At 40.4% G+C, this 113624-nt stretch overlaps 4 protein-coding genes, 1 long non-coding RNA gene and 5 other non-coding genes across 15 annotated transcripts; 7 read left to right on the top strand and 3 right to left on the bottom strand.

Moving 5' to 3' along the window:
• The first annotated feature begins 307 nt into the window (after nucleotides 1–307).
• cacnb1 (calcium channel, voltage-dependent, beta 1 subunit) lies at nucleotides 308–31073 on the top strand. Of its 3 annotated transcripts, none has more exons than XM_067615746.1 (14): nucleotides 308–674; nucleotides 6302–6388; nucleotides 17781–17900; nucleotides 18097–18219; nucleotides 18894–19030; nucleotides 19613–19680; nucleotides 21345–21373; nucleotides 23848–23928; nucleotides 24016–24074; nucleotides 24167–24276; nucleotides 26583–26734; nucleotides 27097–27192; nucleotides 27293–27478; nucleotides 28906–31073. In XM_067615746.1, the coding sequence occupies exons 1-14, from the start codon at nucleotides 585–587 to the stop codon at nucleotides 29443–29445; spliced, it is 1878 nt and encodes a 625-aa protein (XP_067471847.1). In that variant the 5' UTR covers nucleotides 308–584; the 3' UTR covers nucleotides 29446–31073. The 3 variants fall into 3 exon arrangements, with proteins under 3 accessions (XP_067471847.1, XP_067471846.1, XP_067471848.1); XM_067615745.1 differs by lacking the exon at nucleotides 21345–21373 and adding an exon at nucleotides 20701–20861 and having other exon boundaries at nucleotides 309–674; XM_067615747.1 differs by lacking the exons at nucleotides 308–674; nucleotides 6302–6388; nucleotides 21345–21373 and adding exons at nucleotides 11111–11431; nucleotides 20701–20861.
• Nucleotides 5653–5724, bottom strand: trnac-gca (transfer RNA cysteine (anticodon GCA)). Its single transcript has one exon. It is a non-coding gene; the product is annotated as a tRNA-Cys (tRNA).
• Nucleotides 31074–33934: 2861 nt separating the features above from the next.
• On the top strand, nucleotides 33935–37781 carry arl5c (ADP-ribosylation factor-like 5C). Its single transcript, XM_067570362.1, has 6 exons — nucleotides 33935–34149; nucleotides 34884–34944; nucleotides 35073–35220; nucleotides 35722–35805; nucleotides 36285–36436; nucleotides 36571–37781. Exons 1-6 carry the CDS (start codon nucleotides 33954–33956, stop codon nucleotides 36617–36619), a joined length of 690 nt encoding a protein of 229 aa, XP_067426463.1. The 5' UTR covers nucleotides 33935–33953; the 3' UTR covers nucleotides 36620–37781.
• A 327-nt stretch (nucleotides 37782–38108) lies between these two features.
• On the bottom strand, nucleotides 38109–38180 carry trnac-gca (transfer RNA cysteine (anticodon GCA)). The gene has a single exon. It is a non-coding gene; the product is annotated as a tRNA-Cys (tRNA).
• A 3414-nt stretch (nucleotides 38181–41594) lies between these two features.
• LOC137168187 (uncharacterized) lies at nucleotides 41595–49317 on the bottom strand. Of its 3 annotated transcripts, XR_010924252.1 has the most exons (4): nucleotides 45800–49317; nucleotides 45371–45426; nucleotides 43372–45054; nucleotides 41595–42885 (listed from the first exon to the last, which is right to left on the bottom strand). It is a non-coding gene; the product is annotated as an uncharacterized lncRNA (long non-coding RNA). The 3 variants fall into 3 exon arrangements; XR_010924253.1 differs by having other exon boundaries at nucleotides 43019–45054; nucleotides 45371–49317; XR_010924251.1 differs by having other exon boundaries at nucleotides 45371–49316.
• A 3976-nt stretch (nucleotides 49318–53293) lies between these two features.
• LOC137168652 (plexin domain-containing protein 1-like) lies at nucleotides 53294–69839 on the top strand. Its single transcript, XM_067571383.1, has 14 exons — nucleotides 53294–53765; nucleotides 63133–63299; nucleotides 63577–63720; nucleotides 66811–66880; nucleotides 67014–67136; nucleotides 67227–67345; nucleotides 67455–67554; nucleotides 67667–67762; nucleotides 67881–67962; nucleotides 68044–68104; nucleotides 68193–68313; nucleotides 68452–68487; nucleotides 68562–68719; nucleotides 68811–69839. Exons 1-14 carry the CDS (start codon nucleotides 53687–53689, stop codon nucleotides 68922–68924), a joined length of 1470 nt encoding a protein of 489 aa, XP_067427484.1. The 5' UTR covers nucleotides 53294–53686; the 3' UTR covers nucleotides 68925–69839.
• Nucleotides 63847–63918, top strand: trnac-gca (transfer RNA cysteine (anticodon GCA)). Its single transcript has one exon. It is a non-coding gene; the product is annotated as a tRNA-Cys (tRNA).
• trnac-gca (transfer RNA cysteine (anticodon GCA)) lies at nucleotides 64559–64630 on the top strand. The gene has a single exon. It is a non-coding gene; the product is annotated as a tRNA-Cys (tRNA).
• On the top strand, nucleotides 66000–66071 carry trnac-gca (transfer RNA cysteine (anticodon GCA)). The gene has a single exon. It is a non-coding gene; the product is annotated as a tRNA-Cys (tRNA).
• A 167-nt stretch (nucleotides 69840–70006) lies between the features above and the next one.
• lasp1 (LIM and SH3 protein 1) lies at nucleotides 70007–106225 on the top strand. Of its 2 annotated transcripts, none has more exons than XM_067571384.1 (7): nucleotides 70007–70287; nucleotides 81624–81718; nucleotides 88876–88960; nucleotides 94240–94347; nucleotides 98764–98839; nucleotides 99895–99992; nucleotides 102363–106225. In XM_067571384.1, the coding sequence occupies exons 1-7, from the start codon at nucleotides 70219–70221 to the stop codon at nucleotides 102534–102536; spliced, it is 705 nt and encodes a 234-aa protein (XP_067427485.1). In that variant the 5' UTR covers nucleotides 70007–70218; the 3' UTR covers nucleotides 102537–106225. The 2 variants fall into 2 exon arrangements, with proteins under 2 accessions (XP_067427485.1, XP_067427486.1); XM_067571385.1 differs by having other exon boundaries at nucleotides 70008–70287; nucleotides 99898–99992.
• Nucleotides 106226–113624: the final 7399 nt, after the last annotated feature.

Genomic DNA, 113624 nt, shown 5'->3' with positions numbered 1-113624 from the left:
TATGCATGTCATCTCCACAGTGGCCCAATACACTCCTAAGCATATTAAGCCATCAGGGCAATATTGCAAATCAATCAGTAGGACTTTCCATATTAATATTTTATATTATTTTTGGCTTAATGTGATCAATGTGATGAAATACCTTGATTTGTTTGGTTTTTAATTTCTCCAGAAAGTGTCATTTACTATCTATAAACACACAAAATTAGCCTACATATAATTAGCAGTTTTTTAATTATCATGAATTTCAAACGAGTCACACATCTTTCTCTTAATTTGGACTGTAACTTTTTTAAAGGTTTTTTTTTTATTTTGAAAGCAGTAACCGGATATGCTGTTGTGTCATCCTGCTGACTTGACACCAGTGTAAAAACCTGGTGCGCCAGTGTGTAACGCTATAGGCTGAGAGGGAGGCAGCTGTTGCCATTATTTTACCAGCCAGCTCAGATACATCAGCGGCTCCAACCTCCCTTTAAAAAAAAAAAGGAAAAAAAAGAAAAAAAAAAGATGAGTCTGTGGACACCATCATAAGAAGAAAAAAAACAAAACACGACACTGAAAATAGATTTTGAAAAGTTAAATCAATGGTACAGAAAAGTAGTATGTCCAGGACGCCTTCGACCTCAACCCAGGAGATCCAAATGGACATGTTCGACCATCATCCTCACACACAGGTAAGACTACGGAACAGAAACGGAAGGAAACCAGATATTACTGACAGAAAAATGGAAAAGCCTCTTCAGAGATAAGCATTTATCTATATTAAAAAAGGCGGTTTGATAACAGTGAAGCTGTTTGACTTCGGGGGATTAACAGGTTGTTCGGCAATTAAGTGGCTTAATTTGCTTTCGGGAGTCTTAAAATGATGTTTCTGTGCTGTGCGATGCGTTGATTTAAGATCGAAATTTCATCCAATTTATGATTATGAGATGTAGAAAACACGGGAGGATAGATTACAGTTTTTTCTTCCTTTTGAGTTTGATTTATAATTTCATCCTCGGCCTGTGTGTAGCCGGTAATTGGGTTGTAATAAGTCGTCTGCGTGTATACACTATGTGAGGATATGATGTAAGGCTTGTTTTTTTATGCTGCTGCCCATTGGATTCTTTAGGAAACCACGCCTTTGTTCAACTAATGAGTAATTACCAAAATGGGTTATTACGTTAAATGTGTATCTGCCCAGTTGGAGGAGAGTTTGAGTTTTATTTGGAAAAAAAAAATGAAGTGAATTCTAAGTTTTAAAACCTAACAGAAGAGTAATAAAAGTAATCAGTTTATCTTTTGGATATTGATGTTGTAAGTCTTACATATGACATCAGATCTGTTTCTCCTTCGCCTTCAAAAAAAAAAAACACAACTTGGTGATTTTTTTTTCCTTTTCATTTACAATCCTATCCTTTCAACTTTCCATGGTGTCACTCTTTCTTTTTTTTTACAGCCACAAATACAGGCTGTTTTAGGAAGTGGCATGATATTGTGGGCATGTTTAGTCATAACAGTTTCTATGGATGATGATGAATAAAAAAAAAAAAAAAAAAAAAAATTAAAAATGATGAGAATATCTAGAACAAACACACCCACGCTGAGCTCAGTCATTGTCTCTCTGGAGAGGGAAAAAAAAAACACCTCACCACAGACAACCAGCGCTTCAAACCATGCCAAGTCCTGCTCTCTCCTCTTTACTCCCACTCCTCCCAGCTCCTTCTCATCTCTCTCTTCCCCCTCAGCTCTCTCCATATTCTTTCTCAATCCACTTTCCACACTTTTGATTGTCCCGCTATCTTCATCCTGCTCTCGCCATCTCACCTCTTCCTGTCTGTTTTTAGCAACCAGGTCTTTATCTGCTGCGTGAAACAGATGGATGGACCCCCTTCTTGTGCCAGGCGGCGGGGGAATGATGTGTGTGTGTGTGTGTGTGTGTGTGTGGCACCTTCTGATCAATTGGATATAAAGTTCATGCCGACCTGCAGCGGGTCACATTGGTATATGTATTTATAACTCAGGGAACTGCTTTTCTAATATCCTGAAGGACACAGTCTGAGTTTTTCACCCAGACAGCAACACACCAAATAAGAAATTAACCGTGGGGCGAGAACTGATCCACAGTCAGCGCCCGGGGGTCACTTATAGATTAAAGATAGTGTCCGTTGATCAACCATCAGATTGTGAGCAGAATAATGTATGGAGCGTTCTGGCTGGAGTAGTGTAATGTGGTTTACATTTCACAGTTGTGATATTGTGCATCCCGCCACCCGCCACCCTGCCTGCTCCCTGCCCTCCAGTTTAAAGCCCCTTGCTCACACACACACACACACACACACACACACACACACACACACACACACACACACACACGCACGCACAACACCCTCCTTAATTATACACTTAATCTGGGAAGATGTTTACCAACAGGAAGCCTCCCCTCCCTACTTCCTCTGGCATTTCCCTGCCCTTTACTGACAGGAACCCGCCCCATCATGACTCCGATCATGAAGACCCTTCCAAACACACACGAAAACATACAAACACACACACACACACACACCTGCACCCATGCATTTCATGTTAAATTTAACCCTAGACTTGTGACAACAGAGCATAAATTTGCTTCTGGATGAAACACGGGTTTTATATTCGTATTTTGGCCATCATCTCAATCTGTTATGAAAAGATTTTATTCACCAGTTTAATTGCTCAGATATCAGCAACATCTCCAGCAGAGCGACCAGGCAGATTATCTAACAGGTTGTAAACAAATCCACAGTGTCACCATGTTATTTCAATGACTTACTTGCCAACAAAAACAAACTATCCAATGTTAACATTCAAGTTTTGCAGATCCTTCCTTGTTAAACTTTGGCTGAACATCCTTCATTTTACACGGATGTGGACAATAACTTACAATAACAATAACAAAGATAATTCATCTTTGATTTAACTGCCAAATGATGACGATGGACTGTGGTTGTGTTTCTATTCTTCTTAGTTGTCATCTTAGAGATTAAGCTTGTTAGTAAGATCTCATTTCTGTATCTGGATATCTGATCCGGATCAAGAAAAACACACGTCACAGTAACGCCGTTGTAAATGCAGCAGAATGGATTGCAATCGGATCAGTCAGAACACATCTGGAGGTGTTGGATTGTGATCGGACCTCAGCCAGGTGTAAACAACATCAGTGGCTACATTCTCAAAAAGAAGATCCACCCTCCTCTTCCTGCTATCTCACGCAAGCCCGACATCACATGTAAACATGTCTCTTGATCCGGAACGTGTTTGCTCGCCAGCCCTGCCCACCTAACAGGCATCCGATCTCAATGCAGACAGAATTAAGATAGCGAGAACACTTATTAATGTCAGGAGTTAATTCAAAATGATAAACCATAAAAAGCTTGAACTGGACCAGAGACAACAATGGAAATAAGTGCAGGACTTTTAATTGTTTTATCCTTGACAAAGTCTGATATATTGTGCTTTTTACATGAAAATGTTGTCAGTAAACCAAACCAAACAACTGCAATTTACAGTTATTCTCATTATTGATTAATCCGCTTATTATTTTCTCAATTAACCAATTAGTCGCTTGGTCTATAAAACATCAGAAAACTGTGATAAATGTCCATCCCAGTTTCCCAGACTCCAAGGTGATGTCTTTAAATGTCTTGTTTTGTCCGGCCAACAGTGCAAAATTTAGTTTACTGTCATGTAAGACCAAGAAAAGCAGCAAATTCTCACGTTTAAGAAGCTGTAACCATCGAATGTTTGGCATTTTTGCTTGAAAAATGACTGAAATTATTAATCTTCTGTCCATCGACTGACTCATTAATCGTTGCAGTGCAAAATGTCAGATCTCATTATCTACGTATCCAGATACAGATCGCATGTTAATACCAGGTTAAAACAGGGTCTAAAATGTTACAAGAGATGTTACGTCTTCTAGTATTTCTCTACATAATCTTCGTGTTTTCACTGGTTCACACAGCATTTTCTAAATATTCATAACCTTTCCAGTCAGTGTAGGTGAACAGATTTGCCAACAGTGATGTAATCAGTTGCATCTAAGCTCCAAGTACAGTTTCCAATCCTCATTTTTTTCTCATGTATCATCACCTAAAGTTAAACTGTAAGAGCTAGTGAATATTCTAGCATATGTTCCTAACACAGGAATTTTATGATTGAACTGTTAACTTGTCGGGTGTATCATAGTTGTTGTGTAGCATCCTGCTGTGTATTCACCCTATCCCATCAGTATCAGTAAATCAAGCATGGCACACAACAGGCTAGATGCATTATTTTTTTGCACTACAGGAGGTTTAAATGAATTCAAATAAATTCCTGGAGATGTATTTTTCCTTTTGATCCGTTAACACTGGACACCTCTCGGCCACAGTGTGTTTTTGTGGTTGCACCAGTTGGCGCTGGTGTAACAGGTCATGTTTGTTTAAAGGCAGGCAGGACTGCGTCATACATCTGAGAGCCTCGGTCCGCCCTGTTGTACATGATGTGACGGTGATAACAAAATAGAGGAGGGATTACTGCTGACGGGTAGCTAACCTGTCGCTAGATCTCTCCTGCTGAAAAGTCACTAGATATACAGATGTTGTATTTAGACAGCAGCTGATCGATTAGGTTTAATGTTTACATAGGTATACGTGTGTGTAAACGTGAACAGTTGTGGACAAAGCTAATTGTTGCTCACAGTGTGTGTGAAAAACCAGTTCAGAGAGGTAATATAAGTTGCCCTGTGATGAGTATAGAGATTCGTACTGAATACTGAACATATTACTTTCCAAAGCATACCATAAAAGTCGAGTTTTTTATTTTTCAGTATCAGTATTAGGGCTGGGTATCATCTTTAATGTTTTTGATATTAGAGGAAATACAATACTTTAGGTTGGTTATAGATAATAATACTTTTTTTTAGTAGTTTTTGATACTCGGACTGGCAATAAGGTTCAGTACTCAGCCCTAATCTGTATAATATGAAGCTTGCAGGCTTAAATAATGTTTAAAAAGTAAATATTTTAGTAAGTAATCCATCAAATTGAACACGTATGGCTCTAAGTTATAATACATTATTGATGTGTGGTCATCTATTTGATGTACAGATAGACAAATAGAGAGTCTTGAGTAATGGGAGGTTCTGATATCTAATATTTCAGAACAGACTACTGAAGAGACAAACTATTAGTCAGTCAAACAGAAGATAAACAGTGAGATAGTATGAATATACTATATTTATTTACTTGTAAAACTTTGTGACAACTGGCTCTAAAATCTCTGATATTTGAGCCTCCAATCAGCACATGAACACAACAGTGCTTATCAAATCAATGTGGACATTTAACTCCATTATCAGGTTACTGTAACATAGTTTTGACAGAAATTAAAATGACATCATTCTCGTTGTTTTGGAGCAGCTATCTCAAGCGACTTTCAAGTCAGTTGATTTACAAACTGTTTTGAAAAGAAAAGAGAAAAGCGGATGTCTGGGAGGAAGAAACGGCACATTAAGATGTTGAAAAAAAAACAGTTGTTTGGTCAGGAGTCACATTAGGAACTGGCGATCTGTTGTAAACAAGATGAAGTACAGCTCTTGAACTTTCACTGTTACAGCTAGTCCTGCTGAAACATGAGATGTGACATAAAAGCAGGGGGCATCCGGATTTGAACCGGAGACCTCTTGATCTGCAGTCAAATGCTCTACCACTGAGCTATACCCCCTGTGGTCAACCACATCCAGGAGCATGAGCACACAGGTGTGTGTTGGCTCGTAGAAATACTGCCGTGTTTATTTCTAAGCATTATCTCAACCAGCAGTTCTCTTTTTACACGCTGCAAGAACAACACAGACAGTCTCCTGATTGCCAACAAATGTGATTAGTCGGCATTGTGTAACCATGGCAATGTGGGCAGGGTGGGTTCATAATGTAATGTGTGGCCCAACCCGGATAGGCCATTTGCCAGAGGTCTGCCAATCAGATTACAGGGTCCCAGTTTGCGACAGAACATGAAAAATGACAAGTAATGAAGGCTGCTCATGGACACACGGGGCACATTTTCTCTGGTCGACTTCCTCCCCAGTCTGGGACTCGTGCTGCTTTATCGCTGGCTCTATCTAACCGGCTGATCATATTTAGAAGCTTTTACGAATGCTATGCCAAATGTTAATGACTGTCATGCTCCCCCTAGAAACAAGGTTTTCTAAGAAATATGTCAAGATAAGTTATTTTGGAGCCACACAATTAAACTTTTTTTTTTTTTTTTCTGTTTTTCTGCCGTCCAACTTCTCTGTTCCCAGGGAAAGTATGCCAAGAGGAAGAGCCGATTTAAGCGTTCAGACGGAAGCACCTCCTCTGACACCACCTCGAACAGCTTTGTCCGACAGGTAACGTTTCACACTTAATCCTTCCTCCAGACTGCTAATCCAGGTGCTAGACTTGATCTCAACTTTCCCCTCATCTTATTTCATCATCATTCGATGAAGTTTAATGGAGAGAGAAGTAAGAACTTTTAATGATGGGAATTCAGCAGCTCATCTGCAACATTTACATCCTTCATCTTCATTTATTTTATCTTATATACAGTCATAGCTACATTTTTACATATTAGTGGAATTGTTGTTGCAGCATTATGGTTTTTTTAGGGTTTGGTCCATCACTTATAACAAGGTACATCTCAGAACATTTTTTGCAAACTTGCTGATGGTCTGAACATCCAGTTTAACTTTTATAAGCTAAAAATGAAGGCGATAACAATCATATAACGTTACAGAAAAAAGTTTCCCAAAACGTATCCTGATTATTGTACCTTTTAACTTTTAAATCAGTTTCAAACACTTTCTAATCCTGGAGGTTTATCCCCATTGAGTTTTTCCACATTATTTGCTTCATGACAAGTGCTGACAGTAAAAATCTCCAGCGAGAATCTGCAGCAGAGACAGACAGAAGGATATATGAAATCAATGTGACGTGACCACTTCCACACTCACCTCCAAGGGTAAATAAATACATGATTATGAAAAGAACCAGGTTTATAACTTAAACAAAGTCTAATGTATGCACACAAGAGGCTGAGAGAAGAGAAATAATCACTGTCAAATTTATATTGAAATTTCTGGCATCTATGATATGAGGAAAATTGATCTTACTGCATACTTTAACGGGATTCCGTTTCCGCTGTTTTCACTATCTGCTGTATCATATTTTTTCCGCTTTCCAGTAACTGTGAAAACCAAAACCTGTTATTTACTTGTCTTAAAACACAGTATGTCTTTATCTCTTCACCTGAGTGTGTCACAGCAACTGGCATAATGTACTGTATCTCACACATTGAAATGGCTTTGATAACATCAGTAAAACCTCTGTGACTACAGCTTCATTGTCACAGAGCTGGAGATGAGAGACATCTCCCTTCAACAGAGATTCCTCCAGGGCTCTGACGGTGATTATCAGTCCCCAGGTGTTAGACCACCTCCACCTCTCGCTTGCCACCCCCGACCCCGACCCCACCCGGGTCTGTACATGTAGATGCATTGATTGGCTCTGTCAGAAGGAGCGTGTAAAACCTGTCAGTCCTCCAGCTGCAGAGATTTTCCTGCTAAGAACGGTTCAAGAAGCCTCCCCTCGATATTTCCTCTCCTCCGAGGTTTAGGAGGCGGGGTTAAGGCATCACATGCTTGCGAGCCGCACAGCAGTCCTTGTCTGGACATGACATTTCTCAAAGCCACCCCGTGTCACGGCTAACTGAGTCCCCCCTTTTCCGTCTGACCTCTTCATTGGTGAGAGGAAATGATTTGCCCCGTGCCGAATGACATTTGCCTGTTCAGTGCCGGTGATGCTTTAGGAAAAAAAAAAAAAAAGAAAAGAAAAAAAAAAAATCCCATCGCTGTTGGTGAACACAGGGAGCTGAACCCTCCTGTGGTTTTTAAAGGTTAGCTGCATCCTCGCTTGCACACATCTTCACCCTTCCCACTGCCTCGTCCTTCATTAACTCTGGTGTGGTGGAGGACCATGTGCGCCGGGCCTGCAGGTTAAACAGGATTCATAATCGCTCACACTGTATGAGGAACTCATTACCCAGAAGTAAGGATGATTTAACGCTTCCTGACTTGAATCTCCTCCCTTGTCTCATGCTATTGCACAGCGTTTCACTCATCAAGGCTTGCAATAGAGGTAGCAGGGATTTTAAACAGACTGAATACCTCACATAATCCAAAAATTGATTTAGCAACTCAGCCGTTTAATATATGGAGCACCTATGAGTGTTTCTGCACATGCACACGATTCCTGAATCCATGTTAAGATTGAAAAAAAAAAGGTTTTAATTACAGAAAAAGAGGCTTACAGGCGCCCTATAGGTTTTTGCACATATGGCCTATTTTTGACTCCCCCCCGAACAACTCAAAGCAGAGCCCTGTATAGGCTTTACAGTCTCACACACACCTACGCAAGTGCACACACACTCAACGCACACACACACACACGCACACACAAATACACGAGAGCCACAATCAGCCAACGGTGGAGCTGGCTGGTACACTCGGCCTGGTTTCCATGGCAACCGGGCCACTGAATCTCCCTCTGTGTGCAGGCACAGTGGGATGGAGAGACGAAGGAGAGGATGTTTAGATGTGTGCGTGTGTGTTGGGGGGGGGGGGGGGGGGGGTGAAGGGAGGGTTGCAGCCTACGTGTTTGTGCAGTGTTGTTGGTTTGTGTGTCGAGTTCAACAAAAACACACTCCGTCTTCAGGTGTGCAAAGAAGGGCAGAGACTGTCTGCTGAAAAGGCAACATGTCTGCTGTCGTTATTTGAAAATTCACATCTGCGTTGTTGGAAATTAAAATAGCAATGTTTAAAAAGGTAATCTGTTGTGTCTTATAACACTGCAGCATTAAAATAAACATAAAATCAGAGGGGCTGTCGTGATGAACACATAACAGCTGTGTCCTAGTTCAGTGGTTCACAAAGGAGGGTCCTTTAGAGGACCTGAAGGCTATGCTGAACCTGCTCCTCTCCACATGAGATGGTCTCAGATTAGACTCTAGACTGGTATAGACCAAAACTAATTGTGCGTTCAAATCCTCCTCCTTTATTATCAACAAGTTCTTGAATACCAGTAAAAATGTTCCAAGAAATCCAAGTCTATAGTACAAGACATTTCTCTTCAACACATCCCCAACACACAGGCTACTGGATGAGTGGGGAGTAGCTAATATTGAAGCTAATATTAAATATATTCAATATATTCAGGCTGCACACTGTTTATGTTAATGCTCAGCTGCTGTCATTTAGACTCAGCTGCAGATATTTCATTTAGTCCAGTTCATGTAACATATGTATAAATCACTGTTAGTCACCATTTCCTGATAATTGTGATATTTTAAAAACCTTTATTTAACCAAGTGAGTCCAATTCAGGATTGAAACCTCTTTTGCAGAGGAGAGCTGCATAAAAACAACGGATAAAACAACACTAAAAGCTATAATAATGCTAAAATATGGCTAAAAGTAAGCAAAGAATAGAGAAAAATAACAATGGAGTAATTTACCATATAGTTTATGGACATCTTCTGCCAGAAATATCAGATTCGTCCATTTAAATTCCTTTTGCAGACACTAAGTGGCCGGAGCAGAAAACATTAAGGTTTCTTTCCCATCTCTGTCTGTACAGTAGAGACAGACTGCAGATATATATGTCTTGTTATCTGGGAAAATGACTGCAAAAGTGAACTCTGTGGAAAATGATGTGTTTTCACATTGGAGGATCGTTTGAGTGGTCATAATAAAAGACTCCGAATTCAAATAAGGATCTGGAAGAATCTTTGAAACACGGTCAGCCTTGTTGGCCCGTTATGACATGAACGGTCTAGAAATGTGGAGGATAGAGCCTCTAAATTGGGAAACTGCTTCTCATCTCATTTTAATTTAAGATAAGATGTAAATGTAAATCAATTAAAGCCTGTTAAAAAAAATTTAAAAAGCGGGTTTAATTGTTTCTACAGTCAGTCTCTGATTCCTATACTTTTTTCCCATTGCTCTGTAGTTAAGATCTCGTCTTGGCCTGGTTGCCATATGTGAAAGGTTTAGAAGGTTCAGTGGCTGTAGAGAGACCAGCAGTCCTCCTGTCCGTCCTGACATATGAATCCCAGCAGAGCGCCAGTTGCTGCTGTGTCTGGCTGCACGAGGGCAGAGCCGACTGGTGGGTCTGTTAGCAGCTCTCCATTTGTTCACCTTCCCCAGCTGACTGTGTTGTCATCGGCTACTATCGCGCAAGAGAGGAAGAAGTGGTTGGAGTCTGTAGCCATGGATTGTGTCAGAGGTCGCCCTCTTGTGGACAAATAGGACTACCCCTCCAACCACACCTATCTGCCTATAGACCTCCCTACTTTAACCTTTTTAACAGTGTTGGGCAAGTTAAAATTTGCGTAGATTACAAACTAGTACGCTGTTTTTTGCAGTAAGTACACAAAAATCAATGTAATTAATTATCAGACACCTATACATGGGTTTGGAGCGGTAACTATTCAGCAGATACTTCAAAGGCTTAAGTAGGCAAGCGTCAGTTGCTTCAAAGTGATACAGCCCCGATCACTGCGCCTCATGTCCTCATTTCACTGCTGAACCACTGCCCCTGTTTTTTCCACCTCCCCTCATATCCATATTAATCCCTCGTCTGATACCCTTGTTCCGGCAGATATAGACAAAGAGAAAGAGAGATGGGTTAGGAAGAATGAGATCAGGACAGGAGGCCGGTAGGAATGAAGCAAAGAGAGAGAGAGAGAGAGAGAGAGAGAGAGAGAGAGAGAGGAGGGGGGGGTTTCCCTGGGCACTGCCCCAGCTCTGTCCCACGTCAGTCGGGGCATTGAATGGCTGACGGCTGCATACCAAGCCTCCTTCTGGGTCTCAGTGCGTTCACGTCCCTGTTTCTGCCCAGCCAAGGCTAAATATATTTCCCCAGTTTGCAAATGTAGCACAAGTCCTGCAACCCGACCCCCAGCCAGCCCCAGCTCCCTTCCTCTACACAAGGTTCACGTTCCTCTGGGTTGTGGAGGTAGGAGGGGGAGGGGGGGGTGGAGGGGGGTGGGCGTGTGTGTGTGTGTGTGTGTGTGAGAAGGGGTTGGAGGTTAAGAGAGCGCTCTCCCATTTTCACACATACGGCACTCTTTTCTGGCGTTCTCTCCTATCATATACACACTACACACATACAAACACTCACAAACACACACATGCACTTGTCAGACTAACAAGCAGATACTCACACTAGCTGCCACTATCTCTCACACACATATACACACATACACACACACACACATACACACATACACGTAACTCTGTCCGTGGACTCCGGCGTTGCCCCCTTGGTTTGCCGTGGTGTGGCGAGCGTGGCAAACGAGGTATGGAGAGGACCGAGAGGATTCAAAGGCCCGTAATGGTAAGAAGGATCTAGATTAATCTTCAAGCTGTACACTTTTAGCTGTGTCTGCCTTAACTGGAAGTAGTGTATGTATGTGTGAGTGAGTGTGTGTATCCAGAGAGAGTTTTTGAAAGTTCAGAACACTCTTTTGCCTCTGAGATATAACTGGAATATATAACTTGCCGTCCGTGTCCTGATAGAGCTGTACCTCCTGGTCAGCGGCTTTCTTTGAGATTCCATTTTGGGCCCGGGCCGCAGCTGCTGGAAAGGCGCTGTGTTTTTAATTAGACTTCCAGTCCCACCGGTTGCCTCCGCTGCTGTGTGCACTGCCCGCCCAGCCGGCCCAGGGCTGTGGCCATTTCAGGGGGCTTCTTTCACCGCGAGTCCCCGTGTTGCAGACAGGCCTAGGCTGGATATCGATTTAGCATATTTTTGTGACCTCAGGACTCCAGGACAGAGTGACATAAATGTCAAAATGTCATAAATGTCAAATGTTTCTGTAATTAATGCTGTTAGGGCAATAATTCAGTGTTCCCTTTTTACTTGGAATCATATTGTGATGATCAGGACCGTGACTCACTATTAGTTTCATTATTGAGTAATCTGTCAGTTGTTTTTCTGGTGAATCTTTTATCTATGAAATATCAGAACATAACGGAAAGTACTCATTGCAATTTCCTAGAGGCCATGGTGACATCTGAAACTGCTTGTTTTGTCAGAACAAAGCTGGAAGTAGTGAGTCTTTGGCATTTTTGCTTGATAAACAAATAACAGTTCATTGATTATCAAAGTTGATTTATCAAAATCAAATTTCTCTCAATCCACTGTTGATTTAAGTAATGAGTAGTAATGATAGGACCATATATTATGTTATCGGTTTACACAATTCTGTTATTTAAGTTAAACTGAATGATAAGTTGAAAGTTTTGTTGTGTCTGATATAAAGCAGAACAATTGAACACAGTTTGGTGCATTGATCATCAGTTTGATTACTTTATATTAGGGTTGCAACTAGCAAATATTTTCATTATCACTTAATCTTGTGATTAGTAGTCTGTAAAATATTTATCATAATTTCTCAGAGCCCAAGATCAAATTGCTTGTTTTGTCCAACCAACAATCCAAAAAGAGATTCAGTTTCTAAGGACGTCAGCAAACACTCAAATTTAAGAAGCTGGAAACACAAAGTTTTGGCCTTTTGTTTAGAAAAGACTTAAACAGTTAATCAATTATCAAATTGTTTGCTGTTTAATCTTGACTTACTAATGCGTCAGTTCTGATTTTGCATATATTTGCTGTATCGTGGTTAGGGCTGGGTAACCGACCTCAATACTTTTTGAGTAATGACCAAAATGGGTTGCAAAATTATCAAAATATCTAACACTGGTATTGAAAACCTGTCCAGATTTTTGTTGTTTTACTGACATCAGATTTGATCTAAATCATATATTTTCTTCTCTAACTTTAGTTCTTATTTAGGAAATGTTGTCATTTTGTTAATGTATTTAATTACTGATGCATTGAGGAGGTTAGCATATTTTGCTAACTGAAAAAAAGGTTTTTGTAAAAAAGATGGGTTTGTATTCCACCATTAAGGTATTTTAAGAAGTATTGGTATAAGGTAGAAATGATTAATAAAATAAAATAGATTGTATTGGCAGTAGTATTGAGAAGCCTGAATCGTGACTTGCGTCTGACAAATATGTTCTTTGAATATTGTGATATTGATTTCAGCCATGTGCTGGTCAGTATTTTAAACTTGATGGGATTTTTCCCTCCATAATTGAGGAACAACTTGGTGTTGGAGTCCTTCTCTTGCTCGTTTCTTAAAAATGGGAATTTCTAGAGAGTTCAGTCCATGACTCATCTTTCTATTCGTCTCCACACCGTCCAGCTGGTTGCCATGACGCTGCTGTGACAGAGGAAAGGAATATGGCCATTTACAGCCGCTGGCCATGAGCTTTAGATAGGGGCTCCTTTTGTACATCTGTCTGTTCTGCATATCTCCCCCCCTTTTATTCTAGTTTTTCCTGTCCCATACCTGCCTCTTGATCGTTCACTCACCTAATCTCGCCCTGGATGTGATGTGAATACACAGCGGAGCCTCGGCTCGACTGCTAATGCATTCCTGTTGGATCTCAGCTGCCTGAGATGAGATGTTGTGTTCTTCTTCTCTTCTGAAATGTGTGATGACTCGGGCCCCGAGGAAACTCGGAGATGAAGCAAATAGGAAAAGGATATTTAATGTTCTCTCTTTCCCTTCATTTTTCACATCACCTGAGCTGATGAGTATGAAGATATTTTTATCTGTTTAATTATCAGGGCAGGAGTTCACAGTATGCGTGAGATGGTTATCACCTCTTAGTCATACATTGTGAAGTCTGACAACACCTGCTGTGATGTTCCTGTTCGTGACAGTAGCAGATTAAAATCTTTGGCCTCCACTCTGTTATCCAATATACAGAAAGGAAGACACATAGTGGTGATCATTTCCTGTGTTTTATAAAGATGGTAAAAATGAGCAATGAGCGTAATCCAACATAAACCCCAATTCAATATGTTCTTTTTTAAAGCTTTGTGCAGATTCCACAAGCAAATCTATTTAACTACATCCAACTGCTTCCCTTCTTTCCAATTTCCCTTTCTCTCGAAAGCATTTACAGGCGCCGTTGCATTAGAAGAAACAATGTTAACTAATTTCCTTGCTGCAGGGTGACTCTTTTCAACCCTCATTATTCAAAGCACTTGTCTTTTGCCACCCCGCTCTCACTCCTTATTCCATTATCCCCCCCCCTCTCCACTCTGTTGCCCCTCCCCATTTATTCAATATCAATGCTAAGGAGGTTTAAATTCATCATGGCGGCAGCCACTGTGCAGAAAATGGAGGTGTCAGTAAATTTTTGTGATAATTACTGAGTCTCTCCTCTTGTATCCTTCTGATTTTGTACCACTTCTTCTCCTACTATGATCTTGGCTGTTTGGATTTTACCAACTAAACACAAGGAGGTTTTTAGCTTTTCTTTTAGGGATCAGTTTCAGTAGTCTTGTTAGTGAAAACAGTAATATTTACTTTCTATAAAAACTCTCCAAACACCATAATGTTTTGTTTGATGTAGTTATTGTCATGCTGTTCTCTGAGCTATTGACCAGTCTGTAACTCACTCAGTGTGAGAAAATACTTCATTGATCACCTGTTGAAAAGCTTTTATGCAACTTCGCTGCTGCTGATTTCCCTTCAGGGTATTTTATTTACCATTGATTCCTATATCTTCTTTCTATATCCTTCCTGATGCAGCTCTCACTGGCTGCCTGTAATAAGCTGCAGAGATGGTTACTATGACACTGCTGGGGTCTCTAGTCTGGCACTGCCAATGGGAAAGCAGCTCTGCCGTCAGGTGGCCTGTAGCTATTTTGAACAGGAGCTGTATGTGAAGTGAAGCAAGCAGCTAAATTAGAGACACAACCCATTGACATGAGAAGAAGAAGAAGAACAGAAGAAGAAGAAGAAGAAGAGGAAGAAATGCAGAGTGTCAGAATTGAAAAGGTGGAGGAAATTTGTTCAGTTGCTCTTTCAGTCTATCAACACATTCTGATTGGTTTCAGGGTAGAAAGGGTGCAGAGAGGTTATTGATCAGTTGCTATTTTGACTCGTCCACCTGCACTGGTTTGTGTCTGTGCTCATGTATCCGTTTATCCTCTCACTCTCCTTCTGTCCTTTTTCTCTCTGGATGTGTGTGACGTGAATCAACTGGATAAGTGACACAGAGGAACGAGCATTTGTCCACACAAACTCACATTCACACACATATACACACATGCACAGACACACAGAGAGTCATCGCCTGTCCCTCCCACTCTACATTTTGCTGCATCACCGACATGTTGTAGCGAGTGTGTAGGTCCCAGGTTATTTCAGACGTCATGACAGCATTTTTTTCTCTCTAAAAATATTCCCGAGGTTCCCCATTAAGTTCTGTTAACCTTCAGTTAGTCAGTGCTCCATGTTAGGATGCACCTGTATGGTTTAGAAGATGACTCAGAGCTGGTTAGTGGGGGCGGCTGTTATTGTCCTCATTAGATGCTGAATGCTGCTCACAGGATCATTCCTCCTACTTGAGAGAGATACAGGCACACCGCTGTGAGCATTTCAGTTTGAGTAAATGAAACAGGAAGTGGGGATGGTTTGTGGATGCCCGAGGATGAGAGGAGTAGCTAGCCGTCGCCTTGGCAACAGGGAGTGTCTACATTCGGTCTGCCGTTGCAGAGTCACAGAGCGCCTCGATGCAACAGGTGGCCGAGCTAGAATCAACATTTGTGTTTGTCGTTTCATTTCAAATCACACAGAGATGCATGGATGGTAATAAAAGGCATAGAGGAGCATTAATCACACATGAATACACACGCAAACACGCTGACACAGCACACAGATGCTCCACTCGTACACACATGACCAGTTTTTCTGTCTGGCTGTATTTAGACTGTGGTGTTTGTCCTCTCAGAAATAGCATTTGGGCATTTTGCCTTGATTTAAATGTGACAATTTGGAAGAGAGAATGCAACAAAGGTCCCCGGTATGAATTGAACTGTTACAGTTGTATGATATGTATCCTATAACAGGCCGCTGGGATGCCACATTTCTTTTCATCTTTGAAGTAAGAAATACAAATACAATTCAAATGACAGCAAATTAAATAGGACTAGGTATCAAGTCTCAGTGCTTAAATAGTAGCAGCCGAAATATGTACAGTAGCTTCCAGTATCAAAAGTTGGCATCAGATGCTCGGTCAGGTTCTTCGGCGTGCTTTAGTCTTTATTTAGATGTTTCCTGATCTAAATCAAGTAGGGCTGCGAGCAACGTTTATTTTCATTATCGATTAATCTGTCAGTTATTTCGGTCGGTTTGGTCTGTAAAATGTCAGAAAATGATGAAAAATGTCAATCTCTGTTTCCCAAACCCCAAGGCGCCGTCCTCAAATGTCTTCTTTTGTCCCTGCTAACAGTCCATAACCCAAAGATATTCAGTTTACTTTCATAGAAGACTAAATAAACCAGAAAACATTCTCATTTGAGAGGCTAAGATCAGAAAATTTTGCCCTTTTTTTTCTTAAAAAAGTACTCAAAACAATTAATTTTTTGTTGCAGCTCAAAAATCAAGAAACTAGTTTTGTATTTTATCAATGCAAAGCTCTTGAGAAAGTATTTTGTGAAATTAAAAAAAGGGCTAAAACATGTTTATATTCCCCAAACTAAGACATCTAAAGATGTATTGTTTTGGTATCACTACTGAATCCCAGGTATTGTGTTGGCGCTGATATCAGGAATGTTCAAAGGATACCCAGCTCTAGTCCGGAGATATTTGGTGTATTCACTGAGCGGACTCTGTGTATTGTCTGACTACACATGTGCTCACTTTCTAGCAGGGAATTTTTCATCAACATTACATATGGTGTATGTCATCTTTGCGCATTCTCACCTCTATTTTAAAAGCCCACACCTAATGACTCACTTCTTCTGCCTGGCACATTCAGCTGTCCGCATTCTTGTCAGCACCTCCTACAAAGCGCCAGGCTGCCTGACAGCTAAAAAAAAAAAAAAAAAGGAAAAAAAAAAACACCAAGAAGAGAACAAGTGGGATTGTTATATAAATTGAACACTCAAACACTTCAGAAGTTCAGGCTGCCACCCCTCACTGCACTGCTCTGCTGAACAGTACAGTGGGCCTGTGCTGCACAGGCTCACAGGAGGCTCGAGTTTTTATTGTGGTATGGGTGTCTGGATTAGGGTCAGTCGAGAGTCAAGTTACCGTGCATGAGTGGTGAATGTGTTGGAAACTGTAGCCACTTCATGAGAAATTTATACCTGCGCTAATATTATAAACAGTCCTCAGGCCATTTTTTTTTTTCTCTACCTCTACTTGACACACCCACACGCTGAATCTGTTGTACCTGTGCAGAAAGATTTAACACCTCACCCTTACTCAAGCTGCAGTGGAAATTTCGGGCCGGTTGTTATGCATCCTCTCCACCTCGAATTACACAGAGTCAGCTTTCAGCCAATATGAAGGCCAAGGCCCCTTTTGTGTTCATGTAGGTTACGCTGCTTGAGGCAGTCTTGACATTATGACCGGAGAATATAGCAAAGGCAGAGCCTCAATCGTTCTTCCTCATACTCAAGACAAGGAGGATACATGTGAATTTAAGGTGCAGGAGTACAACTAAAAGATGAACAAACAGGTCATCAGTATGAACATTCATACATCTACTCAAACATGTTGGGAGTTCAGCATGTGATTTCAACTGGTCTGCCCCTGTTTTTGATACCTTCAGGAGTATTGATGGATTCTTGGTCTGGTTTATGTGTATTTCAGGGCTCTGCAGACTCCTACACCAGCCGGCCGTCAGACTCAGATGTGTCCCTGGAGGAGGACCCAGAAGCTCTGAGGAAGGAGGCAGACAGACAGGCCCTTGCCACGCTCGAGAAAGCAAAGGTCAGAGATCAACCGTTGCACCCTCATTCTTCTTATGCACATTGTTAGTTGAATGGTCATTATTCCTGCATAATCTTTTCAGTTTTTTTGACACAGGTTTACCAGTATCAAAAGACTCATCAGTGTCAGGGGTCTTTGAACTTGGTGTGAGATGATGTTTGTGTACTAACAATTGTTTCTCCAATCACTGCTCCAGACCAAACCTGTGGCGTTTGCTGTGCGGACAAATGTCGGTTACAACCCCGGCCCCAGTGATGACGTTCCGGTGCAAGGCATGGCCATATCCTTTGAAGCCAAAGACTTCTTGCACATTAAAGAGGTTTGAATTTTCCAGATATTCCATTAAGCTCTACAATATAGTTTCTGTAGTTTCTTAAAGTACAAATATTCACCATTTCAGCCTGAACTGAAGGTAAATTTACTTGAGTTAATTTAAGGTAGCACATGGACTGAGGTACCTGGATGATGCAGGGAAACCCAGCATTAGGGCTACAGGCTTGACTCCTTCAAACAATTGGAAGTGTTGGTGGGTGGGAAGCTGGTGAGGGATCATGTATTTGTCGCAAGTCACTGCACTGTCTCCTTCTGTCTAAACTCTACCCAGGCAGTGATTTTCACTTATGATTTTGGTCACGTCGGGTACATAATCGTATTTTTTGGGTACAAATGTTAGTTATACAGACATTAACTTGCAAGAAATTGTGCCATAAAGTTCTTTGGTACATGATGGGATAGGTTCTGAGCACCAAGGTTTTATATTCTAAGAGGTACAATACTGTGCTACATTTTTCTGAAAGTGTAAATACAGTATGTCAATATTTTGTGGAACTATTGTAGGAAACCTTAATGACATGAAATGCCATTTTCGTTCTTTCTTTGTGTGTTTGTTTATGAGGCATTTTTGTTTCAACACATACAATAAATGGTGATGTGAGCCAGAAAACACTGGTATTGCATTGGTTACCGATGCCTGGTTGTCTGTTCTGCATGCAGAAGTACAACAACGACTGGTGGATCGGTCGTCTGGTGAAGGAGGGCTGTGAGGTGGGCTTCATACCCAGCCCAGTCAAACTGGACAACACCCGTCTGCTGCAGGAGCAGAGGATGAGACAGAACCGACTCAGCTCCAGGTAACGATGATAGGCCCTCTGCATTGGCACAAACGTGAACACGGCTTTTTAAAACAGGTCAAACTTGAGTCACACTTCACCCACATGGCAATGTAAAATGTCTTAAAATAGACATAAGAGTAGAAAAGCACTTCGGTGACTCACTATTTTCCATCATGCAGACTACAGTGTACATGGGTCTCTTTAGTCTCTGTTTTTGTTTTTTTAAATAGGGAATCTATCTTTTTTTTTATCTGGCTGATCAGATTTTAATATACAGTTTGCAATGCAAGCACTCAAGCAGTTTATTTATTTTTGTCTCTTCACTTTTTATTATCATTATTATTTTCTCAGCTGTCAAGGTCACAATAGCATCTTGTTCACTGTAAACTCTGGTGATCAATTTCATGTTGTAGAAGAAAACCTAACAATTATGGGGTGCTTAGAGACATAAAATATTGATGAAATCAGTTTTAACAACAAAAACTGGCATTTTTTTGTGAAAAACTATTATGTCTTTGAATTGTGTACCCGGTATTGTGAGCCTACTTTATTGTCTTCTTTCCACCAAGCAATAATTAGAGCCTGTATTTCTTATTACAGTAAATCTGGAGGAAGCTCCAGTCTGGATGTTGCCACGGGAACCCGCAGGCCCACCCCACCTGGCACAGGTGAGGTCGGGGGGTGGGGGTCTCCTTATCATCTGGCAAAATAGTAAATGTGTGTGCATGTTTGTGTGGGCACGCGTGCAATCCCGAGTGAGAAGAGACGGGCGCCCTGATATTTAGATGAATATTTTAATTGGCTGGTTAGTCAGGCATGATGATGAATCACGGCGCATCTCAGTGGGTTGCTGTGTGAAGTGAGAGAGAACTTAGGAAGTCTGTCATTAGCACACAGGACGGGACTGAAATAGAGTCGAGAAAGGCCCGCGCTCATTAAACTTGATAAGTATGTCTGGCTTGTGTGTGCATCGCCAGGACGACACAGACCTGCTGCTCAATATCCAGTGACAGCAGGAGAGAGCGAACGCGGAAAAATAAACAACTCTGATTGACATTATGGGTTTTTGATAATCCAATAGATCCACTGAACTGAGCTTAACACTTGCAATCTTAAAAAAAAGACACCCGTCTACCCCATCCACCTTCCCCAAACTACCACACCTGCATCACCAACAACAAACCCGTCACACACTTTATCCCCAGCTTCCCTCTTAGCTCGATTCTTTCTTTCCTATCTACTACTTTGTTCCAGTTTCCTCCGAAGCCGCTCCTTTACCCAGTTCTTTCACACCTACACTTCAAGTTTTGTTGCTTTCTCGTCACACCGAAATCACTCCCTCCTCTGCTGTTTATGTTACTACACCCCACATCTGTGCCTGGCTTCACGATAATCTGATGTGTTCTTTTTTTTTTTTTAACCTCTTCTCAATGTTGTTTCCAGTTTTAAGTCATACTGTGCCACCTTTTTCAATCTCTGTGCCATCTCTTGCAAAATTCCTTCATGTCTCTGTCTGGATGCATCTCACATTCTTTCTTCTATTTACTCTTCCCCCTTTTCCTTTACACCTCTATTATTTTCTCTGCTCTCGTCCTCTTTCACTCCGCTTCTTTCTCTTCCTTCTGTTTCTTCTCTCCTCTTGTCCCTTTCTCCGCACCGCCCGCCCCCCTTCCCTCCCCCCTCATCAGCTCACGTGGACATGTCCACAGTGGCCTTTGACGTTGACCCCCTCGACCTGGATGTTGAGGAGCCCCCTGAGTCCCAGGGTGACCCTCGCTCCTCCAAGGGCATGTCAGGCAGCGTAACATCCCCTCAGGCCAACGCCCACCGGCTGCCCTTCTTTAAGAAGGTAACATTAGGGGGCCCTGGACACTGCTAAGCTCGCCAGCATCCCTCCCGCATTTGTCCCCTTCTCCTCCAGGATGTGGTCATGTCTACTCGCTCTCCTTCCTTTCTCCATCTCTCACTAACAGCTCACAACGTCCCGGCTGCTACCGTAGCGCCCGAGTCTAACACTGATCGGGCCCTCGGGCTTTGGTCACGATGAGATATGTCTGGATGTTTGTTTCTGTGCTTGTCAGCTGGGAGAGGCGTTGAACTAACTGATACACTCTGAAATGGCTGCTGCTGCATATCGGTCTGAGTCTTTTTTAAAATGAAGCCTCGGTGGATGCAGTCAGTATAAACTCTGTTTTAATCAATAAACAGCTCCTCTCCCAACCCCCCCCCCCCCTCCAACCCCCTTAATCCTAACCTGTCAATAACTAAATGTGCTCTTGTGTTTTGTGCTTTTTTTTGTCTCTTCTGGCTTTTGTGTGGAATGATACTGTAGGTGGCCCAGCTAAACAGAAACAGAAGTCGGTGAGTGTGGTTCGTTTTCTAACGAGACTAACCTCTAACATTTCAACGTTTTTTTCTCTCTGTCTCCTCATCCTCTGTCGCCTTGTCTTACATTTCCCTTCTTGTGGTAACTTGTGGTCATATTATACAGTAAAAGCTTCAAAGGGGTAAGAATTCAGTTTGGTTTTTGTGTGCAGAATATTTTCACAGTACCTTCTCATGCTTCCAAGCACAAATATTCATGAGATCATTTGTAAATCATAGTGTCGCCTCTGTCATTTCCGGTCATTTCCCATGAGCTTGTATCACAGCTGTCAGTGTGTAGATGCAGGTGCAGATCCATCCCAGTGTCTGTTAGTCAGAGCGTAACAGTAATACACCCTGACATGCTTTCATTTCCATTTATGATGGCTGATTAGAGCCCACAATCAGCTGTTTTTTATGCTTTTCAGCACGATTTGAATCATATAAACAAGCATTAGGCTGCAAGGCAAAGAAGTGTGTTAGTAGTAGGTGATACAGATATATATTTATTCCAATAGTTATCACAGCATTATCCTAATATTAACCTTTTTAACTGCGCAAGTTGTCCCTCCCCTCTCTCCCATTCTTGTGATTTCACCATGATCAGGAAGACCTCATGTTCACAAAAGTTATTCTCCAAATGTCCTTTTTGGAATCTGCCTTGACCTTTCCATTAAAAAAACACACTATAGAGTTGTCATACTGTGTGCTATCTTCTTCAAATTTGAGGCAGGTATTCAGCGGTATTTACTTTACAGCCCCATGCTGCCCTCGCCCTTTACGGACAAAACCATGGGCTGTTATATAGACTGAAAAGACATTTTTTTACTCTAAGTAGACAAAATGTTTACATTTTTGTTAAATTCAAGGACCTGCTCTGTTTCTGTATCACCTACAATGTTTCTGTCACTTTCACAAGAAACTTTAAGAGGTTTCCTTTCTTGGCGAGACCTTATTTACGCATATAGTCACTGTGGTTCAGGAGCTACAACCATTTGGATTTGGGAATGCCATTTTTTAAAGTTAAACATATTTACTAAATATTCAACTCTTCCCTTGAGTCAAATGTTTTTTAGTATTTACCTGAAAAAAATCCTATTTTTTATGTATTTTAAAGCCATTTTTAACTTATTGTAAACATAGCAACTGTCAACCACCATCTCTAAACATTACTATTTAAAAAGAATACTCTGTTATGTACAGTACATCATCATCCCTACATTGTGCGCCGTGCTAACGAACAAGCACTATTGTTATGTTCGGTGCTCTAGCTTTGCCCCTTTAGAGACAAGAGCCATTTGGAAACTTTTAAAATATGTATTTTTAGCTTCTGTGAATACAAATGAGGTGAAATGAGCTTCCGTTGCTCCGCTTTATGTAATGTAATGTAGTGGAGCAGGGCTCTCCAGCACTATCTCCTCCTGCTTGAAGAGCTGCGCAGCACACACACACACACACACGGAGGAGGAGGCGTGCTTGGAATACAGATCTAAAAAGGAAAGAGGAAAAAAAAAAAAAATCCATCCAATTTTCCTGTTGTCGGAGTATATAGGACATGTAACTGTTTTCACCCCATTCTCATCAGAAAACAGACGGCTTCTAAAGAAGACAGATGCTTATGGAGTCCTTATAGATGAATCATTCTTTTCATGATTCATAATGTATGAATAAGCCTAAAGTTCATGCTCTACAATATGGAGCGTTTGTGAGTGGGTGTTCTGTATAATGTTTCTCCATTTTAAGTGTGAATGGCTTAAGGAAACACTCCATTACATGTTGTGCTCTATATTTAAAAAAAACCCCAGAAATCCATTTAAAAGACGATAAATAACGCAGGTAAAAGTCATATTTTAGATTTTCATCTTAAACGGCAAAAAAAAAATTGGGATTATTGAATTTGTTTAAAGAACAAAATGTTGAAGCACGAATGTAAAAAGTCCATTTTTTACAAGTGGCACTGTATACAGCTCAGTTACTGGCAGTCATAACTTGACAATTCCCCTCAAGTGTTTCTGCATAACAAAAAGAGAGAAGTGTGAAGGATGACGTTTGTGTTAGAGCAACGGCGGCGGCAGCAGCGCAGTCATGAGAGCTCTCCTGACACTGGCGTCTACTTTAATTATGGACACTAATTATGTGAGACTGCAGACTAAGAAATAGAAGCGAGCGCTTTCTGTGAGAAATTGATCCCTGCCTCCTAACATTCATAAGCTGTCAATAAAACAAATGGACTCCAGCGTCTGAAACTCGCCATCTATCAATCTGACTGCTCACAGCGGGGGAAAGGAGGACAAGGAGGAGAGAGGGCTATTGTGTTGAGTTAATTTTGATTTATGTATGCGTGGGTGTAACTCTCTGTGACTGTAGATCTGTGTGAGCTTTTTTTGCAAGTGTGTAAACGTACAGAATGTCAGACACGGCACGACTAAGGCGATTCACCCCGATGTTGGTGCTTTCCTTTCCTGGCACAGATGGAGCATGTCCCCCCCTATGACGTGGTTCCCTCCATGAGACCCATCATCCTAGTCGGGCCGTCGCTCAAAGGCTACGAGGTGAGGAGACGAAATGAGCAGCATGTGCTTGTTTTACATACTTCACTTCCATAGTGTGTTATCTTATACCTGCTGTTCCCTTTTTAGGTGACAGACATGATGCAGAAAGCACTCTTTGACTTTTTGAAACACAAGTTTGAGGGCAGGTAAGAATCTAGTTGCTATCATGCAGGCTTTAATTTATAAGGTTTCTGTTTACCAATCAAGTAACAACTGGTGCACTGGATCACTATTTCAGGATATCCATCACACGGGTGACAGCAGACATCTCCCTGGCCAAACGTTCAGTCCTCAACAACCCCAGCAAACACACCATCATTGAGCGCTCCAGTACCCGCTCCAGCCTGGGTAAGACTACACACTTCAGCTCTCCACAAAAGTGAGAAGTTGCCACTCAGACAACTGACAACAACTAGGATCTTTTTTTTTTTTTTGGTTGTTGTTGTTGTTATTTGATGGTTCATAATATAAAGAGAAATACTGCAATGGAGATTAGGCAATTGGAAAAACATTTCTTTTCATCACGTCACATGGCTGAACATTCATTTAACTATCTTTCACTATCTGTGTTTCATATCTATATCGCTCTTCGAGTGTGTTTCAATAGATAGATAGATAGATAGATAGATAGATAGATAGATAGATAGATAGATAGATATCCATATTTTCAATGGCAAATTTATACACATTTGTTAGTAAGTAGTGAGCTATATGAGGCTTTGGATAAACAGACAAGTTAATTAGTAGGATCAGTTGATTGTCACAGAGTTATTCTTTAACGTCACTTTTAAAAAAAGCTCGGTTTTCATATTAAAATTAAACACATTTAACATGTTAAAAAAGGAGTTGAAATCTTAAAAGAATATATCGAAAATATCAGAAAAGCAGCTTAAATTCCTGATAATTTAAGATTCAAATTTACATTTTGAATGTGATGAATCTGCGGGCTACCTGGATTTTAGGATTCTGGATCACAAAACGTTATTTCTGCAATATTTACAAGTTGATACACTATAGTTTCATTTTAGAGACTGTAAAGGTGAACAAATCATCAAAGTACCATTGTTCATCATCCAAAGACCTGAAAGTATCATTTTTTTCCCCTTTTGTACCTGCTCTGACTGCCTGAGTCTGATCTGGCCTCCTCTCTCTCTTCATCCTGTCTTTTCTGCCCTTCACCCGCCTCCCCCTTTCTCTCTCCCACCACCCATCTTCTTCCCCCACCCTCTTTTGATTCAGACGTACTGGGTACGTATGCTCTCCTTCCAACAAGACAATGAAGCCCTCTTTCCCTCTTCCCTCCCCCTTTTTTTCTCACTATATTCATCATCCACTCATACATTGTTTGTCTGCCTGTCTGCTTGCCTGTCAGTTTTTCTGTTCCTCATACTTCTGTGTGACAGCCTGTAGTCTCCAACAAAAAGGAAAGCGTTACAAAACCAAAGCGGGAACAGATCCGTGGGAGGGCAGAAGGGCGACTGGTAGCTGCTCTACAACTGTGAGCAGGAGCGAGCAGAGAAGGAAGCCGATACTTTTTATACTGATCTCACCCTTATGTTGCGACCTGATGCTGTCCCTTTACTGTATGTGTGCAGTCATACCCAAGGATAGCCTCAATAGAAGCTAGACCTAAGCCTCATAAACTCAGTGTGGTTGGGTTTTTTTTTTCTATTCATAGTGCAGAAGCAAGATCTCACTGAAGTCAAATCCAAATTTGCAAAAGTTTTTGTTGAGGTTAATGGAAACCTTTCTTGCTATGTCTTTATATGAGTTAAAGTTCATGTTTCTTATCACTCAGCGGACGCCCTGTTTCGCCTCCAGCTTTAATTCTTTATCCCTCAGCCCTCTGGAGGCTGCTAAAATGTGTGCAGGCCCCGTGTCTTTGCAGATTGCCTTGCCCCTGTTATCTCTCGCTGCCGCTGGGATGGCAGCACACACACCTCGGAGGCGATGAGGTTCGACTAGACAGGCGAGGAACATTCTAGTTTCCGTTTTAATCTCTCTCCTTACACGTCAACAGGCTGATAAAAAAAAAAAAAAGAGAGGGGTGGTTGTGGGGGGACTGTGCTCGAAATGCTAAATAACAAGCTCTTCTAGGCTGTTATTGAGAGGAACAATGAAAACAAAACGCCCAAGCAGTCCGCAGACTTGAGTGGTTCACCTGATAGAATAATTACTGCTGTGTCTATTAGCTCTAACAAAAACTAATGTTCCACTTCATTTGTTTGATGAGGGTGTTTTTTTTTTGTTTTTGTTTTTGTTTTATTTACATGGTGAGAAATTGTGCCCTTATTATTGGTTATTCCAGATGCAGTGGCATCTCATTCTTAAGTGCCTCCTTCCTTTGCAACTGTGAAATGAAAAAGATGAGAAGTGCATAAGGAATAGTCGGGAGGTGGCCGCAGAATGAGAATGCAGCACTGCTCCATTTAGCTGTGCATAAATGGAACTTAAACCGTGATCTGATCTGATTCATATGCTTGGAACTGTTTTCTCTAAAATTTCGACATGCATGATTAAGTACTAACATGCCAGTTATGTACTTGTGCACTAAGTAAAAGGAAGTATGGCTGATAAACTGTGTCTCTTCAAGGGAGAGAAGTTTTACATGATTGTTTTTGCTCACGTGTCTTATCTGTTTCCTGGGCCTTCAGCGGAGGTGCAGAGTGAGATTGAGCGTATCTTTGAGCTGGCCCGCACTCTCCAGCTGGTCGCTCTGGACGCGGACACCATCAACCACCCCTCTCAGCTGGCTAAGACCTCCCTGGCTCCCATCATTGTCTATATCAAAATAGCCTCACCTAAGGTATGGCAGAAGATGACCTTTGAGTTTTACATTCAGATTTTCACACTAAAGCGTCTAACAAATTTGACTCCCTCATAAAAAAACATTTCATGATTGTTTACATCCATGTTGGCTTGCCTGCCCTTTTCATTGCTTTTGTAATGCTACTTTTATTGATGTGTTATGACAACCAACTGCAGTAGAATAGCATGAAACCAACAAAAAACACTGCTCCTACAAGTGGTCAAAAACTCTGCAGGGTACCTTTAAATGTAAGCTTTTTTTCAATTTAAAATTATGACAGCATGCGTCTGTGCAATACATAAATAATAAACGTAAATAATTGTTGTTTCAGTAAACGCAGTGCTGTTATCTCCCTCCAGGTTCTCCAGAGGCTTATCAAATCCAGGGGGAAGTCCCAGGCTAAACACCTAAATGTGCAGATGGTGGCAGCGGACAAGTTGGCTCAGTGCCCACCTGTGAGTTTTGTGTTGTGAGAGAAGCCTCTATTAAAACAGCAAACATCTATTTTGGTCCCCCCCCCCCCAAAAAAAATGTTTATTTTATTTTTACGTGCAGGAACTGTTTGACATCATCCTGGACGAGAACCAGCTGGAGGATGCTTGCGAGCACCTGGCTGACTACCTGGAGGCTTACTGGAAGGCGACACACCCTCCGAGCAGCAACCCACCCAACCCTCTGCTCAACCGTACCATGGCCACGGCAGCCCTGGCTGCCTCTCCTGAGCCCGTCTCCAACCTGCAGGTACAGGTGCTCACCTCCCTGCGCAGAAATTTGGATCTGTGGCCTGACATGGACGGGCCTGTAGCCAATGATGAAAAAGTGGAAGAACACGCTCTCTGAAGTCCAGCAGAGAGAGGAAGGGGGGGGACTCTGGCAACTCAACCTCAACCAAAACCCAGCAGCCCGATCCCTTTACCCTGAAGGAAGAATGCATTAAAACCCTGTTTATGCTGTATATAGAAACACAACACAAATGAGGAGTCACGACACACATTCACACAAAGTTTCGAGAACATCCACAAGTAAAATTACACAGTCTGTATCTTAACAGGTCAGCGTTTCCTTCCCTGCACTATTATAACTGTGAGAGCTGCTCAACTCAGTCCACACTGGACTTAAGGAATAACCCATAAGGCACCTCTGCCCCTGGGGGCCCCCTCCATTTCACTGTAATCAAGAGTAAAATGATACCTCCTGCCCCCCACCCTGTCCTCTTTAGCTCTGTGGCCTCCTTTCTCCAGCACTTTTTCTTCTCTGGGAGGCTGAATCCAGTTTGCTGTCCTCCTCCGTGTTGCCATGGCACCACCCCTGAAAACAGCAAGTCATGTCCGCCTCTTCAAACAGAAGTGCTTAGTTTGGCGGAGGCTGTTACTAACAATCTGTCCGATTTAATTTATTATCGTTTTAAAAATGATTTTAACAGAAAAATACTAAACCGACTATGTCTTTATTTCCAAGTTACTACTGGTTACTCATAATTATGATGAGCTCCACACTTAACAATGAACACCAGATGGCTAGAAACATGTTTTATATCTGAAACTGCCTCCTTCTACACATTTATTAAGGCTTTCACTTCAGACAACAAAACTAATCTATAGAATAGTCAAATGCACTTTAAATTCACTTGTATCTCTTAATTTACATATGATTATTAAATCTCTTCAGCTCTGTGTGTCAATGTAAACATAATATGATGCAGAGCTGAATTAATTACGTAATCATCTGGTAGTTGTGGTTCTATTTCTGCTTTTTTTTTTTTTGTACCATCAAGTCAGTCAGCCAGAAGGTGGCACTGTTGTAATGGTAAATATTCAGTCTGCTTGTTGATTAACTGCTCGGGTGTGTTTTTGTTTGCTGGTAGGTAACGTGATTTTAAAAATGGATCCGTTTGTAAAACTTATGTGCTTTGACTAATTGAGTTATTGCTATTAGAGCGATGTCAGTCATGAGCTTTAATGCTTTCAACGCAAAGTCTTCCAGCTAGAAAATTTTAGTTCATTATGTGCGTGTGTGTTTCTTTTTTGTTTGTTTGTTTGTTTTGGATGTCCTGTGTTGTATTCCCTGCTTCACGCTAACCCTGCTGACTAACCACTCACAGTTTGGTTTTGCTCTGCTGTTTGTGTCTCTGCATGGTTGCTGTGTGGCATGGCTGTGACTCGCTGCAGGGGCCATACCTGGTACACGGTGAGCAGAAGCGGGAAGGGCCTCTGACAGAGTGTGGTGGGAGCGGCACTCTGCATGACTACCAGACAGACTTGGGAGGAAAGCCTCAGCAGCAGCAGCAGCAGCAGACATACCTGCGCTCTTCTCGTGGCCAGCTACGAGGAGGGAGCGGCCGGGGCCTGTCACGGCAGGACACCTTCGACTCCGAGACGCAGGGCAGCCGGGACTCTGCCTACACCGAGGCCGGCGACTCCTGCATGGACATTGAGACTGACCCCTACGAAGAGCCCGAGCCCTACCGAGGGGGCGGGGGCAGTCGCCTCCACCTGGCGCAGCATCACGGCCGACAGGCCTCCTGGGAAGACGAAGGCGCTGAGCCAGACCAGGAAAACCTGAACCACCCTCCGATGCCGAGCCAGACGCAGCCGCATGGACGTGCCAAGCTGAGGGAGCGTTACTGCCAGGACCCCGTGGACACAGGGGCCAACATGAGCCGCAACAAGAACCAGGACGACTGGGGAAGGGACGTCTACATCCGCTGAGTACACATCATACCACGGAGGCAAAGGAAGCTACTGGACAGACTGAGAGCAGGGAGAGATGAAGGGGGTTCAGAGGGAACTGAAGTGTGGGTTTGGGGCCATGCCAGTCAGGCTAAACAAATTAATCTGTTTACATCCCAGTATAATGTAAAGAAATACATCAACTGCCAGATGCCATTCTCGTCAACTTCTTCTTGCAATTCAATTTATTTATGTTTAGAAAAAAATAATATTGGTCTGTTTTTTGTTTCCTATGTTAATACTGCATGAATATCATAGATTTCTATACTGACAGCACGAGGACAGTAATTGTTACGATTGTGAATCTATGATTGTGATCCGTATGACTCAATCTCTCCTTCAGTCGTAGAGTGTGAAGGCTGGTAGAGCTGTAGTCTGTCGTGTCTGTCCTCTGCAGTCTTAAACAGGGTCTAATGTCACCGTCCCCATGTACAGTGTCAGGGTTTCTCTTTACCTTAATCTCACTCAGTGCTTTTGGATTTCAGGGTTTCCGCCTATTCTAAGATCCACGAGTTATGAGTTTGTCACCTCCACTTTATCACCCAGACCTTAAAAAAAAAGCTGGTGGAGAAGTTGCCATATTTAAAACACGAGAATTTATCGCTGTTGCTACACTCATGTCAGCTTGATAACAACAAAGAAATACACTCCAAAGACGTTTACTTCTTCCCTGACGTGGTTCAGCCACTGTACCCGACTGTACACGTCTGACCCAGTCCTCCCGTTTCTGTTTTCCTCTTCTTCGTGGGTGCTGAGGGCGCCCGCAGTATTCACTCGTTCTCTGGTTTTGTAATGTGGTGCAGATTTAAAAGCAGCACTGCAGTTGTAGTCGTGTGAATGAAGTGTCCTGCCTTAGTCACTCCCACCCCCTAAAACACCCTCATTTCAAGAAAACTCCAATCACAAGTGCCGGAATGTCTCGCCAAGCCATGTCCACCACTGCTACGGTGGGATGTCTTAACTCTTGTTACACTCGTTTTCATGCCATGTCCGTGTCTTTTCGTGTCTCTTGTGGCTACTCTGCACCGTAGCCCGTTGCTGTCGCTCCAGCACATCTTGTTTTCTTTGCACCAGCTTTGTCGTCTGTTTTTCCAGGGCTAATGGTTATATAAAAAGTACTTGTGTGTGGTTATTCACTCCGAACTTCACCCCCAAACAGCTAGCTAGTCTGATATTAAATACCACTCTCTTCTTACTCTTGATTTCTGACTGAATTAGTGTTGATATTTTTTTTTTTTTTTCCTGTGGACATTTTTTTTTTTTTTTTTTTTTTTAATCTTCAGTTCTTGTGAGGTAGTGAGAGGCGTAACAAGTAGGGTGGGGGGTGATACAGGGGGTAGGATCAACTTTGGTCTTTACTCAGTTATCTATAATGGAGAATCCATGAATGTCTTTGGCGGGCTGCTTCGGCCCGCCCCTGTCTTCAGTTGAATAAATAAATATTAAATAATGATCAGTAAATAATGTTATTGTTGCGTTATCGCAATTGTTAAAAATATGAAATAACATGTATCATTGGTGCCTGATTGTAGCTACATTTTGCTTTTTCTGCCTTTCATTTTTAATCTGTGGATAAATTCGTATTTTAATTAAAAATTTAAGCAGAAAATGCAATTGTGTCATTTCATTGATGTGGAAAAATGTGATTATCAAACACAGATTCCAAAGATGCAAGTGTTTTAACCTTTTGACATGTTGTAAGCACACATACATCCATGTTTTTTATTTCTCTCAGGACACATGCAAAGAGATTTCAGTCCTGAGGAAACCATAGAGTACAATGGAGTAAGCTTTTCTTCTTCTTGAGCTCAAAGACTAGACTGTTTACTTCTTTTGCACACTTCAACTTCCTCACTTGATTGTTTCTACGAACTATTATCACCAGAACACTATTTTTAAATTTCAGCACATTTTAATCCATCCACCAAGTCTTTGAGTCATGGAGGAAACATAATAGGTAAAAAAAAAAAAAAGATTGAAGTCAGAAGTTAGATTGGTGCATCTGAGCCCAGGATGTGGTTTTTACTTCTCAGATCTGGCACTGTTATATCTTCATCTGCAGCTCACCCATGCTCTGCAAAGGAGAAAATGTCACAAACAAAGAAGCGGTTTCCACATGAAACTCAAACGTGAGCCTTACATCGCAGTAATATGTAACAAGGTCTGTTGTGGTGGTAGACAGAGCCCAAGTGTGCCTAGATGAGTGTAATATCAGAGGAACAGATCTGAGTTTGAGCTAAACAAGTTAAGTTAAACAATTATACCTCACATTCACTTCAGGATATATTGATGTGTATGTTCCACACTTTAATTTTAGTCACAAAGGGCAAAAACAAAGGCATGACAGCAAAACTGCATAAAAACTGCACAAAGTAGCTTAAGTTTTAAATATATTTTAAGATTAAAAGAACATAAAAAAGAAATTGTGGCATGTTTTTGGTGAAACTGTTATATTTCCTGTAATGCACTCCACACAAACACCCTAAAAATAGAATCTAGAAGTGAGAAATATGTACAGGTGGACTGAGAAACGTTTGTCACTATCACTTCTAGTAGCTTTAATCCTCTAAAATTGAGATGGGATTACTCTCATTAACCTAACCTGAAAAAAAGACCCCAAACAGAGCAGCTAGGGCAGATTAAGAGGTCAAATGTCAAGTCAGAATATTCAGACCAGTACAGCTGAGTCAGCAGACCAATTAGGATTTGTAGGGAGGATTAATGAATACATCATTTTAATCTCATCATTTTTGTCATCTTGGAGAACACTGTAGGACGAATCTAAAACTTTCTTTTAATCAGTGTTTTTAGATATTTAGAGCCAATAATCATGTTGAATCTTCACAACATCTGTTATTGTCGATGTTGTTATTGGGTCAGTTATCGGAAATACCCAGGAACACTCGATGGGTCAACGGAAATTCAGGGGGATTCCTACACCTAGTTTTGCTTTCACCTCCCGCTTCATAATCATGTTCCTGATACTCAAAAAGAGGAAGGGAAACTGCTTCACTTCGCTTTCCATATATAGACTGGACAGTAGCGTCACGAGCTGCGTCATCCGTCCACGCCTGTCGTCGGTGTGATAGAGGAAACGTTTATGTCTATGTGGCCTTCAAGTGCTGCTGGCTAAACTCTGACTTCTGAGCTCCGACATATGAGGTAGGATGTGTGCTGTTGGTGTGCAGTGATTTTTCAATTAAGCTTTTGTTTACCTTTACCTGGTGCTTTTTGTTTCAATTTAGAGCACAGATAGCACAGACATGCAGATAATGATAGATAAAAACAGAGGAAAATGGACACTTAAAGATAATGTTAGATAAAAAAATAAATGTTCAACAACTGAGCTACAAGTTAAAGACAAATCAGTAATGCTCTGAACATATAAATTACAGGTATCAATGAAGAGTTTGACATGAATTAGTTCATTAAAATGCATTTCTGTATTTCCCAAATGTTTTACTTTGGTGTATTTATAAATTTTAATGATTGACAGCATTTAAAACATTAAAAAGTTTGATTTTGTTGTTGTCTGAAATTAGTTTGGAGTCTATATGACGAGAGGTGGTGGGTTCCAGATATATAAAAAAACAAATAAATCATTGATTGTACTTTAAAAAATCAGTCAAATGAGTTATATATACCTTTATTTACACTCAGGAAGAACACATTGATGTACAGGAGGTCTCTTTTACAAGTATACCGAGTTTACATCATAAAAATAGACATTTAAAAAACCCCATCAGATACAGAACTTTAATGAGTTTTCTGAAAATACTCAAGGACAGCTTGAGCTTTAGGATCTGTTGTAAATTATTTCATGAGAATGGAGCAGCATGTCTGAAAGCTGACTTTCCAAGCTCAGTGTTTACTGATGGAAGATATTTCTAACTGAAGCTGAAGTCTGCAGAGAGACAAGTTCCACCTGTCCAGAAGAGGAATGAGGATAGATAAAATGATGACCTTTGTAAATAAACAAGTATACTATCTTTTTTACACAGAGAGAAGGCCATCCAAGAGTGCAATGATGTATCTGTCACAAATCTAATTGCATTGGTATTGTCACAAACAAACAGTAGCATATAAAAATAATGTTTATACATTCTGTCATTAATTATTAAAATAACATTTGGGATGCTAAAAACTGTCCTGGGCAGAGCTGTGACTATTTTCATTATTAATTAATCTGCCAATTATTTTCTCAATTAATCAATTAATAGTCTTGTCTGTAAAATGCCAGAAAATAGTGAAAAATATCTGTCATGGTTCCCCACAGCCCCAGGTGATGCCTTCAGATGTCTTGTTTTGTCCGATCAATAGTCCATCACCAATGATATGTTGAGCTGAGGTATGTTTACTATTCTACTGGCTCCCTCACGTGCTGAAGTGGGATATTACCCACAGCACTTGAACGCAGCACTACTATGCCCTTTGTCCGTGACTCATTCGACTGAAAAATATCTCTATAAGCGCCACCCACTAACGCTATGCTGAAAGCTGATATTAGTTGTAGGAAAAGAGTTTGTCCGCCAGTCAGTGAGCTCTTAACAAATACTGAGTATTGTCTCCATCAGGAGAGTTTTCTGGATTTATATTTTTTTACTCGTCTCTCACCTTTACACACACACTTGTTGGACATGGGATTCCTCCTGACCAAGATGATGGCTGTGTTCGGCGACAGAGGTAAAAAACTATAACTTCACTTCACACCGCTACTTTTTCCAGCGTCAGTTTTCGTCATTTGTTTTCGTTTGTCAGCTGCTTTTCGAGCATCTTTTAAAGTATATTAGGGTATGAATATCCGAAATGAGAAAATATACGTTGAACATAATTATTAAAAAGACTTTAATAGAAAACATGATTTGTTTTTGTGTAGCCTTTCACACAGTCTTAAATATTGCCACTCACACATTCTCTGCTGAAAGCCTTTTGAGGATTTGGCGTTTTTCTTTATCATATATGACACTAAATTTAATTTCTTTTGGTTTCGGGCTGTAAGTCAGACAAAACAAGTAAATTGTAGACATCTGTTGCCTCTAAGAAACTGTGATTGCTGTTTTTTCACGTTTTTTTTTACAAAATGATTAATCAATTAATCACTAATGACAATAATCTTTAGTTGCAGGCCTAGTTTTCACTAACTTTATCCTTGTTTTCTGCCGAACCCTTGATGTATATGAAACTTGGCTCAAAGCCATTGTTAGACTGGTAGAACTGCTATGCAGTGATGTAATTATTCCACTGATCAGTACATCACAGTCCTGTTCCTGTCTTTATCTTATCTGTGTGTGTCTGACATGTGATGCTAGATTTTAAACAAATTATGCAACTCAAGGTCAGCTCAAGTGAGAATACTGAGTGCAAATAATCCAGTTTGCAGGAAAAAAAATAACATAACATGTTGAACTTTCTTACAGAGCACAAAGTCGTCATTGTGGGTTTGGACAATGCTGGGAAGACAACAATCCTCTACCAATTGTAAGTGTAGCACATATTTGATCAGGCTACATTTCTGAGGCCAACATAGCATCATATTATTATAACAAATGTTTCATATCTTAATTTTTTTTTTTGTTTTCCCCTCCCTCCCACACAAACACGTCCAGCCTGACGAAGGAAGCCGTCCACACATCGCCAACCATTGGCAGCAACGTTGAGCAGATCACAGTACGAAACACTCAGTTTTTGGTTTGGGATATCGGAGGCCAGGAGAGCCTTCGAGCCAGCTGGTACTCATACTACAGTAACACAGAGGTACGGATCACTTTCTGTCCCAGCATGTGCTTGTTCATGTCACATATGAGCACATTTTGTTTTTATATTTAGCCTACACGTTTGACTTTTGGTTTAGCTGGCTTTCTTCTTGTGTCTCTTGGACTTGTGTCCCCCCCAAAAAAAGCTGTTTTTCTTACTGAAACTAGTGGAAACTACATCTAAATAAGAGAGATGAGCACTGAAAATTCAAAATATTAATGACACTTGTGGCTGAGAAGTTGATATTCCAGAAGAAAGACAGAAACCTTGAGTGTAAAAGTTTATAGGCCAGTGCTGACCGAGTTATTGCACCTGTTTTGGCGCCTTGCAGTGATAAACTCTAAGAACTGTTACATAACCATTTATAATAAACTGTGTTACATGTCTGCAACGGGGCTTTGCAGACGTTTTGTGCTCCCTGCTATCATTACAGAAATCACTGATAATGTGAGATAATCTATTCATTGATATGATATTTATATGTTTATGTGGCACTTTCAGATTGTCATTCTGGTTGTGGACAGCACTGACCGGGAACGACTGACTGTCACTAAAGAAGAACTGCATCGAATGCTCGCACATGAGGTATAATTCAAGTTGTGTTGACAGATGTGTGTGTGTTAGTTCAAAAGTCATGGTTTGTTTTTTTTCTTTTTACCATCAATCATTAAGGTAAATCAAGTCAAAAACAAATTCTGCCATTTTCTTTTGTTTTGTTTTTTTTCCTTGACGTAAAACCCTTTTGTTACGCAGTCAAACTGCCCCGGTGAGTGTCTGTTATTTATGTTTGACGTCTTGGATACACTCACGCTTTCAGAGTTGTGCCATATACGTAAAAAACCAGACTGCTAACCCATGACACAGTTTGTGATGAGGAAGTTTCAACATCAGACTGTTTCAGTCAGCAGACTAACGTGTGTTTAGATATTCCGCTGAGGCTGCTGTTCTCAAATTTGACATGAGGACATTTTTGGGGTTTTCACTGGAAATGCTCAGCTCCATAAATTGATACCGAGAGCAGGGTTTTGTAACCCATCTTGCCTTTTTTTTTTTTTTGGATGTAGGACTTGCAGAATGCCGCCATTCTCATTATGGCCAACAAACAAGACATGAAGGGCTCACTAACAGCGGCAGAGATCTCCCAGTGCCTCACACTTGACACCATCACAACACACTCCTGGCATGTCCAAGCCTGCTGCGCCCTGACAGGAGAAGGGTGAGTCTCAGTGATGCATCGCACACACTCTCTCTTTCTGTCTGCTATTATCATAGCGAGTGAGTCAATCCTAAAAATGACTTTGATCTATATTCTCTTAAAATGTCTGTCTCTTTTTTTTCCCCTCCTCCCAGTCTACCTGCCAGTCTGGACTGGATGAAGTCTCATGTTGTTGCAAACTGAAGAGCCATCCAGTGGATCATACTTCCTCAAACTGTCCCAACCTCTTTGGCACTGCAGAGGCCACGATGGCGTCTGTGATAGAGCCCGCCTCGCCACACCTACAGTATGTCTTACTCAAGCTGTGTGAGAGTCTGCAAGGAGCTGCCCCACGTCTGGAGTCCCGGGACGACATCTGGATAATCTTAGGGGTGGGGAACGTACACCACCCTGATACCAGTAAAATAGGACTCCAGGTGTTTTGTACTCTTCAAAAACTGCTCAGTGGTTTGATTATATTGTAATAATCTGGTTAACTGGCGAAGTTTTTCTCAGTTGTGGTTTTAAAGACGTGCACAGTAAGAAAGTCTTTCATGTGCTTTTACTGTAAGCTTCCTTAAGTGTGGAGGTGCACCACGTAAGAGATCCTACCTGACCAGTAAGGTCACATTCCTTTTTGCCTTCATTATCTTTCATTTAATTGTCGTCACTAAGCTAGGACAATACTCTATTAATTGAATGAAAGTATCAGACATTCATTAATTACCAGAACTGAACAAGTAGCTTGTTACAAAATAATCTTGAGGGCATCTAAGCAATTATGAGCAAGGCAGAGCATATATTTTATGGGTAAAGTTTGATTGACTCATCACATTCTTTATTTCTCTTGTTCTACACGGTGACCTTTTAATCATGATCTAAGTTTGACCTTTGATATGTAACTCCTGTCACTGACTACTCCTAGTATTGCTGTACTATCGTGTATCTGGTGCAACCACATTAAGTCTCTTGCTAGTTACAAAACAGCTTTTCAATGACAAACTAAGTTTAATAGCTGCCTAGTATTAAGCCGTAGAGAAAGACTTTTACAGTAGGAAGGAAATGTAAGCACATACTGTAGCTCCTGTGGCCTCCTCTACTCAGAAACTCTGCAGTGGTAAAACCTGCACCTCATGTATAAAATTAGATTTTATGCCAGTGAACAACAGCATTTTTGTGAGACCTAAAGATGTATAGTAATGTTTTTTTTTACAAAAAAAAGCTTGAACTTGAATTATTTACTGTATATTACAGCAATTTCCTGAAAGGGAAACCAAGCTAGCTGCTAAAGACTATGAATTATATTTAAAAAGTATGTATTGTATGATGTGTACATTTTTTAAAAATACATATTATTATTGCAAAATGTGCAGTTGGTGTCTTCTGTCTTTCAGTTACACAGCATACTATGAAAGGGTGGTTTATTCCTGCAGTACCAGTAATAACAAAAACATGTCACAGGTGTTTGGTTGACACTTGAAGTCATAGCAGCTGCTTTTGGAGGCGCTGCAGAAGAAATTATACAGATTTTCATACTATAAATACAATTGTGCCTGAATCCAGACATAGATACACACGAGTAAGCAGTAAAACCTCGTAGCAGTAATCACTTTGATATCGTATGGGTCTAAAAGCGTCTGCTTTAACCACAAGTACGTAGGTTTCATTTAGTTAAAGAAGAAGAAAAAGACTCAGGGGGCATCCGGATTTGAACCGGAGACCTCTTGATCTGCAGTCAAATGCTCTACCACTGAGCTATACCCCCTCGTGCTTATATCAGCTGATATGCTCTGTATTTATATATGACAATAACTATTGTATTTAGTTGTTTGTGAGCAAAGTATAGTATGTATTTTCCTTTAACCGAAAACAGTTAGATTTTGTCGACAGTCGCGGTATGTAAGTGAAAATGTATATACACGTCATTATGTTGACCGCTAGGGGGAGAGATGAGCTCATAGATGGCTGCATGTGGCCACGTGTACTAACCTGCAGAAATGACAGGATTACTCCATTGGCATTCATTAACATTCAGCCCTTATTAATTTTTAATTTAATATTGATCGAAATACAAATGACACATAAAATCCCGTTTTAATGAAATGCATGATGTGTTGTAAGATATATTAGTATTTTTCATAAAAAGAACACCTGTTCCTTGGGGTCATACACTGTACAAAACGTAAATTCATGGAGTGTTTTTAGGGTTTGTTTATTTGGTGACCACAGCAATAATCATGTGACAGGAGAGCACACAGCTGGAGGACAGAGTTCACTCCGTAGAGGGAGTTGAAATAAGAACAAATCAAAGTACATTTTTGTTAGTATGTTTATTGGCCGTCAACTCCAAACAGTTCATGTTTCCTTTGAATGTAAAAATAATAAGAAAAATAACATTTTATATTGTGTATTTTGTGTATATTTAATGCAGACTAATATATCATGAGATTTTTAAATGTTACAAAATGTCATTTCCACAACAGTCATTTCCATCACTTTGTTTATTGTGATGAAAAAGACATATTGTAGTGGAAATGGCAATGTCAGTTTTATAAATGCAGTCAGTTGGCTTATATCACTAAAATTATTGCATATTAAATTAAACAATTGAACAAAACACTTTATCAGATAATTCATATTGTATGGTAGCGAAGTGGGAAAAAAAATGCCAATGTTGTTGGTCAACTACAAGAGTAGAATAAATAAATGTGACACTTTCTCTTTTTCTTAGAGATGGCACACAAGACCACAGCAGAGCTCAAAACCAAACGGACTAGGCAAAGGAAGAAGGATAACTCTGCTGTTTCACAACACAATTTTTTCACGGATAAAAAAGAAACATCAAACTATGCAAACTGCTAAAGATCAGCAAGTGATCACCAAAGTTGTGGCTGGTAAGCTTTTGAAGAAATACCGCTTTGCTAAAAAAGGACTTTGGGTTCTTCTCACCCGATGAGAGCTGATGAAGACAAATGTGACAAGGGCCACCAAACTCCAATACATCTGAAGAATGCAATGTGACAAAATCAACAAGGAAGCGCAGGAAAAAATAACAACATTTCTGCAGCATGACGACAACAGCAGAATAACAACAGGAAAGAAGGAGACAATTACAAAGAACAAGAAAAGAATGCAAAAGCACCTCCTGATTGAATCAATGAAAACACAACACCAGAAGTTTAGAATTGAGCATCCTGAAGTTACAGTTTCATACAGCAAGTTTTGCAAAAAGCGACCTTTCTGGATTGTTAAACCAACAATCAAGGACAGAGACACATGTCTCTGTAAAATACATGCAGTTTATGGCAGACAGACTGTTTTATATCAAAGTGATAAAACGTACCGAACTCAGTGGCCTAATTATGCCTCTGTAAAATACATGCAAATCTCCAGTTTATGGAAGACAGACTGTTTTATCATAAAGTGGTAAAATGCACCAAACTCAATGACCTAACTGAGTCTGTGGCATGCACAATTGCAACAAAAGAGTGCATGCACAGTCAGGGAGTGCTCTGTAAGGATAAAGAACTGCAAACCTCCGCCTTTGATGCAGGAGAGCAAATCTGATGGTTTGAATGGAGAAGCGAGGTTGAGGAGAGGGAGAAGAGGAAAAAGGATGGAAAAAAGAAAAGTTAAAAGTTCATCTCACAGCAAAGGAAAAAGTACATGGGACTCTACAGACTACAACATCAGATATCAGTATTCAGAACACTGAAGGAAAATATAGGAGAGGATGGTATCGTCTTGCAAATCGATTTTGCAGAAAACTATCTGCGTAAGTATGGGAATGAGGTCCAAGCAGTCCATTCCCACCAACAGGCCACTCTCCATACAGGTGTGGCTCACACCAAAACTGGGGTGGCGTCTGTCTGTTCATCAATGCGCCATTACCCATCAGCTATCTGGGCTCATCTTAACACAGTGACCCCCCTACCTCGAAGAACTGAACCCAACAGCAACCACACTGCATGTAATTAATGATGGGCCAACCATACAGTACAGGTCCAAAAAAAACCTCTTTTTTTTAGCAAAACTCCCTATTAGATGGGATTTCAGAGGTTCACATGGAATTTTCTCAAGGCAGGACATGGAAAAGGCCCAGCTGATGGAGTTGGCACAGCGGCTAAACAGCAGGCTGACTAACCAGCAGCAAATGGCATTCATCTTCCAAATGGGAAGGTGTTGTATGAGCAACTTTCAAAACAACCATTTACCGTTAATCTGATGTATGTCACCGAGAAGGAGATTGAGGAAATGGACAGTTTCCTTCCTGATGGTCTGCAAACTATCTGAGGCACAATGCAAATACTTCAGGTTTCATTTTATGTTTTTATCTCTAGAGTGTGTAATTTGAATACATTATGCTCCTCTAGATTGTCTCTGCAATACCAGCAAGGATTACTTTGTGAATTATAAACTGCTTTTGCTCAGAGCTTCATCTTTGCAGATGTTTTGGTCTCTAAACAGTAGACATGGAAGGAACAGGTGCCACTAAGACACCTTGGAAAACCACCACAGCTAAGTCCATTGCAGAACATCATGTGGAACTGATTGGAAAAATGGTGTGTGGTCATATATGACAGGGATCCTTATCCAGGCATCATACAGGATGTTGACTTTGACAGCCGTGCTTTGGTGAAAACCATGAATATATAACTTATGTAAAAATAATAATAATTTTTTTTAAAAATACAACTTTTCATGATTTGGTTGATCAGATAATTCCATAAGGCCTGCAATTTCTCATGTTTTGTTTTCTAACAATCATGATGTAACCTGTTCATAAATCCTGTGTTTTGTCAAGATTATGAAAAACAGATTCCAGCATTACCTTATCCGGCAATCTTCCAGACTGCAAACTATCAACGTGTGGCGGTGAGAGGGAGACAGAAATATACTTTATGGGTGAATGAGATAGAAGACCAACTACGCCTCCCGGGGAATCACACCCCAGGAAATATGTACGACTGGGAATCACCTCGAGTTCACGCTTAAACAAGGAACACATTATCATTCAATGAGGGGACAGAAACATGATTCAAAATAAGTAATAGTACTAAGTAATAAAAAACAGTATTTATTTTTTTTATTTTATTAAATCAAATAGGAATCTGGAAAATGTGGCTGAAAAGACAGGAAGTAATTAGTGGTTTTAAAAAAACACAATATAGAGTTGAGATGAAGTAGTAAAAATATTCTTTTACTGTTTTTCTCCATTGGTTGAGCACAATGCCTGAAACATAGTTCACATGTTCAAAGCAGTTAACACGAACCACACAACACTATTTCATTTTGCAAAATAATACATATAATGAGAAAAACGCTCTCAGATGCTTAAAACATTTAATAAATATTGCAAAATGCTGTGAGATGCTCAAAACATTGAAATACATTTGCAAAAATCAAATAACCGCATGAAAACAAGAAGCCATTTCATCAAAATAGGAGGCTTTATTTACCATTCTTTGAACATTGGCAATCAAAATTGTAAATACACTCATTAAAATGAAATAGGTCAAAGGTTCATTTGTTCTATGATCCATTTGATGCTTAGGGTGATATGATACAGACTTTGAAATTACCTGGTTATACATAATCCCATTTAGATCTATATTCCTTATCCTTGTTCAATTTCAAATAACTTTTTACAGAATAAACACAGAAAAGAACTTTTACACAGACAGAAAAGACAAAGACAGAAAATTCCTGAAACCAAAAATGTACTCAGTTTTTTGAAGATTAATATTTTTTTACAGGAAACTGAGAACAAAATTGTGGATACGTCATCATTATCATCAACCCTACGTTGACGTTATGTAAAGAAAATTAAAAAAAATACTCAAAACATTTATTCATCCACTCTCCCCTGTGAGTCAGACCACAAATTTTCAACATGTTATAAATCCTCTTGTAATGCATTGAGGGGAAAAAACATCTGCTATGACGAATCCACCCCTGGCAGTTTTCTGCAGTAATGGCCTCGCAAGCAGCATTCATCGCATAAAGTAATGATATCTGTTGGTATGGTTGATGGTCATCACTTTCCATCAACATGAAGAGAAAAACTCTTCCTGGATTCAGGAAAGGGGAACATGGTGGCAAGAACTCCATGTTCACACAAGAGTGTGCTTTAAACCATTTCCTGATGCAGGGTGAGCAATGGAAGCTCACATTGTCCCATATGACGCCAATATTGGGCTGTCTGCCTCTTCTTAGAGCACTACATCTAAAAATACAATGAAGTGTTCAGTGTTCTGCTGTCCAATCAAGGGTATGTGGACAATGACACCATTCATGGAGATGGCAGCGCACATGGTGATGTTCGCCCCACGTTAGCCTGGCACATCCACTGTAGCTCCGTGGCCAATGATGTTCCTCCCTCTCCTCCTGACTTTCCCCAAGTTGAATCCAACTTCATCAACATAAACAAACAGCTGTGGTGAGTCACTGCCTACAAGCTCCATTATTCTCTGAAAAGAAACATAGACAACAGACCAAATCATGCAAAGCACCATCAAGTAGAAACACAATTACAGTACAGGTATTGAGAAGAATATCAACCTGTACATATTGATACCTCAGTATGGTACCTTCAAATGGTACCTTGTACAGCTGTGTCATTCTGAGTTGATGCTTATGCAGCACACGATCAAGCGTAGAAATGCTCACACTGTGTATGGTGGGAAATATGCCATTGTCTTCAATGATGTGTGACTGTATTTCCCGTAGACATATAGCATTGTTTGCAATCACCAAATCGACAATAGCCATTTACTGTTCTTCAGGGAGTGAAGAAGTGAAGAATTTTCCTCTGCAACCTATTGGACTCTTTGCTCCAGTCGGTAGATGAATGCAAGGACAACATTCATGCTATATAATAATTGCTTTCATGATGGACACAACATTGAAATGATTGAAATAAGTGATTGCTAAGGAAAATGTAATTCATAGCTTACCTGTTTTCATTTGTGTAAGTCCTACTGACTGATGCAACAGAGGATCTACTGAGGGTTGGTTGAACCCTCTGACCTGCCTCTCTCATTGTGACGCCATGGTTTATCACATGGTCCATCAAAAAAGATCAGGAACAAAAACAAGAACAAATAACAAGAACAAAAGTTGCACAATCTCATTCGAAATAAATGCACGCCTGGGTCTTCCACCTCAACCACCACGCATAAGGACACCTCTTCCTCTTCCTCTTGCTTGCCTTCCTCTCACTCTTTCTTGCTCCATGTTCACTACACCAAGTAACTGGTGACCATTCTGATATATGATTTAAGTCTGATTGGTTGATGAACTAATAAGCTGTGATTGTTTGCACATGTGGTAATTAGGCAACACATTTGGGGATAATCTCTTTCTGTTGAGAATCATTGCTGTGTTAACTATTTTGAAAATGTGAAAAATTTCAGAAATTGTGCCCAACCAATTGAGAAAAACTGTATCACAAAACTATTTTAAAATATAATTAAAATCTTTTACCATTAAAGGTCTATTTAAGGTGTACTTCTGGTATTTCAAAGAAATAAACAAAACCAGAGCGGACTGAGGTTGGTAAATGGGGTTGAAGGCTATGCTAAAATGTGTTTAGGGTGCTTCCATATACTCACCACAAGTATGGTCACAGCCACGTAAACACATGCAAACAGTAAACACTCATCCGTCTAAGTGTCTTTAACCACAGCAAACAGTGCAGGGACCTCCCCCCGGGTGACTACACTGTTAAAGATTTTTCTGTCAAAAAACAGTAAAGAACTGCCAGCAGGGTTAATTTACTGTAAAATTGAAGCTGTCTTGCTGTTGCTGAAATTATCAGTTTGTTGCTGTTTTTGTAAATACAGAATAACATTCTTATTTTCTACTTTTACAGTAAAACACTGTCAAAAGAATTGCAGTTTATTACTGTTAATTTGCACTTTTTTCACAAAAGGTATACTTACAGATTTTCACTGTAAACTGCAATATGTACGACAATCTACTCCTGTGACTTGATATAATTACTCACTGACAGTATTTACAACAATGAATAAACAGCCTTTTGAATTGTGATGTAAAATGTTAAGACAAATGATACAACTTCAACGTGTTTCTTTCCAACCATGTCTCACTTTATTAACATTTTAAATGAAGATGCTAAACATCTGTACATAAATTAGAAAGTAAGAGAAAAAACAAAGCATGGAGCTCATTCATGTAATTAAACTTAAATTTCAGTCACTGAGAAAGTAAATACTTAAACAAACAGTGCAGTCTGTCTAAACATTGTACACAAATAAAGACATGAATCATTATAAAATATGAACATGCTTCTCTAAAATGCAAGCTGTAACCAAACTGTCCAAGTTAAGTGTGTATTTATAAGGTTTTGTAATGAGTGAGTGAGTGAGTGAGTGAGTGACTGACTGAGTAACCAACAGCAACAAAGTGATTAGCTGAAAAGTGTGGCTAAGAGACTGATTGTGTGGGTGGGTGTGACGGTTCAAGTCCCATTCAAAAGTCCATTAGTTTCTTTAGTAGACTAAACACATGACGGTTAACTGCCGTCATCTTTTTCTCTGTGACTTTCTGTCTTCTGTGACAGGAGTTTGTCCCGTCCTGCCAGGGTGCCTCTCTCAGAATTTAGCCCTATGAAGTGCCTGAAAACAAATAGATGTGTTCAGAGATGGTGTGAAAAAATGTTTTATTATTAAGATAATAATAATAATACTTAATTTATATAACACATCCATTCTTCAGTGTTGCATCCATCCAAGGACTAAGTTAGGGATGTTGCTGTAAATTGCTGATGTGTTTCATACTGGCCACTATAGTATTAAATCCATGAGTATTTAGGCATGAAAGAACACCATTTCATCAATTACAAAGTGGTAGATGCTACAGCAATGGGACATCATCTAAATCAAATTAAGTCATTTGGAGGGGACATATAAAACAAAGTAAAATGAAACTCACCATGTAATTTGGAGCGTCACAAGTCCAGCTCCGCTTACAGAAATGTTGAGATGCCGCTGAAACGAGAGATTATTTTAGCAACAGTACAGATGTAGCTAGTTAGCAAGGCTCTGATTTCAAAACTTAATTAACTTAACTTAATTCACTCAATCCAATGTTTTCCTCATTTAATTGGAATAAAATTCACCTCAAGAAAACAATTTTAGCAAAAACTAAAAATCATCAAGATTGGATAATAAGTCAGAAAGAATCTCAAAGAATAAATCTCAGGCTTAACAAAAAATATATACTAGCAAAAAAGCTTTTTTTGTTTGCTGTTGTGATCAGATGGTAGGGTAAATAGTAGTAAGGGCATATAGCATAATTCAAATTAATTGGAGATGTAATGTATTTTGCCTATGCTACCAAGTAGAACAAAAAGGAACTCACCTATTGATTTGCTGGATGAAAATAGGTGAAAAATCATACTTTACTGTCCAGGCAGGCATGTGCCAACTTTGCTGTTGTAGAGACCTCCTACTGCTGCTGCCGCTGCAAGCTGCTACTCCAGCAGCAATACTTTAAATGTTGTAGCACCACCTACAGGTTAAATTGTATCAAATGCTACAGACTTGTTCAGTATGCCCATCTACTTTGCTGCATTTGGTTGCCATGGAATATTACATTTAAAAGATATGGTAGTTAATAAGTAGTATGGTGGTGTTTTATTAATGGCCACAAGGTGGGGGTATTGGTGCCATGTTTCAATATGTTGTGCATACTCTCATGGAGAACTTGTGTCCCAAGTTTAATATAGACAACAGAACTGTAGAAATATTGTTACTGTGGCACCGATTGCGGATAGAATTGTATGAAGTGTTTCATACTTGTGCAGTGTGACTGTATGTACAACATTCCCAAATTTGGTTGCAATCAAATTTTGTATCGATGAGTTATGACCCGTTAAGTGCATCAGGCCATGTTTTCAAAATTTTGGTAACCAATTACAGACAATTGGTAAGTGATACCCAAAAATGATCTCAAGTTTTTTTTCGGGGATCATCAACATATGGTATGCACCAAGTTTGGTGAAGATTAAACGAAATATGTGCCAAAGAAGCAAAAAAATGTGTTTATCAAAAAATCCAAAATGGCGGAAACATTTCATCGGCACAAATGGGAGTGGCCTATATCAGTCTAATCTGCATCATCCAAGGAATGGACTGTGCAAATACTGTTTTGCTACACCTCACGGTTCCTAAGTCATTAGCCAAAATGATTAATAACTGACCACATGATGATGCTATTAGTAGCATGTTTTAAGATGTTATGCATTTCCACATAGGACACCTGTCCATGAAGTATGAATACTTTAGCACTTGTTGAGATTTCACCTTTCAAACATTCCTCCCATAGACTGCCATTATACATTGCAAAAAAAATTTAAAATTAGATACAATTACAGGAATATGCTAGAAAAAAGAAAAGTGATAACATGCATCTCCTGGAGAAGATCCACGTTTTGGCGATCGAACAAAGTTTCTAAATGAAATATATTTCTGCAACACTTTCTGGCTTCTTACAATTATTTACTGTTTTATTGTAAAATAAAGTTTTACCTGTGAGGAAGCTTTGCCAGAGTGAGTAAGGTGTAAGTAAGGTGATAAGAAACAGACCCAGAGATTTATAAAAGGTGATTTATTCTCACCAGTGTAACCAAAAACAATTTTCCCCAAATAATGAAACAAAATCAAGCAAATCAAACTTACCTTAACACAGCTACAGACATCCTCTTTCATTTCTGCACTTTCTCAAACCAACAACTCTCCCTTTAAATAGGCCCTCCAATCTATCAAGGCAGAACCATGTTTCTATCAGTACTGTCCTTTCCATTATAACAACTGGTATATGACAATGTCACTTGTATCTGTTAACATTGTTTACACACACAGCAACCACAACTTGGTAATAAAATGAATCCCCCCATACTTGGTCTAACCCATGACATCACTGGTGAGGTCAGCAAGAGCTTCGGTGTGAGCGTGTCAGTCCTCCTTGTGAGCGGTGGAAGACAGTTGGAGCACAAAGTTTTGAATTTGGTTGCTGTTTATTGTTACGCTGGTTTGAATCAATTTGGGTAAAGATTAATCGACTTTGACATTTGGTAACCTGTATCAGCCAACAGCCTGTATCGGCCGACAGCCTGTCTAGGCCCATTAGCGGTTCTCTCATGCTACTTCTCATTGACTGTGTAACTTGGCGGGGAAGGAGGTAGACGAGGACAGCTACAACAGCATGGAGTTGAGCGAGGAGGAGCTGTATGGGAGTGATAGAGGGGGAATTGAATGGGAACAGGTGGGGGAGGGAGGCAGGAATCAGAAGGCTAGTGTGAGGATGAGGAAGAAACAGGATTAGGCTAGACTGGGAGGAACAGAAAGTGATGGACAGGAGGATGAGGCAAGGAATCCTAAAACAGGATCCCTTAATGTTGTGGTAAAGTTTGGGGGAGAAGGTGGAATAAAGACAAGTGACCCGTTAAAACTCACCAAAATAATGGTAACTTGCTACTTGGGTGTAATGCAGAGATCCAAGTAGATAAAGTGAGAAAGTTACTGTGTGTAGGAAAAGTCACAAAAACAGTGAAAGTCAGAGAGCTCCCTTAGTGTCAGTATGAGGGAGCTAGTTGAAAACCTGAACTATTAAAAGAATGACAAGAGGAGCTGAGAAAAAAAGAGACAGAAACAGTGATGGTTGAGTTTGATGCCAAAGATATCCCAAAATAACTTTATTTTTGATTTATTAAATATAATGTGAGGGAATTTGTCCCAAAGCCAATGAGGTGTTTCAATTGCTGGAGTTTGGCCATGTAGCTAAGATGTGCAAGGTATAGTGGTGATCATAAATATGAAAAATGTGGATCAGGTATAAAACCGAAATGCTGTAACTGTGGAGGTGAACACAGTGTTGTGTGCTGGGGATGTGAATCAATGAAGCGAGAGGCTGCAGTACAGCAGATAAGAGCAAAAGTCTCTTATGCCGAGGCAGTTAAGATGGCTGGACACGAGAAACTGACTTACAATCAGGAGTGTGGGAAACACTGACAAGTATTGTGAAAGAATTTGAAAAGAAGATGTTGGCAGAGAAAAAGAAACTTTTGACGTTTATAGCAGGAGTTAGAAATGCGACTGCAGATGTAAAATCTAAAACAGAGAGAATCCAGATTATTGTCAAAGCAGCTGTCCATCATCTGGATATGAAAGGTGTGAGATGGGAGGAGGCCAGGGATAAAGTTAGATATTCAGGCAAGTCAGGGAACACAATTTATTGGTTAATAGTATAACTATTTTAATCTTCCAGCAGTGGAACGCAAGAAGTTTGATTGCTAATGGCCAGGATTTCAAACGGTTCATCTACAGCCAGAAGGAAAAACCAGACGTGTTGTGTGTCCAGGAATCGTGGTTAAAACCAAGCTCAGAGTTCATAATAAATGGATATGTGGCAATCGGGCGGGAAAGGAAAGATGGAGCAGGAGGGCGTTGTGCCACCCTTGTGAAGGAGGGCATCCCCTACAGAACTATTGGTATTGGAACTAAGCTGGAGTGTGTGGTTATTGAAGTGTGGGCAGAAAGGAAGAACCTGGTGGTTATAAATTTCTATAATCCATGCAGAAAATTAGAACTCAGTAAACTTGAGGAAATAGGAGGAATAAATAGAAGAGGCCCTGTGTGGTGTGGAGACTTCAGTGCACATAATACGTTATGGGAGAGTGATAAAACTGATTACAACGACCGAGCAGTGGAAGAGTTGCTGGATGAGAAACACCTTGTTTGTATTAATGATGGCAGAAACACAAGGATAGATGTGAACACTGGCAAGGAACCTGTGCTAGATCTAATGTTAGTAACCAATACCTTAACGCCATTGTGTGACTGGCATGTGTATCAGGTAGGGACCATTGGTAGTGAACATTATCCAATATACAGTAAAATAAATATAGCAACAGTACAGAAAGCAGAGGTGGGAATTGAATTTTTGGAAAAGCTAATTGGGGAAATTTCATGAATGAATGTGATAAACATCTACATCAGATTAGTAACAATATGAATACAGAAATGTTTAACCATAAAATAATGCAGGGTATAATATCAGCGCTAGTAAGTCCTATTCCTAAAGCCACAGGCAGGACAAAGAAGACTTTAGTACCACGGTGGGATGATAAGTGCAAACAAGTGGTAAAGAATAGAAACAAAGCATTAAAACTGGTCAATAGTTCAGTACATACAAGCCCAAGCAATGGTCAGGAAAACAGTAAGACAGGCAAAGAGGACATATTGGAGGACGTTCTATGGGTCAACTGGGAATACCACTCAGATAGAGGAAATCTGGGGAATGATAGGAATGATAAAGAAAATGGGAGGAGATAGGAGGGAATGGAACTACTCTGTTCTGAGCATTGAGAAATGAAGTGGTGATAACCAATAAAGAACAGGCTGAGCTAATGGTAAATACCTTTGTAGCAGTACACAGCTCCAATAATGTGACTGAGGAAGGAAAGCAAGGCAGGGAAAAAACACTAAAGCTGGAATGGAGACACTAGGGAGAAAGAATAATAGTGGTAATGAACTAGATATCCCATTTAATGTTGGAGAGTTGAAGAGGCCATTAGCCAATACAGGAAAAAGTGAACCGGGAAAAGATGGAATATGTTATATAATGATTAATCATCTAAGTGAAGAAGGATTAAATAAGTTTCTGATGTTATCCAATAAAGTTTGGAAGGAGGGGCAAGTCTCTATGAGCTGTAGGGAAGCAATTATAATTCCAATCAGAAAGCCTGGGAAAGATCGTAGTAAGCCAGTAATCTACAGACCCATTGCTCTAATGTCACATATCTGTAAGCTAATAGAAAGGATGGTTAATGAGAGGCTCGTGCACTTTCTGGAAAAGAGGGACTTGGTGGCTGCATACCAAAGAGGATTTAGGAGAGGCAGGAGCACAATGGACCCGGTTCGGGGTTTGAGGATGAGGTCAGAAAAGCCCAGGTTTTTCAATGTGGAAAAGGCATTATGATATGTTACGGAGAGAAGAGTTGTTAATTGAGATTCATTGAATGGGAATTGGGGGAAACATCTTCAATCGGATTATGGATTTTCTACGTGGAAGGACTATTCAGGTTAAGATAGGGTCAGAGCTCTCAGAAAAACATGTTGGAGAAAATGATATGCCCCATGGGAGTGTTATAAGTCCTACAATATTCTCAGTTATGATAAATGATATTTCTAAAAGTGTACCTTTAGGCATGGGAAGGTCTTTGTTTGCAGATGATGGGGCTTTGTGGAAAGGGGGGAGGGAATCTAAAAGATTTAGTTAAGAAACTACAAGAAATTGAAATGGAAAGATGGGGAATAAAATGGGGTTTAAAATTAACTGTGGAAAAAAACTAAAGTAATGTTCTTCACAAGTAGAAAAATCAGGGAAGCAAGAAATCTGAAGTTATATGGGAGTCGAGAGAGTAGAATGTTTTTGGAGTACATTTTGACTCCAGACTAACATGGAGAGAACATAGAGGAAGCATGGTGAAAAAAAGTAAGAAAGCCATTAATGTCATGAGGTGTCTTGCTGGGCTAGAATTGGGAGCTGATATTGCGTCATTGAAATATCTGGGCAAGAAAGGTTATGGTAGTGTGATGTATGGCGCAGCAGCCAAGACTGTGCTGTCGGACCTGGACGTTATTCAGGCTTGTGGTCTGAGGATTTGCTTAGGGGCAGTGAAAACAGCACCAGTGTGTGCTCTTCAAGTTGAAGTAGGGGAAATGCCACTGAAATATACAATGGCTAACTATTTTGTAAACTATTCAAAAGTTCACATTCATGTATTCTAGGACTTAAGAGGACTAAATCACCTGACTCACCAAAAATCAGCTATTGTATTGGTAAGTAAGATAAATAGTTATATTTTGTATTTAAAAAGTCACTTAAGCATTTCATTGTGAAGTCCTAGTTAACTGGAATAATTAGGAATTAGGACTGTAACATGAATTATTTCATAATTGTTGTTCAGTCCCGTTCCCACAGGATCAAATTGGCTACTGAGTGACACTTTCTACAGCAATCTGAGGAATGTTTGATTTTCTCAGGAGTAGTATATCTGTATTGAATTATTCAAGAATATGTAGATTCAGTGCTTTTTATACTGACCTATTACCACACTGAAATTCCATACAAAAATGGTCTGTATTAGTGTGGACAAGCTGCTTCAGGTAGTGGTGAGATGATGTAATATGATACAAGAAGTCCAATTTGAGTCTAATCATCTAATTGAGACAAATTAGATGCCAAAACGCTACATAGCACTTAATAATACTGCAAGTCAGTATTTTACAATCCTGGCAAGTTTGTAAAGTCTGGAAACATGACAGAAGCCAGCTCCCATACTGAAAAACCAAAAAACAGCAATCACACACATTCAACCTTTTCTTCTAGACACATTTGAGCCTAAAGTCTATAGGCCTACTAATTCTACTAATTTAACAGATATACAAGGACATTAGGACAGTTCTTATTCTGCCATATGATGAATATATGAATGAATGAAACAATCGTACCCTGTCATAAAAGGTCTCTGCTGCAGAGATAAGCAGTGTATCTACAATAAGAAGATGATCTTCAATATATGGATATATGCTTATAAAAGAATGTTCTAATAAATGCTGTGCCATAATGATTTAATCTACAGGACATCTGTCTCTCTGACATTCGTGGTTTTTCACAAAAGATGTTTTATGGTCTGGGCACCAGCATATGAGATGAGGTAGTAGCCTTGGATGGGTAACGAAGCTATCTTCATTATTTACAATTAGAGTTCACTCTGACCCTGTGTGCCCAAGTGTTCCCTCCTCTCAGGTTGCATGATCAGTGCTATACTATAAGTTAGTAAGTGACTGTTTCCTTTAATCCTTTAAGTTTTTGGTGAGACTGTGTCCATGTATACGTTGTGCCAAAGGCTACTCTGACATCACATATTTGTTTTCCAATAAACTTCATACATACAAGTAAGAATCAACTGGAGCCTGTGGAGTTTCTTCATTCTCCATTAAATCCTCCATAGAGTAGCTCATTTTGTCCTTAATGTTGTCATTCAGGCCATCCTCTTGATACTGAGTTGCAGTCCATTTTTGCACATTTCGTATCATCATTATAATCCACTTATATCCTCCTTTATGATTGATATAGATAGAGATGAGGGATTAATACAGCTTTGACCTGGATTCATGCTATCAGTTCAAGAAAAGGATAAATGTTCCTAACATTACGCTCATAAAGTGTAATATTGCTTCAGAAAATAGAAAGCAATGAAAGGCTTTCCATCTTTTGTGCATTAATTGATTAAAATCAGCATAACATCTCTGTCTGAAAATTCACACTTGCTGCTGTGACACTGTCTGCTGTGTTTATGGTCTGAATTATAGGACAGGGTGCTGATTGCATTTCCAGCTGTGAATCCAATAAACGCTCTGGCAATCATTTTCTTTGCCAAGGATTCCGTGTTTGCTCTCAAAGCAGATAGGAATGATGAAAGCGGTGGCTAAGCATGGTGGCGGAGTCAGCCACAGTGCTTGTAAAGCTCGCTTTTTGTCAGTTTTACATGCCATAAAAAACAAGGCTTTTACATAACCGCTGGAAATAAAAACTGCAACAAAAATACTTTTCTGTTCCATGAGAGCTACAAAAGGATGTTGTTAGAATACAGACACAATGTTTTGGGGAGCCATAAACAGAGTTGACAAGGAATGTGCAATACCATAACTAGCTCTGATTTAAGGCCTGGCATTGTTAGCATCATGATCTCCGTGTATAATCTCAGATGTCAAATATCTCACTGCCCTTGCAGCTGGTTTGGACGAAGGGAGGCGCCATACAGCTGTTGTCCAGTGAGACTCCAGTGGATGGTCCTATTTATATTTTCATCATTCAGACTGATGGGAAAGGTGAAGGTTAGCTGTGATTCAAAGGGGGTTACTACACTGGAATCCCAAACAGAGGAGATTATTATAGATCTAGAAACTGTGAATGTGTGTGATCTAGAAAAACATTGTGTCTTTGTAATCGCCATGGCAACGGACGAACGGCACTGAGGAGGAGAGAAGGGGTGTAGTTAGAAACAGGGTGGTGTGTGGAGAGAGCAAGATTCTTAGGGAGGAAGAGAGAGTGGTTGTGGAGTGGAAGTGGGATTCAGAGAAAAGTGTTTTTGCAAAGAGAAGAAGAGGAGGAAGAAGAGAGGACCAGAGACAAAGCAGTGTTTTTTTTATTTTATATTTTTGTCTTTTGCTGTCGAAGATGTTTCTCAGCTTGGTGATGCTGCTCCTCTGTCTCTCCCAAACAGAGTTGGCAAGAGTTTGGACTCAACAGCAAACAGGTGAGCTGTTTGTATTTTCCCTCCATCATCTTTGCTCAGTGCCTCCTGTCTGGTCACACAGATGCTAAAGTCTACAAATGTGGCAAGCCTGTCTTGCAGCTTCTCCACTTTTTTTAAATATTTTGTTGTATTAGTACTTTTACTTAATTTTCTGAAGCCTGCGCAATTAAACTTATCATGCAAACGTTTTTTGCTGTCACAGTCATGTACCCAAACTTTCCTGAACTTGGAAGAATAGTTAATGGTTTTACTAATTAATTTACATCTCAATGCTGTTTCTATTTTAACTTGCTATAAACCACAGAGGTTTAGCAGGAATCTTTATGGACCAGCAAATGGGCATGCCATGCCCTTTTCATTTTATGCACAAAAGTGAATGACCTACTTTACAATAAAGTGTACAATAAAAATACCCAATTCCACAAGCATGCAACGGAGTCCAAACAACAACCCGCAAACAGCCTGTCTCAGTTTTAAAATTAGATTTGGACTTTGTTTTTCTTCTTGCCTCCCTGCTAGAGTCTGGCACAAACTTTTTGGAGACTGTTAGCGAGAAGACATAGATTTATCAGTTACTATATATTTCTTGATATAAATGCAAGTATGTCTTTTGGGAAGCTGGAATTCGTAATAAATCTTTCCCTACATTTCACAACCGCTGGTTCTTCAGCATCAAAACAAGTTAAACCATCTAGTACTCCTACTGAGTCCAGAAGAAATCTACTGCGTAAGGATTATATTGCAGAAGAAACAGCATCACAAAGTCCTGTGCAGGAGGCACACAGATATGTGCTTGCAACATAATGGATCACTCAGTATTGACCTTGCATATCCTCCTTTCCCTTTCCTAATTTGCTCTTATCTGCCTTGTCACTCAACATTATATACTGTTCCCTTCTTAAAATATGACTCTGGTCCTAAGAGAGCCATGTACACCATCTGAACCAGACTGTAAAAACATAGACCCCCGAGCTGAAAATGAATTGTGTACCCGGTAATGACCTCAGTGTTTGGCCTCCTGTCTCTTGTTCTGCTGAGAAGTTTGCTTAACAAATAACATGAAGCTGATCCAGACATTTTGGAGCTAAGCACACTCTGGAAGAATAAGAAAGAAAGTGAAAAGGATTGTTTTGTAAGATTGAATCACAGATAAGATGTTATTGTCTGTGGATCCCAGATTGACTCTTATTTTATAAAAGTCATGTGCAATTTGACTTTTGATAGCAAAACACATGTTTTAGGAAAATTAAAGAGGCAGGAACGAAAACGGTTCTCTGCCAACAGCTGAGCAGCTTATTCTTTGAATTATGTTGTAATTTGAAACAGCATTTGTATGGGAAATGGTTTTGGCCTGAACTATGTCCCCTTCATTAATTTCTCTTATCGGACAATGAAAAGCAGCCTCATCCACGCAGAGATTTCATTTCACCATAACAGAAGAAAAGTGAGGCAATCAATGCACCCATGTTTTGTTAACAAGACTTGACCGAAATTGGAATGTCACTTGTTTTAATAGTTTTATTGTGAAATACAACTTTGTTACACCCTCTTAGGGATATTATCAGTTGTATTTGTCATTTTAAGATTCCCGGGTGTGCTTTAGAGCATTATTACCATGATAACTGCTTCAGTCAGCAGCTCATTTACTGGCCAAAATATATACTAAAAGAAGCCACGCCTCATTAGCTTTCTCTATTTTTAATAGTCTAATGGAAGTGAGAGTTCACTAAACATGTTACTTTTCCTCTCTCAAATACAGAGGATTTATTGAATCACCAAGACAAAAGTGTCTCTCTGTATTCAAGCCTTATTATCTGTAATGAAAGCTGTTCAAAAACAGGAATTGCACATCTGTAAATCAACCACAATCCCTCAAGTGAACTACACATATTTATGTGGGTGATGTTGAGGAGTCAATGCCAACTCCTTCAGCATCTGCTCAGGAAGGGTGTGTCCTCACAGTCCTCTGACCGCTCACAGAAGAAGTCAACTAAATGTCGTGGTTTGGTTGCTCCTAAAAGAGCTGGCAGAGGTCAGTTTTCTGACCAAAACATCTGCCTTTTCATTGCCTAAATTTAAAAGAATGGTGTTAATCCTTAGCTTAGTGCTTCTCTCATTGCCTCAAAAATATTAAAACTTTTACACTCTGAAATAAACTTGTCTTATACTGGATTTAGTACGAACTTCATCTGTTTTCTTGACCAAGGGTGGTTTTACCCAATGATGTTTTTCTCACTTTGACTCACCAGCACCATTCATATGTTGGCACAGTGAGATTCTTAGGTATTATCTTCTAACCGAGGCACCACCCTGTTCTTTTCCTAGAGCAAAAGGAGAAGTACTAAACAAATTAGGACCCATCTTCACATTGACTCACTTGAGTCAATATGATGACAGATGATGAAGACGAAGACAGAGTTGACTCATTTGCTTAGGAACTGTTTTGCAATCCTTTGGATTTTTTTTTCCCTTTTTCTTTTGTTGGTGGGTATTTCATCATATACACAAGAATAAATAGAAAGACGGGACTGCTATAATTGTCGATGTGATTTGCATGGACCATATTACAAAATTGTGCAACTGGTAGCTCACATTACATCATAGTAAAATCTTAGTTTTGAAGTTAGTTCTCCAGTTTTGAAGATTTTACAGATATATTATTTTATAAATTATAAAATATATAAAATATATGTGTATAAAATATAAAAGTATATCCAGTATATTATTGCATATATAGAGGTATATTTTATTAATTATTTAATTATTATTTAATTATTTATGTGACTACAAGGCAATTTATAGTGTTGTTATTGACTTTTATCAACATACTGTATTTCAAGGGCATATTCAAAATGTCAGATTTTAATTAATAGTATTAATTCTTTCACAACGCTTATTGTACTATTTTGTATGAATTACAAGAAATGTTGTAAGATACCTAGCAGTAGGATCAGAGTTCAGACTATGTGTTGTATTCCTGTGAGAATGGTTGGAGAGGGAGTGATTTTTATTTTTTTTTTTGTTAGTTTAGCAGATAGACAATCTAACTCCTAACTCGTTTTGGTTATCTGCCACAAATTCTTATTCAGCATTTGCACTCCTCCCAGCTTTTATAAACCAGAATATGTTTATCTGCTACACTGCAGACCTCAACAACTGTGCGCACACCAGTTCTTCTTACCTCATAGATGCCATTACAGGGCGGATCCAGTCCTCAACAATCGCACATCTAGGTTTAATATACGAGCTGCCCCGAACACATTGACGCACCATTTAATTGCATCAAAGGGTGGAGAGAAACATTTATGAACAAGTACAATAAACTCCTTATGAGGTCAAGACATTTGGGTTGTCACTTCAGAGACTTGTTAAATGACACATTGTAGTTTTCGGTGGAAGAAATCAGTATTATAACTGAGTGGATGTAGAGTGATGTTAAAAGCAGGCCTCGCCAACCAATGTCCCACAAAGTCTGAACTCTGGGGGTTTGGCACAGGACATAAGGACCAACAGGCCTATGTTCCCCTCCACACTCAGTACAGAAATGTAGACATCAACATTTCCCTGACACAAGAGAAGCTGCGCTGGGTGCTGGCACCTACAAGAACTTGTTTAGAAGCGCTTGAAAATGTGGCCAAATTCAATATGTCAGATTTAATATTATGACATTTTTTTCCTTGTTTATTATCCAGATTTTTGTTAAGGCAAATACTCTGAACTAACATGAGGCTCCTTGCTTTCACCACTTTCTCCTTGCTCCTATCTGTCCAATAGAACCTTTTCTGTTGTTGCTGGAAATTCCCCATCTTCTGTTTCCCAGTTGACTCATGGTGTTCCTCAAGGGTCAATCTTGGGGCCATTGCTGTTCTCCATTACAATACTATTGTTGTACTGACATCACCCAGTTATATGTCCTAACCAAACTTACCACCTGCCTTTCTGATATCAATTGCTGGACTTCTCAAAATTTCCTCCAACTTAACGATGACGAAATGTAAATTATCTTATTTGCCACACCCAGTTCTTTCAGTCAGATAGCCCACAATCTTGGAGCCCTATCACATAACATTAAGCCATCTGCAAGAAATTTGGGGGTTTGATTCTGGCCTTTGTTTTAATGACCAAATTAGGAAGGTTGTTCAATCATGTTTCTTTCAACTTAATTTCAAAAATTAGATCCTTCTTATCCTTGGAGGACTTACACAGGGTTGTCCAAGGCTTTTTTCCCTCGTCTAGATTTATGTAATGCGCTCTACACAGGTATTACTCATGTTCCCCTCTATCACCTTCAATTGGTTAAAAATGCTGCTGCTAGGATTATATAACTCCAATCCAGCCTCCCTGCAATGGCTTCCCGTTCATTTTTGCATTGATTGTTAAAATTTTACGGTTGACCTTCAAGGCTTTACATGACCAGGCCCCTAATTATAAAATCCTGCTTAGATTGGCTGATAGTGGCTTTCTGGTCCTGGCAGTTGACTAAGAGCTATCAGGCTTTTGCAGTCCGGGCCCCAAAAACTCTGGAACAATTTACCTGCTGTGATTAGGTTAGCTAAATCTATCACTGCTTTTAAATCTCTTCTTGAAACATTCTTTTTAAAAAAAAAAAAAAAAAAAAAAAGCTTTCATCTCTGTGTGAATTTTATTTTATTTCACTTTATGCATTTATATTTTATTATTATTGTCTTATTGTACTTTATCTTGTGTTTGCACTTTGTAACATTGTTAAGAAAAGTGCTATTTAAATAAATGTTATTATTATTTGTTTAACAATGAACATCTACAAAACTGAAGTAAAGAAGATTTAAGTTCTAGTCTATTAATTTTCCTCATTAACATGGGCAAGTAAAAGTAGTAGTAGTAGAAGGAGAGGGAGGTATGTCTGCATTCGAGTTATGTAATATGTTTACCTTGTGCTATAATGTGGGTTTGGTTACCATAATTTCTCACACCCCATGAGCTACTAGGCTATATATGCCCTTCTCCCCTTGTAGCTGTAGTTATTTCAAACTAACAATGTTTTGCAAACGTCAGGACCCATCTTTATTAAAACCATTTTACTGAATGTGCATCCACATGCTTTAAATGTCCTTACCTTCATCTTTAACCAGTCTAAATGTTTCATCCTGGTGTCAAACATGCACACCCTGGGATACAACTCTGTCAGGGCAGAAGTAGATGAAAGATAAATCTCAGCCATTTCACAAGCAAATTGTTTCAAAATGAAAATCACCATTAATGCACTGCATGGGAGTTGGAATGTCATCGCAGTTTATTTGACTCAGGTGTGCTAGAACAGAGCTGGACCAAATACTAATGGGTACATCCCAAGTCCCTTAAATTGCATCCACATTTCCCTCACTTGCGTCCTTTCCTTGCGTCTTAGTCCCTCCCACAGAGGATGCATGGAAAGGGAAACCAAGCAAGGAGAGAGGAAATGAGGAAATATGTTTTTAAAGAAATGAGACGTCCTTTCCTCTGAAGTGACACATGAAGCAACGTCAGTTTCTGATGACGACAGCAGCTGATCACAGCTGGATCAGCTGTCCGTCGGATTTGAAAGCTGTAGACTTTTAACCGAGTTTGTGTGCTAATACTAATAAATGTGCAGTTATCACTGCCAGAGCAGCTGTTTTCTCTCTGTAGCCTGTTACCTGTTTGCCAAACACCTGCAGATGAATAAAAACCTGCATTCTGTATTTATACTGAGTCCTTCTCAGAGGCACAGGAACCATTTCTACTGGCTGAATGTAGTCATATTATTTATTCATTGTGTGCGGCTGTATTTATTGATATTCTGATTGTGAATTCATCATTTAATAACCTAGAATATGATTAGGCTGTCTTTTGAACAAACAAAATTATCTATTAGGCTAAATGTTTCAGGAACAAACTCAACGTCCAGGATTTTTAAGCCTCACATGTGAGTGGAGATGACAATTATTATTAAGTAAAATATAAATGTGTTTAAAATTTGTTTCTTGCTGACAGAGACTCTCCCTGACTTCAATTTTATCCATAATAACAAATAATGGGGGGAATAACAGCTCATAAAGAGAAAAATCTTACCAATAAATGAAGAAGATTGTTTATGGTTCTTTGTTGTTCAGACCAACAATTCAATTTAACATTCAATAGTGGTATATTCCTTGGGGAAGTTCACAATACTAAGAATAAATGCTTGAATGAATACATCAAGAACTAAATAAAAGCTATAATTCTGCCCCAAGGAAGATTCTTTTGGGCTTCACTTCATGGAGAAATTAATTTGCAGAAAATTTGACTAGGACAAAGTTTGTCTTAGAAATTAAGTTAAAGAGGTTTCCTTTAAAAAATAGCATTGAATATATCCAGCAAAAAAGACATTAGATAGATTTAGAATTAATATTGAATATTATTGCAATTTCTATGGACTAGAAGAAACAATCTGTCATATGTTTTATCACTGTATATACAGTAAATACCAGAATATTTTGGGAGGATGTTCCGCATTATATAAGAAGGAAAACTGGGCAAATGATCCAATTTCAGGATAAAGACATGTTTATATGTCTTGAAGGTAATGAGAAGGAAAAATATATTATTATTATTATTATTATCATTATTATTATAATAATGATTATTATTATTTGTATAGTTACTCTTACTATTAGGAAACTTCACATTCACAAGAAGAGATAGGCTTACTCCAAACCAAATCTTGGACATCTTTATCAATACTGCATCAATATAGCACCACGATTAGAGACCTTAAGAATAACTAATTGTGTTGTTAAGTTTCTCATGGACCAGTAATAAGTTATTTTGAATTTGTATTACTTTTCTTTCTTTTTTTCTTGTAACTTTGCATATATAACCCTGGTACGGACAGTTTTGTGTGTGTGTATTGTTAATGTACATGTGTTCTTTTAAATTCTCCATGTGCGATTCTTTTTCTAGGACGGCGAGGTCATGACCCGCCCAACTCTGCCTCTGATGGGTTTACCCTGATATTCTTACCCTGACCTAGCCAATCTCACTCCTCATACCTGAAGCTAGCCGACGAAGGCAACGAGTACTAACCAATCAGAGGCGAGTAGGGCAGGTCATGACTTCACCGTCCTAGGATAGAAAAATTGGCTGTTCTTAAGTCTATATGGCTGAATCAACTTTGTAGTAATGCTAAACTTACAACATGGAGATAAAAACGTGTGTACACTTACTCTGTTAATTTTAAAATGCAAATACTTCAACAGCAGTGTCTGAATTTTGTTAACTTTGAATGAAAGCCTTTTTCCTTCAGCTAAGGGGCAGACCGGTCTGCTAGCTATGTTAGCTAGCGTTAGCATGAGTTGGGGAGCAAGCAAACACCTTTACACACATAATGACAGAAGATTGACAACTTTAAATCGACTTTAAATCGAAGTGTTTGAGTTTAGGCTTTTTAACCGAACCACTGATAGATCCGGTCGAGTCACCCTGCTCAGTTTAATCTGCTCAGTTGCCAACAGTCCCGACACGAAAACACCGGAGCAACAGAGACCAACTCTTCGCGGCAGCCAGGCTGACCACGGCAGGACATTCACGGCGTTTCTGACGGGAAACTGAACATAACGGAGTGATTCTCTTGGCTTTTTTGTATGTTGTTCGTAAACGTTCCCAGCGCCAATTCAAAAAACCCTCCCGTAGTTTACTGAAAGCCAGAGACAGAAAACAGCAAACGTTAAGTACGAGAGGTCGCCCTTACTTAGGGTTAGATGAGACACCCCGCGAAAGAAATCAGTGTCGCCGGGGTTTATATGAGCTGCGTGACGTCATCCACCGTGTCCCGTAATGTGCCGAAAAGAAGTCGCAATCCCCAACAATCACCGTAATGTCCTTAAAAGACAAACGACAAAAGTCATAAATCCTACAAATAGATCCTCAAAAATATAATAGATTGTTGTTATACAAACATTAAATAGTTTTAGCCACACATATATCATACATTTGTTTGTCATTATGAAGTCTGGAAGTGATTGTTATAGGTACACTTAAACGTTTTTATCACCTGCTTGTGGAAAAAATAGGAAGTGTGATTGGTAAACACTGACTCTTTATTTTTTTTAACGAAGCTGTAAAATCTAAAAAATAAAAAAAACGTTTTGTGGGAGCCAAATGTATTTCTGAAATTTGCTGAAATCGTAGTCTTCTGGAATAATTTATTAATTACATAGTCTGTAATCTTTTTATTTTACACAGCACACTATGAGATTGTTAAGAAAAGTCCAAGAAATGTAAAAGCATTGCTTACGTGTTATGTTTCTTACATAGCATATTTACTGCATAGCATATTTGCCTAAAACAACAAGGAAAACATTTAGTTTTAATTATACAGGAATCAATTTTTATTTGAACTGACTTAGAGTGGGCAGTTCATTAGATAAGCAAGCATATTTGCCTAAAACAACAAGAAAAACATGAAATTTTAATTATACAGCGATCAATTTTATATGAACTGACTTCGAGTGGGCAGTTCAATTGATAAATATTTTTGCAGACTATCCCACACAAAAAAGTCCTTAAAAAGCTTTCTAGGCAAACATTGTCAGTGTTTGTATACCATCAGCAGCAATTACTTTTAGGAGCTCATTCTGTACGGTTTTAAATCTACAGCTGTGTCCTTGACTGAGGTTGTGCAAGGACCAAGATTCCTGCAGGTTCAAATCCAAGTCTTGGTATAAATGTACCAGCAGTCATCCATTTTCCACACTCCACAGAAAATCATAGTTTGGTGCTAAAATAAACTCCCAACATCAACTGGAAAGTAATCCTCAGTGTGGCTTTGAATCCTAGAGTCTATTCTATTCTATGCTTTCAATATGCGCTTTGAATGAAAGACAAGTCATCAGTTAAAACAACCAAAACTTTAAAACAAAACATACCTACCCCAGTTTGCTTACACATACATGGTTTACATTGTTTGTAGGATTTGACAGTTCCCTCCGAGCACCAGTAAATATGCATTTGTATTGTTTTTGTCTCTATTCAACAATGGTTCAAACTGACAAGGCTAAGACTGACAATATCAAAAGCAAATTGTAATTTCTCATTTGGCTGAGTGACTAAGCTCTGAGCCACAACTGTAAACATCATTCTCAACAGTTTGAATAAAACTGGCATCAGAAATGTTTGCCTGCAGTGTGTGGCACCGCAGGGTAAAACAAAAGCTTTGCTGTGTTACCTTTTGTTTTTTTCATATTGAAATGGGAGAGTAGGAATAAATGGATTTACAATTTGAAATGCATGAATGCAAGTGCTTATGCATCACATCCCACAATAGCTGTTATGTACTTTAACACGATGACCAGCAAAACATACTAAACCGATATGCATAATTTTTTAACAGACGATTGGTACAGTGTGATCTCACAGCAGCATGAAGAGTCAACCAGAGATGACAGTCACACTCACAGAACCCAAAGGTCATCTTCAGGCCATGCTAGGACAAGCAGGGCAGTCCAGGGTGGAGAGCTAACCATCAACACGCTGCCAGACAACATGACACGCGTAGTGGTGAGTGCCATGCCACAGCATTTCATATGACTGTAATGGTTTGTGGCAGTTATATTATGTTTTTGGCTTTTAACATGTTGGATTTTGTTTTAGTTGGAGTTAAACACTGCCCTCTTTTGGAAAGTAAAATGTACTCTTTTCCACTCTCTTGGAGAAGCATACGGCAGCATATGATTTAACTGTGTTCACTGTGACTTCTTGATGCCTGTATGACACGCTCTGTGAACACAGTCACATCATTACAAGCACCGATTCTCTGTGTTTTTCTGTCTGGAAGGAGGATTCTGGCAAATATTATACATGGCGTAGTTTTGGCCCCGAGGACCAACGCACACAGGAACTATGGGTAGACATGAGTGACATCCGGCATGGCCAAGTCAGAGTCCATGGCATTCTGTCAAATTCATACAAACAGGCTGTGGTGAGTCTCACACACAAAAAATACATGTACTTTTTTGCTATCTTTGCAAGATATTCATTAAAAAAAATCCAATGTATATTGCTTTATCACCAGGCCATCAATAAGTAGTGTGTTTTATTGTGCACAGGGGGTATAGCTCAGTGGTAGAGCATTTGACTGCAGATCAAGAGGTCCCCAGTTCAAATCTGGGTGCCCCCTATAGTGATAAGCTCAAGTTGGTTGTGCTAAATCAGTAAACCTCTATTTAAAATCTTTAGAATAGATAAAAACACTGATTCTTTGTCAACAGAGAGAAGCTTCACATGATACTCAACCATGACAATCAACACACCAGTTGCACAAATGCTGCTTTCATTGTAAAACTCATCTTTCATATGTATTTGTCAAGATATTAGCAGTGAGAAAATGGTCCTTGTTGGGGGTTATAGCTCAATGAGAGCATTTGACTGCAGATCAAGAAGTTCAACTCTGGGTGCCCCTTACTTCTAAAAATGTCCATTCTGTGTTATACTAGCATGGCTGCATTTAAAGTCTTCTTGTGGGAAGTAGTGTAAGAAAATGCAAACTTGCTATAATATATAAACAAACTGCAAGGTTTGTGTGCTTTTAAACCCATCTTTTCTATATCCTTGGTCAGACAACAAAGTGCTGAATAGCAACACTACAGCAAATATAAGTACACAAACAATCTCTGGCTCTTCACTTTTCAAAGGAGGGAAGCCTACATTTTACCCCTCACATTATAAATTGATCTTTTTGTGATAAATCATTGATAAACATTTCATTCATATAGTCATTTACCAGCCTATCAATAAGAATCAATTATTAGATGGTGAGAGGGGGTATAGCTCAGTGGTAGAGCATTTGACTGCAGATCAAGAGGTCCCCAGTTCAAATCTGGGTGCCCCCTGAAATTGAAGCAATTGTCTTTATAGTGGTCCACCATAGTGTTAATCTCTCCACATACACCAGTATTTGACCATTTGAAAATGTGTCATTACTATGTCCTTGGTGAGATAAAGTGCTAAAAAAAAACAACAATACTGCAGAATTGCTGACTCTTTAAAGGAAATAATCCAGAATCTTACCCCCATATTATGTGAATGACAACAAAACACACGTAATATAAATACATGCACCAATCTTTTCACCTACTGTTTATCCGTATGGTAATTTGCCAGGCCGTCAGTGAAGAACATATAGGGGGGTGTAGCTCATTTGACTGCAGATCAAGAGGTCCCCAGTTCAAATGTGGGTGCCCCCTTTGAGCAAGCATTCAACACATGTCCCACTAATGTAGTTGTGATAAAAAAAAAAATGTTCAACCATTTTGATAACAAAAGTCATCTTTCATGTATGTCCTTGATGAGATATAGCACTAAAGTGCAACACTGCACTGCAGCATTTGCAAATACACGTAGATGATTTATTTGTCAGAGGAAAAAAGCCTGAAATCTTATCCTTCACATTTTATGTGAGACCAAGGCTGAGTGGAGTTCAATCTGAAGCATGCGCTCACACTGCCAAGGGAGTTAAAGGACTGTTGGTACATGCCAAAAGCCACAGACCTGCCAGAGGCTGTCAGCACCTGCCCGTTCTGGACCTTTATTGTCCAACACCTGGCACCTGTATAATACTTTTGGCTCACTTTAATCCAGAAAGATTTGGTGGATTAGTTACAGGAAAGAAAAAGTCCTGTACAATGAAAAAGTTGCCGCGGCAAAACACTGATGGGTAAATCTCAAGATTTTCCAAGTGGAAATTGGAGTGCTTTAGCTTTGTAGCAACATCCAATCTAGGTTACACTGTTGGAGAAACAACAGTTGTTACATTTTTCAGTGCTTACATCAGGTTGTAAAAGGATGAAGCTAAGAAGCAAAATGTGCTCGAGACAGGTGTCTGTAGTATATTATGATAGTAAAACTGGACTCATGGGTCATCATCTTCATCAGTGGTTACAACACGGTCAGTTGTCCCATTTTCCTTATTAATCTTGATAGTGATAATATGCATTATGAAAATTAGTCTCTGTGGTGTTGTAGATAACAGTTATTTAGCAGATTATATGTTTTGGGAAATTCACACCCAGTTACCGCAGCCAAGTTGTGTCTATGCTTTAACTTGATCCTTGCAAAAGAGTTACATCACACTGTGTATTGGGAAAAAATGTTTATCAGAGACAGGGTGACTGCTAAGTTGGAAGCAGAGTCTGCTAGTGACCACAGGTGCATATCCCTGTACAAACTATACTGATAAGGCCAACCTCAACAGCAGCCCAGGGGGGTATAGCTCAGTGGTAGAGCATTTGACTGCAGATCAAGAGGTCCCCGGTTCAAATCCGGGTGCCCCCTTCCTTATATACAAAGGTCAACATTAATTAAGTTAAATAGATCACATTAGGTTAGTGGGCTTTCACATCTATGGCTTAGTCTGATAGTAATGAAGGTATGACAGTTCAATTTAAAAGTGTGCACATACAGCTGATAGACTTACTACATGAGCGAGAATGTTGCTCATATCATGTCACATGTAAATAAAACAAAAAGAGCTTTTCCCAGACATGTTAGCATTTTGCAGCTTTTTTATTCTACCTCAGAGCAACTCAAACTCGCTCTGCCTCGTCCTCCTTTAGGAGCTGATTAGGATGCTTAGCAGCACTGCAGAACAGCAACTTAAAACATAACCTCAAAACAGGAGGCTGCAATCTGGTGCATTGTAGCTTTAGTTTACTTCCACAAAGCATTATTGAAAATGTATTATTTTTTTGTTAAATATCTTTACTTGTCTTTAACTTTAGATGGACAAACATTATAAAATGACATGTGTAAGGGAAGATTATTACAGAACAGAACGATCTGAACAAACCTGGGAGGTTTATCAAAAGATCCACTTAAGTGAAATATATCTTCTAGCTATAGAGCATCGAGCAGCTTTAATATGTGGGGTTTAAGATTCAGTGAAGATCAATGCAATCCAAGAATACCTGATTTTTACCAAATATTTCAGACATTTCTTTAAAAACCTTTTGAATGATAAAAAAAAAATGCTGTATGTTAAAATATTTCTCTCTTCTACTTTCTCTCTTTGCAGAGGGTTGCCCTGTCATTTGACTTTCCCTTTTATGGACATTACCTGAGGCAGATTACCATAGCAACAGGAGGTACATTTTCATTTTCTAACAGATGTTCAAGTGACCTTTTCAAGCATATGTTCAGAGCGGAGAAGTGTTTTTGCAATGTAACAGGTCGTACAGTACACAAGTCTTACATATTTGTCCATCTGGCCATTTTCAGGGTTTATCTTTACAGGGGACATTACTCACCGTATGCTGACGACAACACAGTACATCGCCCCTCTAATGGCTAATTTTGACCCCAGCTACTCCAAAGAATCCACTGTGCAATACCTGGATAATGGTGAAGTACCTCCTGATATTTTAACATGTCACTGATCCTTAGATTATCTGGTGTTTTATTTGACTCCTGTTCGGTATCCACTGTCTTCAGGTAAGGTGTTTGTGGTCCAGTGGGAGCGGGTCAGACTCCTAGGCAAAGAGTCAGAAGGGGCCTTTACCTTTCAGGCTACACTTTACAAAACAGGAGCCATCACGTTCAGCTACCGAGATGTGAGACACAACCTCTGCTCTCTGCTCTGTGTAGCATTCTCAAAGCTGTTCACATAATTTTCCTTCTCATTGCATTATTCAAATGGGCATCTTTTTGTCTGTTTACCAGATACCGCTGTCATTAGATGTGATCAGTTCAGCTCAGCATCCAGTGAAGGTGGGTTTGTCTGATGCCTTCATGGTCACGTCAGCCTCTTCTCAATCACCAGGTAAGCAATAATGTTCATGCCTGTTCTCTTAGATGTAGCACGACCATCCAAAGACATAATCGGTCTTCAGTAAACCTTCAGGTACCTAACCCTGTGATATCTCTAAGTACAGATGCCCAGCGGCGGATGATTTACGAGTACCACAGGGCTGAGATAAACACCACAAAGATCACCAACTACTCTGCTGTCGAGTTCACCCCACTGCCTAGTAAGGGATCTATGTCCATATTAAATAAGTGGAAATACATTTAAAAGATGTGTTTTTGCATGCATCGACACTCCTAAATACCTACAGTATTTTCATGCCTGACTCTCTCTCTCTTCAGCCTGCCTGCAACACAACAACTGTGAGCTCTGCCACTCATCCAACCAAACTTCTGGCTGTAGTTGGTGCAATGTACTCCAGAGGTTAGTTCAGCACCTTGCTGGGCCCCGATGTTAATACAGTGCAGTTTAAACCCCTATCCATACACTTCTTGTGTGTTTTAGGTGTTCAGATGGCATGGATAGACACAGACAGGAATGGCTGGACTATGCCTGTTCAGAAGAGGTACTGCTGGATGTCAAGAATGAATACCTGTTGATTTGTTATTATAAATGTGTCATAATTTGAATGTATCTATCTATTAAATGGACAGAGTAAAGATGCAACCTGTGAGGATTACTTCAGGGGTGACAGTTCCATCGGCCCCTCTATCACACCAGAGATGGAGGATGTGACCTCTTTGACTCCTCTACAAAACGGCTGTGAAAGTGATGGTAAGGCTGTGTCATTTTCTGTGTCGAAGCAATGTACAGTCAATAAAAGCTGCAGGTTACAAACTCTGCAGTATATCATCATAATGCAAATGGTTTTTTTTCTTAAGTATGGATGCTGTGCTTTTTTTCTACCTTCAGATTACACCAAATGTCATATATTCAAGACTGGCAGTGGTGAGTTAATACTTGTATGAGTCATTATGGTTAAGGTATATGAAGGAATTTTTAACCATGTGTCTTCCATACAGATGTGAAGACAGATTCTTCAACCACGAGTGAAGGGTTGGCTAACTCAGGAGTGATAGCCGGCATAGCAGCCGCTCTGGTGTTACTCTTAGCTCTGACAGTAGTAGCCCTTTACATCAACTACCATCCCACGGCTGCATCGCCACTTTACCTCATCCAGGTGAGCACAGAATATGTCTTACACCAACCCCGATTGTTGATGTTCGTCCACATCAAATATATCATTTCTTTTACTTGATTTTTTTTTTCAGCGACGCAAGAACTACTGGCCTTCCTTTAAGTTTCAGAAGCAACAATCTGGTTACACAGAAGTAGAGGGAGAAGGCCACGAGAGGGACAGCATCGTTGAAGCCGGGCCATGTTGAAACCGTAAATGCGACCATGGATGAACAAGATATTTGCATTGAACTGATTTCTCCAAACATTCAAACATTTACTTTTCCAAACCAGTTAAACTTTAACATTCAGTTATGATTGTTTTTCAAGTGGTTTATCATCTCATGATGACACACTGTTGCAGCAGTTTCTGTATATTATAGTTGAATGTTATATGATGTTAAATGATTTCATTTGAAATTGCTATCTCTTTTTGAATAAACTATTGTTGCATTCACATCTTTTTAAATAAATCAAATTTGACTGCAATAAACTGTGAATTGCATGCCAATAGCTGGACAACTTTAGCAATAAGGAAGTTCAGTGAGACACATCAACTATGCTGTTTTACATCAAACAAATAAAGATCTGGATGTGCTTCAGTTTCAGTTTCTGCTGCTTTTGACTGTGAAGTTGATCTTTTTAAGCTCCACCTCTGCTTTTGCAACACTGCAGTGTAGTATGCAGCTTCTGATCAGTATCCCAGCCTACAAGGCTTATGTTTTAGTGTTTTATGTCAGGTTCGATATGATGAAAGGTTTGCAAACTCACAAAATGTTGCAGCCACGTTAAACGAGGTAATATCAGCTATGTATATGCAGACAGTACAATTCTTTTGTCAGCAGGTGTCAGCCTAACCAAATGTATCACATGGACACATCAAGTAGGACATGCAGTGAACGTGGCAGATGTGTAAAAATGTGATTTAAGATCACTCGTCTGGTAAAGCCCCCCCAAAAACCGCAGCAATAGAGGTGATCGCATAAGTTTGCCATGCAAGCACAGATGGAGAAAGGACAGATTTATCGGACGTGCACAAGCTGGATTCATTGACAGAGACGCAAATTTTTAGATTGTGTTGCTTGACAAGAACTTTTCCGCACACAAGTACTGCAGTCTCGGATAAATATGTACAATGCATAGATGTTATAGTTCCTCTTCTGAAATAATAATCATATTTTTCTTCGGAGTAAAAAGGACGGAACCTCCCGCACTGCCTCTTCCCTTTCAGCTTGGGAGCGCGCAATTGGAGGGAGGAAGAGAGGGGGGCAGCGGGGACGCGCTTTCCGTGTCTGGTTAGTGGACTGACAGCCAGCTGTGCGGCTACAACGACAACAACAACCTCCTGGATTTGCTACTAACAACTAGATTAGTGTTGGTCTGCTACCGATCATAATCGTACACTATAGCTAGTTTTTGAAAGTGACTACTCGACAGCACATTGCTATAACCAGTATCATCGGCGGTTTCTGTGCTAACTAGCTAGAAGAGCATTCCTCCAACATGAATCCGTTGTGTAGCAGATGTAATCTAGTCGTTTACCCCACGGAAAAAGTGAATTGTCTGGACAAGGTAAGAACATGAGAAAATGCTCTTACTTCCTGTACGTCTTTTAAAAATAACCCTCTAAAGTCTTCCTCATTTTGTACCCTAACAACACTTATTTTTGCTCCCTTAAAATTACACCTTACACGTTCCTTGTGAATGAATTGAACACCCCAACAGGACAGGTATTTCGCTAGCTAGGCAAGCTAACGGCTAGCTTAACGTCTGCAAAGCGATGGCACAACAAGGCGGGCTGAAAACGAAACTACACTCAATCATGTAGATAATTTATTAGCTTTACAACCCAGGATTTGCATTTCTTTTTTTAAAAATCTATACAATTGCTTTAGGCTACGATATTGATGAACCCTAAACGAGCGATTTACAGTGCTTCCGACAGCCCAGCCTGGTCTGGGCCTGGCTGGCACCACTGCTTTGAAGAAAACCGATTGATAACGTTTATTTAAGCTTTCTCTCAAGACCTCTTCTGAGCTCAATGGATTCACCTTTACAAATACATATAAATGATATAAGAAGTCAGATCTGCTCGTTTCTTAAAAGAAAAGAAGAATACAGCCCTGTCGCCGAGCTTTTCGTGTTCAGCGTGGACTGACTGTCTTGTACATGTCTGTGTCCAATTCACAGGCTAATCCAAGTCAGGGATGAATAATTTTCAATCAGAAGCGGTAGCCTAATCTCAGCCGAGGTTGTAATCTCATCAGTTTTACCCATTGTGGCTATGCCGAGGTCACAGACTCATATGGGAGCACCAGTATGAGTTAAAAGTGGTGCAAACACACCTTGTTCCCGAGTCCCCGTTAACTTTTAGGTTGATGGAGGTGATCATGTGTAGATTATTGCATTTATTGAATGCTCGTGCAATCGGTTAGACTGTGTATGTGACAGAGAAGATAAAGCAGAGATGTAAGTTAACACACTTAACTTCAGAGGTGGGTGGGGTCTGCTGTAGTTGGCAAGAGACTATGTTTGTATATTGTTACCAAAACAGGGCTTGGGGCAAGTAGATAATTTGTCTAATGGACGTCTGAATGGCTATTGAAAATCAATCCCTGTCGAGACATGCTTATCTGTAAGGGTTGACAGACGAGAAAGGTGGAGAAAGAAGCCCACAAAGCACATTATCTTAAGTAACATCAGCACTTGATTGGATGCATTATTACCCAGCTGCATGGATGTGCTCCTGAATGCACCATGACTAATGTTTTCCCAAAAGTGCTCCAGACAGGGATTGATTCAGTTCAGAACCCCCTTCTTCACGTTCAGGCAATCCAAGCAGCCCTAAAAATATAAGTCATGTTACCATGTTAGGAGGCCGGTATTGATGAGAACCAAAATTGCCACAAGTACAACCCGAATGAGCTGTGGAATCTGGCCCGAAGCAGAGTACATTCCAGCAAACAGACACTCCCATAAAACGTGCTCTGTCAGAGGCCTGCTGTGCTGTCTGCCTGCTCTGAACCGAGCACAGGAGAGGAGCCTGCCGTCTGTCTTTGCTGCCATTCCGCATCAGCGCTCGCCCCTTCAGACACGCCAAAACAACCTCCCTTTTTCCTTCTCCGTGGCACACATACACACTGTCCTCCTCGTTTGTTTAAAAGCAGCAAAGGCCACATTTTTTTTTTGCCGGGGGGAATTTTTCCGTGTGCTGCTAGGCTAGCCCAGGTGAAGGCAGAGGAGTCGAGGGTTCTTCCACCGCTGCATTGGCATTCTCAGCCACCGATGAATACCTTTTTTACCTGACAGTCTTCTTCTATAATAGCCTTCTGTGGAGAGGCTGAGCCACAGAGGCTTGTTTGTCTGTCAGCTGCATTCCAGTATAGCAGGGCTGGGCCCAGCAGAGGGAGCGGGTAGCCGAGCACATGTAAAGACAGGAAGTGAATTTTGGTCGAGGCTTTTTTTGGGTGACGGTTTTGCCTACTTATTTGGCTTCTTTTCAATACTTCCTGTTAGTAATGAGTTTATAGCTGAGTGTTTATTTGCTCAGGTTGATACAGCATCTGGCTGGTATCTGTCAAAATAGCTTTTTGTGGCTTAAGTGAAAGACAGCTGTTGAACCGGAGCCAATAAAACTTGTAACAAGGACGTCATACATCATATGTGTGTGCTTGTGCCTAATATATTTTACCAGTGAAACACGTCAGCGTTCCGTTAATGCACAGATGTATGTAGGAGTGAGATGATTTGTTTAGTTTGTGGGTCACTTTAAGAGGAAGTGTGCAGAGCGGCTCGTCTTAAAGCTCATCCGTCTTTGCAACACTCGTCTCTGCCGGAGTGTGTGCACTTACTATCCCTTCGTGCTGTCTGCACTTTGTACAGAGCCCGTTTCTACATGCAGGAGAAGACGTTCAATCCTCCTACATCACTTTATGAGATTTATTAATTTTTAACTGTGACATATATGTGCCATTAAACTCTAGATTAGGTGATATAACCAATTCCTGGGCAGTAAATCAGCTACTATTTCAGTGAACGTAGTATTTCACAAGTCTATAAATAATGTGAAAAGCTCACAGCTCATCTTTTAATAAGTAAGGTTGAAGTGCAGACATCTCAGCTGGCTCTTGAATAAGTGTTTTGGCTCACGAACATGTTAACAATGTCAAAACATTTTCGTGAGTGTTATGTATGTGTTTTTTTTTTCGGAAGCAAGAACCGTTCGCTTGTGTCAGACGTAGTTTTTATGCAACACATGAGCTCCCAACATGACACCAGGTTTCATAGACAGCTTCACTCAAAGCAAAAACTGTTGGTAGAGAAGAAAGTTAAAAGAAAAACGGATGGATGAAAGCCAGTTTGGAGGTGATTTCCCTTATATCAGCAGGGAAAGCTTTTACAGTGCAGACAAGATAGGAAATAACCCTGCATTTCAAAAGATATCTCGCTTTGGTACGCTCACAGAATATATAACTAATTGCATTTTGAAAGATTAGACTGCATTAGAGTTGCAACAACGAGTTGATTAATTGATTAACAGAAAATGAATCAGCAGGAAAAATGCCAAACATAACCTGGTTGCAGCTTCTCAAATGAGAGGATATGAAGCTTTTTTTTGTGTCATACGTGACAGTAAACTGATTGTTTTTGGATTTTGGACTGTTGATTGGACAAAACAAGACATTTGATGACATCACTGTGGTTTTTAAGAAAATATAACAGCATTTTTCTCTGTTTTGTGACATTTTATAGATAAAAATTGGCAGATGAACCGATAATGAGCATGATTGTCAGTTGCAGCCCTAAAAGAAATTTTGTTGTTTACTGGGACTACTCTCCTTTAAAAAAAATACATAAAATCGCAATGTTTGTACTTATTCTACATACAGCAAACAGTTATATTTACAACATCACCATTGCATTTGATAAAACGGCATGAAACATATCCGAACAATGAAAGAACTGTTTCAACGGGTTGACAAAATAACCTATTTTGCAGGCCTGTTTTTAAGAATGATCTATTTGTGTCTTAAAACTTTTTCTGTAGATTCTGGAGATACAAAGCACAAACAGCGGCCGCACGTCTTGGTTCACATGATCTTAAATGCGCAGACACAGTTGGAATTAACCAAAGTGTGTGTGTTGTAATCGGATTTCATAGACAATTTGCCTCACACACACTGACGTATCTGACACATACAGTTTCTCTCTAACCCCAGCTTACATATTTGCGACTGAGTTGTGTCCGTTTTTCATTATTTACAACAAATTGGTTGCTGTGTTATTCGGCGCCGGCGTGGGATTTTCGGGTTAAGATGTGAGCCTCGTTTGTACTGCTGCTGCTGCTTCTCGATCCCAGGAAATTGCTGGGTGAAAAAGGGGGTCAAAGGTCAAGCTGTTCACCGCCACTGTACAGTCATAACTGTATGAATGAGCTTATATATGATGCACCCTCTACAGTCATGTGAAAAGAAATCTAAAAATTGGTTTGATTAGAAAACAGTAAAGCCTTTTTTTTTCCCCTGTGCTTTATCAGAGCTGCTTATGCTTTGACCTGTATCCTTCACGTAATCACTAAACTCCTTAGTGTTTACGTTTCAGTCTTATACAAACATTTTGATTGTGCCAGTATGAACCAGGGATTGTATCGGTCATTTAAACGGGTGGGATTTGTCTGCATTTTCTGTCTGGTGATCCAATGCTATTTCTCTGACCCCCCCAGATTTATAGGAATTTGTCTACCACCTTGCCTGTATTTAGACAGATTATTCTGAGAGCTGATTCATGTTGTCCGAATGCCAAAAGAGGTGAGGAATAAGGTCCAGCCACCACACAGTCCACCTCCCTTCGGTGACTCACAGTCACAAACACACACATCACGGTCTGAATCACCTGAGTTGACTCCACAGCGAGCGCCCAGGTACTTCTCCTTAGTAAATTTAATCAGAAAAAAGGAACTAGTACACATGTTCTGTTTGCTTTCCCAATCTATTACAGCTTTATTTCTCTCCTTCTTCCACTGCTTTAAATTAAAATTAACAGAAAGACAAACTGACAGCGTTAACTGCTGCGAAGCCGTAAAACATTTCCTTATTCACGTTAATGATAAAGCAGAAGAGCGTTTCACCCTTACAGTGCTTTTTTTTTTTTTAAATTTTATTTTGAATGACTCGTTGCCGGGGCAGCAGTATGTGTATGTTGCTAAGTGCACATCACCGTCTGGAGTGGTTTGGGAACTGTGTTAAGTGCATACTCCATCATAGTGTGTCGGTTCAAATCACTGTCAGCCCGCTCGCCAGCAACAAAGCCCTCGGCTCGGGTAGAAATTAATGGCGTCAGGTAGGGCCAATAATTAACCATTGTGCTTTAATGAGTTAGTTTCCTGTTTTAGTATCAACCAGATGTGGGCACTTTGTCTTTAGGCATGTGCTATCTTACGCAAGAATAATCTTTCACACTCACACAGCCACGGACTAAGCCGCTATAATGGCCCGCTGTGTGTGTGTGGTTTTTTTTTTGTTTTAGTGAGGCATTATTGGTTTAAAATAAACATCTGAGTCAACAACATCTGAAACATCTTTTAGAATTCAGAAAAACCCAGCCTCTAAAGTATAAAACAAAGCAGTGTAGATTAAAGTACTGTTAATCACCACTGATTTGACCAAGAGTCATGAAACATTTCATCAGGGTCTCAAGGGATGTCCTTCAGTGTTATAAGACTCTCTTTGATGCTTAATTAGATGATTACCAGATGAGTGGACCATGCAAATCCGTTTAACATGATTTTTTTTCCCCTCCATCTAAAAATAAAATGATATTGTCAAAAAATTCTCATCTTATCAGTATAGAAAAGAACACCAACCAACTGATGGAAAATTTGTTTTCTCTACATTGGTAGGTGACCAACCAATGTTTCCCACGAGTTTTCTATTAAAATCAAACGACAGTGATGGTTTTGTTAATGTGCACCTGTGGTTAGTGGTATGGTTTTAAGTAGCAGCTAGTACAAAGGCTGTGAGAAAACGCAACCCTCTCATTCATCTGAACGGGGGCAGTGCGTTGATGCATCGGTGCTCCGGCAAAACAACGCCAGCAAAAAAGTTGAATTTGTCCCGACTTCTGCTGCAACACGATTGGATATAATCCGGGAAAGCCGTATTCAACTGTTTACCTCATGATTGGCGTGACAGAAGATAAATTAGTTGCCTCCGTGATAACTTTCCAGAGTTGTAAAATCCTGTCTGTTAGTATTACAAACATTAATAGTTAATAATAGTTAAGCAAGTGTTTTGGTGCCTTCAAATGCATTAATCCGTCTGCTCCGACTACACTTCCTGTCTTGTATTTCATTTTCTCACTGCAACCTTAAACATCAAGCTCCCACCGGCGTAGCCCCCTGCGCTGTTGTAACACAGGGCTGTTTTCTGCCTAAACACAGCTTAATAGTTACAAAGGAAGTGCTTGACACAACAGGCCTGCAGCATTTTAATGCCTTTTAGTCAGGAACTTAATTGTCTTCAATCAGTCTGTAGTTAGCATGTGAGGGCACGCTCCTGGTCAGACTCTCACTAACCGTCCCTGTGTGTCTGATGTGTGTGTGTATGTGAGTGTGTGTGTACTACAGTCTATGGTGCATACATGGTGTCTGGATTTGTGCTGACCTCCCATATAGCTGCGGGGTTTTTTGTCCAGGCCAATTTGTATTTGGTTCCCACCGAGAGGAAGCTGTGAGGCTGACTGAGCATTTTTGCTTGTGACTGGAGTCTTAGATCTCCGCTGACACACATACATCATGCAGTGAGACATATAACCTACATACAGTACTACACACATGTACAAACACACATTTAACGTTCACACACACACATATAGACACGCATACACATGTGCCCTTGAGCTACCTTGATGCTGAGAGACAGTGCTGTCTTCTTTTTTTTTTTTTTTTTTTTAAGGGTGTTTTATATCTAGGGCTCCATTTCTGCAGTGTCCTCATTTTCCAGCTGACTGCCAGATCGTGCCTCGGTACACGAGAGCCAGGTTTTCCTGGAGCCGGACTAGGCTAACTGCTGGATCGAATCTGTAACATACATTTAGGATGTTTATGTCACCCACACATCTGTATTTGTCCCTTCCTCCTTCAGATTGTGCCTCAGTTCAGAGGAGATGGGTGGTGGTTCATGTCTGACATTAGAATGCGTCTCAAATGTGTCCCGAGTGACCACTTGTGATTATATTTCACCTCCCTGCACACACTTGATTTTATCTGTGGGCATCAGTGCTCAGCAGTGGTTGCAGTTTCAACCACAAACAGAAATGCCTGTGGCCGGCTAAATACAGAACTGCTCTCAGTAGAGTGCAGATCTCCACCAGGTGCGTCTTCAGTTTTCCTTAAAAAGCATAGAATCGTGTAACGGTATTGTAAGCAAGCGTCCTCCTGGGTTCGCCTAACTCTATAAACTTTAAAGAGTAACAATAAACAGGACGATAAGTCCATCTTCCCCATTTAAACACTGCATTTATTTAGAACATTTTGTTATTTATTTAAAACATTTTGTTGTAACGCACCACACAAAATAAAGCCCCTCCCTACCTTCCTCTCCCCAAACAAAGAAGAGTTGAATCTCACTCAGTTGTCCCTCCCGGCTCCCTTTCAGTCAAGATGGTGGTGAAGCTAACAAAAACTGGGATTTATTCATCTGGTATTGTGCCTGACTAGCGGATAATGACATATCAGGTATGGAATGAATCTGCAGATGCTCCGGCTCAAGATGAGACTAAACTTTTCTATGGATGTCAGATTTGGAGCAACGACAAAGGCCAAAATGTGGCCTGAAACAGACTCGTTTTTTTAGTTTAGACGACTGACTGAAGTGCCTTTTTGCTGCAGTTGTTGTCTCTACAGGCTGGTTAAGAGGAGTGAAGAGTCAGCAGTCAACGGTGGTATAAAACGCCTTATAAAAGAGGTTTTTCAATAATGGTGAATTATTGCAACCACGAGAGGTCCTTGAGCATACAGTCATAAATGTGCACAAAAAATGTTTGGCTGATGGGTGCAGTAGTATGTGAGATTAACTGCGGACAGATACATGCACACACACACACACAGACACACACAATTAAACCCATAATAATACTGAAAGTTCACCAGGTGGTCCTTTTTTAATGTGTCAGGGATTTTAAGTTTTAATATTCACACTATACTGCAAGTGTGGACACATGCAGCTCTGACCACCTCCGGTGCATTTTAACACCTGTGTTTTCAGCTGTCTGCTTGCTGTGAATTGTTCAATCAAGAGGCAGTGAACAACAGTCTCAGAGGGTCATTTTATCTATTAGGCATTGGGAGGTGGGGACTCCCTAATAACTTGGTATTTCACCGAGGGGCGGTCGGTGCCTTAACATCCTGCGTCACACAGAGTGTCGTGTGGCTGATGCATGTTCTCATTGGCTTGCGTTGGGTCATCTTGTCACTTTTTGGATAAGCCAACAAAACCGTAACTTTAAAAAGTTGTATTTTAACCTAATCTTTGCCTTAACCTCAAGAGTAAACCTACAGGAGACCTCACGCCTATTTGTAACTTCAAACAAAGGTGATTTTTTTATTTTTTTGTGATCATCGATTTATGAAGTTGCATTTCCATTTTTCCTCCTCGCACGGCTGCAACCGTAGGACCAGACTTCCCTGCAGATTTTCAAATGACTTTTATCTGACTGTTGATAAATTCTCAAATCGACCATCATAAAGTTACACTGGAAAATATGTACAACTAAATAGTGCTAGAATATATGAATATTTAGATGGACTAAATTATGTCCAACAATAAAAATCTACTCAGATAGGAGTCTGTATTCTGATGTCAGTGTAGCATCTTGCATCTATAGCTGCCCAAACGGGCTCACAAGGCAGACTGTCAATTTCCATATACGTAGATATAACACCTAACATACAAATGATAGGGAAATATGAATAGTATATTATTCACGCTTTCATACTTGACGTGCATCAAATAAACTGATCTCATATCGTTACGGAGTTCGCTGAAGCGTGCTCTGCTATGTCCTGCAAAACCACACCCATCCGGGTGAAAATATCAAGTTTTTAGCCAGTCCCGACGGGAGGGAGATGAGGGTTGTCCTGGGTGTAATGTGGGTTAGCAGGTTGGGCGAGGCTTAGGAATAGTTTGCTAAACAGTTGAGTTGAGCAGGCTTGTTCTCTGGAATACATCCAAGGTCAATATTTATCTGGGAAACAACAGAAGTATCAAAGTCCATGCTCAGCTGATAGGCTCTCCTTAATCTTCAGCATTTGAATTCACACTTCTGTGTTACTACACACCATGATGGTTTATCCCTGGTTTACCATTACCACAGAAGGGAGAACTGCCCCTGGGAAACGAGAAGGGGATAACAATAGCAGTGGCTGCACTGGGCTGCTAACAAACTGCATGCAAAGATGGCAGCCACCACAGCTGCAAATCAGCTGAAGCTAGAGGAAATGGAATCTGCCGGCAATATGCTGTTGTTTGTAAAGGGATTACCATCGCAGTACTAGTCAGAGCAATGAAGAGAGAGAGAGAGAGAGCGCAATGGAACAAGTAACACTACGTGTCCATCTGAGATCTTACTCAGGTCTTGATTGGATTGTAGTGGGATAAGGAGTTTGTTCCACTATTCAGAGCTCAGGCCCAGTTTCCATTTTGAGCCTTCTCTTTTGTCCACCTCTGTACAATATTGCAGGCCCGCAGCTACAAACACCCAGGTCAAACACACACATAAATTTGCCTGTTGTCAGCACATACCACCCTGGGTGGTCCATTATATCCAGACAGAACAGACAAGACTTTTCTTAAGACCAGCCTCAAGCCATATTTTAGATCATTCGATAATGGAAGGAGAGATGTCTGAAGTGAATCATTCATTGTGTCGTGTTATTCATCATGTTTTCATACATAGCACCGTCATGATTGTGTCTACAAAAACCTGAACATCCTGGTGATTTATTGCCAGCTGTGTATCGGTGCTGTAACACACGCCGCATTATCAAACTATCACTGCACACAGGGAAATTATGGATTTATTTTTTTTTGTCTGCTTCTTGTCCAGAGAAGACTGCTGGGAATCAAACTTGCATGTGTTTGTGAAAGGAATGCAGAGAAAGTGATGTTGTACTTTTTTTTTAGTGTTTCTGCAGTTTCATCCTCTATTTTGAAACATCTTTTCTGTGCTGTTTGTTTGGAAGGTTAGTGTTTTGTGTGTGGGCAATTGGTGTATAAATTGATAAAGAGTGGAAAAAAGAATGAGAGGGGTGGCAGAGCACCCTGAGGCCATGTTAATAAGGACTCCCTCTTTCTTTCCCTCCCGTTCTTTCTCTTTCTCTCTCTCCATATCTTTGCACTCCTCCCTCCCTTCCCTTGACGATAGCAGGAGCAGCCAGATCATTGCTTCACTCTCTGGCGTTTTCTCTCTCTCTCTCTCTCTCTTGCCCACCCCTCCCCTGCTTGCTCCCTTCCTCTCGCTCTTTCCAGCTCCTTCTTTCATGTTTCCTCCCTCCTTCCAGTTTTATCCAATCCTCCCTCCCTCGATCCCTCTTTGAACCCTCAGGCTGCAGATCAGGCCAGTGCCAGGAGAGAAAAGGAAAGGAGGCGAGAGGGCGGTGGGTGGGAGAAAGGGTGCTGAGGAAGATAGAGGCACGGCCTCTTATGAAGATGGATAGAGGAGTTACAGAAACATGCAGGCCTGCAGAGATGAACAGACGGAAGGAAGGGAGTCAAAATGTGGCCTTCAGAGCCCAACTTAAAAAAACAGACAAAAGCTGCAAGCTGCACGTGTAGATCTGAGCTCATAATCTAATTATAAAGGTGTCAAAATGATGCCATCAGATTAGACGAACAGATATATACTTGCCAGTGACAAACTTTACAGCTCTTCCTCATTAAAGCTAGCTCTGTCTACTTATAAATAGTAACCATACAGTTTGCTTGCAGAAGTGGAAGTTTCTTTATCTGCTCAGTGCCTGCACACACAAACTGCTGTGTTTCCACATTGCTATACTGTTTTGACTGGACGGCATCAGTGGGCCCGGCCTATAAACACGAATGTCTGTCCTTGACTGACTGAGTGAGTCGCTGAGTGATGAAGTTACACCATTGGTCAGCCGAAAGGTAGAAGGCTGCTAGAGCTTGGGGCAGCCAAGTGCAGAATGCATTTTACACCAACCGGCAGCAATGGCATAGATTGTGAGCCAGGCTAAAAGCTGTTGTAATCTTCTCTGTTTTATTAATTTTCAATATTTTTTCAGGCGAGAAAGTAACCATTTAGATTCCCAATATGTGGCCAGTTTATCCCAAAAAAAATAAAGCCTGTTTGGAAATTTACTACGACGTTTTCGGAGACGCGAGGAGCCGCTATCTGGGTGAGACCAGCCGGTCATCTCTGCCGCTAGCGGCCCGACTCCCGAGATTATCAGCCAGTTACTGTCCGTCGTCATCCCGCAGAGAACATGATCCAATCAACTGATCAGTGTAGCTCTTTGGGGATTTACCGCTGGCTCTTCCTTGGGGGGGGGGGGGGGCTTGGTGCCATGTGTTGCCACTTCCTGTATCTGTCATTTCAAATTAGCATTTCATACACAGTCCAGCTAGACACTAGGTTTTGACCTAGTCTTGTTTCACACACTCTTTTAACAGTCACTATTCTTTCCCCTCTGCATCCAGCTCTTGTCCTTGTGAAATCTCAAAGGAATAAAAAGTAGTTCTGACCTTACTCATTCAATTAGCTTTCCTGTGCTAGTTGGTGTAACAGTGTTTGTGTGTGTGTGTGTGTATGGTATACTTTCCTTTTCAGTGAAAAAAACGTCACAAATATCTGTTGCATTTACATGTTGTCTTCTCTCTCTGTGTTTCTGACAGTACTGGCATAAAGGATGCTTCAGCTGCGAGGTCTGCAAAATGACTCTAAACATGAAGAATTACAAAGGCTTCGAGAAGAGACCATACTGCAATGCGTAAGTTGTCCCTAGATCATCATTCTGTGTATGTCTCTTTTTTTTTTTTTTCTTTTACTCGTATGGTTCAGCCTGTAACCCAAAGACACTGGCAGAAGTCTTTAATCTGTCCACAGACTGAAATAAGACTCTCTAAATGTGTGTGTGTGTGTGTGAGAGTGTGTTGTAACCCAACTAAGGCCCCTCTATCCCTCCTCTGCTGTTTATCTGTGACTATTCCAGCTCCCCCCTCAGAGAAAAAGGCCTATATGTGGTGTGGGAAAGTGGCTCCCTCCCTCCTCCCCTCCTCAGTTGGGAAGGGGAGGGGAGTGGGGGGGGGGTATCAACAAAGGAAATTCCTAAAGTTCCTCTACAGTGACACAGGCGGACACACTGAAAACTAGCATGTCCACTCACGCTTCAGCACATAATCACACACTAAATACTCATCAGGAATCCATGGAATCCCCTCTCCCCTTACTTCTAATGATTTTCTTCTCTCCCCCGTATGTGTGTGCGTGTGTGCGTGTGTGTGTGTGTGTGAGTGTGTGTGTGTGTGTGTGCATATTCTGAAAGGGTATGCAGAGAGAAAGTGTTGCTTCATGTTCTGACAAGTTTTTTTTTTTGCATTTTTCCTGAATTGCCATTTTATTGCCAGTTGCACAGATTAATACCAGCGATAAGTTATTTGTGCCAAGACTGGAGTATAATAACATGACACTTGATTGTTTTCTCCTTCCAGTACATGAGAAAGTGATAGCAGTTTTTTGGCAAGGAATATTTGCAAAGAACTCTACAATATGCTTTTCCATATGTCTAAAACCTTGCATTGATTTTTATCCTGCTCGCCGTAGGGCTTAAAAGTGCACTGGATGAACGCAAAGCAAATTTGTTGCACTGTAATGGTCCAAAAGTTGGCTACATGAGCGTTTTTGTTGCCACAAAGACCAATAAACATGTTCCCAATCAGACAACACAGATGTAAGGAATGATTCAGTCTGATTTCGCAACTAACCAGGTACTCCAGTAGTTAACCCCCTAATTCCTTTTTTGCTCCTGACTTGTGTGTCGTGTGCAAAATGTAGTCACGCAGCTTTAGGATAATTGCACATATTCTCTCGAGATGAAACAGTTTTTCTACCGCATGTTAAACTGAGAGAATAGAACAAAATACGTTATTACTTGCCCGATCTAGATAGGCAAAACTCCTCCATACATGCAAATAATTTCCAGGTTAACCAGATGTGTTGAACTGTTTCTGGAGTGCAACCAGCTTACTGCTGAGTGTGTCTATTTGTCCTCACACACACACGAGCATCGAAAAAAGGATGTAATAGGCATTTTTTGCAGCAGACATTTTGACTTGACATTGCAGGAAAAGCACAGATGTTACCAATAATGTTAACAATGGCTCAGTTCTATTAAAGTGTCCCAAGAAGCCACGGCAGTGTTACAGTGAGCCAACATGAGCAGCGCTAGTATCCTGAAACTGAAGCAACTACATTCAGCCATTCAAATTCAGCCATTATTAACTTGACTATTTACATCTGTGCTTTTCCTACTGCCACATATCAAAATGTCTTCCATGGAAAAGGCTTGTTAGTGCTTTATTATCGTTTTTTGTCACTGATGTATGACACAGAAAAGATGTATGACACAGAAAAGCTTCAAAATCCTCTTTTCTTCAAAAAAGTGACTAAAACAATTATTTGATTATCAAAATAGCTGCAGATTAGTTTCCTGTCGAGGCTCTACATTTGAGAATATGGGGTTAGGTGACTAACACCTCTCTACAGGCCTAATTATAACCTTATATTATAATTATAAATATTATAATTTGTGTCTTGAAAAATGCAATGTTTTCCTTATTGAATGTCTCACTGAGACACTGTGTCGACTTCTGATCCTTCACATCTAGATCAATCAGTTAACCGCCTGCAGCAGGTGTCGTCCCGCTGTCACCTTTTGTTTTCCACAGACTAAAGCGCCATCTCTTTTCATCTTTCCTGCTCGTGATGTTCCCTCCGCTCACCGCGCCAGCAGGAGTGAGCCTGCGGGAGCCTGTTTATTATGCCTCTTTCCGTTTGTTTAAAACAAGCCTCGTTAGAGTAAACATCATCAGTGGAAGTGCCTCCCACTTCAGGAAAGGAATGTAGGCTACGTTCTCTGTTATTATTATGTGGGATAACTACTTTATCATTACTCTATATTTGTCCTTAGTAATTGATATAGGCGTTGTTTGTTTTTACTGTATTCCTACCCGCTTCTTCCCTGAGAATCCCATCCCTGATTAGATACTAGAGTCACAGGGGGGATTGTGAGAGATTTAAGAGGGCAAATAAGTAGACACATAAATTCTTCAGTTCCTCCGGAGGCTGCCGGAGCCATTGTTGGGATGCTGCGTTAATGGCTGATAGTCTGACATTTTTTTGGACATCAATGCACCATTGTTAAAACTTTTGACAAATGTCTTGATTTAGTGTCACGGATGTAAACTCGCCTGCGAGTTAATATCCATCTCACACTATCTGGAATCACAGTTTGAGGTCATTTCTCGATATGTTGTTAATAAATAACCAGTCGTGATTAAAACCACTTTCACACTGTGGCGTGCCACTGCAGGTCACTTCCTGGTCTGTGCTGCCTTCTGTATCAGTCTGGGAAAGGTTGCTTTCTCATTGAAAGCTGAAGAAAAGAGGTCTAGTCAGTAAAATATCAAAAGCTGCGTTTCAACCGCAGGAACTTTCCCCAGGGACTAAGAACCTTCTGAGGAACTCAGTTCCTCTACCTGCGTTTCCACCGGAGGAACCGGGGTCTAAATTACGTTCTAAGGGGATTGTTTTACCCTCTAGAAAGTCTCTGCTGAGGGGATAGTACTCTCCAAAAGTACAGGAGCTTTGGTGGCGGGGTTTGCAGGGACGACCGTCGCTGATTGGTTAAATCGTGTGTACCACTTCATTCATAAAACAAGAAACAAGTTATTCTAGTATCGATTTAGGACGAGGGGAGGACATTTCTCTTCATTTGTTAATGTTAAAAGTGAATTCAGGTTTTGCTTTCGGCTTCCGGACTCGAGAGTGTGAGTGACAGAGGGAGAAACTGCAGCGGTGGATGAGCCGGCTAGAGAGTGAATGAGGAGAGGAGGGAGCAGCGGTAGCTAGAACAAATCCAGTGAATGAGAGAAATAAAAAGTTATTTTCTGATTGTTTGATGTCGGTCATGTCCGCCGTCAAACAATCGGATGATTTACACTCAACAGATGATCGACTGTAGAGACAGACGCTCTTAGTTTCGGTTTTAGTTTTCTCCTCTGCATTTCTCCTTTTCATTCATTCATTACATCCAACTCAAATACAAAGAACAGGACAAAGCTGTGTTGTTTTTTCTTCATGTGTGAATGCTACATTTCAAGCGCTGCTGTTTTTTTTTTGTTTTTTTTGTTTTTTTTTTAATTCTTCATGGGTCTAATGTTCATGATCTACCTGGTTCCTCAGATACAGTGGAAACGCAAACAGGATTGCTCTACGGAGACTTTTAGTTCCAAGTTTAGTTTCTGAGATTAGCTCCTCTGGTGCTAAAGTACCTGAAACTTTTGGTCGAAACGGGACCTTATGAGCTCTGATATATGAGCGTCACTGTGTATAATGGATTCAGCCAGTCAGGTACAGCAGATATCCTGTTATTTGCTAGCTGTCTTTCACCCGTGCTGCTAACTACAGTTCCTCCACTGTGATGTTCTGTGATGAGACTTTTATCATGATTGCCTTGTCAGTCATTGAACTTGTTGAGTTTGGTGATATGTACATGTTGATGAAATGTCCCTCTTGAATAATACATTACAACCTTTCCAGGTCTCACAGGGTCAAGCCGGCCACAACATCTCCTGGTCCCAGTATGCAAACAGGTCTCTCCTCCTGCACGATAGACGGTTTGTGTGTGTGTGTGTGTGTGCATATGCGTGTGATTACACATGCGTGGCCCCCCTCACTCCTCCACCACCCCCCCAGCCGTACCTCCCTTCCATTTTGATCACTCCTTCTTTAGAGTTCACAGGGCTAACTGAGTTTGTGCATGTGTCACACATTCCGGCCTGCGACTTATTACCTTGTTATACAACCTGACAGATAGATGAGTGTTCTTGTGACTCACTCATACAGGCAAAAAAAAAAAATATAAGCATGGTTACACACTCAGACACACATTACAAGATCCTCACTGAGTGACTAAGCTTATATCTGCCACCTTGTTGTATGTTTGTATAACAATTTGCTTGAACCTTAAGTGCAAGGACACTTTCTAAAGACACATTGATGACAGGAAAGCTGTTAACACAGATGCTGGTTGTGAGGGCGTGTGAGACTGAAACTTGTGCCTCTTGTCTCCGACAAACAGAGCGGTTTTTAGCTCCGTGAAAGGAAGTGTGTTCCACCACAACCTAGATACACCCAAGCCAGAAAATATTAATAGATATTATTTATTCCCTGGCTTTGAGATATCCTTCAAGAAAGAGAAACATTTACAGCAGTCAAAAAAATTAATTTTGCAAAATCTGTTTTTATTTATGTCAATTGTGTCCATACAGATATGCATTTGTCAGACGCAACTATCATGACATATTCAAAAATCAGCTTTATTTTCATATCTTAACACTGTGTCCACACAGAAAGCGTAGAGTGAGCAGCTCCATCTGTGTGTACGCTGGAGGCGTTCAGGTACAGTGTTGAGTGTAGGTCATCCGCATGTTGGAAGCGCTCAGAGCCAAATTACTGTAGTTACACATGTAAAACAGAGGAAAATAGACTTGAAGCCTGAAAACATGCTTTGGGTTGCTGTTACGCAGGCTGAGTAGACAGCTGTATTGAGCATGAATTAGCTTTACTGCTACGCTATGAAGAGCGGGTCCTAAAAAATATTCCTCTCGATTTCCAGCCACGCGGGCTTGTTCATTATTCCTTTGAGATGTTATAAATAGATGTTTGCACTCAACAGTGGCAGAGGGCACCTGTAAATGACAAAAGAGTGGCGTGTCTTTGTGGGATCTTTGCTCCTTTGATTATCTTATCTTAGCGTAGTTTCATTTGCATCGTTTGATTAGCTTGCTTCGCCTCCATGCCCGGCCTCAGGTGCTAACCAGCAAACTAGCAAACCACTACATCTGAATGTTTCTGATAGCCGCCGTTTCAGGTAAATGAGTACTAGAAGTTGTAAAAGCCAACTGTGAGCGTGCACAGACTTGCTTTTGTTTCCAGCCTTATGGATGGATGCAAGCAAGGGATCAAGTGCTCGGGTTTGTTGTATATCGCAGAGCTTGGAACGCTGACATCAATCAACTTCTGCTCTTGTTCAGATCCTACTACATTTATTTTCCACCTCCCACTCTTTGAAACTGTCCTTGGGGTTTCTTTCAAGTGGCTCACATGTTTTTTTTTTTTCAGTTTTTACAGTTCTTTATGTAAAATACTTCAACCACAGTCCTTTGTTAATTTTTTTTACATCCCATAATCACATCAGGATGAATGCTAATACAGTTTATTTACCATGTTGTCAAGGAAACGGAAACCATATTGCCTAAATGGGTTACCCAGAGGCACGGATAGTGGTTGAAGATTTTTTGAGGTCACCCAGCGCCCTGAGGCAGGCTGGGAACTACAGTCCATCTGAGTTGTTAATAAGCTGTGCCGGCTCTTCTTCTCCTGCTGGATTTGAGCCATGTGTTTTCACTGCCTTAAAGAGGACCTATTATGCTCATTTCCAGCTCTGTATTTTTATTTTTGGACTCCACTAGAGTGGCTTTGCATGATTCACAGTTCAAAAAAACTCTTTATTTATCAAACACTGGCTCTGACCATCACACCTTCAACAGGTAAACAACTTATTTTACTTTGCCGTACTGTGTAATGGAAAAACACTCACAGCGTGCCAGCTCGACTCAAGTCATGGCTCGGTGTGTCTACCCCCAAAACAATGGAAGAATTCCATAATGTTGGTGGAGCGGAGTAGTGACCTCATGCGTTGTGCATGAAGTAGATGACCATGTAGAGAAATCCGTCACGAGCCGACGTCAACTCAGGCTGAAAGTAGGAAAAACGTCGGAAACGGAGTGTTCGGAGAAGCCTGAAGCCGGTGCTTTTTGCTCACAGGGATCACTTCTACATATGTTTAATATGAACATCCGACATTGTAACATCAAGTATATGACTGAAAATAAGGAAAAGCGTAATAGGTCCCCTTTAAAGACACACTGAACTGCAAGGCATCATTATTAGTGGACCTGAAGGCTACTTGTGCACAGAAGCCTCCAGTGTATAAAAACACAGACTTATGCCTTGCACGCGTAAAACCGTTGACATCAGTTTGAACAATCAATAAGCAAGCGTGTGATGAATGGCTTTTGGAATGATGCTCGGTATGCCGCATGCATGCATGTCTGCGTGGAAGCCGTGCGTGCGTAATGCTTACGTCTGTTATATTTATGTTTGTTGTATTTGTTTCAGGCAGAGCGTTTTTCTACTGAGCAATAGGAGGTCGGGTGGTTACGGGTCTGCGGCTGTCAAGAAAATTCCCAGAATCCATTCAGAAAAGAGACTCGCCTTCACGCTCCGCTGAAGGGGGGCTGCCCATGACATCATTCACACTCACCCACTGTCTCTTTGACCCTGTTGCTGGGTCTGTTGCGCGCTATCCCTCTTCCTGTTATCCCCCATAGGGCCGTGCCCATGAGTGTATGTGCCTCTGTGTGTGTGTGTGTGTGTGTGTGTGTGTATGTGCCTGTGTGTGCCTGTTATTTGTAAGCTTGGAAAGCTTTTTCCACACCTGCTATGGCTCGCCTCCAAAACTCTGCAACCTTGAGGCTCTCATCTCCCCCCTTCCCTACACAGCCCCTGCCTCACTTCCTCTTTTTCAGGCTACCTTGGCTCCCACTGACAGAGCATTGTGTGTTATACTGACATGCCTTTTGTCTACAGGGGCTCCTAACTCAACCTCAGGACCACCTTGAATAACAAATGCCCCCACTGTGGGGCCACAGACTGCACACTGCTTGAGATATGCTGTTTTTTTTTCTCTTTAGAGTCTAGGCTTGAGCATCACAGTGGGAGTCTGGGTAAAAGCTGGCATCTGCCCGTGTGTGTTTACTGTGTACTGATATTCTGTGCTGTTTTGTGTGTTTTATTATACAGACACTACCCCAAGACAAACTTCACCTGTGTGGCTGACACTCCAGAGAACCTCCGCCTCAAACAGCAGAGCAAGATGCAGAGCCAGGTAACTCTTCATGCCAGCAGCTTACCCATAGGATTCATGGCTAAATCAAATTCAAGCTGTGAGACATGCATACAGTTTGTTCACACGTTGGCACTGTTCCACAAAAGAGGCAATAAAAAGAAATGCTTAATTTGAAAAAGCCTGACTTGAGTTAACCTTTTTTAAAATTGATCTGGGAGTAAGTGCTTTCACAAAGCCAACTTTCAGATAAATAATCAGTCTTAATTCAGACCTGGTTTAATAAACATTCAAGATAACTGCGTACTCACAGCTTTAAGACAGACCTGAGAAGCCAAGCATGAAATTGATTCACAGTGGACAAGTAAGAGACTTGGAAAGAGAGAGAGAGAGAGAGCTGAGGGGGATCTATGGCCATGTAATCGTATGATAAATAAAATGTTATGGAGACAAAAAGATGGAAGACATCGCCAAGAAAATAAGGAAACTTGGCCGGCCAGGTACAGGTCAGTGGTACGCAGCCTCAGAGGTGAGCAGTTCTGATACAAGAAATGTTGCGGTAGTTTTGGAGGCTCTCTATCTGTGTGGATGAAATGACAACTTCCCCTATTATCGGTTCCGTCTTTTAATTGCTGAGTTCAACAATACATTACAATTACAGTACTAGTATGCCCTCAAATTATATTTAAAAGTGAGTAATGCATCTTTTTTTTTTAGCACTTCCCTTTTCCTTTTATCACCAGTTGGGGGGGAAAATCTTTGTTACGTGAGAAAGTATTGCAGCATGAATGTCTTAAAACCGGTTATAAGCTGCATTCACCATTTTAGTTTCAATGAAATGTTAAAACTTTGTCATTAACGACTCTGGAGAAAGCACTGCTTCTTAGCTGAGTGAGTATTGCATTGCTGCCTAAGCTCAGGTGTAAGCTCAGCCTGATAATTAGCCTCACTGGAAACAGGTTAGTCAGGAAAAATAGTTTACTGTGGTAACTAAATTTGACCCTAGTTGAACCTGACTGTAGCAACATTTGCTAAAATTACACACAGATGTACACATTGCACCCCCCCCCCCCCCCTTTCATCAGAGGTATGTAGATGTGTCCACAAAATGGGTTGCGGTGACAAAAGTTGGTCTTACATCTGATTGGTTGGTGGTAGGTGAAGGCGGGGCTTGTCAGTTGACACACCCCATACTCCAGAATGGTAGAGCTCACCCAAAATAACCTTAATATGGTGTAATAATCCCAGCTTAACCTTGTGTAACAACCCTCTCTTTTCATACCGCTGTTATCTTTAGTGTTCATGTGTATGACATTCAGTTGCTTTTTTATGATGTTTGCAAACTGCTTTATACCCTAATAAACTGTGTGCTTTACTGCTTTTTTATGTCACACAATCAGAGTTCCTAACTGCTGTGTGACCTAGTACTGATGCACTTTTATTTTCTCTTTCGTTTTTGTTCTGCACATTTTTTTTTGAAGGGGCCACCCAAGTGTATTGACGATAAATCCTCCCAAATTATCTCCTATTTTTCTCTAAACGGTCCCCAGTCTAGGTCTGATTTGTAACCACAGGAAACACTACTACGGCTGTTCCCGCAGAAGCTAAAATAAGAGAGACCCAAATATATTGTAAGGCAAAAAAAAAAAATCATAAGACCAAAATATCCATCTGAACTGGGTCATGTGTTTTTTGCTTTAATGAAGATTGCTCTGATAGAGAGAGTGAGAGATTTGTACTCACCAGAAGACGTACGACAACGTTTTCCCACTTTGGCTACTTCTAGTTAAAGGAAACATAACTCAAACATAGAATGAGTATAAAATGATATTAGATAGTGTGGCAGACAACTGTGAACCTTGAACGCTGTAGAAACCTCACGTTTCACTTCTCTTATTTGTGCTACGATGTCTGGGGCATGTTCATTCGTATTCTAGGAACTTGTCTATCAATATGATCACTTACGTCACCACTGCAAGCAACAAAACACAAGTCATCCAAAAATGAAATTTCACAGAAATTTGTTTTTTTAGCCCAGTTTAGTAGAATCGTCCTTTCAATTTCAGTCATTTTGAGCCTCATCAATCACAAAAGATGGTTGGAGGAACTGATATAATAATCTGGATATGAAGAAGGAGGGAGAAGCTGAAGGAAAGGCTTGTTTTATCAACATCTAATAGAAGAGAGTGCTGTGCGTGGAGAGGGGGCGGGGCTTCGGGGCCTCGTCTTATCCGAGTGTCAGTGTCAAACGCTACGGATGAGATGAGGGGTGTTTGTATGTGAGAAGGGGTTTTGTGGAGTATTGAGGTGGGGTCAGTGGTCATACGGGGAGGAGGAGGGGGGGGGGGGGATAGCTGATGAATCGAGGAGACAGATGGTGTTTTTCTACATGGATTGTGCATCCTAACAGCCCCCCACAAAACACTCAACCATACACCAAGAGACAGTCGTTATACTAAGGGGTTTATCACTGACACTAAACTAAGTATGAGATTATGAATACACAAAAGATGTTTTTGCGTGTGACACGGAGGATTCATGTGATCACGGATAAAGACCAGCGTAGCTCTTTGTGACATTTTCTTTGTCTCCTCTGAAGCGGTCGTGTGACGTCACAGTACAGTATTCACAGTGGACAGGAAACTATGACTTCACTAAAAAAAACCCAAGGCTTTCACAGGAAGTAGAAAATGATTTACGATAAATAAAAAAAATTCCCCTCAAAATGAGGATACAGCTGAAGTCAACAGAGTCCTTCTCGCAAAACTTCTCAAAATATGCTTTTGCTGACAGAAAGTGAAGGAAAAAAACAGCTGATTTCTTTCTCTGATTTCACTTTTTCTTTCATTTTTAAATGAATTACAATAAATAATTTAAATATATATATATATATATATATATATATATATATATATATATATATATATATATATATATATATATATATATATATATATATAACTCACACTACTCAGACACATGCACATGTTGATGTAGATATGTTTAGATTATATGGAATAAGCCTCTTGCACTGTTATGATTGTGTGCCATCACGGTACTATTATGTTTGTGGCAGTGCAAGGAAGTTGTTTGTTGAGTACTGTGGCCATCTAACCCTTCGCCACCGCCGCTGCCGCGTTGCTACGGGAACCCTATTGCTATGGTAGCAGGCTAGAGGTTTGTCACACCTCATTACAAGACTTTGCAGGGGGAAACAGAAAGAAACAAGACGGCGAGAAAGAGAAATAAAGAAAACGGAGAGAGCGAATTAGGGAGGAGGAGATGGGAGAGCAATGAGGCGCACATGAGCAAAGGAAGAAAAAAAAAAAAAGGAAGAGACAGGAAGGCACCAACACAGAGAGAGGGAGGAGTGCAGGGTGAAAGAGGAAGAGATAAAAGTAAAATCCCCAGAGGAAGGAAAGCTAGAGGAATGCAAATAGAAGCAGAGAGAAAGATTATAATGAGGAAGAGCTCCAGCTCTGTGGGATGATTCTGTCTTTTGCTGTTGAGGCAGTAAAATATGAATGAATGAAAAAGGGAGCACAGAGAGAGAGAGTGGGGAGTGTGGGTGGGGAACGAAAGCAGAGGCATGATTGGAGGAGAAGAAGAAGAAGAAGCTGTTGCATAGACCCAAAAAGACAAAGGAGATGGACTGAGAAATAAAAATAGGGGGAGGATCATACGTTGACTGATGAGAACGGAGAGAGAGAACGAAGGACAAAGATGGGTCGAGGCCACATTAATCTTCTTCACGACTTATCTTTGTGCGCAGGCTTGAGAGCCGTGTATAATTTGCCGTAGAATGAGGATCAGCCATAGATTTCGCTTCATTTTCTCTGTGGACGTCACGCTAGGGAGGGTGACAGCAGATATGAACGCATCACGCCGCATCACACACACACACGCATTTAAACGTTAGCTATGAATCATTGCCACGTCATGTCATCACAAGGGCGGTTGGGGAGATGAGAGGAGGATTGGTCAGCACTCTGTATAGCAGTGTCAGACATTACGTGGAAGTCGGGGGAGAGTACAGAGGGGATGGAGCTTTGTTTCCTGGTAATAGACAGTCCGAGTTGGCTTCATCATTGGGGCAGTGCAGGAAACCGGTGCAGTCACCACGGAGGCAGGAATAGGGAGGTGGAATTAAACGATTTGTCATTGTTGTAATGTCATTGGGCACGTGCCGAAGAGGTCAGATGGAGAAGAAGTGAGAAAGCAAAGCTGTTGGTTTAAAAACAAAATCATGTATCTTACTTCCTGCTTCAGGTTTTGTAAAAGTGGCAGTTTGTGGGTTTGAACACTCAACCAGCCACAGGGCAGCAGTGAGGTAGCGCGCCCATGCATTGTAATTTCTGATACTCATCTGACGCTCGCATGGGCTGGACATTTCCTCCACTGCCCTCAGGGTCAGGATAGGGTGGGAAGGCTGGAAAAACACACACTCAACAGTCACTCACACACACAGACTTGTCATACACTACCTCTTATTTTGACCATATATGGATGCTGGCATTCACTCCCCAGCAAACAGGAAGCGAACTTCACCACAAAAGACTATGCAATATAGGCCCAAGCTTACTTTGCTTGCACACGAAACACGCACGCATGCTGATGCTGGTTACATTGGAAGTTTATGCATAAAAAAATTGATTATTTCTGCCCATGACTGCAGGAAATACTCTATTCAACGTAGAAACGTCTTGGTATGTCTGCCGAATCCAGAGTTACAGTCACTACTGTTGACACAAGTTTGTTGTTATAGTAAGAAACATGACCAGCCTAACACACTAACAAAATAGTACTAAAGTGATCTACAGTCAAGAAAATACTTTAAAAAAATCAGCAGAAAGTTCATTTCACTAGAGGATTACATTTCAGCAATTTCATGTTCATTCATCTAACGGTGTCAAGCTTTAATAAACTCAACAGTAAAGCTGTTTTCCCCGCTGCTATAAAAGTATTTTATTAGGCTAAAGCGTAGCTCATTAAAACGCAGGACTGATCCATTTGTCAAGCCAAGTATAAGTACTTATAAGGTGGACGCTGATGCCACAGGTGAAATAGGTGAAAAGCATTACATTCTTTCTGAAAAACACACCAGTTTTGTGATTTTCAAAAAAAAAAATCCGTATATGTTGAAAGAATCTAGGTCAGAGCATCTATAAATAATCATTTATACAGTATTTGTTGGATTTTCCTTGTTGACTCACGCGCTGTTGATCTGACAGTGTTATTAATCTGCTACATATTCACTGTTTTATGTGTGAAACCTTCTCTTTGTTTCTAACATGGTCGTTTTTGTTTTTTTTTCTGTGCAGGTTCTCTACAGGGAGGATTTTGAGAAGAATAAAGGGAAAGCTTTCCATGTGGTCACAGACACGCCAGAGTTGCAGAGAATTAAGAAATCGCAGGACCAAATCAGCAATGTAAGTGTCACCACTTAAACCCATCTGTCTTAAGTCTTGACAGAAGAACTCTAAATGTTCAGTATTTGAAACGAAGACAAGCAGCTGTTGTGGTTTTTTTTCCCAAGAAAAAATGTTGATTGACAAAATTGACTGACATTTCATAGACCAAACGCTGATAAAGAAAATAATCTTAAGTTGCAGCCCTAGACTGAACATTTAAGGCTCTTCTAATGTCTGTAATAGTGACTAATGAGTATAATCTCTTTGCCTATATTGAACCGAGAATTCGTTCTGAGGAGGATAATTAATCTACATGAAGTACACTGGAAAGTTGTCTTCTCCTGCCTTGAGAATAGTTGACATCACATCTTCAAGATAACCTTTAGGCAGCTCATGCTTACGTTGTTCAAAGTTAAAGACTGATACTTACAGTACCAGTCAAAATGTTTGACTGGTACTGTATACCAACGTCAGCTCAATATTCATACATGCAACCACCAGAACCAGTAGATTTTATCATTTCCTTTATTTAGCTCATCACCTCCTCTTTCTTCGGCCTCCGAGAGCTCCGCCAGATTAAGATCTCAGGTTTTGTAATATTTGTCATGTTGTTGTTTTTTTTAAGTAGCTTTCATCCTCCTACTTAGTCACAGTAAATGTCAGGCTTCTTCTTCTGCTCACAGCGCTCCTCATTTATAGTGATGGAATTCTCCTCCAATCGCTTACCACACGGTCCATTCTCCTCCACTCTTCTCTCCTCTCTCCCTCGGCCACAGTTATTGATTTGCCATTTCTGTGTAAATACAGAGCAGCGATGTAGAAATGCATGCAGTGTTTACATTGCATCCACAGACTGCTTAAGTCAGCTGAAAAGGCCTTCATTTCTATGGGAAACACAACAACATATACGTCATTACACATAACCAGTTGCTGCACCGGTCTCACTAATGGTATAATTAGGGTGAAGGGTGATGGGTAATTACTGCTTTCACTTGATGAAAGATCTCGCGTGTGTGTGAGATCAAGGACGTTTTGCAAGACAGAGAAGGATGCACATATATTACATGTATTTATGGGCTCAAACACACAAGCCACATCAAGATAACGTGCATTATGGCGGGATGGATTCAAGCACGTTGCGAAATGTTTTTAGTCTGATAAACAAGTGGTTCGCAAGGGTTGAGCTGCGCTTTCAAAAACCGTCCTTTGTTTGTCTTCTTCTCTGGTGCAGTAGTCATATCAGTCAGTCTCAATACAAGTACTCGACTAATGATTTTCCCATCAAACCATTTATGACCTACCTAAAGTACACAAGCCTACGGAGGGGTTGCCAAAATGTCGCCCTATTATAGCGAGTATTGGTTCTCTTACTGAAACTTTATCACATCAGACTATTGATTGAAAAGCTTCAATCATTAATAACTCAACTCTCTGAAGTGACACATAACAGTAGTGATCTTCTCCTGGTTACTGTGGATGCAGGCAGCCTTTATACCAATAGGTCTCACTCATCCGGGCTTTAAGGTGTTTTTCTTGACGTCAGGCCAGAGAACATTCCCCCAACTAACTTCCTGGTCGACATGTTCGAAATTGCTTTGATAATAAACCACTTTCTTAATGTCTCTCCAGAGACATGGCACTGTTATGGGCGTAAGCTTCGCCCATGACTATGCAAACCTTTTTATGGGTTGATTTGAACACCAACATGTGTACAATAATAATCAATTTTTGCAATTTGTTGTGTTTTGGAAAAGATATATTTATGACATATTTCTGATTTGGAATGCTACTAATTATGATCTCCAGGCTTTTTTCATAGTATCTCAACAATTTTATTGATTCAGTTGAATTCAACATGGAATGTGACAGTCACTAAGTAAGTTTTTTTGGACACATGGGTAATCTATAATGGGAGAAACATTTACACCACGCTCTTCACCAAACCCTCAGGCAGAAATAGTCCTTTACACTACTCAAACTATCATTCTGTCCCCCTCAAAAAAGTTGTGCCCTATAGTTCATTTCTTAGGGCTTAGATGCATCTTTACAAGGGATGATGATTTCCAAATAGAAACCTACAAACTCTTTGATCAGTTTCTGATGAGAGGGTATCCACGAGGCATTTGCAAAGGCTTATGAGGAAAAACAGAAATGAATTATTCACCGAATGTAAACCCAAAAAGCAAAAAAAAACATTCTCTTGTATATTTAATACTACCTGTTCACCACTTGGGTGTGAGATATGTAATGTTGTGAAAACACACTTCAACATTTTATCTGTTGATGACATTGGCAAAGAGATCTTTTCATTCTCTTCCGCTTTTTTCTTTTACTAGAGCAAAGGGATGTTTAGGACACACTGGTACACACAGACACACACAAAAACTTCATCCACCAGGGACGTTTGGACAATGCCACAGGTTTTTTTTTTTTTCCCTTGACGAATTTAAGCTGCATGTTCTAACTGTAAGAGTACAAAATGACAACATGCAGCTCTAGTAATGTTGTCTGCCATGCACCAAATGTAGCATCCAATATATAGAAAAAACAAAGAGACATCATTCTACTTTGGATTTGGTACTCTGTGGCATTGGCATGATGATTCCTAATCTTCATGGTGGAAATATAGATCAAATTTTACTCCTGATGTGAATGCAGATATATCTTCTACCTTAAAATGCTACACCCTAGTGGCTTAAATGAAGAATTAGATATTGTTTTCTGTCACTCTATTGTATTGTCTTTCTGTACCAGTGGGTCCCTTTCCTAATGTAAAAGATAACATTTGTATGTATACACTGTATATCAGTTATGGTATGAAAATGTGTTGATGCTATGGAATTACATCATCCTAATGTGTTTGTAATGACCTGATCTGCTGGCCATTGGCTTCATGGGTGTTCAGTCAAGCCCTAGCTCATTGATTAGGTGCCCCTGTAGAGTAACCCACATATAGGTGGACTCATCATGCATGCCTCTTTCTGCACAGAGGAAAGTCCAACATGGACTGTTTGAACTCTATGCACTCTCTGCACATATTTTCACTGTCTGCACGGCCCTGTAATGTAACAAATAGAAATATCCAGACTCTAGTCTGAATTATTCTTTTTTTTTTTTGTTCTCTGTGTGCGAGTCCTTCCTCGCTGCATTAGACATCTGTTTGCAGTCAGTGCGTCATTCATAGCCAATCATAAGGGAACCACTCCAGATGAGCGCTACATCAATCTCTCTTTTTGCTCTTGTTCCACCGGACACAAGAAACAAACCAGTTTAGTCAGCACCCTTCCCAGAATGTCAGCCGTGTGAAGGCCCTTCACTCACTTTTACTCATCTAGACTCGTCCTGTCTGTCAACCTTGTCACGTCTTTTCAATCTTAGTCCGGTCTCTTCCGTTTCCCCTCACCGTCCTCTTGTCAGTTGAGAAGTTACAGGGGAAGGTTTAGTTCAGCAGCAGCTTAGGCACTTCTGTAAACACACACACACACACCATCTGTTCAACCTGTTCCTTCAAAACAAACCAAAATAATCTCATTCGCACACTCTCACTTAGCATATTGCACTTGAGAACAGTCACAGTGTTCTCTCAGTCACTTGCTTCACTGTCCTTGCACAAACACTCTGTCATCCCGTCCAGCCTGTGAACACACTCCTCGCTAACGCCGCCGGCACAGTGGACTCTTTGAGCGCGGGTGTAAGCGGGGGCAAAATCAGGGTTGTAAATCTTGACCACTGTGAGTCAGTCTGTTATCAGCCTGGTAATAAGGGGGGACTGACTATTTAGTGCAGTCACAGAGCAGTCACTCAGTTTCAGTTTCATCAGTGTGGCCTGGTTTTATGTTGTGACACTGAATGCTGCCTTTGTCACACTAGCAGATTGATAATTAAGTGTTATTGTCTGAAATTGTAAATCTTGTGCTTCCTTTTTTAGTTACACAAAAGAAAATACACCTGCTACTGTAGTCATATGAATGATTTAAGTGACATTATGATGTGCTTAGTCATATGATTCCCCTCCTCCTCTTCCTCAGTATTTCCTCTTGAATCTAGCTGGCTCATTCTCACCCCAAGCGTTCAGGCTTCTTGTTAGTTCCCTTTTTTTTTCACCTCACCTGTTCTTCCTGATGTGTCAGCAACGGTTGCTATGCAACTCTGCCCTCACACTACTGCACACTACATCCGGCCCCCGAGATGTCATTTCCTCTCAGCGTCAAGTTGCTTCCTGAGGCTTTTGCTGCACGTAGCGCGCCCCACCTATCACCACAAACGCAGGGGTGCTGGAGAGCAAGTGGGAGCCCTCTGGTGGATGTAAAGGGAACTACACGCTGTGAAAGACTTTCTGGAAAGATGACTGCAAATGTAGATCTGTATCTGTTAGATAAAGTTACATGCACTCTCAATCTTTATCTTTGAACTGTTTGTGTATTTCCCTTGCAGATTAAGTACCACGAGGAGTTTGAGAAGAGGAAGATGGGAGGAGAGGCCCCACAGCAGCCGAGCAACCCCTCTTCAGGTATTCCTTCCAACACACTCACAGTACATACAATATACTTACTGTCAAATGGAGTCAATAGTAGCTTTTAACACAGTAAAAAGCTGTGTGGATAGAAGCAGCAATAGTAACTGTAAAAGTAGTCAAGAAATAGTGAGGAGGAGAAGAGACCATTTTACACTGGACGTACCAGTAACTAACCGAAAATAATCTTAAATGTCCAGATCACCCAAATACCAAAAAAAACATGATTAAAAAAACTGTCTGTATGGCTTGATAGCACTAGTGAAAGCTGAGAAATATGTTTGTTTTTTTTGTGAATCGGATGAACATTTAACCCGTCAATTAATTATCAGGGATTTTTGGTTTCCTAAGAAAAGTGTCCAATTGTTTTCCCTATCTGTGTTTTGCTCCCTTCATGCCGCAGGATGTATGAGCTCATCAAGCTGGGTGTTGCCTAATCACACCACATAGGGTTCCTGGTTCTGACATGTCCACCAATCTCCTCTGTATTTAATCCATTGAGCTATAAATAGTTGCATTTACTACAGAAATTGCTGTATTTAAAAATCATGAAAGTAATTCTTATAATGCCCAATCTGAAATCAAAGGGTTAAATCAATGAACAAACAGATTTATTCATTTACTCAAGCCAAAAAATTTAAGAATGACTGTTTGTTTGCATTTTCAGTGGGAAAGTTATGGATAAATATTTGAATGACCCGTGGACCTGCTGTTTGTATTTTACATACCTGATTTACACAGAAAGGCATTGTTCAGAAGGTTGCGTAACAGTAAATTCGAAAGCCACTGGATGCACGTCATGGCTTGCCAGGTTTTTGAATTCCTCATTCTCTCAAAGAGCTCATGCAAACATACAGACAGGAGTAAATACACCTGGCATTAAGATGCATTGGCTGTATAGACTGACATCTTAATTCTCCTGCCTTAAAGCAATAGATTACAGATAGCTAGATTTATAGCTTGCTGCTGAATCCCAGTACAGCTCCAAGTGAGTCTGGTGTCTGAGACAGAAAAAACGTTTCCAGCTCAAACATTTGTCTTCTTTTTATCAGCAGCTTACCAGCCCCCTGCAGCCTCTCAGAACTACAACTATGAGCCTGCTCCTGAACCAGCGCGCCAGGCGGCTGCCGCCCCACCTCCGAGTGCTGGGGTAAGTTTCCCATTGCCCCCCCCGCCCCTCTTTTGCCGCAGATGGACCCCCAATGCCAAATACAACTTGATGAAATTAAAAATCTGAAACAGAATCAGAAAATATTGTTGTAACTTGATCAATACTGCAATAACAAATGTTTACACTTCACACTAACATTAAGACTTAGGTAGAAAGTCAGCCATTCAGAAACTTTTTTTATGCCTCCCAGCCTGCGTCAGCCGTGGCCGGAGGCATGTATTTGGGTTGGCTGCCTGTCTGTCCATCCTATTCTCATAAACGCGATATCTCAGGAACGCCTTGAGGGAATTTCCTCAAATTTGACAAAAACGTCCATTTGAACTCAGGGATGAACTGATTAGATTTTGGTGTTCAAAGATCAAGGTCGCTGTGACCTCATGTCCGTCCCATTCTCTCATAAATGCGATATCTCTGGAACGCCTGCAAATTTGGCACAAACGTTCTCTTGGACTCAAGTATGAATTGATTAGAATTTGGTGGTCAAGGTCATTGTGACCTCACAAAAAACATTTTTTGGCCATAACTCATAAATTCATAGGATAAAATGATTAAGTGACATTTTATATTCATTCATTCAAACCTTTGTTTTTATAGAGTTGGCCAGGTCTTTTTTTCAAGGATGCTCTCATTACAATACAAATATAATATATAAGAAACGATAATCTGCAAATATAAACAGCAAATATGAACAGATAAGCAATATAAAATATAAGAAACAATAAAAGCAATATATAAAGGCAATAAAACACATAATATGAAACATTAAGGAGTGTAAAACTTCAAGCTCAGTCAGAACACATACTTTCACTTTGCCCTATGGCAGCTGAAAGAGATTTAAAATTATTAAAAGGGTTTAGCTTGTCTAATTTTACTGCCCTCTGCAAGGTGTTCCACTTGTGTGAAGCATAATATTTAAAAGCCCATTTCCCAATCTCAGTGCTAACACGTTGATTTTCAAGGACTAAATAGCCTTGGGACCTAGTGCAGTGTGAAATTGAACTAAAATTAATAAGACATGTCAGGTACCCAGGAAGGTTGCCAAGGAGAGCTTTGTATATAAATAGGATTCAGAGCCGTTCTCTTCTCACTGCCAACGACTGCCACCCAACTTCAACTCTAAAACCATCCCCAGTTATGAACCTAAGGGCAGAATGATAGACTGCATCAAGAGGTTTAAGAGTAGAAGCAGTAGAGTGCATATAAATAACATCACCATAGTCCATAACGGTCGTTATGGACTATGGTGATGTTATAAAGGGTCGTCTGAACAATTTGCTTACTATAATTCTTCGTAATAGAAGCCTTATTTCTATAAAAGAATGCCAGTTTTGCTTTTTTAAAGACTTAGTCATTTCATCAGTGTTTTTTGAAGTACAGCTCATAGTCTATCCAGAAACTAAGGTGTTGTTTCCCATTAAGTGTAGTAATATTTACTTCCATGATACTGTTAGTAGGTTTTCTAGAAAACAGCATACATGTTGTTTTATCTGAGTTTAATAGTAATTTAAGATCAATCGATGTTTGCTGTATAGCACATACATCAATATGCAAGTTTTGAACAGCCTTGGGCGGCAGAGGGCGATGTTGTATAGATAATAGCGTCATCTGCATACAGATTAATTGTGCCATTTGTCACTTTTTCACCTAATTCATATCCAAAAGGTCGATTTTCACCGTGACATCATAATGTTCTGCAAAAACACTTGTCTGGCCATTATTCAACACCATAACTCAGGAACAGAAGGGGGAGATTGTGACCATATTTCACATTTTGTCAGATACTGAATTGATGACACTAATCCTGGGTGACCACCTTGAAACTGTGGTGATTATATAGATCTTCTGTGCTGTCAGGTTGAAGATGTGTGTGAAGCATCCACGTTTTAGAATTTGTAGCTTCTCTGCACCGATATCGATATCTTAAGCTTTGTCTACTGTCATAGTTGCATCTTTATGTTCTATCAGAATCAGTTTTATTGGCCAAGCATGTGAGCACATACAAGGAAAATACACTTTTATTAACTTCCCTCAAAGTCTTCACTACAAATATTATGAGTCTGGACAGACATGGGTGTAAACTGCAATGTGACTAGTTGGCAGAGGCATACAACCCCGAGGACACAAGGAGAAAGAAAGATGGGTACGACAGACAACAAAGGTCCCTTACTGGAATCGAAACAGGGACATTGTGGTTATGTGGCATGTGCAGTAACCATTCAGCCACCAAGATGCTTCCCATTCAGAAACATTTTAATGCTGTAGTTAATTTAGTAGCAGCTTTTTCTTGAGCTCTGTGGCAGCTGTTGTCTGTTTTTTGGGGAACTAACTGGATTTGTTTTGTGTCCACAGAAGCGGTACAGGGCCGTGTATGACTACTCTGCCGCCGACGAGGACGAGGTGTCCTTCGTGGACGGGGACGTGATCGTTGACGTGCAGCAGATCGACGAGGGCTGGATGTACGGCCGCGTGGAGCGCACTGGCCAGCAGGGCATGCTGCCTGCCAACTACGTGGAGGCCATCTGAGTGAGAGGGAAAGAAAAAAGAGGGAGAGAAAAAGGAGGAGGAGGTAGAGAAAGGGAGGGAAAGAAGGAAAGGAAAAGCCCAGTGCCATCTCATCTTAATGCCGCTTTCTCTTGATTTTACTCTTGTTCCCTAATCTGTCCTGTGAGACCCTGAACCCCGCCCCCCCCCCACCACCACCCCGCCTCTTCTGCATCCCTGCTCTGCTCTCACTGTTCAGCTCGCTAACCACAGACTTTCTCTTACTGTCCGTCTGTCTCTCTCTGTCTGTCTGCCTGCCTCTCTGTCCGTCTGTTTGTCCGTCTGTCTGTGCTGATGTCCGTCTCTGTTTGGATGTCCGTCATCCTCTTTACCTTTTTCCCCCCAATCCTGGCTCCACTCTCGTGCTGTCACAAGTGGAAATCGAAAGTCTTAAAAAGATAAACTCACAGTTCATTGAAGTATGTCAGGGGTCACGCCGTGTCACACAGCTCCATCCTAGCTATAGCACTTAAACAATCATCATGCAAAAGTAAAGAAGAAAAAAAAAAATGTAAAAAGCCCTTTTCCCCACAAGTCCGTCAACACGTGGTTTCCATGGCAGCCGACAGCTGCAGACGTTATTCTGTGGACGAAATAAGTTTGCAGTGTGGGTGGGTGTGGCATTTTCATAGGCCTTTTTGTTTTTGTTTTTTTTTTTTCTTTCTTTAATTTTGCAGCGTGATCTTGGCCAGACTGGAAACACAGTGCAGAATCTCAGTCTATCAAAACTAAGCTTGAATATTTTGACTTGTGTACATTCCTTTAACCTCTAACCCTGTTGCTGTTGCATCAATCAGCCAGTTATCAGTCTTAACAGAGAGGTTTTTATTATATTTATAGATAGACACGCATTTTTGCCATTGTGTGCTCAACTAGGCACCCTTGTGTTCAGCACTGCATTGTGGGTATTGTTGTGAAACTGGAATCGTAGCCTAACTGAAGAGCACCTCCTGTCGTTGCCTCACTCAGGCATGTCGCATACAGGAGGGATCAGGGACAAGTTAGGGGACATTATCAGTCCATCTCCTACGGCCACACTGAATATCACATCACCTCAGCGGGTGTGGATATACAGTATATACACCGCTATTCCTATTTTTTGCAGCCTGAATGCCTTCAGTCCTGAGAGAATCACAAAGTTATGGTGATCAAGGCTAAACTGTTGTTGGAGAACGGAGACGGGAACAGGTCGAGTCCTTCCCCTTTGCTACAAAATCACCATCAAAGAAAACCCATTTATAAAGGAGGAGGCCAAGCACAACTCTATATTGTGAATCTTTTCTTCTTTTTTTTTTTTAATTTTAAATTTGTTCCACTGTTTTTGTGAGTGAACATTCCAGTCTTTCTTTCCATGAGATGTGAGTGAAATTGTTGAATCCTCGGCTGTGGTAAATGTTGTCGTTTTTTTTTTGTTTTTTTTTCCTCATGCTGTTCTTCCTTTGCCTTTATTGTTATTGTAAGATGCTTATTTTGAAAGAAAAAAAAATTCAGTGTATTAAATGAATAAACAAACCAGCAACTCAATTTATGAACCAAGGCAGAGGAATTTATCTAGACTTGTGCGGTCACAGTATTAGATTAGTCACGGGTTTAATCAACCTGCAGTTTCAGGTCAGAACAAAGATGGCCGCCTGTTGGAAAAAAAATCAGCTGAACGCCTGCTCGGTCAAGCCAGATTGTTATTATTATATCTCCATTATGCTGGAGCTAATGAGTCTCTAATAAGAGTAATGTTACAGGATGACATTTATAAATATCCGTGAAAGGAACTTTTACCAGATGCTCTGGTCAGTGAATAAAACATCAGGCCTGCATGTCAGAACCAGGCTACTTTTTCTGGTCCTCCTGGCAGGTAAATCTGGTAAAAACCAGTGAATTAACATATATAAACCGCCACCAACCAGCTTTATCAGCATTTGCTTGGTGGTGGACACAAAGATGTAAGGACGGTTGGTTCATAAACACACAATGAAGCATTTCAGTTGCTGACTATTACACAGCAATGCTGTATCCTCCTTTCGCTCGAGATACCGTAGTGCTGCGAGGACCTTATCAGACTATAAAAAATGATATTTGACCATTTCTCAGTGGTGTAAATACTCATCGGCCCCTGACCATACACACACACACCTCTTCGCCTTTTTTCTCACCATTTTTCATCCTCTTGTGATGCACTGTGACCGTCACAGACACGAGCGATCAGGGTGGTGCGTTTTTAGGTGGGGTCGAGGGCGGGGGCCAACAAATTTTCAGCTTTATTAAAACAAACAAGGCTCTCGCTATGTAGCTAAACGACATTGTATAATTGTATATGTATCATAAAGGTGAATTAGGGAAAATGTTTTTTACAGGTCATGGTGCTCTGGGATGTGGCTTGCCTGCAGATAAAAATTAAAGCGGATCATATTTTTTTGTGAATGTGGCTGAGGGGAAGTAATGTGATTTTAAAAAAGATGACTCATGGAGAGAAAAAGAAGAAAAAAAAAAAAGTCCAGTGTGGTGCAAGTTGTCCGTTGGTGTTGATGAACATTCATACATTTTGCAACTCTAATGTGATGAATTGTGACAGTGCTGATGAAAATAATCACTGAATCAGAGTTTAAAAAAAACAATAAAAAAACACCTCAAACACGTTTGCCAAACAAAATGACTATACACACTGTATGTATGCCTGTATTTTGGATTAACCTCTACTTGACAACAGGACAATTTTATTTGCAAAGCAGATGCTAGATTGGAAAGCTGTTTTAGAGCTCACGGTTGTGTTTCTCTCAAAGAAGAAGAAGAAGTGGTGGTTTGGCTTGAAGTGAAATGATGATTGTTGTTCCTGGCTTATGATGTTTGCTCAAATTTTATTTAATAACAAAGCTACTCACACCAATAGCCTCCGTTACTCTGTGGATTACATCTGATTCAAACCTTCTTTTGTCGCGAGGTTGTTGCGTTCTGGATGAAATGGAGAAAAAAAAAGAAGTGGCCAAAGACAGCCAGCGTTGTGTAAGTGTGGCTCAGGGTGGATTTGTTAAGGCAAAGTCAAATTTGAGCATGTCGATGATGTAAGTGTGTGTCGGGCTTGGGGGGTTACAGAGGGCGGAGATCTGATCTCTCTCAATCTCTTTGGCTGTGAGGCAAGGCAAGTTGTTTGTCTGACCTGAATATTAGTCAGGAGTTAACCTCTATTCGCCAAATAATGGCTCTACCGCTCTGGCATCACTCATCTATCTACTGAACCGTGACGTCATATCATAACCCTGTTTCCATTCCGTTTCTATCTAGTATCCTGTCCACCCCCTTCTGCTGACGTCCCTCTTTTCCTTCAGCCTTCGTCGTAGGCTGCCGCGCTTCTGATGAATCATTCCCTGCTTCTATGATACTGGTTATATACTGTAGACTTTGCAGAGTGAAATCATGTAATCCACAATCGCAGGTTTAGCATTCGAACCAGTTTTGTGCATTCCATCTTAAAATTGTTTTTGTTTTTGATATAATTTTGTTATTTTTTAAATAAAAAAAAATAAAGATACCATATGCATAATGACATACTTGTGTATTCGATACTCGGAATACATACTCAGATTTAAGGACCTGATATCATCTCCTGTTGCCCTGTTACAGCACTTCAAATTGTACTTATGATTCTGCAGATTCAATAAAATGTCATTTTTCTCAGACTGTTGTTTGTGCTACGTCTTATGTTATTGCAGCATTATGGTGGGTACAAATGTGAAAGTCCGATATTTACTGTTGGGCCCCTGACTGTTCCCAACCTTCTGCCCTCTGTGCAGGTTCACCAGTATATTGCACATAGCAGACTTTTACATGGAAGCTTCATTATGTTCTCACAGATCCAGAAACCAACAAATACTATTGCATTGAAATAATATAATGTATGTCTTTTAAGTTTTCTGTGTGTCAGTTAGTTTGCTGTAATGTGAATAATCAAAATTATTTAGGAAAACGCATCATGTAAACTCAATATTAACTAATTGATAAAGTCTTGCAACTAGCTTTTGACACAAGGCCTCTGTTGCGTCAAGACAAGGCAACAAGAAAAGGTCGTAATTTCCATGAATTTCCATAATTCCCTGACAATTTTATAATTAAATTACAAAAAATCACTATCTGTAGCCTATATTGCCCCCCTGACACAAGACGTGTGTACTCTGTGAAAGTGTATACATTAATCCATGTATTCATGCAAGATCTTCATCACTTGAAGAACAACATCATGGAAATATTTTCTTTGATGAATTGGATGAAAATGTTTGGTGTGGAAGATTATGTAAAGCTGGTCCTGGCAGCTATATTTTTGCGTATTTAAAGTAATAATTTTAAAAAATTAACATCAATATAGTGGGTTAGTTTTTGCACGTACCTAATTAGGTTTAATTGAAAATGTCGGAATTGAGTGAAAGTTACCCTCCCGGTACGGTTATGTCATATTTTTATCACCCAGAGTTTAGTCTGTCAGGTCATAATAATAATCGTACTCCCTGGTTGTGTATCACCTTCAGCAATCACACTTTATCACTGAAATACGAAGTATATGATTCAGTAATCGATGTGGAAGGAGTGGAGTGTAGACTTCAAGATAAAAATCCGCCTGAAAGGCTAAACTCAGGGCATAAACACCCTGAAGTCCTCTACCTTCCTGTTTTGCAGCAGGAGGGGGAGGGTCGGACTCATTCATCTAGACTCCGTGCTTTTCCCGAACTGTTCCGATCTCGGCCGATCTATCGCACCGGCTGCTGTTTGTGCCTGGCTGTACGTCTTGCATCTGCACCGTCCATCTCAACATTATTTCCATCATGGTGGACATTTTGATGTTGATGTTTTTCGCCATCATGGGCCTCGTCTTCCTCTCGTACATCATCTACATGCTGTGATGAGGCGTCCTGCAGAGCGACACAGGCGGTCGGTGCTCGACAGCACAGAGGATGCGTGTTTTTCCTCTCCTGCATCCCTGGTTTCCATTACGGACAGTGGTAAGAGAGCGCTTCACTGCATATGATGAATTTGACATAGATGACAGCCTTTATAGATGCTCTTCTTCTGTATTAGGGGGAAATGTCCACACCACAGCACCCGAAGGAGCAAATATAAAGTAGTTTTGTGTCCCAGTAATAAAATACAAATGCATGAGCACAGCTGTCATCTGTTTCAGGGGAAGGAGCCATGGTCGGGCCGTGATGGTTTCCCATTGGAGCTCACATGTGGGATGTGAAGAGCGATCCAGCAGAGAGGAAGAACAAATGGAGAGGAAGTGGAAGCAAGACTCTTCTATCTTGCACTCTGACATCATTTATCCCCCTCTTCTTCCTTTATTGGGTCTCTCCAGTTTGGCCAAGATGTTTGTCCAACCCCTAAAGCCCCCCCTCCACTTACCTCTATTTGCAATCTAACAACTGTATTTTCTGTGCTACTAAAGGCAGTGCATGCCCGTGTTTCTCTTTAGAGGAGGAGAGATGTTACCTCTGCACAGGTCCGGTATATCTTTAGATATGGATGCAGGATGGTTTTGTGGGGCTGAGTGTAGTACAAGTGTAAAATTTGCCTTTTAAATAGCACTGTGAGCTAATTGTTGGCTCTGTTGACAGTATCATCCATATGACTGTGTGGCAAAAATCCTTCATGATTTGTTTTGTCAAGTTGTAGTGTTTCATCAAACCGTCTGACACCTTCAGGCTCCTTGATTTTTTTCTGGATAGTTTTGTTGTCAGTGATGCTTCGGTTGGCTCAGCTCTGACATGCTGATATATTTCATTCAAGTGTTGCCAATGTGTTCTCCTCCTCACTACAATCAAGATTCCCCGTCGGGTCCAAGGGGAATGTGTCAGCACATTAACTTAAGTGTTCTTGCCACTACTACGGAAGTTACAGGTTGTACCATATCAGCTGCCCCCATGTCTTGAAACTTTAACTTTTTTTGTTGTAATTATTTTTGGCTGCAAATGACATGCATGAATACCAATGGTGTCATTTCAGAAATACTGTATGTCTTCTCAGTTTTTTTTCACCTTACCTCATATGAATTATTTGTTATATATGAATAATGTTACGTTTACTGATGCACTGATGCTTCACTGAGGTTAATGGCAGTATTTCACATAATATGTCGAATAAAGATGATTTCAGTAAACCCAGCTGCCTTCTCTCTTTGGTTCAACACACGTCACTGTATTTTTATTTGTTGACAACCATAAATCATTCTCTTTTTTTTCAGAGGAAACTCAGCAAACAATTACTCACTTCTTATGCCGTAATAAGTTCAAAAGCCTGTGTGACTTGTAGCCTTTGAATCTGTTATATAAAGTGTAAATATAGGGTTCATTTTTATTGTATTGGATAGTGATTGTAGAGATGTAGACAGTAAACACTGAGAGAGAGATTGCTGGAATTGAACCGGTGATGCTGCAGCAACATAACACACACAACATTGCACACAACTTAATCACACTTGGTCCCTACAGATATTGTCTTTGAAATAAGCATTATTTTTTTCAGGTGTGGACAGTGAATAACACTATTCTGTTCAGAAGAATTTCGATTGGCACCTTAGGATTATTGTATTTCTGAGGCCAAGTACTGCCTCAGTGCCTCTGTAATAGTCTGTAATGATGTTATTATTCTATTCGTGGCGAGACGGAAAATTGCAGCCGAAAAGTGCTGCATTCAAGTGGCACCTGAAGAGTCACGGTCCTTGAGGGAATGCAGGTATGCAGATAGACTGCACTGAAATAAAAACTATTTTGCTCACACTAAGCTTCCCTCTTTCCTACCAACAAAGCACAATGTTACGTATCAATCAATCAAACTTTTCGTAGAGGTTAGTACAATTGCTTTACAGCTGACTGAATCAATGTAAACAGTAAAAACTTTGAGACAATGTACACAAAAAAGTAAAAAATGTAATAAAACCAATAAGATAGATTAAAATAAAATAAGAAGTAAACAAAACAAATAACAGTAACAGATAAGAGGAAATACAACATATTACAAAAAAATAAATGATCAAATGAAACAAATAATGTCAATAAAATATTCTAATCAAAAGCTGGGCTAAAGAGGGAGGTTTTAAGTTTACGTTTAAAGGGGCAGTGTGTAGAATTTAGTGGCATCTAGTGGAATGAACTTATGGAATATAATATTCATACGTATATTTTAATTAATGTATAATCACCTGAAAATAAGAATTGCTGTGTTTTTGTTACCTTAGAATGAGCCCTTTATATCCAGACAGGTCCTCTTCCACAGAGCCCACCATTTTGCACCGCCATGTTTCTACAGTAGCCCAGAATGGACAAACCAAACACTGGCTCTAGAGAGTTTCACAGCCACTGTAGGTTCTCCTACAAGCTTGTAAGGGGGAGGGGAGGGGGAGGGGAGGTGTATTCATTTAGCTGCAATCTGCAACCTCACCGCTAGATATCACTAAATCCTACACACTGCTCCTTTAAAACAGTGGTTCTCAAAGTGGGGTCTGGGGTTATTCCCTTGAGGGGAATAAGTAACACAATGACAATAAGTAACACAATGACAGAATGTATGACCATTGTGGTCATGGATTTCATACACTTTCTGTAATAAAACATCTAAAGGCAAAATCTCATCAGATGGGGGTCCAAGGTCTAATTTGAGTCAGTTTAGGGGTTCTTGACATGTGAAGTTAAAGAATCACTGCTTTAAAGATACCAACACTTTCAGCTGCTCTCAGTTCCTCAGTCAGACTGTTCCAGTTAAGCTAAAAGCTGCCTCACCAAAAGCTTTTGTCCTGCACTTTGGAGCAACTAAAAAGACTTGTGCCAGGGGACCTGAGGGACCTTACTGGTTCATACAATGCAAGCATGTCAGCCAAGTAGGCTGGTGCCAGACTATGAAGTGCTTTAAAAACAAGTAAAATCTTTTTAAAATCAATGTGGAAACTGAAAGGCATACCGATGTAAGGACTTTACATAGTTGCCCCTATAATCACAACAAAAATATCCTTATATAGCACACAATCTCGTCAAACCTGAGTCTTGTTAGTGCTATCTGTGCAGTAGTTGTGAATATAGACGAGTTTGGGGTGATAAACATGTAGCTCTTTGACAAAAAGATCCACGCTGTTCGGCAGAGCAATGAATGCATTAATCACATTGAGCTCCAAGGAAACATGATATGTAGTTGGCCTCTGACTTCTCTGTAAAGGAGGAAGGTATTTAGTAGTTATACTTAAAAGTCTTTGTTATACGTGTTTATCTTCAGTCTTCAGCTGCTGCAGGACCATTTTTCTTCTGGTCACTAAAGTTTTTGAGATGAAAACGTATTCTGAGCATAAAGGTGACTCCGACTGACGTATTTTATAAACTGAAATACTGCTGAACACTTTGTGTTAAATGAGGCATGCTGGCATGTTGATATGAGCATTATGGCTGTCGTGCTGCTTATTGTCCTGCAGATGGTGCCATTTACCTACGGTAGGCTGTAGAGGATCACCTGATGGCTGTATCTATGCATAAAACCCGGTTCTTTCCAGATGTGTGGAAGAACAGGTTACATGAGACAGGATGGCAGCAGTGTGATTTCAATTAAACCGTCACAGATGAAGAAAAACAGCAGGTTTAGCGTGTTTTGAATGCCTCGAAAAACGAGAAATGGGAACACTTTGTTTATGAGATTGAGACTATTGTCAATGAGAGGAAGAGGTAAAGAACTTATTTCTTGTTTTAAAGTGTATGATTTGGAATAATTATGTTTGAAAATAACCTTTTCAACAATAGCTTTGCCAAAGAGCTGATCCAAGAGTGATCTATACATGTCAGACCCAAAGTTAATTATCGTTTAAAATGAATCACTGTAGTACTCATGGACTTGATATTGTATCTACATGAATTCAGTTTTATTGTCATATTGAAACAAGATTAATTTCTAACTTGTCATCTCATTTAACAGATTGAGGATTTCCTCTTGTCTCCATCCTGTTGAGGGATTTCGAATGTGTCCAAAGTCACAGGTCAGCTTCTCCCCTGCCAGATAGGATTCACATATTTTGCTTTTTAAGTGATTTAACCTTTTTAAAAATGTAAATTTATTCTGAAAACCTTCTACATTCCCTCCTTAAACAGATAGTAATAGAAATAATTCCCCTTTGTTTCTAGTCTTTATGCTAAGCTAAGCTAACCGACTGCTGGCTGTAACTTTACAGAGATGCATGAGACTGATGTTGACTTTCTCACCTAACTTTCAGCAAGAAAGCAAATAGGTGTGTTTACCAAAAATGTTTAACTATTCCTTTAAGGTCACTGCCTGACAGTGTGACACCCTCCTCCCCACCTCGTCCAACCACTTAGCTAAAGTTTCTCCCACATGTGTGCAGACAAGACCCTCTCTGGGAAATAATCGGAATTCCTCTGCTGATAGTATAATCTACCACTCTCACCAATACAATACTCCCGCTGTTCTATCTGAGAGCACACACACACACTCACACACATACACACTCACACACTCACACACATGCAGTCATCTCACTTCAAACAGCATCTTTGGCACAGTTAGATCAAATGACACTGCAGCAGTCTGCAGTAAGCGGGTGTTCATTTGGGTAAGAAAAGATACAGATGCATTGAAGCCGGACTATAGAAAACAGGGCAGGGTCTGTTTTGTTGTCTGTTGCTCCGCATGTTACATGACCTTGTTGTACCGCTGCTGTAACTTAGACCTGCATTCCTATCCCCCCCCCCTCCCTTCACTCACTGGCCTGTCACACTGCTCCTAGCTACCATATCTGATCATGTCACAGCTCTGTTATGTGTCCATTGAATCAAAATAAGCCAGAACAGGTGCTCTTTTGTTTTTTAGCTCCAGAGGCCTTGGGTTTCCCCCGGAGCAGTATTTTTGGGCAGATACTGTAGTACAGGACATTTTTAAAGTGTTCATGATTTCTTTAAAAGGGAAAAATCTACCCGTAGAGCGCTCTGGCACTGTTACAGCAGCTGGCAGCGTGCCTCGCATTTCTGAGCCCATTTTGTTGTCTTCTTGTATTTTCCTTACTCTTTTACATAGCTGGCAAAATTAACATGATATAACATCGCTGCCAGATGTTTCAAGTACAGATTTTGACGGCTGATCAAAAATATAAGCAATAAACATAAGGGTTTTTTTTGTCGGTCCTTAAAAAACAAAGATGAGGATGTTTTTCAGATTCATTTCACGTTCGACGATCACACTGTGGGAAATCCATTGTAGAAAAAGGAATGATATTAATTTCTTCACTGACAGTCGCCTCAATGGACGACAAGATATATTGTGTTTAGAGTAAGATACTTGTGCTTTCTCTCTACCAGATATGGTCTGTTCCACTGCTGAATAAAATAATCCTGGGGTCTTTTAAAATAATTCTGGGATAGCTAATCAGTCACTTAAACAGACGTAGATAACGTACGCTGAGAAAAAATGTACAAGCCAACATTATAAACTACAACACATCATCACATAATTTCTCTTGGAATGCACCGAACCTCACAAACCGATGATATATAACATTGTAAGAGTATCCCAATGTGGATTTTTCCTTTAAATTGATGCTGCGCAATGTGACCCATGACACATGCTGCTAGTTTGTAATAACATCTCCCCTCTGTGGCACCTGTAACCTCTTGCAACCTTTTTAGGAATGCCAGTGAGACAGAGTTGAAAGGGGGTAGCGGGGGGGGGGGTGGATAGAGCAGCGAGGAATTGAGTGTAATAATACAATAGGTGGAGAGGGGTAGGGAGGGGGGTGGTGAGGATAGAGACAGAGCAAATAAAGAAAAAGGAGGCAATGAAAGAAAAGAAAGAGAAAGAGGCAGCAGGAGGAGGGAGGTAGAGGGGGTTTGCATCTGTGCGTAGCCATGGCCTTCAGCAGTGGAGTTCCTGTTGTTGAGGGGAGGGAGTTTCCCTCCGCGCGGGCCGAGAGGGAAACGACAGAGGATGTCTTTTTCCTGGCTGACCAAGAATGCCCGGGCCTCGAGGTCTTTCCTCTTTTGCGTGTATGTTTCATACAAGTTTCTGTATAAGTTTAAGTCTTTATGGTAACGATATGAGCCGCTG

Source organism: Thunnus thynnus, chromosome 17, assembly GCF_963924715.1.
Source record: "Thunnus thynnus chromosome 17, fThuThy2.1, whole genome shotgun sequence".
NCBI classification, from domain to species: Eukaryota; Metazoa; Chordata; class Actinopteri; order Scombriformes; family Scombridae; genus Thunnus; species Thunnus thynnus.
This window is presented reverse-complemented; position numbering and strand designations above follow the sequence as displayed.

Bases quoted from the DNA above. Each gene is read 5' to 3' on its own strand.
- LOC137168652 (XM_067571383.1), top strand. From the start codon at position 53,687: ATGTTTCTCAGCTTGGTGATGCTGCTCCTCTGTCTCTCCCAAACAGAG. The intron at 67,137-67,226 runs GTGAAGTACCTC...CACTGTCTTCAG, and splicing joins TGTGCAATACCTGGATAATG to GTAAGGTGTTTGTGGTCCAG. The intron at 67,346-67,454 runs GTGAGACACAAC...TCTGTTTACCAG, and splicing joins TCACGTTCAGCTACCGAGAT to ATACCGCTGTCATTAGATGT.
- lasp1 (XM_067571384.1), top strand. From the start codon at position 70,219: ATGAATCCGTTGTGTAGCAGATGTAATCTAGTCGTTTACCCCACGGAA. The intron at 88,961-94,239 runs GTAACTCTTCAT...TTTTCTGTGCAG, and splicing joins AGAGCAAGATGCAGAGCCAG to GTTCTCTACAGGGAGGATTT. The intron at 99,993-102,362 runs GTAAGTTTCCCA...TTGTGTCCACAG, and splicing joins CCCCACCTCCGAGTGCTGGG to AAGCGGTACAGGGCCGTGTA.
- arl5c (XM_067570362.1), top strand. From the start codon at position 33,954: ATGCTGAAAGCTGATATTAGTTGTAGGAAAAGAGTTTGTCCGCCAGTC. The intron at 34,150-34,883 runs GTAAAAAACTAT...ACTTTCTTACAG, and splicing joins GGCTGTGTTCGGCGACAGAG to AGCACAAAGTCGTCATTGTG. The intron at 35,806-36,284 runs GTATAATTCAAG...TTTTGGATGTAG, and splicing joins ATCGAATGCTCGCACATGAG to GACTTGCAGAATGCCGCCAT.
- cacnb1 (XM_067615745.1), top strand. From the start codon at position 585: ATGGTACAGAAAAGTAGTATGTCCAGGACGCCTTCGACCTCAACCCAG. The intron at 17,901-18,096 runs GTCAGAGATCAA...TCACTGCTCCAG, and splicing joins CCACGCTCGAGAAAGCAAAG to ACCAAACCTGTGGCGTTTGC. The intron at 24,075-24,166 runs GTAAGAATCTAG...TCACTATTTCAG, and splicing joins AAACACAAGTTTGAGGGCAG to GATATCCATCACACGGGTGA.